This window comes from Salmo salar, chromosome 05 (genome assembly GCF_965601325.2).
Source record: "Salmo salar chromosome 05, fSalSal1, whole genome shotgun sequence".
Lineage (NCBI taxonomy): Eukaryota > Metazoa > Chordata > Actinopteri > Salmoniformes > Salmonidae > Salmo > Salmo salar.
In genome coordinates, this window is record NC_138295.1 from 69,418,573 (window position 1) to 69,551,901 (window position 133,329).

The 133,329-nt window shown below is 43.7% G+C and overlaps 2 protein-coding genes and 1 long non-coding RNA gene across 7 annotated transcripts; 1 reads left to right on the top strand and 2 right to left on the bottom strand.

Annotated features, from left to right (window-relative positions):
• Positions 1–2,717: 2,717 nt before the first annotated feature.
• Positions 2,718–21,286, bottom strand: fxyd5b (FXYD domain containing ion transport regulator 5b). The gene is given in 9 exon segments (NM_001123724.1): positions 2,718–2,859; positions 3,525–3,570; positions 3,709–3,783; positions 3,932–3,961; positions 4,414–4,479; positions 8,113–8,436; positions 8,523–8,795; positions 18,965–19,010; positions 21,212–21,286. Coding segments are annotated over 9 exon segments (897 nt in total). The 5' UTR covers positions 21,224–21,286; the 3' UTR covers positions 2,718–2,834.
• Positions 21,287–23,509: 2,223 nt separating this feature from the next.
• On the top strand, positions 23,510–36,629 carry LOC123743146 (uncharacterized). Its single transcript, XR_006769945.2, has 2 exons — positions 23,510–24,191; positions 35,624–36,629. It is a non-coding gene; the product is annotated as an uncharacterized LOC123743146 (long non-coding RNA).
• On the bottom strand, positions 32,288–94,959 carry nphs1 (NPHS1 adhesion molecule, nephrin). Of its 5 annotated transcripts, none has more exons than XM_045718653.2 (30): positions 94,789–94,959; positions 90,628–90,736; positions 88,112–88,315; positions 82,149–82,271; positions 73,850–73,972; positions 72,975–73,056; positions 71,958–72,064; positions 68,682–68,806; positions 67,886–68,057; positions 64,553–64,710; positions 59,375–59,516; positions 58,899–59,023; positions 58,599–58,767; positions 58,203–58,332; positions 56,911–57,083; positions 46,661–46,801; positions 44,272–44,412; positions 42,997–43,121; positions 42,371–42,533; positions 41,985–42,141; positions 41,459–41,610; positions 40,327–40,438; positions 39,952–40,133; positions 39,637–39,678; positions 37,035–37,160; positions 36,385–36,430; positions 35,619–35,751; positions 33,261–33,339; positions 32,983–33,155; positions 32,288–32,747 (listed from the first exon to the last, which is right to left on the bottom strand). In XM_045718653.2, the coding sequence occupies exons 2-30, from the start codon at positions 90,689–90,691 to the stop codon at positions 32,625–32,627; spliced, it is 3,792 nt and encodes a 1,263-aa protein (XP_045574609.2). In that variant the 5' UTR covers positions 90,692–90,736; positions 94,789–94,959; the 3' UTR covers positions 32,288–32,624. The 5 variants fall into 5 exon arrangements, with proteins under 5 accessions (XP_045574609.2, XP_045574612.2, XP_082831581.1 ...); XM_045718656.2 differs by having other exon boundaries at positions 36,385–36,676; XM_082975455.1 differs by having other exon boundaries at positions 33,261–33,336; positions 36,385–36,880.
• Positions 94,960–133,329: the final 38,370 nt, after the last annotated feature.

Here is a 133,329-nt window from a genome sequence, read left to right on the forward strand (position 1 = left end):
GTGTCTGCACTCTGCAGGTGTTTGCGTTTGGGGAGATTGTGTATGTGGGGTTTGATTGAAGCATCACAACTAGCCCCGTAAGCCTTTCTTAGATGTAGTCTAGCTCTGACAGCATTTCAAAAGGAGAATAATTTGCCATACATTTAAAAGAACAAAACAACTTTCACTTACCCTTTGTTTACTGACCACAGTCACATTCAAGAAAGCCTTTTTCCATACTCATAAATACCATGAGAAATACCCTTCACCTACAAAGCAGATGTGGTTACGAGTCCGCGACTAGTCTCACTATAAGATGAGGTTTGCATAGAACAGTTTTTCTTGTTCACGATACAAAGTACATCTAAAAACCGTTCAAGAAAGCATGTTGAATAAGCCATGAACCAAACAAAGTGCAAAAATCCTAAAATAATTGGTTTGACCTGTGTAATGCTCTGTACATTCAGCTACACTCGCACATCTCCATGGAATTATGCTCCTTCAAAGCCACAAAGCGTTGTTATTGTGAATGCATCAAAACTGATTGTCCTTCATTTATTTCTTCCAGGCCTTACGTTGAAAAGGGTATGAAATGTTCAAATATTGGAAAACATATTGTATTTTCAAATGAGCTCCATGGGCTTTTTCAGCTGTGCAAAAGTTTCTCTAGGCCCATTTTTCATCTAATCTTTATTTTTTTGTCAAGAGAAAGCATTACCGATTTCAGCCAATCCCTGACACCGTCAGACATGGCTCTCCAAGAGCCTTAACTTATTATACAAAAGTCCTTACACCACCCCCCCTCCAAAAAAAACGGTTGTGCATTCTGTCTTTTGATGAAAATAGGAAAATGTATCAACCAGCAGATTTTGTTTGAGGAGCTTGATGCATTTCAGGGATGATGGGTCCTCTGCACAGCAATACATTATGCAAATGTCTTCCAATTTATTTTTTTTGACAAGTAGCTTGGTGTATTATTATATTGTTATGAAATGTCCTATTGTAAACTCAATATTCAAATGATAATTTTGTCTTTTAGTTAAGCACACGTCTTCATCAGTACTCAATCAATGGTGATGAACCCTGTACATTCTGTTTGCTCAGGGTCATTAACTGTTAACGTACAGTAGCAAAGTGTTTCTACAATACTCTATATCTCATCCATTCCTATGTCTATGAATCTGAGTGTGTTTTAGAATAACGAGACCTGCACTAAAAGTGTAATCTTGCTGTTCTACTTGTCCTGTAGGTTTCCACAGCCCACACATTCTCCAATCATTCAATTTGGACTAGCATTACTCATGTTCTGTATATGGCTCTTCTATATCATGGGTTATGACTATTTTTACATTAAATGTGTTCTGCTATGCTTTGTCTCGGCGTGAATGCTTCACAATATGCCATATGGACACAGAGCTGGTACACTATGTGGCATAATCCAGAGTTTTGCTCATTTAAATTGTAAATTGTACAATGAAAAGCCACTAAGAAGCTTAAAATAACTTTCTACTAAAACATTTTGTCAGTCTGTTTTCTGAGTAAAGAACATGCTGGAACTACTAACCATCTGTTTTCTTTGTGAGTTATACAATACAGGAAAGGGAAGTGAACAGGTTTTATTTTTACATCCTGATAACTTTAGGGGTATTTTGAAGATTAACAGATAGTGGAATGTTTTTCAGGGCCATTTTATTCATGAGGTTTATTGTATGAGGCTCGGCCGTTACTGAGGTAATGATTTTAAACGTTTTCATAGAAACAGCTTGGCTAGAGTTGAGCAGGCTGTTCGAAAGAGTTGGAAACCTGATTTCAAACATGACTCATCTTGTCATTATGCAGCCAGACTCGCAATTAATTTTAATTTCAAAGTTGAATTCGGTAATGGAAGGTAATGGAAATAACATTTAACAAAGACTAACAGGATAATAATGCCCCTATTCTTCACTTGTCAGTGTGACTCATTTGTCCATGGTTTATTCTGGAGATTTTGTTTTTCTCTCCACCTTTCTGTTCTATTTTAAGGACAATCATGATGTGGCCAGTGACACTTTGCTTCTTGAAAGTCCAATATCTTGAAAACTTGACTGCTGACATGCAAAACATTTTATAACTGTATTAACAGTGCATTAATGAAAAAAAATCCCAAATATAGTTTGAGTCGAATTTCCATTTAAAGGTAGAACAGGGAGCTTCTCAGGCACCTATGTCTGTATTGTGCCTTTGGCATGTAGTATTGGCCATTCCCTACCCGGAACCAGAGGGACTGTTCGGTTAGATGAGGCTGTCAGAGGCATGATGGACCTGCATAATATCTGTGGAAATGAGACCATGAACAGGACATGTATGTGATTTATTATAGAAAATGTCATCCACGTTGGTGACAAATCTACAGATAAAATCTACATGAAAATCTGTGAAAAGCTAGGCATGAAATTGCCATCTCTGGAATATCAGAGAAAAAAGGATCAGTATCTCTTCCAGTGCTCTTGGGGGCGCCTCTGAGCTACGTAACATCTACAGTATGTATTCTGTAACATTTTGGAAGCATTTGAAAATATACATAGAAACATGAGTGCCAAAGTATAATAAAACTTGCATTCAAAACTACAGGTAAGTCTTTAGAAGAGTGAGGGAGGGGTAATTTCATAATGTTGAGTGAGTCTGTGGGAAAGGCACATGAAACACATCTCACGTTCTTATCTCTGAAATGAGAGACTCAGAGATTAGTCCAACAACGTTTTCACACACACATACACACGCACATGGTCGATAAGGTCTGTTGTATCAGTGTTGTTTCACCATGTCCCTCTGATGAACTCTTCTTGAGGCCACTCAGTAACACGTTTGTCCCCTCACTACTCTCTGGCCACTTGGTACGACCTGGGAAAAAACACACATGACGTCAATTAATGAAATGTCCGATTATCCAGGGTCAATTCATCTAAGGTCAGATAATCACATTTAAATTAATCAAACATTGATTATTCTAACATCAATTCATCAAACAATGAAAACAAATATTTACATAACTGTACATGGCTGACGAACCAATCGAATACAGCCGAACAATGCTTTATGCCATTTGTCAACAATAGGATCTAAGTCAGCAGTCCATTCAGTGATTATGACTGATGTCAAGACTGACTTTAGACACTTACTCTATACAGTGATTTATCCATGTTCACAGTACTGTATCTACATAAACTAATTTAGGCACACAGATACTCACTCATGGTATAGATAGAATACAATAGCATTCAATACCAACACAGAATTATATCCCTAACCATTGCAACCCTGCTGGTCCACTTGGCTTTTTACGTTGTCCCTTTATAGTCAGTCACTTCACTGGAACACTTCCATTACAAATACTGTTGCATGATTGGGCCTGTGTTCCATAATGAGGTCACAGCCACAAAAGCGTTGCCACAGTTGTGTCAGTTGTAGTATATGAAGCTGAAGGTGACGTGTGTGGTTGGGTGTATACTGAATGTGTGTGTGAGTGTGTGTCACATTGATATAAGTGGCTATAGAGGACTACTCACTTCCCTGTGCCCACATGACACCTAGGCATCCGGCATATTTTACCACCTGTGTGATAGAGAACGAGAAAGAGAGAGAAAGACAATAAGAGGGATAGAAAGAGCTGTTTTTATGATAACAGTACAGTACTAACAGCGTGAATACAACAAAGCAAAGAGACACGAAGGGTTAATGTTTTCTACTCACAGCTAATGACCATAATACCCAGGATGAAGAGCACTGCAGCCATAGACAGACCAACAACACGGAGGAAGTAGTAGTCTGAGCACAGACACAGTGACACATAGATGAGTCTATTACCATGCGATTGTAACCCATGTTTGGAGGCATTGTGGTATTGATAAGTGGATTTTAGCTGCTTGGTTGATCATTATATTTGTGCACTTTGGAAAAAGTCAGATCCTCTTACCATAATTGAATGCTTCATCCCACTTTGCATCTGTGATCAAAGAAAAATAAAATATCACTTAGTTGTTGAAAGACACTACTTGCATTGTGTGTTTTTAGAGCATAATAGGTGTAACCTATATTCCTGCAACAAAGAGAGAGGTGGGTCACATGGGAACAACAACACAGTGAGATGACAACAGAGCGGTCTGGTCCAATTGAAGAGTTGTTGAAGCCACATCTCAACCCTTACGTAAGCCTGCACAATGCAGAGGGACACACTCAGAGACTTCTTATCTCTTACATCAGCCACAATCAAGCATTAATCTGAGGACAAGTTAGAGACAGCGAGCTGAGGTGCTCTGTTTCACAACTCCTCCAAGGGTTTTGTTTGGGAGATGGGGAATTGTGATACTGTCAAATGTTCTGTGAGATAACAATAACAAAACTCAGAAAACCCCTCCAGATTTAAGGAAAAGTTAGGCTAGGAAAGGCCTTTGTTACCCCAGGCAACAAGAGGAGCGATGGTTCTCTTGATGGTATTTTCAGAGGTGGTTGGAGAGGGTGTCACTACGGACAGAGAGAGAGCGAGAGATTAAAAAAAATAAACATTTTCTCTGTCAGCATTTTGAGTCCTTATCTCTGTCATATGGACCTGTACATAATTACATCTCATTAAACTCCAGGTGCATTCCATTTATGTAACACTCACTTTTTTATAGAATTTCAGCATATTTCAATGGCACGACTCTCATAGGAAATTGGGTCAGTCTAATTACACTTTTTAAAGCATATCAGTGGTGTCCTTGTCAGGTGCTGTACAATCCACTGCCTGTCTATCTTAACGAGAAAGGGGAATGTAACATTTGCTAATTACAGAGCTAATTCGATTTAAAATTGCATGCACCCTTGACGTGAAAGACAGAACTGGTTATGGGAGATTCTTTATAGCAAAGCATCCATTCACTATAGCTCTGTTGCAGTGTTTTTCAGGGATTACCAATATGGGTGTTTATTTTTCAGGGAACAGGTAATTCCAATATGTCAAGGAGGGAATAAGAGGTTTGCTATTTAACTGTGTTGGTTAAGGACTTAGTCGTAGGTGTTGTTGACTTGTTTGTGTGAGCTGAGGGGAAAAGCAAAGAGGATGACATTGAGTTAGACGTGTGGCCTTGGTCTGTGGCAGAAATGTTGTAAACACACAATTTAAACTAGAAATGTAATTTTATATGAAATAATATTGTGTGACTTGCTTCAGCTCTTTAAAATGATTTGTGTGGTAGTTAAAGTTTAAAAAGTTTTAATTAAGTGAAGCAGTGAAATATAGTCAAAGTTAAATATATTAAAATATCAGGTCTGGTTACTTTGATAGACTACTATATCAACTGTATTACTGGAGTGTGTTATGTCATGTAAAAATGCCCACAGCGTGACACAGCTGACATTCAATGATTATTGTGAGCAAGTCTTATATCTGTGTTTCTTAGGTAGATAACCTCAGTGCCTGATTGAAATTGACAATAAAGTAACGACTACTTTTTAAATATATTATTGTTTGTTTTGTTCTTCTGTCTGGGCTGACTAGTTAGCTCGCGTCAGATAACTTCAGCAACTGGGTGGAATGGCGAGAGTTAGCTGTTTATGTGTTAACATAGCGAGTTCTGCATTGCCTCTTTGCTGGAGCAATTTTGATTGGTAGAAGTTCTGATTTCAGATTTATATAGCAGAGAAATTAGACTAAGATTTCATAGCCTCTAAGGTTTTGTATAAATTGTTGGGATAGTAGCTGACTTGTGTCAAAGGTACATTGTTTACAGTGAATAGAATGTTGGAAGCCATGGGAGTTTTCAACAATGGGAGCTTTAGAATGTTGAAGAAATGTCTTTAGAGTGGATGAAGTTGTTTTAGGAGGACAGAAAGTTTAATAGTTTAAAAAGTACAAATGTTATCAAAAAGTTGTATTAAAGAAACTTAATCCAGATGGAATGGCATTTATATCTTAAACGGTGTAAGAGGAGTGGTGTTCCAGATAACTATAACAAGTCAGTAATAAGTGGTACATCCTTTAAATTGTGGCATTTAAATGTTTTACTTAAGTGAATAGGTGAAATATAGTCAGAAGTACAGTCGTGGCCAAAAGTTTTGAGAATGACACAAATATTAATTTCCACAAAGTTTGCTGCTTCAGTGTCTTTAGATATTTTTATCAGATGTTACTATGGAACACTGAAGTATAATTACAAGCATTTCATAAGTGTTAAAGGCTTTTATTGACAATTACATGAAGTTGATGCAAACAGTCAATATTTGCAGTGTTGACCCTTCTTTTTCAAGACCTCTGCAATCCGCCCTGGCATGCTGTCAATTAACTTCTGGGCCACATCCTGACTGATGGCAGCCCATTCTTGCAAAATCATGCTTGGAGTTTGTCAGAATTTGTGGGTTTTTTTTTGTCCACCCGCCTCTTGAGGATTGACCACAAGTTCTCAATGTGATTAAGGTCTGGGGAGTTTCCAGGCCATGGACCCAAAAAAATATCAATATTTTGTTCCCCGAGCCACTTAGTTATCACTTTTGCCTCATGGCAAGGTGCTCCATCATGCTGGAAAAGGCATTGTTCGTCACCAAACTGTCCCTGGATGGTTGGGAGAAGTTGCCCTCGGGGGATGTGTTGGTACCATTCCTTATTCATGGCTGTGTTCTTAGGCAAAATTGTGAGTGAACCCACTCCCTTGGCTGAGAAGCAACCCCACACATGAATGGTCTCAGGATGCTTTACTGTTGGCATGACACAGGACTGATGGTAGTGCTCACCTTGTCTTCTGCGGACAAGCTTTTTTCCAGATGCCCCAAACAATCGAAAAGGGGATTCATCAGAGAAAATGACTTTACCACAGTCCTCAGCAGTCCAATCCCTGTACAATTTGCAGAATATCAGTCTGTCCCTGATGTTTTTTCCTGGAGAGAAGTGGCTTCTTTGCTTCCCTTCTTGACACCAGGCCATCCTCCAAAAGTCTTCGCCTCACTGTGAGTGCAGATGCACTCACACCTGCCTGCTGCCATTCCTGAGCAAGCTCTTTACTGGTGGTGCCCCGATCCCGCAGCTGAATCAACTTTAGGAGACGGTCCTGGTGCTTGCTGGACTTTCTTGGGCGCCCTGAAGCCTTCTTCACAACAATTGAACTGCTCTCCTTGAAGTTCTTGATGATCCGATAAATGGTTGATTTAGGTGCAATCTTACTGGCAGCAATATCCTTGCCTGTGAAGCCCTTTTTGTGCAAAGCAATGATGATGGCACGTGTTTCCTTGAAGGTAACCATGGTTGACAGATGAAGAACAATGATTCCAAGCACCAATCTCCTTTTGAAGATTCCGGTCTGTTATTCGAACTCAATCAGCATGACAGACTGATCTCCAGCCTTGTCCTCATCAACACTAACACCTGTGTTAACGAGAGAATCACTGACATGATGTCAGCTGGTCCTTTTGTGGCAGGGCTGAAATGCAGTGGAAATTATTTTTTGGGATTCAGTTAATTTGCATGGCAAAGAGGGACTTTGCAATTAATTGCAATTCATCTGATCACTCTTCATAACATTCTGGAGTATATGCAAATTGCCATCATACAAACTGAGGCAGCAGACTTTGTGAAAATTAATATTTGTGTCATTCTCAAAACTTTTGGCCACGACTGTACATATTTAATCATAAATAACTACAGTCAGACTACTTCACTTTTAGTCATAAGGAATTAGAAAAAAAATGTGGCTATTATTTTGCATCTAGTGGAAGAAGTTTAGAAGTTTGTTAGTGTTGACAAATTGAGGCTGGTATAGTAGAGGCAGTGACTGTTTTATAAATAGTTGTTAGTAGACTTTAGTGGGGGACTAGGACGTAGTAAGTAACCCAGAAGTACTAGTAGCAAAACATTGCAGTAGTAATTCAGAATGTTTTAGGTAGGTAGGCCATGGGTTAGCTATAGTAAGTGGGGTCACTATTGTAGTTTGGTTAGTGAGTGTGGGAGTTGTTATAGTGGGTTAGTTTAGTGGGTTGGGGTGAGATGCGTGTCATAATCAGTTTTATGTGCTCCCCGAGTGCTATAATCTGATTTGTAGAAGATAGTATGTGGAATGGAATAGCCCTGCAGCCCGTTAAAAAGTCCCTTTATTCCACCAACCCCCAAAAGGAAACAAAAAGACTTACAGTAAACAGTAACTTTAAGAGGTTTTGATAAGGCAGAAGGTTTTGGTTCCTCTGGTCCCAGGTCCAGCTCTGCCTCACATCTGTACTCTACTTCACCCTCATATCTTCTGTGGGTGATGGTGATAGTGGAGGACATATTCACTGATTCCTTTGTGGAGTCATTAAACCTTTGAGTCTCTATAGTTTCATTCCCTTTGTACCACCTCACAACCAGGTTCTGTAAAGGAGCGATGTTCTGGATGTCACACTGCAGCTGGTACTCCTTCCCCTCCATCATTGGACCAGAGTGGCTCAGAGGAGAGATAGACACGCTGTCTGGAGTCTCTAGAGACAAAATAGTTACACTTAGTGAAATATAATGGATTTTACTGACAAAACTCACAAATATAAGAAAAAGAAAAACAACTTACTGTAGAGAATGACAGGGAGAGTCTCAGTACACTGACTTCCATTTTGTGGATTGATGTAGCATTTAGGTTCTATTGTCCAGTCTATGAGGCTTTCCACAGTCCAGGTGACAAGGTTGACATTTTCATGCAATTCTGTACCTCCGGACGTGGCCTCCCACCCCATCCCTTCGGGGTCTGTGGATGATGTGCAGTTGACTGAGACTGAGTCTCCATACCTCACCACTACTCTGGGAGGCTTGAGCTCAACAGGACAGGAGGCATGTGTAGGCGCACCTACAGTTCAGAGCATGACAGAGACCATAATCATATCATTTACTTTCTCAAGCAGACTTAGCTTTAAACAGAAAATATATCCCAAGTATAGGCCTAGAATACAGAACAAATTAAAAATAGGCTACATTTCTAATCAGTAACGTTAAAGCAGCAAAATGCAACTTTTTGGGCAACCTGACCAAATTCACATAGATATGTGACTTATACTGTAGGTCTGTCATTCTTCATTGAAAGCAGGTCTAAGAAGTGGTAGATCAGTTCTGTGTGCGCTATTTCTATGGTTCTGGTTTTCAAGTTTAGTTTTTGCATCTTTTACTTTCAGTTTTGTACACCAGCTTCAAACAGCTGACAATACAAGATTTGTGGCTGTGGAAAATATATTTCACATCGGTTTAGATGGTAAAATGATTCTCTACAGTATACAGTGCATTCGGGACGTATTCAGACCCCTTGACTTTTTCCACATTTTGTTACGTTACAACCTTATTCTAAAATTGATTACATAGTGTTTTTCCCTCATCAATCCACACACACAATACCCCATAATAACAAAGTACAAAGAGTTTTTTAGAAATGTTTGCTAATTTATGAAAATATAAAACTGAAATATTACATTTACATAATTATTCAGACTCTTTACTCAGTACTTTGTTGAAGAATTTAGCCGCGATTACAGCATTGAGTCTTCTTGGTTATGACACTACAAGCTTGGCACACATGTATTTGGGGATTTTCTCTCATTCTTCTCTACAGATCCTCTCAAGCTCTGTCAGGCTGGATAAGGAGCATCGCTGCATAGCTATTTTCAGGTCTCTCCAGATATGTTCAAATCGGGTTCAAGACTGGGCTCTGGCTGGGCCGCTCAAAGACATTCAGAGACTTGTCCCAAAGCCACTCCTGTGTTGTCTTGGCTGTGTGATTAGGGTCGTTGTCCTGTTGGAAGGTGAACCTTCGCCACAGTCTGAGGTCCTGAGCATTCTGGAGTAGGTTTTCATGAAGGATCTCTCTGTACTTTGCTCCGTTCATCTTTGCCTCGATCCTGACTAGTCTCCCAGTCCCAGCTAATGAAAAAAATCCCCACAGCATGATGCTGCCACCACCATGCTTCACCGTAGGGATGGTGCCAGGTTTCTTTCAGACGTGATGCTTGGCATTCAGGCCAAAAAGTTCTAACATGGTTTCATCAAACCAGGAGAATCTTGTTTCTCATGGTCTGAGAGCCTTTCGGTGCCTTTTGGCAAACTCCAAGCAGGCTGTCATGTGCCTTTTACTGAGGAGTGGCTTCCGTCTTGCGACTCTACCTTAAAGGCCTGATTGGTGGAGTGCTGCAGAGATGGTTGTCCTTCTGGAAGGTTTTCCCATCTCCACAGTGGAACTCTGGAGCTCTTTCAGAGTGACCATCGGGTTCTTGGTCACCTCCCTGACCAAGGCCCTTCTCCCCCTATTGCTCAGTTTGGCCGGGTGGCCAGCTCTAGGAAGAGTCTTGGTTGTTCCAAACTTCTTCCATTAAAGAATGATAGAGGCCACTGTGTTCTTAGGGACTGCAGAAATGTTTTTGGTATACTTCCCCAGATCTGTGCCTCGACACAACCATGTGTCGGAGGTCTACGGACAATTCCTTTGACCTCATGGCTTGGTTTTTGCTCTGACATGCACTGTCAACTGTGGGAACTTATATAGACAGGTGTGTGCCTTTCCAAATCATGTCCAATCAATTGAATGTACAACACATGGACTCCAAGTTGTAGAAACATTTCAAGGATGATCAATGTAAATAGGATGCACCTGAGCTCAATTTCAAATCTCATGCAAAGTGTCTGAATACTTATGTAAATTTCCATTTTATTTTACACATTTGCAAACATTTCTGAAAACCTGTTTTTGCTTTGTCCTTATGTGGTATTGTGTGTAGATTGCTGAGAATGTTTTTTTATTTAATCAATTTTAAAGTAAGGCTGTAATGTAACAAAATGTGGAAAAAGTCAAGGTGTGTGAATACTTTCAGAAGGCACTGTAATGTTGACAATTAGAATGTAAACACATAGCCTACTCTTTTTTAATTAACTGAATTACTTGCCAGAGGAGAAGGACAGGAAACCCAAGACTCTAATATTTGTGTAAACTGTTCAGAATTGTCTTCTGTGGGTGTCACCAACTAGGCTGATACCCTATGTCATGAGTGCACAATCCCTACAGTGAGGGGGAAAAGTTTTTGATACCCTGCTGATTTTGTACGTTTGCCCACTGACAAAGAAAGGATCAGTCTATAATTTAATGGTAAGTTTATTTGAACAGTGAGAGACAGAATAACAACAACAAATCCAGAAAAACGCATGTCAAAAATGTTATAAATTGATTTGCATTTTAATGAGCGAAATAAGTATTTGACCCCCTCTCAATCAGAAAGATTTCTGGCTCCCAGGTGTCTTTTATACAGGTAACGAGCTGAGATTAGGAGCACACTCTTAAAGGGAGTGCTCCTAATCTCAGCTCGTTACCTGTATAAAAGACACCTGTCTAAAGAAGCAATCAATCAGATTCCAAACTCTCCACCATGGCCAAGAACAAAGAGCTCTCCAAGGATGCCAGGGACAAGATTGTAGACCTACACAAGGCTGGAATGGGCTACAAGACCATCACCAAGCAGCTTGGTGAGAAGGTGACCACAGTTGGTGCGATTATTCGCAAATTGAAAAAACACAGAAGAACTGTCAATCTCCCTTGGCCTGGGGCTCCATACAAGATCTCACCTCGTGGAGTTGCAATGAGCATGAGAACGGTGAGGAATCAGCCCAGAACTACACGGGAGGATCTTGTCAATGATCTCAAGGCAGCTGGGACCATAGTCACCAAGAAAACAAATGGTAACACACTATGCCGTGAAGGACTGAAATCCTGCAGCGCCCGCAAGGTCCCCCTGCTCAAGAAAGCACATATACATGCCCGTCTGAAGTTTGCCAATGAACATCTGAATGACTCAGAGGACAACTGGTGAAAGTGTTGTGGTCAGATGAGACCAAAATGGAGCTCTTTGGCATCAACTCAACTCGCCGTGTTTGGAGGAGGAGGAATGCTGCCTATGACCCCAAGAACCCCATCCCCATCGTCAAACATGGAGGTGGAAACATTATGCTTTGGCAGTGTTTTTCTGCTAAGGGGACAGGACAACTTCACCGCATCAAAGGGACGATGGACGGGGCCATGTACCGTCAAATCCTGGGTGAGAACCTCCTTCCCTCAGCCAGGGCATTGAAAATGGGTCGTGGATGTGTATTCCAGCATGACAATGACCCAAAATACACGGCCAAGGCAACAAAGGAGTGGCTCAAGAAGAAGCACATTAAGGTTCTGGAGTGGCCAAGCCAGTCTCCAGACCTTAATCCCATAGAAAATCTGTGGAGGGAGCTGAAGGTTTGAGTTGCCAAACATCAGCCTCTAAACCTTAATGACTTGGAGAAGATCTGCAAAGAGGAGTCGGACAAAATCCCTCCTGAGATACAGTGGGGAAAAAAAGTATTTAGTCAGCCACCAATTGTGCAAGTTCTTCCACTTAAAAAGATGAGAGGCCTGTAATCCAGAAAATCACATTGTAGGATTTTTTATGAATTTATTTGCAAATTATGGTGGAAAAATAAGTATTTGGTCAATAACAAAAGTTTCTCAATACTTTGTTATATACCCTTTGTTGGCAATGACACAGGTCAAATGTTTTCTGTAAGTCTTCACAAGGTTCACACACTGTTGCTGGTATTTTGGCCCATTCCGCCATGCAGATCTCCTCTAGAGCAGTGATGTTTTGGGGCTGTCGCTGGGCAACACTGACTTTCAACTCCCTCCAAAGATTTTCTATGGGGTTGAGATCTGGAGACTGGCTAGGCCACTCCAGGACCTTGAAATGCTTCTTACGAAGCCACTCCTTTGTTGCCCGGGCGGTGTGTTTGGGATCATTGTCATGCTGAAAGACCCAGCCATGTTTCATCTTCAATGCCCTTGCTGATGGAAGGAGGTTTTCACTCAAAATCTCACGATACATGGCCCCATTCATTCTTTCCTTTACACGGATCAGTCATCCTGGTCCCTTTGCAGAAAAACAGCCACAAAGCATGATGTTTCCACCCCCATGTTTCACAGTAGGTATGGTGTTCTTTGGATGCAACTCAGCATTCTTTGTCCTCCAAACACGACGAGTTGAGTTTTTACCAAAAAGTTATATTTTGGTTTCATCTGACCATATGACATTCTCCCAATCCTCTTCTGGATCATCCAAATGCTCTCTAGCAAACTTCAGACGGGCCTGGACATGTACTGGCTTAAGCAGGGGGACACGTCTGGCACTGCAGGATTTGAGTCCCTGGCGGCGTAGTGTGTTACTGATGGTAGGCTTTGTTGCTTTGGTCCCAGCTCTCTGCAGGTCATTCACTAGGTGCCCCCGTGTGGTTCTGGGATTTTTGCTCACCGTTCTTGTGATAATTTTGACCCAACGGGGTGAGATCTTGCGTGGAGCCCCAGATTGAGGGAGATTATCAGTGGTCTTGTATGTCTTCCATTTCCTAATAATTGCTCCCACAGTTGATTTCTTCAAACCAAGCTGCTTACCTATTGCAGATTCAGTCTTCCCAGCCTGGTGCAGGTCTACAATTTTGTTTCTGGTGTCCTTTGACAGCTCTTTGGTCTTGGCCATAGTGGAGTTTGGAGTGTGACTGTTTGAGGTTGTGGACAGGTGTCTTTTATACTGATAACAAGTTCAAACAGGTACCATTAATACAGGTAACGAGTGGAGGACAGAGGAGCCTCTTAAAGAAGAAGTTACAGGTCTGTGAGAGCCAGAAATCTTGCTTGTTTGTTGGTGACCAAATACTTATTTTCCACCATAATTTGCAAATAAATTCATAAAAAATCCTAAAATGTGATTTTCTGGATTTTTTTTCCTCATTTTGTCTGTCATAGCTGACGTGTACCTATGATGAAAATTACAGGCCTCTCTCATCTTTTTAAGTGGGAGAATTTGCACAATTGGTGGCTGACTAAATACTTTTTTTCCCCACTGTATGTGCAAACCTGGTGGCCAACTACAAGAAACGTCTGACCTCTGTGATTGCCAACATGGGTTTTGCCAACATGGGTTTTGCCACCAAGTACTAAGTCATGTTTTGCAGAGGGGTCAAATACTTATTTCCCTCATTAAAATGCAAATCATTTGATAACATTTTTGTTTTTCTGGATTTTTTTGTTGTTATTCTGTCTCTCACTGTTCAAATAAACCTACTATTAAAATTATAGACTGATCATTTCTTTGTCAGTGGGCAAACGTACAAAATCAGCAGGGGATCAAATACTTTTTCCCCCTCACTGTAGGTTAGACAGTACAGTGCAATATGAATGTTCAATACGCACGATAAGCTGACTGGTTAGGTGATTTGTGAAATTAACAAATTATTGTATTTTGTTAAATTTACAACAACATTCCAACCTTTTTTGCCTTATCTAGTACATATATGGCATGATTCCACTATTTGTATCTGTTTGCATCAGTTTCAATGCAGGACTTTTATTTTGAAGGCGAACTGACGATTCTACTATTGTAGCTAATTGTTATTGTGGCTTAGTTCACATAGGTGCTACAGTACGTGGGGTCACTATTGTAGTTTGGTTTGTGCCAGTGGGTTTTCTTATAATGGGTTAGTTAGTGGGTTGGGTTGAGCTGTGTGGCATAATCAGTCTTATTTGCTCCCACAGTGCTATAATTTCATTGGTAAAATATATTTATGTTCTGATTTCAGATTTGAAAAGCAGAGAACTAGAAGATTTCATATGCTCTACGTTTTTGTCCAAGTTGTTGGGAAAGTGGGCAAAAATGTAGTTCTGAAAAGTTGGGAGAAAGTTGTCAATGTTGTTACTAAAACAGCTGTATCGTTTGACTGGTATAATATATTCTATTCTATTCTGATTTCACATTTGTATAGCAGAGATGTAGACTAAGATTTCATACGCTTTACGTTCTTGTCTAACTTGGGAAAGTGGTCAAAATGGCAGTTCTTTCAAAAGGTTGAGAGGAGAAGTACTTGATGCTCTTACTAAAACAGCTTCATCGTTTGATTGGTAGAAGATATTCATGTTCTGATATCAGTTCTGATATCAGATGTTCTGGTGATGTGCAAGGAATGTTTCCAAGAAACCATTCCCTTAATGTCAAATATAACTTACCCAGAATGGGGTTACCATGTTCTCAGAAGTAAAGATATCAATGTTCTAGACATGTTTCATGGTAAGGTTGCAAGAACAGTCATGTGTCCAGTTCTGTGTTATGAGAATATCCATCAACGTTCCATCAAACATGGTTGTCATGTTCTCAGAACATAAGATATTGTTCTAGACACTTTTTATGGGAACGATGCAGGAACATTTCTGTGTATCATTTGTCAGGATATCGCCTGATGGTCCTAAATAAATGTTTCCCCCCCAAAAAAGTTGAATTACACATCACGCCTTGTTAATGTTGCAGAGCCAATCAAGGGCCTGAATGGGGAACCACTGATAGCTCTTTGCCTGTTGTGAACGTTAGGGATACTCACACACACAGTGCATTTAACATAGTGCTTTTAACTTACGCGTTTTACACACTTTAAAAATAGATGAATGTGCATATACACAATAATTATTCAACATGTCTTCACCTAGGATTTGAATTCACAACCTCTTGGTTCACGGTACGGTAATCTCAATGATTTCATTGACTTATTTCAGTATTTTAAGAGCTTTTTCTATAGTTGTCTAATGTTGGGGCATGTTAAGCTGTTTTAATGATACTCCTGAATTACTATGATCAATGATATAGTGTTTGTACTTTAACAGAGCTGAGATTTACTCCAAAGTGCACTCAACCTATTGCGTACACCTATTGAGCTGTTTCATATTCATGAGTGCCAAAGGAGGAGGGGTTAGGGTTTCTTCTGGACAGGGCCTAACTATACTGTACCCAAAGTAAATCATAGGAACTCAGTTGGGGTCTCAACTTACTATTGAGAGTTAAAAATAGTAGTATACACAAGGTGCAATTTTGGTTGTGTGTAAGCAGTTTCTCTTGTTATGTCAGTCACTGACAGTCACTAAATTATCCTATGTCAGCATATATATTTTGTTAAGTCTAGCGGCCAGCTATCTAAACTTGTAGTAATCATTGATTTTGTTAGTCGATTCTCACTCAAATACACTAGAAGACCAAAAGTCAAATATCTAATTCCAAAATCATGGGCATTAATATGGAGTTGGTTTCCCCTTTGCTGCTATAACAGCCTCCACTCTTCTGGTTGGGCATTCCACTAGATGTTAGAATATTGTTGAGGGGACTGGCTTCCATTCAGGTAGAGCATTAATGAGGTTGGGCACTGATGTTGGGTGATTAGGCCTGACTTGAGTCAACGTTCCAATTCATCCCAAAGGTGTTCGATGGGGTTGAGGTCAGGGCTCTGTGCGGGCCAGTCAAGTTCTTCCACACCGATCTCAACAAACCATTTCTGTATGGACCTCGCTTTATATATGAGGGCATTGTCATGCTTAAACAGGACAGGCCTTTCCCAAACTGTTGCCACAAAGTTGCAAGCACAGAATCATCTAGAATGTCATTGTATGCTGTAACGTTAGGATTTCCCTTCACTGGAAATAAGGGGCCTAGCCCGAACCATGAAAAACAGCCCCAGACCATTATTTCTCCTCCACCAAACTTTACAGTTGGCACTATGCATTGGGGCAGGTAGCGTTTCCTGGCATCCGCCAAACCCAGACTTGTCTGTCGGACGGTCTGATGATGAAGCGGGATTCATCACTCTAGAGAAAGTGTTTCCACTTCTCCAGATGGCGGCGAGCTTTACACCACTCCAGCCAACGCTTGGCATTGCGCATGGTGATCTTAGGCTTGTGTACGGCTGCTCTGCCATGGAAACCCATTTCATGAAGCTCCAGATTAACAGTTCTTGTGTTGACGTTGCTTCCAGAGGCAGTTTGGAACTTGGTAGTGAGTGTTGCAACAGAGGACAGGCGATTTTTACACGCTGCGTGCTTCAGCACTTGGTGGTCCCGTTCTGTGAGCTTGTGTGGCCAACCACTTCGCGACTGAGCCGTTGTTGCTCATATATGTTTCCACTTCACAATAACAGCACTTACAGTTGACTGTGGCAGTTCTAGCAGGGCAGAAATTTGACGAACTGACTTGTTGGAAAGGTGGCATCCTATGACGGTGCCACGTTGAAAGTCACTGAGCTCTTCAGTAAGGCCATTCAACTGCCAATGTTTGTCTATGGAGATTGCATGGCTGTGTGCTCGATTTTATACACTTGTCAGCAACGGGTTTGGCTGAAATAGCCGAATCCGCTAATTTGAAGGGGATCTACATACTTTTGTATATATAGTGTATGTCAAAGTGTGTCAAATATTTAAGTTTACTTTTTTTTTTTTTAAAGCACTGTGTGTGAGTATCACTTGCGAACAGACAAGGAGCTATCAGTGGTTCACCAATCAGGTCCTTGATTGGCTCGGTTACAAGGCGTGATGTGTAGTGTTCTGGGTATGTTTTGTTTGACATTAAGGGAACGTTGTCCTTACTATAACGCCAAAACATGCTGAAAAGGTTCTCAGAAGGTTTTTGCCCACAAAGATAGAATGTTACCCTAAATAACGGAAAACTGGACACTCAAACATTAAAGGAACATTAAGGGTAACATCATAAAAACATTATCTCTCCCTAGAATTGTTAGCTGGGTAGATAGAGTGGTGTGGTGTGAATGTATTCAAAGTCTGTCATAATAATTGTCTTGTGAGCGGGCAGTGCAGCGTTGTTATGAAGGGGCTGCTCTGGCCAACACAGAGGTGGATTTTCCTGGCCCTGAGAGACGGGAGAAGCAGGCCTTTGTACACACTCCACTCCCCATCAATACCTTCCAACTAACCACTCCATGATGAATCGCTACAAGCCTGCTATTGGCCCACTGGTTTCCCACAAGGAAATGTGATTAGAACTGAAATCGGTTCTGTTGCTGAATTCCTGTGAGGTCATTTGAGATATTTACAATGTGGTTCATAGGAGGAGAGATGTCACTGAAAAAACTGTGGCTCGAGACTGTTTAGACCCCTAGGAGTCCGCGGAGGTACTGCAGGTGGTCCGCAAAAATATATGGCAAAAATTTATAGATTTGTATGAATATCACTAGCAACAGACTGAACACATTTTTAAATACCTACTTTAGAAAAGAGGGGAATATCTTTTTCATTATGTCTTTATTTCTCAACTCCTAATATTGAGCAAATTAAACTCATTGGAGCGCATTACACTCACTGGAGTATGTGACATAGGCTTTGAAAAAACTCCAGAGAATACCAGTCGCGGTGAATTACGCTAGCTGCTGGCAAGCTTTCTTGACTTGGACATACATTTTTGTCAACAAATTGCTAACCTTTGTTTAACCAGCTAAACAGCTGCTACCAACATGTATGTGAAGTAGGGCTGGCACATCTGTCGTATAATAATCATCACAATTATTGTAATAGATTTATTTTAGGAGAAGGGAGAGATTGAACTTTATATTCAAGTAGATATGGCTCACCCAATAGCAGTTTTCATTTTTACATGGAGAGGGTGAAGTTAGTAATCATTTTACTAGCAGAACGGCCCAGTTGGGAGGAGAAGCTTGGTTTCCAAGAGTTCAAAACCCATTTGTTTTTGAGACAATTATGACAACTGTGGCCATTTGCATTACATTTAATTGTTACCCAAAATTCTATAATCGTTGCATCCCTAGCTTGGAGTTACCTTTCTAACTAATAGGCTATGTTAGAGTTTACACTTTTTCCAATTATAATGTGTGGAGGTCAAAATAATGAAAACCTATCTACCAAATCTACCCATTTTGAATTGTTGATTACTTGTCCTTCTCATTATCATTCACCGGATGATAGACAAAACATCTGAAGAAAAAAACCATGTTTTGATAACATATAATGGGGGTCCCTGGGCAAGGAAAGGTGAAGACCTCTGGATTAGACACATTTTAGTTTGAGATGAGAAAGGGAGAGAGTGTGTATACAGTATGTTTATATATGAGAACAGTGTGTGTGACCGTGGGTGCACGCATGTGTATGTGTGAGAGAGAAATAAATTGTTATTTTTGATGACTTACCTGGTAGTGTGAGAAACAGACATACTGCCGTCCAGCTCAGCTGAATCTGAAAGACGGAGCACGTGAAGAAGTGAGAGATAGATATGAGTGAGAGATTGATTGTGGTACAGAGTCTCAGCAGGGTCTGTAATTAATACAGCGTTAAGCTGACTACTACTTCAGCTGGAAATCTGCAAGATAAGCAAAGGCCCTTAAGCAGCAAAGGTGACACTGCAATGAATACAGATCACTTAGAGACAGCCACACAGGCACATCTGTTATACCGATAATAGATTACAACAGACACATGACAACCACACATCTATCAACCTTCATTAACATCCTGCTTGTTTGTGTGCTCCTGCTGCACGTAAACACACACTCTCTAATCTTCTCTCTGCCCATTATAGGGCTGAGTAACAGGTTTCAGAACCAGCTCCTATCTCTACAGTAGCTGTAATGGTTTTGTAATGATTCTCTAATGGTGTTCTAAAGGTACTCTACACAACGAGACAGACACTACGAGCTACTGTGTGGAACAAGGAATGCGATCATGTAGGCCCATGACTAATATCAGTATAAAGAGGAAGTAGCCATGTTACTGGTTTCATGTCAGTCACTGAGGGTACATGTGTCACACCCTGATCTGTATCACCTGTCTTGTGATTGTCTCCACCCCCTCCAGGTGTCGCTTATTATCCCTGGCGTATATATCCTTGTGTTTCCTGTCTCTCTGTGCCAGTTCGTCTTGTATGTTTTTCAAGTCAACTATCGGGTTCTCCGTACTCCTGCTTCTATTCCCTTTTGCTAGTCCTCCTGGCTTTTGACCCTTGCTTGTTTTCTGGACTCTGTACCCGCCTGGCTGACCATTCTGCCTGCCCTGACCTCGAGTCTGCCTGCCACTCTGTACCTCCTGGACTCTGAACTGGTTTTGACCTTTTGCCTGTCCACGACCATTCTCTTGCCTACCCCTTTTGGATTGTTTAATAAATATCAAGACTCAAACCATCTGCCTCCCGTGTCTGCATCTGGGTCTTGCCTTGTGCTGTTATAACATTTCTTTTGAAACACAGGAAATTGTACTCATAGCGGTTGTTTCTACCACTTCTCACCCCCACACCAAAGTGCAGTCAAGCACATTTTTCCCACAATAAAGATGGCTGACAATATCAAACGAAACGTATAATATGATATACAAACTGGATGAGTGCACTCACATTTTGTAATCCATGGAATTATACTGAAGCCCTGTTTCCATTTTTCCAACTGAAAGCCATGATCTCTGTATAGTTACACATATCATCACACAGCACACGGCCCTAATTTAGCTGAGGGGGAAGTTTGAGGTCGCTACCACCGCTCCTTCAGCCATCACACTGTAAATCCTTTCTGAACTCCTTAGTGTCGCCAACTAAATCTAGTTGCAGAATGAGGATCTGTCATAACAACAACACTTACAGCAATCAGGTGCTACTCTCAGAGCTTTCTCTGAGACACACAACTACTGTACAGGGTCATAATAGGTTTTTCTAATCACTCATCGGCACCATATGGTAATCATAGACATAAAATAACAGGCAAACAAGTAAACACATTCATTCTGAGGAGAATCGCAATCACCCTGACAACCTTTTAGTTCTGAGAAAAAGCAGTTGTGTATACAGAAAAATAACATAATCAGTAAACCAACGAGGAACCCAATGATTATTTGTTCTAGAGGGATGGAGAGCAGAGAGCAAGGTGGATGAAGGCAGGAAAGGAGGGAGGGATTGACAGCCAGAGGAGTGTTTGTGTTGTATCAGTACCTAGCTGAGATCCCCTGACCTATTCTGATGGCAGCATGTCCTCAGGGGAGGCGGTGACAGGTGAGCGTCAGTGGGCATCATGAGGCTTGACAGCTCAGATTAGCGGGTTACGCCAGTCCTAATTTCACTCTGAAGCCTCTGAAGCATATGTCAAGGCAAGGGCCTGTTCGCCTGGGGCTGTCCCAGCCTCCCTACCAGACTCTCTCTCACCCAGCCTCCCTACCAGCCTCTCTCTCACCCCTCTAACCCCCTGTCTGGCCTTCTCTATCTCTCTCACTCACTCACCCATTGTCTGTTTATCTTTCTGTGTATCTGTTTGTCCGTCCATCTCGAACATCCGCCACATGCTCTCTCTCTCTGTCTCTTACTTCACATATCTTACTCTCTCCCTTTCTCATGAGTACCAATGTCCCTCCCTTCCTCATTTCCTCTTTGAGTCCCCAAAGAAAGCCATTCAGCTCACCTTGGTGTCCATCCTGAGTTGTTGCGTAGTTCCAGAGCTTGTTCCAGAGCAGCATACACGGTCCCTTTCCTCTGTGTGTCCGTCAGGAACCATTAGTTAGTCGACCACACCCTTCTGCTCATGACTTCCTTGTTCCATCCCTGGCGCAATACACTTTTTTTTCTCTCTCTGTTTGCTGGCTCTCACACGTGGGTCACGTCACTTCCTTTTTTGTTCTGTCTTCCAGACTAGTCTCTCTCACTGTCAGTCAGTCTGCCTCAATCGTCTCTGTGTTAGTGTCTGTCTGTCTGTCTGTCTGTCTGTCTGTCTGTCTGTCTGTCTGTCTATTTCTCTCTGTTGGTGTTTGCTTGTCTTTGTCTGCTTGTCTCTCTTTTTGACAGCTTCTCTCCATGTCTGTGTGTCTGCATGTCTCTCTTTTGCATTGTACCCCGTCTCGTGCTCGCCAGTCAGTCTGTCTTTCTGTACTCCCACATTGGCCTTACAGTACTCAGAATAAAGACCAGATAGACAGACACTAAATACATCTTTAGAATTCTTCAGAAAATGTCCAAATGTGACCCTGGAGACTTTTCAATGCTGTCGCCTTTTCAATGTATTGTACACCTTTAAACGTAGGGAATGCAGCAACAACTGTACGCAAAAAGTTTAATTTTAATTCTTAATTAATTCTTAATTCTCACAGTACTCATACATTTAAGCATCATCAAAGATTAGTGGGAAGGGAACTGTCCTTCACAGATTCAATTAGCGCAGAACTTCCAGTAAGAAAGTGCATTGAAGAAGCATAGTACTGTACTGAGAAACACAATAAGGAAAATAGCCCCACTGGGCACAGATGTCAGCTCAACGTCTAGTTTTGATTTACATTTGTTTGACTTGTCAACTAACGAGTATTCAAAGTGAAATCAACAAATACAAATTACAGTGTCGTTGACTTAGGTTAAAAGTTAGTTGAAAAAAAGAATAAATACTCTTACATTTATGATAATTTTTTTCAAATGCAATTAGATTTCCATGTTGATTCAACATCACATTTATTTTTGTGGGTTGAAATTACAGCATTGATTCCATCAGTTATAGCCCAGTGGGGTGATGCTCTTGGAGAGTTGTCAGCACAGCCTCTCCAGCCACTACAATATTACACAACAGTGATTCCAGTCCAGGCCGGTCACAATGGACAATGGGGCCAAATCAGGCCCTCAAACAGAGGACACAGTCTTCGTTGCAGGAGTTGGGGTGGCTTTTGGACTGTCCCCATCCAGTCACGTTCTTTACTTCTCAACATGCTGTACATCCTCCTTCTCCTCCTCCTCACAAGACATGCCACTGGCCACACTGCACCAGACCACTAGATTTCAGCAGGTAGTCTTCAAACAGGTGAACACAATCCAAATCAAATTTGATTGGTCACACCTCTCTCTGTTAGTGATGGCTGTTTACAGTCTGATGGCCTTGAGATATAAGCTGTTTTTCAGCTTTGATGCACCTGTACCTGCCTTCGGGATGGTGCAGGGGTGAACAGGCAATGACTCAGGTGGTTGTTGTCCTTGATGATCTTTTTGGCATTCCTGTGACATCTGGTGCTGTAGGTGTCATAGACGGCAGGTATTTTGCCCCCGGTGATGCATTGTGCAGACCGCACCACCCTCTGGAGAGCCTTGCGGTTGTGGGTGGTGCAGTTGCCGTACCAGTGGTGATGCAGCCCGACAGGATGCTCTCAATTGTGCATCTGTAAAAGTTTGTGAGGGTTTAGGTGACAAGCCAAATTTCTTCAGCCTCCTGAGTTTGAAGAGGCGCTGTTGCGCCTTCTTCACCACACTGTTTGTGTGAGTGGACCTTTTCAGTTTGTCCGGGATGTGTACGCCGAGGAACTTAAAACTTTCCACCTTCTCTACTGCTGTCCCATCAATGTGGATAGGGGGGTGCTCCCTCTGCTGTTTCCTGAAGTCCACTGACCATGGCTGAGAATCACAGGCACATTCTCTACTGCAGCGGTCCCCAACCCCCGGGCCGCGGACCAGTACCAGTCTGTGGGTCATTTGGTACCGGGCTGCAGAGAAAGAATAAATAACTTACATTATTTCCGTTTTATTTACTATCTGAGTCTGAACAATGTTTTATTTAGAAAAATGAACGCGGAGCACAGACACCTTCTCTTATACACAGAAATAAGATGGTTGTCCCGAGGGAGATCGCTGGCCAGAGTGTTTGAATTACGAGAGCCGCTGCAGAGATTTCTCTCAGAAAAAAATGTCACCGCTGGCAGCACATTTCAGTGACGAGGAATGGGTCGTAAAACTCGCTTACTTGTGCGACATATTCAACCTGCTCAATGAACTCAATCGGTCACTTCTGGGGAAAATGACAACTGTCTTCAAGTTGGCAGATAAAGTAGCTGCATTTAAAGCCAAACTGGATTTGTGGGGACAGCGCGTGAACAGAGGTATATTTGACATGTTTCAAACATTCGCAGGGATTTTGGAAGAGACTGAGCCCGAGCCTTCATTGTCCCAGCTGGTGCACGTACACCTGTCTTTGCTTTTAAAAGAGTTTGAGCACTACTTCCCAACCACAAAAGACCCACAAACTGCCAAGGAATGGATCCGCGACCCATTTGTCAAAAAAACAGGTGAATCCAGCATGTCTATGCAAGAAGAAGATCAACTGCTGGAGATCGCAAATGACGGCGGCCTTAAAAGTATGTTCGAGACAACAACTCTGCCGGTGTTCTGGATTAAAGTCACGGCAGAATACCCTGAAATCGCCACAACAGCATTGAAAACCCTGTTGCCATTTCCGACATCCTATTTGTGTGAAGCGGGATTTTCTGCAGTGACAGCAACCAAAACAAAATTACGGAGTAGACCGGACATAAGACATAAGCAACACACTTCGGGTGTCATTGTCTCCCATTACCCCTAGATGGGACCGTCTCGTTGCAGAGAAACAAGCTCAGGGCTCCCACTGATTTAGCGTTATGGTGAGTTGTATTTTTCATGCACTTTAAATTTGTTTTTGTGTTGTATCTTATTTTTAAGGCATGTTTAAACGTTACCATAGCGACCAGAGAGTGTTAGGGGGCAGAGAGGATGTTACTCATGTTATGTTGTTGGTGCGATGTTACGAGGACGCTGCTAATAAAGTTGCATACGAGTACACAGTGGATTCACGTTTATTATTATATTTTAAGAATACCACCGTTTTTATGCCGGTCGTATCATTTTATTTTGTGTATTTATCCGCAACACCTTAAAGGCCGGTCCGTGAAAATATTGTCTGACATTAAACCGGTCCGTGGCCCAAAAAAGGTTGGGGACCGCTGCTCTACTGTATTCTACAGATGTCTTCAGCAAGCTTACAGTAATGCAATGCTGTCAACATATTGTACAATGGTGAACATTGGACACTAAAATAATACTTTCTGTCTGTTAAACATTGTTTTTCTATTACCTCTATGGCTATTAAATGGCAATAGACATACCTCAATGCGTGTTACACAGCTTTAAAAGCGCTGTGCTGTTATAGCCTACCCAACATGCAAATGTAACTGGTTTTATTGTATTCTGGTGTTCTTTATTAACCACGTGGTCCAGACAGGGAGGAACGTGTATGCCATGCCATCAAAGCCATTAGCTAACATCAATAGTTAAAGAGGTTCACCATACTCTTTTAGTTTTAGCATGTATTCAAATCAGCCTTCATCAAATATTAACCATTAATTCTGTTTTTATTTCAAAGCTGCCTTTCATAAGACAACTCTTCTTTTTTTTTTGAGTTACATCCAAATCTAAAACTCACTTTACATTCTCTTTGCTCACATAACCCGCTCCAGGAAACTGCGCTAAAGATGTCTGTATGTGTCACGGGTGTAGTAGGGATTGGACCAAAACGCAGTGGGAACGTGTAAACTCATCTTCTTATTTTATTAAAGAAGGAAAACAAAAAGAAACACGTATACAAAAACAACAAACGACCCTAAACAGTCCCATCAGGTGCACGAACACAAAACAGGAAACAACTACCCACAAATCCCATAGAAAAAACACCCCTCTTAAATAGGACCTTCAATTAGAAGCAACGAGGAGCAGCTGCTTCCAATTGAAGGTCAACCCAATAAACACCACATAGAAATAGACATACTAGAACTAACATTGAAATAGACTAACAAGACCCCGAAACACTCCAAACAAACACCCCCTGCCACGCCCTGACCAAACTACAATAACAAACAACCTCTTTTACTGGTCAGGACGTGACAGTATGTACTCTCAGGTTTCTGTAGAGCAGGACTAGGGTAATTTCAATTTTATCTCTACTGTACTTAGTTCAGGAAGTGAAAATGTGATGCAGCATATAGGGTAAGGTTTTACTGATTGTATGGTTTGTGCTACGGCATTGGTTCAGCAACCTTATTAGCCACCTGGGATTGACAAAGGTCTATTCACTTTTATTGCAGTGTATTTTGTTCTATTGTGTAGAAAAAGGGTATAGAAAAGAGGTGTATAAAGAGGAAAAAACATATTGTACTTTTAAGCTAATTCATTTCTCCATTTGTTTCCTGTTCCTACTCGTACCGTTGGGACCTTCTTCTGCACATAATACATCAAACTACCCATGACATGAGAGAAGAGAAATGGACGTTGACGTACCTGTATTAGGCTGTCAAACCTTCAATTTAGCAGATTATAGTTCCTCTCCACTCCTCCATGATGCATCGGCAGCAGGAGAGAATAGACTTTCATTTGAATACCTGCTTGTCACTTTGACTGGAACTTAAACAATTGTTCAGTAATGAGACAAATGTGTCTTGACAGTCCATGATGGAAAATAACACACCTTTTATTTAAACTAGGCAAGTCAGTCAAGAACAAATTATTATTTACAATGACAGCCTAGGAACAGTGGGTTATCTGCTTGTACAGAGGTAGAACAACAGATTTTTACTTTGTCAGCTCGGGGATTCAATCCAGCAACCTTCTGGTTACTGGCCCCACGCTCTAACCACTAGGCTATCTGTCACCCCTAATTGAGAGACAGCACCAGCAGTCTGGTGAATCATTGGGATTCATCTCTTTCATATCTGGGTAGCTGGGTAGAGACAACCGCAGATTCCTGGCAATGTGGGGGAAACGCATATAGAATAGACAATAGAAGAACACAGACTTCATCATTATCAGTCAAGTGCTTGATCTCAAATAGACCCTAACTGTAAATATTTCCACAACTGTGTTCACAACAGTTACGTTTTCAGGCCAATTTGGTGAGAATTTTCCCAATACAGAGTAGTAATAATAAATAATATCTGGGATCTCCTGGGAGACCTCCTCCAGAAATAGAATAGGTCTTAAAGCAGGCGGAATGATCCTCATTAAAATAGAACCAGTGGCTTATTCTATTTTTCCCCTTGGAATGAGTAAATCAAGATGATGTTTTCGACTCTGTCTGTGTGTATTTGTCTGTGTGTGCACTCGTGACTGATATGAAAAATCAAGCTTAAGGGAGAATGAGGAAGTAGGGTGTTGGTTGGTTGTGTCTGTGTGTATAATATTGTATGTGTTTGGGTGTGTAAGTGTGTGAGTGTGTGTTCAATGTGAGTTTTATGCAGAGGGCTATGAGGAAGTAGTGTTGTTCTTTGTCCTCCTGGGACACGCCACACACACACACACACACACACACACACACACACACACACACACACACACACACACACACACACACACACACACACACACACACACACACACACACACCAGATATTATGGGAAGTGGGAGGAGGAACATCTCTGTGTGTGTTTGTGTAGATGCTATGCTCTCAGGACAATGTTTGTAGGACAATTCCTAATCTGAACCCTCACCTGAATAACACCACCAAGTCAGGTACATTTATAACCAGGTACATTGTCAAAATGTTCATATCAGTTCAATCTGTACAGACCAGGGAGAAATATCCTGCAATGAACTTAAACTACCTTGAACTAACTACCCAGCTGCACAATAAAACCAAGTTAGAGGGCTATCTGAGGGTAGACTTTCTACCTAGATCTTAAATTACATCTATCTGTCATACTCTCTCTCTCCACTCGCTTACCCTCTCTCTCAGCCTCCCTTCCTCTTTCTCTCGTCGCAGAGTAGGACTAATGGCCTGCATGGTCTCTGTCTAGAATGATGAGTTGAAACTGAAATGTGAAAGACAACAGGATTAGCGGGAGGGAGGCAGACTGTTGATACAGTGTGGTGGTTTTACCTTTACAACACATTACCATGCTCAATTACTGCCTTCATCCCCGACCTTCAGAGGCTCACCCCAGGGCTGGAGGGGCGAACCGGGAGTGCTCAGGGTCTCTTTCTTTCAGAGGAGGGGGGAGGAGGTTGGAGTGAGAGGGTGGGAATGGGGGAGGTTGAGGGGGAGGTAGGTGGAGGAGGTTTGGGCAGTGACCATGTGTTGTAATAGTCCCAGGCTTCGTCTGCCGCTGTGAGGGACGTGTGTCACAGACAGGCAGATTGTTCAAAAGGACAAGGTGCCCGCGGCAAGCAGGCGCATGGAAGATGGTTTCAGTTTGGGCGACGCTGCGAGTCCTGCTTCACATATGGCCCAAAAGTGCCAGCGGATGTCTGACTGTCTCCCTTGACTGTCTGTGTCCCTGTCTACCTGTCTGTCTTTCTGCCTTTCTGAGTGCAGGGTCTGTAGGATGTAGTACTGACTGGGCTAAAGGGAAGTGGAATGGAGGAGGGTGGGAAGGAAGAGTAGAGTGGAGTGGGATGGAGGAGGGTGGGAGAGAGAAGAGCGGAGTGGGAGGGAGGAGGGTGGGAGAGAGGAGGAGAGGGATGTAGGGCATTGGGGTAGGAAGCTGGTCTGGGGAGGATGGAGGGAAACCTGTGGCCCCACATGATTGAGAACTTGATTGAAGTTTACGGTCATCTCTGTCCACGCACTTCGAGGCTGCGTTAAAACAATGACTGCTAAATGATCCAAGACCAGCTCAGTTAATCCCTACCATTGTTACAATGAGTCATCATAATGCTGCATCAAATATACATGATCTTAGGGGCATTGGCAAACATGATGTAAATAATTGAATTTATGTACCCCTAATTGCACCGAATACATCTGTTTATCCTACAGCTATTGTAAGCAGTAATCATGAGGCTATAAACCAGTTACACTGTTAGCACTGAGGCGGTGTGCAATTGTAGGAAGACCACTTTATGTAAATAACATGAGTAAGTCTACCTCTGATAAGCTTCCCAGTAAAGCATTAAAAAACAATCAAGCAACCCAGAAAAGTGCTAAAAATAGCCCATATTAACATATGTAGCCTAAGAAACAAGGTCCATGAAGTCAATAACTTGCTTGTAACAGATGACATTCATATTCTGACTATCTCTGAAACTCACTTAGATAATACCTTTGATGATACAGTGGTAGCAGTACATGGTTATAACATCTACCGAAAAGACAAATGCCAACGGAGGCGGTGTTGCAGTTTATATTCAGAACCACATTCCTGTAAAGCTTAGAGGCGATCTAATGTTAAATTCTGTTGAAGTAATATGGCTACAGGTTCATCTGCCTCACCTAAAGCCCATTCTTGTGGGAAGCTGCTATAGACCACCAAGTGCTAAAAGTCAGTATCTGGATAATATGTGTGAAATGCTTGATAATGTATGTGATATCAACGGAGAAGTATATTTTCTGGGTGATTTGAGGGATCGGCGTCCCGTCAACGGGACAGTTGTAAATCATGCAGCGCCTTTTGTCACCATCGCAGATTTTAGAGAAACAACAAATGTCGGTACATTTAACACTATCAATAAGGCAGGTCCTACAGGCCCTAGTTTTGTCGCACCTTGACTATTGTTCAGTCGTGTGGTCAGGTGGCACAAAAAAAGGACTTAGGAAAATTGCAATTGGCTCAGAACAGGGCAGCACGGCAGGCCCTTGGATGTACACAGAGAGCTAATATTAATATGCATGTCAATCTCCCCTGGCTGAAAGTGGAGGAGAGATTGACTTCGTCATTACTTTTATTTATGAGAGGTATTGACAAGTTGAATGCACCGAGCTGTCTGTCTAAACTACTGGCACACAGCTTGGACACCCATGAGCTCAGAGGTCACTTCACAGTCCCCAAGTCCAGAAAAGACTATGGGAGGCACATAGTACTGCATAGAGCCATGACTACATGGAACTCTATTCCACATCAAGTAACTGACGCAGGCAGTAAAATTAGATAATAAAAAAACACCTTATGGAACAGCGGAGACTGTGAAGCAACACAAACATCGGCACAGACACATGCACACACACACTATACATACACATGGATTTAGTACTGTAGATATGCGGTATTGGTGGCGTTGGGGCCTGAGGGCACACTGTGTTGTGAAATCTGTGAATGTATTGTACATTTTTTAAATTGTATAAACTGCCTTAATTTTGCTGGACCCCTTTACAGTTTTTTTCAATTGTTTAAGCACAATTTTGAAAACAGGGCCCGGTTTGTCAAAACACTACACACAATTAGCACAACCCTACGCCAAAGTAGCACAACACTTCAGATCATTTGCAAAATGGAACACTTTTGTCAAAACTATACACGACTTCATAAAAACAATATTTTGTTACCATACGAAACACACACATTTCATATGACTTCAATCTTTTTGAACCAGTTACACTGCTGTTGCTAACCTAAAACACTTTTAGCAAGTCTAATTGTCAGTGATTAGAGTACTGTAAATGAAGTACAGAGAAAGTGCAACTATACAAACACTACACAAGACCAATGCTGCAGACTGAGGAAAATATCATTTATTTCTCTCCATATACCCAAATCAGTCAACATGGAGAATCACAACAAAACATGTCCCAGTTTTCATGCTACTACAGTAGTGTGCATAACACTGTTAGCTCAGCAAACAGACAAACGTAAAATACTGTATCCAGTACAGGTTACAATTACAGTAAATAACAACAAACAAAAAATAATCTGAAAAAAACGGACAATATTGTACAGAAAATACTACAGTAAACATACTATACATTATCTCTTCGCCTAGCTGGATCTGGCCAGAGAATTTCATCAACATCACAAGCAATATCCTCATTAGCAAGACAACGCGGGAAGAACCGTCTTGAATGTCGAATCCATCCTTGCACAGCTGCGGCGTCGACTTGGTCACAGGCGTCCTCCATGGCCTGAATGAGGGGTACCTGGGGCTGGAGATCGTAAACCTTCCACCGCCATGCAGAGAAAAACTCTTCAATAGGGTTTAGAAACGGAGAGTATGGTGGAAGGTATAGTACTGTCAACTGTGGATGGTGTTGAAACCAGTTCTGGACCAAAGCAGAGCGGTGGAATGTCACATTGTCCCAGATGACAGTATTGCATCTGGTGCATTTCATTACCTGCTGTGACGATGTGGTGCAATCGGTCCAAAAATGCGAGAATGTGAGGTGTGTTGTAAGGGCCCATTTTGGCATGACGGAGGGGAACCCCATGCTGTGAAATGGCAGCGCAAAGGGTGTTGTTACCCCCACGTTGCCCTGGGATATTGATTATAGCCCTGTGGCCAATGATATTTCTGCCTCTCCTTCTTGCTTTTGTGAAGTTGAACCCTGCCTCATCAATATATATGAATTCATGCAGGATTTCCTCTGCATCCATCTGCAAACCTCCCTGAAATACAGTGAAAGACAAGATTGTGTAGTTCAGGATAGGTCTAGTATACAGTCAATGTAAAAAAGTAATGTGTGCAGTATGTAACATCACAGTGCTAAAGTGAACAATACAAACCTCCACATACTCATGCCGCAGCCGTTTGACCCTCTGAATTCCGCTCAAAAGGCACTCGATAAAGTTGTTTCATTTGAACTTGATGTCTTTTCAGGATGCGTGCCAGTGTTGACTGAGAGACCTGATGGACATTATTGAAAATGGCATGGTCACCGATAATGTTGGCTTGTAGTTCTCTGAGCCTGATAGCATTATTTGCCAAAACCATGTTTATTATCTCTCTCTCTCTTGTTCTTGCATGAATATGGGCCCCCTTCCTCCTTGTCGTTCCCGACCCTCAATCCTATGTAGAGAATAATACATGTAACTTACTGTACAATGTCACAGGAAGGGGTATCACAAGTGCTGATATGGTGCATACAATAAGCGGCTGATTACTGTAACTGTAGACAGATCTTCTTTTACCTGTTTTCCTGTCAATGTCCTTATGACAGATGCCACTGTATATCTGCTAAGATTTGGCTGAACTCTCAGTCCAGCCTCCCTCAGCGTCAATCCGTGGTTCACAACATGGTCCACTAGTGTTGCACGAATGTCATTTGATAAGTTCGGTCCTCTTCTTCTTTGTGCACGTTCTCCTCCTGCTTCAGGTCTTCCTCGACCTCTGGCTCGGGCCCGGCCTCTGCCTCTTACTCTAACTCCTTCTCCTCCTCTGTGTACTCCTCCTCTCATCCTCACTCTTCTTCTGACTCCTTCCATTTTGGTTGAAGGCAGGTGAACCTACCTGCTGCATTTTTATAGTGCTTAAACCTGATTGGTGTGTCTACAATTTAGCAATCATGTGTTTGTGCACTTGAAGGCTGTGTTTAACAGATTGGCTCATAGGTGTGGTAATTTGACAGTCAGTGCTTTGGAATTGCAAGGAAGTGACATCATGATATACTTCTGTGTCTGACGTATACAAGTGTTTAGTGTTTTGCAAATCACTGTGTGTAATGTTTTGCAAATAGTGTGAAGCTGACAATGTGCTTACAGTTGTGAAAATCTAGCCTTGTGTTTTGCTCCTTGAGTGTAAGGTTTAGCTAATTGTGGGAAAAGTTTAATTTTAGTGTGTAAGCAATCGTAAAAAACTGTAAGAGTAGCTGCTGCTTTGGCAGCAGCTAATGGGGATCCATAATAAATACAAATGCAAATACAAATACAAAATACAAAAATCTTCTCTGACTTTCTAACTTCCTTTTCATCTCTCATCTTGCTGGAGTGACATTTCCAGTAAAGGCTCTGGTTGGAGAAAGATTTTGGATATGACATGTATCTGTATAAAAACACTGGAGGCATGTTGGAATTGTGTATCAGTTAGGCTTAGGCCTAGATTATCCTTGCCATTTTATTTGTACAGTAGAGTATAGTCAATTGTTACTAAAAGATCTGTAAGAAAAACATGTTTTGTTGCTTAATCTTTTACATTTTACGTCTTTGGATCGACAGTAGGCCTAATTTGTATTGATTGACTGTCCCAAAACATCACCTACTGTAAATACTGTACCTGTTGGTAGTAACATTTTGATCAGTTGAAAGGCTTCCTATTCATATCGTACTCAATACCAGCACAGCATTAAGAGTTTGTATTTGAGTCTGAGGTATTTCCCACATTCTGGAATCAAGGCCTAAGCTTACTAAACTAACTGTCCTCTGAGCTCAAAAGGTAAATCATAGTTGTTTCTCTCTGGGCGTCGCTCAACCACCGGATCCTTTCTTCTGATTGGCTGCTGCGGGGCAGTCATGTCCCTCCCACTTCCCTGTTGGAGAAGAAAGCTGTGTCAAGAAGGTGAGAGACATGACGATACTATATAGCACTGTAAGCCAAATCCTAACTTGAAATGATTTTGACACGATACTTCCCATCCAATCTCTATGTTATTTGGAAAAAACTCAAGGTGATAAAATACATCTAGTCCAATATGTGAAACTATAAGGGTCATCACCCCTCAGGGATCAATAACTAGTACTTTATCCCAGTGGGGTTGTGCTGACCTGAGGGTAACTGGGTGGTGGTGGTCTCCACTCTCGCCTCTGCTCTGGTAACCTGGGGTCAAACTGGGAAGGAGGCAGTGGGAGAGACAACCCCAGCACGTCCTGATACATGCCCCAGTCTCTCACCTCCTCATACTCATGGCCTATGGGTTCTAGTGGGTAGCAGCGGCCATCTTGAAAAAGAGAGCCAAAGAGGTAATTTGAAGTTAAACAGAGAAATGTCTCTGTCTTTTCTCTTGTGATGTATTATTCATAGTTAGTATTTTGGTGTCTCTCACCTTGCCCTTGTGCTCCCTCGGGGTGGGGGTAGAGAGACGGGCGGTAGTCACTGGTGGGGTAGTAGTAGTGGGAGCTCTCCTCGGAGGACAAAGACCATAGGTGAAAAACCTAGACAGATGCTGTACTGTACAGTCGCGGCCAAAAGTATTGAGAATGACACAAATATTAATTTCCAAAGTTTGCTGCTTCAGTGTCTTTAGATATTTTTGTCAGATGTTACTATGGAATACTGAAGTATAATTACAAGCATTTCTTAAGTGTCATAGGCTTTTATCGACAATTACATGAAGTTGATGCAGAGTCAATATTTGCAGTGTTGACCCTTCTTTTTCAAGACCTCTGCAATCTGCCCTGGCATGCTGTCAATTAACTTCTGGGCCACATCCTGACTGATGGCAGCCCATTCTTGCATAATCAATGCTTGGAGTTTGTCAGAATTTGTGGGATTTTGTTTGTCCACCCGCCTCTTGAGGATTGACCACAAGTTCTCAATGGGATTAAGGTCTGGGGAGTTTCCAGGCCATGGACCCAAAATATCGATGTTTTGTTCCCCGAGGCACTTAGTTATCACTTTTGCCTTATGGCAAGGTGCTCCATCATGCTGGAAAAGGCATTGTTCATCACCAAACTGTTCCTGGATGGTTGGGAGAAGTTGCTCTCGGGGGGATGTGTTGGTACCATTCTTTATTCATGGCTGTGTTCTTAGGCAAAATTGTGAGTGAGCCCACTCCCTTGGCTGAGAAGCAACCCCACACATGAATGGTCTCAGGATGCTTTACTGTTGGCATGACACAGGACTGATGGTAGCGCTCACCTTGTCTTCTCCGGACAAGCTTTTTTCCAGATGCCCCAAACAATCGGAAAGGGGATTCATCAGAGAAAATGACTTTACCCCAGTCCTCAGCAGTCCAATCCCTGTACCATTTGCAGAATATCAGTCTGTCCCTGATGTTTTTCCTGGAGAGAAGTGGCTTCTTTGCTTCCCTTCTTGACACCAGGCCATCCTCCAAAAGTCTTCACCTCACTGTGCGTGCAGATGCACTCATACCTGCCTGCTCCCATTCCTGAGCAAGCTCTTTACTGTTGGTACCCCGATCCCGCAGCTGAATCAACTTTTGAACCGCTCTCCTTGAAGTTCGAGATCATCCGATAAATGGTTGATTTGGGTGCAATCTTACTGGCAGCAATATCCTTGCCTGTGAAGCCCTTTTTTTGTGCAAAGCAATGATGACGGCCCGTGTTTCCTTGCAGCTAACCATGGATGACAGAGGAAGAACAATGATTCCAAGCACCACCCTCCTTTTGAAGCTTCGAGTCTGTTATTCGAACTCAATCAGCATGTCCTCGTCATCACTCACACCTGTGTTAACGAGAGAATCACTGACATGATGTCAGCTGGTCCTTTTGTGGCAGGCCTGAAATGCAGTGGAAATGTTTTTGGGGATTCAGTTCATTTGCATGGCAAAGAGTGACTCTGCAATTAATTGCAATTCATCTGATCACTCTTCATAACATTCTGGAGTATACACAAATTGCCATCATACAAACTGAGGCAGCAGACTTTGTGAAAATTAATATTTGAGTCATTCTCAAAACTTTTGGCCACGACTGTACATGGTGACTCTGTACAGAGACACCTGACAAACAGTATATTTTGTTGCCTAGACTAGATGTATTGTATTATAACTGAAGGTTAGCTAACATCTCTGAGGAGAATTTGCTTGCATTAGAGCCTATTCTAACCATAGTCTCTTTCTGACGGTGTTGTTATATTCTACTTAACATTTTTCTGCAGGGTTCACAGCCTTGTTGGCCTTTTACAATGTGCAATTTCACCAGGATCGAAGTGTATTTTGAATGCTAATTGTGGGCTATCGATCTCCCTTTCCTACTCTGAGAACAGCCAAAGGTGTTTATTAGTTTATCTCTCCTCTGTTTCCCTCGTTATGCCTGACTCCTCCACTTCCTCTCTTCTGACCGATCTCCCCCTTCCTTAATCCTTCCTTTTCTGCTCACCTCTCCACCTCTGTGTGCTAGCATCCTCCTACCTCTCATCCCTCCTGTTTTCTCACTTTATTCTTCTCCTATTCCTCTCTAAGCCCCTCCCGCTCTCTTTATTTTGTCAACTTCCTCTTCTATCCCCTTCATCCACCACTCTACCTTACTGTGTTTTTCACTCTCTCTATTATCTCCCTCTCTGTCATCCCCCTTTCTCCCTCTTTCCTCTCCTTACTCCCTCTTTCCTCTCCTTACTCCCTCTCCTCAGTTGTGCAACTTACTAAGTATCCCCCTTTTCCCCCTCTCTTTCCTCCACCCCGCCTCTCCCCACCTCCTCCTCCCCCTCTCTCTCCTCTTACCCCAGCGTAGCTCTCGTAGACGCTGCTGTCTGGTTCTGATCCGCTGTCGATGAGGAGGGTGCACTGGGCCGCAGGATTCACCAGCTCTCTGACCTCGTACCTGGTGGAGCTGCTGGCAGTGGACACAGTGGACCTGGATATGACAGACAGAACAAAGCGTCTAACCTCCTCCATTCTTTTTACATCTTTTTTTAATTAGAAAACACAGCATCACATCCCGACTCCCCAACCACCCACCGACATCCTCCCATCTCACTCTTTTATTTTGTTTCCTTCCCATTTTTAAATTAAGACATATCAACATCATCCAATCAACACCCTCCATCCCATCACCCACCCACTCATCGTATGTCACTCTTTCTTAATCCTCAGGGAGAAAATAGCTACATACAAAGACGTACACAACAGTACAGTGCACAAGAGCATAGCACTGTCAATGCCATATGGCGTATTGCATTTTGAGTATATTTGGATGTGACACCTGTACTTGCGCTGTTGCTTTGCCCCCTAATTGCAAATTTAGACTGACAGGAGCGTCTGCTTTACTCTTCTGTTGCTACATTACATCATACGTCACAGGGTCCTGTAGTTTTGCTGTTGTGGGTGCTGGGTGTGGTCTGTCAGTAGGGCAGGGTTTAGGCCTCTGAGGGGATTGGACGTATAGTCATTTGTCTGTAACCACTGGACTGGATTGGGTGCTGACTAGCCTGGACACACAGAGCCTGGACACGCTGACTAGCCTGGACACACTAAGATGATGACTCACCCATCTCCTTTACTCTTCTTCCCATCTGAAACACTGCTTTTACTCTCTGGAGAAGAGAGGGAGGGAGAGTGAGAGAGAGGGAGAGAAAGTGAGGGCGAGAGAGAGAGAGAGAGAGAGAGAGAGGGTGGGGGATGAATAAGTGGGATAGGGGCACTATTGAAGAAGTAAAAGAGATCTGACAGAGAAGGATGGATGAAGAAATAGAGAAGTGTGTGAGGACGAAGGGTGGAGAGGAGAGAGTGAGATGAGAGGTATGTGAGATAGGCGACCTGACAGTTGCAGGGAACGGAAACTGAGGGAGACAGATATAGAGATAAAGGAAGTAAGGGATGGAGGGAGAGAGAGAGGGAGGGGGAGAGAGACAAAATATAAAATAAATTAGATGAAGGGAAAGATAGAGGGAAGAAGTGACAGTCTTGGAGGATGGTTGCAGAGGGAGGGAGGAACAGATGGGTGTGTTTGGAGGGAAAGGAGGAAGAGAAGAGATAAGAGGACACTGAGAGAAATGGCGGGAGAGAGAAAAAAAGAAAGAAATGAGAGATTCATTAAGATTCAGGCTCAACTCTTTGGTGACTTGGGCAGAGGTTTCTGAGACTGAGATGCAGAAGAAAACAGTCACACAACCTTGACCATGGTATTGCCATGGTTACCTGTCTGGCCCCGCCTCTTCTTCCACCTCAGACACAGGAAGCAGCCCAGCCAGTTGAGAGCCAGCAGCGGAGCCCCACCAACCACCGCCATGATCACAGTCTGATACAGCGACAACCCTCTCGTCTCTGGTTTACAAGAGAACCAAGAACAGGAATGAGTTGATCCACCATGGTGACATCATAGGAAGCAAGATCCAGGAACAGGGTGTTCGGTTGTAAATAATTGTGGTTTGTATGATTAATAGCTTTTGTGTGATTAAAGGGGAAGTAGAATGAGGCCTTAAGTCTTTGGGGGTGTTTTTGTATTGTAAGGTGATAGTAAAAGTAGAGAAAAAGGGTTAGTTGATATTAGTGAGTATGTAGTTTTAGATAACTGTCTGTTAGGGTTCCGGTGACTGGAAACCACAGATATTTTCAATGGCCTAAACAGCAACAAGATAAGAGGAAGTGGTGCCAACATTGGTTGGGATGACTGAAACTCCTGGGTCATGGTTAGCAGCAGACCATGTCCGTAAGCTCAGTGGAAAGTGCTGTGTGATGTGAGTGGAAAACTACTGATATATAATTGTATGGGTGGGGAGCTTTGCTTGGATATAAGAGTGCTGCGCCACTCGAAAGGCACGTACAGTGGGGGAAAAAAGTATTTGATCCCCTGCTAATTTTGAACGTTTGCCCACTTACAAAGAAATGATCAGTCTATAATTTTAATGGTAGGTTTATTTGAACAGTGAGAGACAGAATAACAACAAAAAAATCCAGAAAAACGCATGTCAAAAATGTTATAAAATGATTTGTATTTTAATGAGGGAAATAAGTATTTGACCCCTCTGCAAAACATGACTTAGTACTTGGTGGCAAAACCCTTGTTGGCAATCACAGAGGTCAGACGTTTCTTGTAGTTGGCCACCAGGTTTGCACACATCTCGGGAGGGATTTTGTCCCACTCCTCTTTGCAGATCTTCTCCAAGTCATTAAGGTTTCGAGGCTGACGTTTGGCAACTTGAACCTTCAGCTCCCTCCACAGATTTTCTATGGGATTGAGGTCTGGAGACTGGCTAGGCCACTCCAGGACCTTAAAGCTCTTCTTCTTGAGCCACTCTTTTGTTGCCTTGGCCGTGTCTTTTGGGTCATTGTCATGCTGGAATACCCATCCACAACCCATTTTCAATGCCCTGGCTGAGGGAAGGATGTTCTCACCCAAGATTTGACGGTACATGGCCCCGTCCATCGTCCCTTTGATGCAGTGAAGTTGTCCTGTCCCCTTAGCAGAAAAACACCCCCAAAGCATAATGTTTCCACCTCCATGTTTGACGGTGGAGATGGTGTTCTTGGGTTCATAGGCAGCATTCCTCCTCCTCCAAACACGGCGAGTTGAGTTGATGCCAAAGAGCTCCATTTTGGTCTCATCTGACCACAACACTTTCACCAGTTGTCCTCTGAATCATTCAGATGTTCATTGGCAAACTTCAGACGGGCATGTATATGTATTCTTGAGCAGGGGGACCTTGCGGGTGCTGCAGGATTTCAGTCCTTCACGGCGTAGTGTGTTACCAATTGTTTTCTTGGTGACTATGGTCCCAGCTGCCTTGAGATCATTGACAAGATCCTCCCGTGTAGTTCTGGGCTGATTCCTCACCGTTCTCATGATCATTGCAACCCCACGAGGGGAGATCTTGCATGGAGCCTCAGGCCGAGGGATATTGACAGTTCTTTTGTGTTTCTTCCATTTGCGAATAATCACACCAACTGTTGTCACCTTCTCACCAAGCTGCTTGGCGATGGTGTTGTAGCCCATTCCAGCCTTGTGTAGGTCTACAATCTTGTCCCTGACGTCCTTGGAGAGCTCTTTGGTCTTGGCCATGGTGGAGAGTTTGGAATCTGATTGATTGATTGCTTCTGTAGACAGGTGTCTTTTTTACAGGTAACAAGCTGCGGTTAGGAGCACTCCCTTTAAGAGTGTGCTCCTAATCTCAGCTCGTTACCTGTATAAAAGACACCTGGGAGCCAGAAATCTTTTTGATTGAGAGGGGGTCAAATACTTATTTCCCTCATTAAAATGCAAATCAATTTATAACATTTTTTAAATGCATTTTTCTGGATATTTTTGTTGTTATTCTGTCTCTCACTGTTCAAATAAACCTACCATTAAAATTATAGGTTGATCCTTTCTTTATCAGTGGGCAAACGTACAAAATCAGCAGGGGATCAAATACTTTTTTCCCCCACTGTATATGGCTGCACCATTCGACAGGCACCCATTACAGCTGTTGCTCTTTGGGATTAAACAACTGAACTTCACTCTGAGTTTTGACTCTTTTGTGGTAGATACGTTTATTGCATATTGAGTCAAACTTATTAAGGGATAATAATAATCAGAATGTAAGGCGGTCTCTCACTTCCTTTATTGATAGAAGACTAACACAAGGAAAGAAGGTAGCATTTATGACCACGGCTGCCATTACTACAGTACCATTACTCAAAGAGCACACATTTAAGGGCCTTGGAGGTGCATACTGTACATTAACATGATTTAGCCAAATGAAGATAGCTGCTTAGAAAATAGCCATTTTCCACAGTCCCAAAAAATATGAAATAAACTTACCCTCCCCTAAGGGATCCTCTTCCTGGACTGCTCCTTCCCACTCTGGTTAGAAGAACCATGGAAGACAGGGGGAAAAAAACATCAATGCTGTTCTTACGCTGCAAAATAAACCTGGGTCAAATGTCAAATGACATCCTATTCCCAATATAGTGCCAAGATTATTAATGTTCTACAAAATGGGGCATAGGATGTCATTAGAGACATAACCTGATCTCAATACCAGCTGGGCAGGTGTCCAAACCATCTAATGTCCGACCATTGTGCCTCTCCTAGCAAGGACCCAGAAGTCATGTTGTGAACTTGCTCTAGACTGACCCTTGGTGGTGATGGTGAGTACTGAGTTGTTGTCGGCGTAGCCGCTCTCTCCCATGGAGTTGAGTGCGTTGACAGAAAAGTTGTATGTAGTGGCGGGGGACAGGCCTGTCACAATGAAGATGTTTGCTCTTGGAGGGAACACATCCACGTAGAGGAAACTCACAGAGTCAGCCCAACGGTATCTGTTAATTAACAGTATCTTAGTCAGTACATGGATGGGCTCTAACCTGAAAGGAGTGAAATGGAATTGACCCTTGATCCAGACCTGTTCCTAATATCCCTATCAAGGATGTGTTGGTTGCTTATGAATGCAAAGAAGAGATCACAATATTTGACACATCATGTCCGGCCAAACTGTAGTCAATGCTCTCTCACCTGACACGGAATCTCTGCTCCAAGCCCCCATCGAAGCCTGGGATCCATTCTAGAGTTGCAGAGGTATGTGTGAAGCTGACCAGGCGGAACTCTGAGGGAGGATCTGGTTGATCTGTGTGTTAGAGAGAGATGGAAGGTAAGAGAAAGAGATGGGGGGGGGGGGGGTGAAGAGAAAAGGAGAGAGATTTGGGGAAAAAACAGGGTGGGAAAAATGTAGAGAGAGGGAAAGAGAGAGAGAAAGAAGGGGGGGGTAGAATGAAGGGTAGGTGAAATAGGAGAATAGAAAGGATAAACAAGAGAGAATGACAGAGGAAGAGAGCAGAAGAGAATGAGAGAGTTCAGCACTAGAATGAGAGAGAAAAGCTGTGCTTGCAGGCATGCTGTTTGCAGAGTAAATCATGTCCATTATCAGTTCCGCTCATAAGATACGAGGTTAGAGGGGTCAGTCTTATTTGGATCTGTCTTTTTTTAATCCAAACTGCGGCAGCGAGGCGGGCATGGATAGAGAGAATACAGCCTTCTTTCCTTTCCCGGCCTTCTGATGATAAGAAGCATATAACATTTATATCGCTGCGTCAGATTATGAATATTCAAGGCAGTAAAAAAAACAGAGGGAGAGAAAAAAACAGCAGTGAATATTGGATTGTATTTCACGCTTTTAAACATTAAATGTGTCCAATGGAGGCTGGGGGGCTTGCTGGGAGCAGGGGCCGTGTTGACATCGCCGGGGTAGGAATACACTTGCTAGTGAGCCAGAGGGCGACTCAGCCTATCTGACAGAGAGGGGAATTAGAGCTATAGGGAGGGGATAAAGGAGAGATACTCCATAGAAATGACATAGCTAAAGGGTGTCTGACACTGAGGACTTGCTCTTCCTACCGTCGAGAGAGACTGAACATTTTCTCTATAAGCTGGAGGGTCCTCCCACACTAATAAAATCGTGGACAAGGCAGCACATACACAAATGCCCAAACACTACTTTATGAGAGGACGTAGTTAAATTAGGACCAATGGGACTCTAGCAGTTGGCTGTAAAGTACGTGTTTTACATCATAGCAACATCCCTGGGCCCTGATGTCTGACCTAAACTCTGACCTTTTACCCATTCACACACACACACACACACACATACTGGTGCTGAGCAGTTGGATGTTGAGTGTGTCTTCTCCCAGAGTGTTGCGAGCGGTGCAGGTGAATACTGCGTAGTCCAGCGCTGCACTCACATTCACCACGGTAACCGTGCTGGTGTGTAATGAGCCCTCCCTAACTGTCTTCTCCTGGTACCTGCAGTACACGCACGCGCACACACACACACACACACACACACACACACACACACACACACACACACACACACACACACACACAATATGGCTATAGGGCAGACAGCAGGCACTGTGACAGGTATTTGCATAGGGAGAGGCAAAGTCCCAAATTAAGATTTAATGGTGAGATACTGAATGAATGTATAAACTATGGAAACGAATCTAGTTATCCACCATCATGAATATTTTGCCACATTCTCATGACACAGTAGTTTAAAGTTTTTACATTGTTAGGGATGTGTGTGGCTATGTTTGATTATGTGTGTGTGTGTGGAACGGGGAGAAGGTGAGAACCAGATGGAGAGTGAGGGGTGGGATGTGATGTGCTCTCACCTAGGGTGTATGAAGTCTATGGGCAAGCCGTTTTTAGCCCAGGAGAAGTGGAGCCGCGGGATGCCCTCTCCCTGGCACACCACCTCAGCTGTTCTGGTGCCATCCCCTCTGCTCGCCACCTTATTCCACTGAGGCCCCTTCTGGAGCTCTGGCTTAACTACACAGGAAAGGACAAACATACAGCCAGAGATGTTCACATTGTACATGTACAAACAGAAATGGATAGACAGAAACATGGAATACATGCAAATGAATACAGATATGCATAGACATAATGAATGGTGTCACGCAAACAAAGACACCCACAACCCTTTTCCACTCCATTGCACCCATGATGTATTCACACTACATGATTGATAGATCTTGGTAGAGTTCGTTAGACCCACAGCGCACCACCAGCTGGACTGCCACGCTGGCAGGGGGCGCTATATTGTTGTCGGCAGTGCACTGGTAGCGTCCGGCGTGGGCCCGAGTCGCCCCTTGGATGGTCAGCTGCCCAGTGGCCTCATCCTGGCTCTGCTCCCCCATCTCTTCCATCTCCCCCTCGCCCTGAGGAAGACAGAGAGAGGGGTAAACGAGAGGAAGGCAAGAGGATAGGAAGACAGGAGGACAGCATGCACATCTTCGTACACCCCACCCTCTCCTGTGCAAGATCAGTGCAGGTACTCCAAGGGGAGCGGAGAAAGAGAAAGAGAGAGCGAAAAAGAGTAAAAGAGAGAAAAAAGAGAGCAGTAGATACAGGGAAGAGAGCATACGTTGATGAATGTGCCCTTTAGTCGCCGTGCCGTAATGAAAGCAATTTTTCTGGATTTGGGCCAAGTGTGGAGCCGGGAGCCAGGAGAGGTGGGGCGGAAGGATAGTTAGAGCCGCTGAAATATGGCACGTCTCTGCATTTAAGAGGGGAGTGATAAACGGTAAGAAATGGTCAAATAAAAGAAAGGAGGCCAGATAAAGGGAAATGAAATGAGAAGAAAGGAGAGGTGAGATGAGATGGGGATATGGGGATTCTCACCAGCCATTTCCAGGAGAACATGTCAGTGTTGATGATGGGGTTGGCATCTGCTACACAAAACAGGTCTGCTGTCTCCCCCACGTCCACGTACACTGGGTCCTTCTCCATCTTCACACTAGGGGCATCTGGGGAGTAGGCAATAAGAAAGTAGGACGAGAGAAACAGTAGGAAAGTACATTTCTACTTTAGAACTTAAGGAACAATCAGTCACTCACCACCCACTGTCTTCCAGCTCTCTCTGTAATTCTATTCATTCCATTGTATTATATTCCATTCTATTCTATTCCATTCTATTCTATTCTATGCATCACTGATCCTACAGACACCCTCTACATACTGTAACTAATGACCTTTCTCTAAGTGACCACTTTACATTAAATATTTGCCAATCAATTTAACCCCAGTTTATTTTAGAACTGTCCCAACCCCCTACTGTCAGACACCCCTTCCCAATTCAATGTCCCTAAATTGGGCCATATCACCCTGGAGGTTCCCCATTGCATGCCGCCTGTCCTCCACTTTAACTTTGAGCGACACAGAGGCAGGCAGGGTGCAGTCATCATGGCCCACTTTCCCTCCTTCCATCCCTCCTTCAGTCAGTCACTATGTCCTGGATACGGCAGCACTATAACTCCACCAACATACTGCAGTGTAATCCCTTTCCACCTGGCTGTGTGCTCTTCTCTTCCTGTGGGTACCATCTAGTTATAACAGTAGTGGCATTAGTGCCCCAATGCCCCTGTCTGTGTTGATACACACAGCACACTGATGGAATCACCAGAGACACTTACGGCCTTCTCACATACCACATTCATTTTAACCAGGAACAACATTGTTAAGTGGGCTACATCGCCACGCATAAAAGCTATTACAATCCTCTATACATTATGGATACCTCCAACTGTCAGGTTCCATCGGATCAGGACAGCGCTGTGCTGTCTGTCCATTAGGCTTGTTCTGCACTGTAGGTTTTACTGGAACATTCAGACCTACATTCAGAACAGTGCTATTGTTACGTCATTAAGAGTGCAGTGGGACGGGGATGTGTTGGTCTGTTGGTTCAAGGTTGTGACAGAATTGGTGTTTTTGGGTATACAACACTAGCATGTAATGTAGGTGGCTTGATGAACCACACTCGTATGAGGACTGAGAAACTTTGCCTGAGTCCTGAAGACTTGTGTTCAATCCCTGAGCTAATGCCTCGACTTGAGTTCAGTGTTCTAACACGGTGTTGAGGTGAGTAGACAGACCAGATTCAACGCCAGTGAGACTTACACTGTACGTCCAGAGTGATGGTGGTATTGTCAGACCCCACCTCGTTGGTACAGTTCACAGTGTAGACCCCGGTGTCTCTCCTTGTCACATTCCAGATCTCAAACACTGTGCTCTCAGTAAAGTGGTACCGAGGATCCATTTCTGTTCATAAACACACACACACACACATACACACACACACACACACACACAACCACACATGCACGGACACACACACACACAACCACACACGCACGGACACACACACACACACCACACACACACACACACACACACACACACACACACACACACAACCACACACACGCACGGACACACACACAGCACACACACACACACACACACACACACACACACACACACACACACACACACACACACACACACACACACACACATCCACAGCCACACAAAAATATTCATTATAAATGCATAAACCACATGTCCCTAAGCCACTCAAGGCTTATAAGTGACATCTAATGCTATATTATTGATTGGCCTGGAAAAATTCCCACAGAAACAACAGCCCATGTGTCAGACCACCACTGTACCACAGCACCCCTCCTTTAATGGCTGGGTAACCCCTCAGGGAGGTGGGTGCGGTGGTGGAGGTTGAGGTGGGAGGTTAGGGATAGGAGTGTGGTGGCTGTGGCCCGATGACAGGGAATTACAGACTACAAAGGGAAGCACAGCCGAGAGCTGCCCAGTGACACGAGCCTACCAGACGAGCTAAACTTCTTCTATGCTCGCTTCGGGGGAAATAACACTGAAACATGCATGAGAGCACCAGCTGTTCCGGAAGACTATGTGATCACGCTCTCTGTAGCCGATGTGTGTAAGACTTTTAAACAGGTCAACATTCACAAGACCGCAGGGCCAGACGGATTACCAGGACGTGTACTGCGAGGATGCACTGACCAACTGGCAAGTGTCTTCACTGACATTTTCAACCTCTCCATGTCCAAGTCTGTAACATCAACATGTTTTAAGCAGACCACCATAGTGCCTGTGCCCAAGAACACTAAGGTAACCTGCCTAAATGACTACCGACCCATAGCACTCACGTCTGTAGCCATGTAGTGCTTTGAAAGGCTGGTCATGGCTCACATTTATACCATTATCCCAGAAATACTAGACCCACTCCAGACGTCTCCATCTGCAACTGGATCCTGGACTTCTTGACAGGCCGCCCATAGGTCAGGAAGGTAGGCAATAACACATCTGCCATGCTGACCCTCAACATGGGGCCCCTCAGGGGTGCATGCTTAGACCCCTCCTGTACTCCCAGTTCACCGACGACTACGTGACCACGCATGACTCCAACACCATAATTATGTTTGCTGATGACCGACAACGACAACTTATAGGGGAGGAAGTCAGAGATTGCAAGGACAACAACCTCTCCCTTAACGTCAACAAGACAAAGGAGCTGATCGTGGACTACCAAAAACGGAGGCCGAGCACGCCCCCATTCACATTGACGGGGTTGTAGTGGGGCTGTAGCGGGTCGAGAGCTTGAAGTTTGTTGGTGTACACGTCACTAAGGATCTATCATGGTCCACACACACCAACACAGTCGTGAAGAGGGCACGACAACATCTCTTCCCCCTCAGGAGGCTGAAAAGATTTGACATGGGCACTGGCTGCATCACCGCTTGGTATGGCAACTGCTTGGCATCCGACCGCAAGGCACTATAGAGGATAATGCGTATGGCCTAATGCTCCCTGCCATCTAGGACCTCTATACTAGGCGGTGTCAGAGGAAGGCCCACCCTAGTCATAGACTGTTCTCTCTGCTACCGTATGGCAAGTGGTACTGATGCACCAAGTTTTGAACCAATAGGACCCTGAACAAGCCATAAGACTGCTAAATAATTAGTTAAATAGTTAACCAAATAGCTACCCGGACTATCTGCGTTGACCCTTTTGGCACTAACTTGAAATATGCTACTGCTACTGTTTATTATCTGTCACTTTATTCCTAGTTCTATGTACATATCTACCCCTGCACATTAACTCGGTATTGGTACCATGTGTACAGTGTATAGACAAGTTAGCATTACTCATTGTGTATTTATTATTACTTTTATTATTGTGTTTTACTTTTCTATTATTTATCTATCTTTTTTCTCTCTGCATTGTTGAGAAGGGCCGTAAGGAAGTAAGCATTTCACTGTTTACAAAGCATGTGACAAATAAAATACAATTTGATTTGATTTGAACGAGAATCACATCAGGCAGGTTCACATTGCTGCCCGACCTGCCATGTTTTATTTAGAGCCTGAATGGCGGCTGATACGAACACAGTTGCTGGCTCAGCTGTAGAGAGTTAGTTGGCTGGCTATATAGAGATACCACAGGGAGAAAGGACGAGAGCAGGGTGGATCACCTTTGTGCAGCTCCTCCTTGCGGTAGAGCCAACTGCAGGAGACGACATCTGGATTAGCCGAGACCAGCAAGGGAAGGATGGCTGTCTCATCCTCCACTACCTGTATCTTCTGGGGATGGTCAGGGCTGAACTCTGGGGGATCTGACACACACACACACACACACACACACACTGTCATGACGTTGGCCTCTTTTGGTACAATATTGTGATACTCAGAAGAGACAATATAGCCATATTACCATAAAACTGTTTATATAATAGACTCAGTTTAAGACTTGCCTCATATGGGTGTATGGAATGTATTAATAAGGATAAAGCTTTTGTAAGACATTGAGATGCTATGTACTGATGTAATGTGATAGAATTGTATTTCTGTAACCAAATCTAACTCAGTCATAGGCACGCCCCAGGGACATATACAGGACCAGGCGTCATTTGACCAGCCTGTTCGATGGGCACTATAAAACACTCCCTGATTTACATTTCTCCAGACCAGGCCTACACTCTAGGGCCAGAGGTTTGACCATCCAAGTCCTCTACTGAAAGTGAACCATACCACGTGGTTAACTTTTAGACTATTGATACCGACAGAATAAGAACAAGTCTTTGATATTAATTATTAGTCTGCAGCTAAGTAAATTATATCATCGAACACGAAGACCAACGAAACCACCATTCTATGACGACATTAATGAATGTCGCTCTGAAAGATCCATTCTAACCGAGAGAGAGAGAGAGAACGCGGACAAAACTCCCCAACAGAACTACTCTCCAACAAGAATCAGAACGACACACTGAGCGTAAATATATATATTGATTGCAATTGTTCCCGAATGAGTGAGCCTTCAATTATCAATTGTTAATGAACTCTGTGTAAACTTCTCAGCTGACCATTTATGACCCATTGTTCAACAGGCCGACCAGCCTGTTTAGCCCACAAGGGCACATTCCGATACCAATCCTTTGTTGACGATAATTACTGTTTGTATGTTTTTCTGTTAATTACTTAGTGTAGTAAATAAATGATTTTAAGACAATTGATGTATGGATGATTTTAGTAAAGACTGGGTTCGTGCAGATACAACAATTTACGACGTTTTGGAATGAGACTGGACTAGAGGTAAATACCCCATTTAAACTTAGAAGATAATCGACCTATACTATAATAGAATATAATATTATAGTACAGGAAAGTTATATTAGGAAAATTATAGCTTTGTAATCTGAATATTCTCCTTGGTGCCCCGACCTCCTAGTTAATTACAAGTAAACGATTAATCAGTTTAATCGCGTGATAATAATTACAGGGAGCTAATTGATAAACATATCTTCCGTTTAATGGTACCCCCAAAGACACGACATATTGGTGCCCCCGTATGAGGACTCAAACTAAAACGCACGTTGGTTCAATTTGATAATACATTTGGAGCCCCCGTGCGAGGAATCTAAGATAGAATTGGACTTTGCTGTGAAATTCTATATATCAATTGTGCAAACAGAATTGTACAAACAGCCTGCTATGTAAACAAAGTGATTGTGCATTTTCCATTGAGAGAAGCTATTTAGAATAGCTCCGGTCTTATGTCGATAGCAGTGAGGATTAAATTCCAGATTTAGTCCGTTAGGCCAAACGGTACTATTTCTGTCGGTAAATATTAACTTCTAGAGTAAGGTTAGAAATTAGAGGTTAGCTGTCCGGGAACCGAGCCGAGTGGTTTGCCTACCGTACTAGGACTGTGGGCAGACCGTATACGTATTTTTAGTTAGGTACCGTGTCGCTCCGGTCAACATAAACCCTAGCAGAGTATGCTGAATGGGGTTAAGGTGAGACGTCACTAGAAAACCCACCCTTTCCATAAGGGAAAGGATCCTATTTTGGTGCTTGGAAGGATACTCCTGAACCAAGTAGCAATAGCTTAGCATTACGGGTAAGCTAACAGAGAGGGAACATTTTACCCCCACCGTAACACGTTTAAAATTTCTCCGCTAGCGCGACGGAAGTCCGACCTTTGTACTTCCGTTTAAATTTCAGCATTCTGCACCCTGGTGGTGAAGAATTGCCAGTACATCTCTAGGGGAAATTCAAACGGGGAGCACGTCTCGTTCAATTTAACTAACAAGTGAAATTGCCAGATTTACCTTTTCAAGTGGATCTTTCAAATAATATCCAAAATTGATTGGGCGTCTACAATGAGACATGATTAACTTTTTCCAAACTTAACTTAGATGAAGCAATGCTCTCAGGTTAATTGAAAGTTAATTCCCAGATAGCCTATACAGGTTTGATATATCATAAATAGATTAATTAGTCAAATCTGCTTTAGCAAGGCACAGTCAGTAAAACCCCTTTACGGACGTTCAGCCCCAGGGAGGTGCGTACCCTAGTGGTGAAGGGTCCCAACATTTGAACTACGGTTTACACTTATGATATCCAATCAATGGAGATTGTATGGATTATCGTCTCATTCAATTTATTTAGTTAAATTGTCGAACATACCTTTCTAGGTTCTTCCAATTAAATGAGACAACTTAAACTTTGCATATTAACCTGGATGAAGCAACCTCTCAGGTAATTCAAGTTTAATACCCAGATAGCCTACCCAGGTAGGACTAATCATTGGCATTGATTAATTCAATTTGCTTTTGCAAATTCATTCACGTCCAACTTCCACAGTACTGTACAGTACTGATGGTTCATTAACGTCTATAAATAGATTAAAATCGTCTTTGCAGTTTTCCACATTCCAAAACCAAATTTTGAAAAATTAGGAAAAACAATTTTTTCCTTTCAAATGTTCTAATAATGTGCAAGCTATCAGAGGGGGTGGTTCCCACTCGCCCGCTAATTAGTGAACCTCCACCCGTAAATGGATTGATCTCTGACCTCAGCAGCGATAACAACCCTAATTATGCCATTAGTGGAAAAACAGACAACAATGTTTACGAGGCGCAGGCCTCGTAAAGGTTCTCTCCAGTCTAGCTCTGATGTCTTGCCATCCGAGATTGCCATCTGTCCAATACCGCAGTGCACAGCTGAAGCACGAGCAGGTAACGGTAGACATAAAGGGACAGGTGGAGAGAACCGGGAAACCAATGACAAATGCAGAAAAAGGAAAAATTCTGCTAGCTATGGAACTGCGTTCGAAAACTGAACAATTAAATGTAATTGCAAAAACGTATGACGATGAACAAGCACAAGCTCTTCAACAAAATCGTTTTCTACAGGAACAACTCGATTTAGCCAAAACTAAATACGATGATGTCCATGCCAAACTAGATAAATCTGAAGAGTTATCTACAAACAGGAGCGCTCAACTTGACAACATGCATGCTGTTTTGTTGAATGTTACTCAAAATAACACGGTGCTCCTCAAAGCGCTGCAGACAAAAGACGATCAGTTAATGAACACAATGACAAAGTTGGATGATAAATCAGCAGAACTTATTGAAGTCGCTGACCAAATGAATGATGAGAGAACTCAGGTGATGAGGTTGGAAATATTGATTTCTAAGCAAGCAGAGGAAATCTCATCACTGAATCTCTCGCTCCGTACCTCTATCTGCAAACCATGACAGATAAGTTTGAGACCGAAAGGAGCAGGTGTGACACTCACGTGTCCAAAATCAGTACTCCAAGCGCTCAAGTGAACTCTGCAATGCAGCAGAATTCCACCCTTAGGTACCATCTGGAGGAAATCCAGAATGGTCACGCTCTACAGCGCGACTTCCCATCCAAGCAACCGGAGCACTGTACTCACAGGAGTGAAGACAATAGGTTTCAGACCTTGCCTCCCTCATGTGTCCCTCAGTCTTCTCCTCTTGGCCCTTCGGCACTGAGTAATATGGCGCCTCTTGGCCAACAACAACAAGGCTTGGCTTCTTCTCTTGGCCTTTCAGCCCCAATTTCTCCACAGGATGAAGCCAACACTCTCCGCCCGCTTGGCGCAGAATACCTTGACAAACTCGTCAAGAATTTCCCCACCTTTGACCCCGTTCCAGGTCAGCCAAACGACACTGAGACGTTCCTAGCTGACATAGAGGACGCGTTGGGTGGCTACCCGAACGCTACGGGTTCTGACAGGGTTTACCTGTTGAAGCGAACGTCGAATAGACACGTGACGAGGTTCATTCGTCTACAACAGCAACACGTGCTAAATGACTATGCTAAACTTGCCACAGCTTTGAAATTAGAATTCAGTGGTTCTGCGACTCGCAAACACGATAGCTCACTGGCTAACACCGTCAAACAAGCTCGGAACGAACACCCACAAGCTTTCTATCATAGGCTTCGTTCAGCTTACTTTGGCCTACTCACAGAAACAGGAATGGAAGAGCTGTTACCATTCAAACAAATGTTTCTGTCGAACATGTATCCCACCTTCATTACCTACTTGGGCCCTGCAGCCCACGTTGGCTTGCCTATCTTACAACTCAGAGAGCTTGCAAGCACAGCTTTTGAGGCATCAAAAGTTCACAACGCTAAGAGCCCTGACCACTCAGTTTTGAAGTTTAACCAGGAGCACTCACTCCAGTTAGAGGGTGCATTATCAGGTATTGGAGCGTCTAGAGATGACGCACAACAACAGTTTCTACCACGAAACCATGATTCCAATAACCTCCGCGGTCGAAATAACTGTAAAGTACGTAGCCATCAACATGACTACCGCTACAATCGACCCGTTCGCTACGTTCCTGCACCCAACCCACAAAAAGTGTCAGAGCACAAGGGTAACAAAGGGTTGAAGGACGACCAAAACGTAGACCAATGTTCTCCAGAAGTCCCACTACGGGAAGAACTTAAGCGAGAACAATTTGAGAAAAGGGTAAAAGACAAGTCACAAGGACTAGACAGGGAATTACCGGACACCAGGTCCGCAGGAATTAACACCCATAGCATGGACGTTAAAGTTCAAATTTCTCCCGCTCTCATTCAAGACCCTATCCAGGGCCCGCTTGATCAAGAAACAAGCCCCCGGGCTCTGTCTATAGACTCTGATACAAAAGTTGCGAAGAAAAAGGTCAAACGCTTCGTTAAAGCCAAGCCCACTCAAAATCAGAAAAGTAAATCTGCTTCCATCTTGAACAGACATGGCACATCACGTCGTTGCGAACGACCACTCCACTTTGTGGGGAATATGTCCACTAACCACGAATCTAAACGGCCATACCTGGAAACAGTCCTGGAGGACTGCTTAGCTTGTCATGCGCTACTTGATTCGGGTGCGACAATATCACTCATCTCTCAAACATTGTTTGATGATCTCAAAAGGGCTTTGAAGCCAACTAAACGTTGGTTAAAAGTGGAACGATGCGACACTAAACTTCGAGGGGTCACTCAGACTACCTCGCCTCTCACATTGAGAGTCATGCTGAAACTACACTTCCAGGACGTATCGCTCGTTCACCCTGTGTATGTTACCAGCCTCGAAACTGTAACCCTGCAACATGGAGCAGACTTGATGGATCGGTTACTCCCATTGATGGATTGGAAAACCAACCAGGTATGGTCACAGGCCACAGTGCCTTCTCCACTGACCACACCGTCTCCCCTTAACGCTAGCTGCAATGCAGTCCTTCACGAGGGGTATCTGTCGAAAGCACCCCTTGAGAAAAAGACGTTTAGAAACCTCTTGGTACAAAATCCGATCCATGGAGATAGTACGATATCTCGACACATTCCATCAGCCAACCTGATTGACCATTCTTTTCATGATTTCGAGCCAGCTGTCTCTGTGAATAAGCAACTTCCCTCCTCCTTGCAGTCATGTAATACGGTAGTTGAGATGAACTTTTCTTTCCCTTTGGACACTTCCGCAAGCACTGCGGCCGTCCCAGCAAGAAAAACATTGATGCGCAGAGTATACTCTGCTTCCGATGATACACCTTCCGCTTTGTTGGGGACTGTCGGCCCTGACAATGACACTAATGGCGTCAGTCCAGCAACTGACCCGATGACTCCCACTTGTGAAGCACTTTGCGATATCACAGACCGATATCCTCGTCTCAGTTCACAGGTAATGAAGAGGTTGCCACACGCGGACGCGGTGGTGACTGACATGCCTCGACAGCGACTGAGCGTTTTGAAGCACAAACACCAGGAGATTTGGTTGAAAGGTTACAGCCACTCTCATAAAAACGCGGCCGCTGACAACTCGTACATAGGGTCCGACCTTTTCATTTGCGCATCGGACACCAACACCACCCGCTGGTGGGGGGGTCCCGAGGCACAAAGGGGGGGAATAGTAGCCCAGACCCATGATGAGCCTCATCGAGGCCTGTGGGGGGGTCGAGACTACGGAAAACACCGTACGAGGCCGCCAGAGAATAAATCAAATCTAGTTGTAAACTCTCCTATGAGAACAGTGAGGAGCAGACAGGCCCCTAGACGGGGATTATCTTAGAAGACATCTAAGATAGTACTGAGGTGTACCACACTGGTCGTAAAGGAAGTCCAGTGGACTTGTCTACCTCCAAAACTAATGGCATCAATAATCATTCTTTGCCATGCGTAGGTTCAACTACAATACAACTAATAAAATACTCCAATCATGTGTTCCGGTAGATAATATTTCAGAATAAATCGGTAGGATAACTGGTCCCCTTGAGTACCAGTACCAATACCAGCTACAATCAGTAAGAAGGTTAGAGACTTAACAAATCAAATTACCATTGACAACAGCGACATAGGAGTCACTCAGAGTGCAACACGTGGAGGGGAATCTCCAGTGCACTCTTCCAATGGTTAACACACATGTCACTAATAAATAGGACCCTCCATTCAGGAATAAAATTATTAGAAGTCATGAACCATGATCACACCACCTATGACTGGTCCAATACTTAAAGAGTACTTCCGTCGTGAGGTTAGCTCCTCCGTGGATAACATAGCTATGAAATAGACTTCATACCTATCGCCACTACAATAGTGGAAGACAGTGACTTGTAGAAAACTACTACAGACTCCCTTGACACCAATTCTGACTGACCTCCAGGCATTGACCTGAAAATTACCTGATTACGTCAGACTCATTCTGAACAAGTTGTAATCTGCCCGGATACTTGGTTTTCTTCCCTTGACATGCGCGCTTGTGTAAGCATAAACGCACATGCACAACGGAACATCCAATTAGGATTTATGCTAGGACCACTTAAGGGCCCAAGCAATATACCAGCCTTAGTAAAGTTGAACATTTACTTCTAGGCCTTTGACACTACAGCACTCACCAGTTTTCTTCCCAGAAGTCCGTAGGTCATACCTGTAGACTGCCCAAAACTAGTGCATTACAGCTGTAGACTTATCATATAGTTATCAACTTAGGATAGCGCCTAAGCAACACACCAAGTAGGAAAACCCTAGATATGGCATTAGAGACAATGCCATGATAATCATTTTGCCAGAACATTGGACGTATATAGAATACAGTCCAATTAGATGATATTTTTTGTGTGAACTATATTTTGTATATTTTTGTTTTGTTTATGCTTTCATTCCTTTTCGGTTCAGTTCCTTTGACACTTAGGAAGTGATAGAGCCATAAACAAAGTCCCCATACAACCATCACTTAGTGCCACAACGCCGCTCATTGGGGAATGAATGTAATTATATATATTTCATGAGTGTGTGTGCGTTGTTAACATCTGCCTAAGTTACTGCCCAGATCTTCCAGTCTGGACGACAGGTCCGGAACGGCGACCCCAAATCCGGACACTCACAGCCTATCCTTGTGGCGGCATGCCCGCTGTCAGAGAGACTACCAAGGTAAACCACCAGAGGGGGGGACCGCAACGGCGATCACCAACCAGGACATCCCCTGGCCCTTCCTGGGGTACTTTACAGCTTCCAGGGAACCTACCAAGGTACACCAATTGAGGAGACCGCAACGGCGATCACCAACCGGACATCAACTGCCCATCCTTGTGGTGGACGGCTCCGCTTTCAGAGAGCCTACCAAGTTCAACCACCAGAGAGGACTGCAACGATGATCTACCAATGGGACATCACGTGGTCATGATTTTATGTTGATTTGTAACTTGCAGGATAAACAAGATCCAAACCACCAGGGGGGGTATGTCATGACGTTGGCCTCTTTTGGTACAATTTTGTGATACTCAGAAGAGACAATATAGCCATATTACCATAAAACTGTTTATATAATAGACTCAGTTTAAGACTTGCCTCATATGGGTGTATGGAATGTATTAATAAGGATAAAGCTTTTGTAAGACATTGAGATGCTATGTACTGATGTAATGTGATAGAATTGTATTTCTGTAACCAAATCTAACTCAGTCATAGGCACGCCCCAGGGACATATACAGGACCAGGCGTCATTTGACCAGCCTGTTCGATGGGCACTATAAAACACTCCCTGATTTACATTTCTCCAGACCAGGCCTACACTCTAGGGCCAGAGGTTTGACCATCCAAGTCCTCTACTGAAAGTGAACCATACCACGTGGTTAACTTTTAGACTATTGATACCGACAGAATAAGAACAAGTCTTTGATATTAATTATTAGTCTGCAGCTAAGTAAATTATATCATCGAACACGAAGACCAACGAAACCACCATTCTATGACGACATTAATGAATGTCGCTCTGAAAGATCCATTCTAACCGAGAGAGAGAGAGAGAGAGAGAACGCGGACAAAACTCCCCAACAGAACTACTCTCCAACAAGAATCAGAACGACACACTGAGCGTAAATATATATATTGATTGCAATTGTTCCCGAATGAGTGAGCCTTCAATTGTCAATTGTTAATGAACTCTGTGTAAACTTCTCAGCTGACCATTTATGACCCATTGTTCAACAGGACGACCAGCCTGTTTAGCCCACAAGGGCACATTCCGATACCAATCCTTTGTTGACGATAATTACTGTTTGTATGTTTTTCTGTTAATTACTTAGTGTAGTAAATAAATGATTTTAAGACAATTGATGTATGGATGATTTTAGTAAAGACTGGGTTCGTGCAGATACAACAATTTACGACGTTTTGGAATGAGACTGGACTAGAGGTAAATACCCCATTTAAACTTACAAGATAATCGACCTATACTATAATAGAATAGAATATTATAGTACAGGAAAGTTATATTAGGAAAATTATAGCTTTGTAATCTGAATATTCTCCGTGGTGCCCCGACCTCCTAGTTAATTACAAGTAAACGATTAATCAGTTTAATCGCGTGATAATAATTACAGGGAGCTAATTGATAAACATATCTTCCGTTTAATGGTACCCCCAAAGACACGACAACACACACACACACACACACACCACACACACACACACACACACACACACACACACACACACACAAAGGGAGAAAAACGGACACAAAGAAACCATATCAGCCATGAAAGGCGACAGCAGTGCAAATGAAAGAATAACCTGTAGAGAAGCGGTGTACACCAATATCACAAAAATACTGAATTCACACAGGAGGCCGGGGTGAGAGGGAGGGAGAGAGAGAGGTAGGGAGAGAACGAGGGTGGGAGGGAGGTTCGGGAGGTTCGGGAGAGAGGCAAGGAGAGGGACAGGCATTAAAACAGCGAGTGACAGTAGTGTTGTCCAACAGCAGCTGCACACAAACACACAGTGACATTCCTTCATGCTCGCACGGAGCAGCAGGCTTTGAAGAGCTGGCTGCTTACAGCCTGCGAAACAGCATCAAAGAATAACATGGCTGTGCTGCAAAGCACACACACAATTAGAAGAACACTGCCGTAGAGCCTGACTAAACCACAGTCACAACAAAGGAATACAGTAACACTCACTCATACACGCAGACACACACACATATATACACACACACACACACACACACACACCACACACACACACACACACACACACACACACACACACACACACACACACACACACACACACACACACTCACACGCACAAACACAGAGAACATCACAAACACACACAAACAAAACTGCCTTCCATGCACACTATCGTGTCACATTACCATCATGCTTCAAGCCTCACACACAGCAGCACAGACTTTCTTTTTCTCCTACTCATAACTGTGCACACATTTTCAATACTTTATTTGGATCCCCAGTGAAACAAATGAAGTATTCACAGTGAAAAAAAATTCATATTCACAGTGAAACAACTAAAGTATTCAAAAGCTCTGTATAACACACAGAGAGAAATAGACACATGTATACAACCCACCCACTCACTCACCCACCCACCCACCCACCCACCCACACTCTTCACCACTCACAGAGGACGTTGAGCTTGTAGAAGGTGTTGACTCCCTCAGACAGCAGAGAGCTGTAGGCCTGACAGGTGATCCTCTGGCCATGGTGCTGGGAGGACAGGGGGAGGGACAGGGTACTGCGTACTGATACGCCCCCAAACGTTGTGTTCTTAGGAGGCAGATCCACCCCTTTCAGCCTGGGAGAGGGAGAGATGAGAGGAGAACATTTGGCGGGTTTATTTTGAACATTCGATAAATCCGTGGCCGGGTTGCAGTTTTAATTAATAAAATAACAACTTCACAATTTTTTCTGTGCTTTGACAGTTGATTCATTTATTCTGTAGTGTGTGTGTGCCATCAGAGCGGAACTGAGACAGGCTGCTTGCACAGAATGCTCACAGTGGTGCTGAGGAAAACGTCAGAGAATGATAGAGGCCTCTAGTGGCCAAATGGCCATTTTATCATGGGCAGCGTCAGTGAGGGCTTCCACCATGCTTCCTTCATTTTAAAGTAGTCAAAGTATTCAACTGGGTGGGGATTTCCTATGGGTTGTAGCCTCGGTGGCGGTGCCCATGCTGTCACAGATGTTATAATGGCACAGATATAAAGATTAGCCCTCTATTTATTTACTATCTTGTAAAACGCATTATCCTCTCCTGCTTTCCCACTTCTTGCTCTTCCCCTCATGTGACTTTCACTCAGTACTCACCGATCTTACCTGGGCTAGCTAGCTAGCTAACTAACTTGTACACGTAATGGCAGCGTTTGATAACGCAAGTGTAAAGCCAACTCATGGAAAACAGTTCACAAGTTACAATTATGTTAACAGGATATTGTTGCCTAATTGTTGAAGTTAGCCCATGGATGGATTTTGACTCAGCGTACAAGTTTGTGTTGATGAGGGCAGTCCAAAACAGGCCCCTCATCCAGCAGGTAGAACAAGGCTTTTCAAAACTCAGTGAGGCCTATTGCTTGCTTTTGTCTTTTCAAATGGCTGCACGCAATCACATAATTCTTTCAATAAGCTATGGCATTGGGATAGGCTACTACTGTCTATAGGCCTATATGCCCTAGGCCTACTACTAGTCATAACAATTAAATCAATTGATATGATCTGGCGGTTTGCGGGCGGGTTTGGGTACAAATTACAGGCCGGGTTGCGACAGCTTTCTGTCATGATTGGCGGGTTACGGTGCTGCCGCGGTATTGTGGCAGGTGCGGTTTGCAAAAAATGGACCTGCACAAGACTGTAGTCTAGGGTCTCCATTGACTCCACGGCCCACAGACCGGCTCTGCTTAACCTGCCCTCCCCTCACCTGGTTGGGCCCAGGCTCCAGGAAATGTTGGCCTGGGGGTTGCTGCTCCCAGACAGACAGTCCAGACTGAGGTTTTGGCCCCGACGCAGCTCCTTCTGCTTGGCTATGATTGTCACACTCACTGCAGGGACTGGGGAGGGGTGGAGGGTAGAGGAGAGGGGACAAGACACCACTGTCAACATACTGAGGCTGCTGATTCCGTGTCTTTGTAGCTATATCTAGAATCTACCTATCATCTTGAATTAATTACCTATCATCTTGAATCCACCTATAGTCTTGAATTTACCTATCCTCTTGAATATAGCTAATGCTTTCCTCGTCTATTAGTCAGGTCCATAAAGGCTAGTATTAATCCACTCATGCCCAGAGCCCGGTCTGTCGGTCTTTAAGACTCACACTGGACCATGAGTTTGACGGAAGTGTTGAGGACCATCTTGGCCTTATTGGTGGCATTACAGCGGTAGGTTGCCATGTTGTCACTGGGCTGGAGGCGCACGACCAGTTCTTTGGAGACGCCTTTATCAGAGGGCACCTGTTTGGGGTAGTCTGATAACGCCTTACCATCCTGCGGTGTGGAGAGGAGAGTAGAGAATGGACGACATGGTACTGTACAGACAGAGAGTCTAAGCTGTTACAACTTTTAACAACTTAACCAATCGAAATGTATGTTGTCATACAATACACACATGTACACACCTTGTACCAGTTGAGGGTTCCTTTGGGGCTTCCCCCACTAGAGAAGCAGATGAGGCGTATGATGGTTCCTGATCTCAGAGGAAGCCCTGGGGGAGGGGCTTCTATCCACACTTTCTGAGGAGGGTCTGAGAGGGGAAGGTGGAGGAGGAGAGAGAGATAGGGGTGAAGGGGAGGGAGTACAGAGAGGAAGGGGGGAGAGAGAGAGTGGAGGGGGAGGGAGAGAGAGAGAGAGAGAGAGAGAGAGAGAGAGAGAGGAGGGGGAGGGCGGGAAAGAGAGAGGGGGTTGTGTCTGTATTGTTATAGTTACAGAAAGCACAGATTGAGATTGTTGCAATTGTTACTGTACAATGCATAGTTATGTTCTGGTTATGCAAGGTTCTTTCATGGTTGTACTTGTCATAGTCATTCAATAGAGATTCCCTACAACCATTAGGCTTGTAGGGTTGTTGTTGTCATAGTTCTATCCAGAGACTCACAGAAAACAATGAGGTTGTTGGACTGGCTCTTGGAGAAGCGTGTGCCCTTGTTGAACGTCTCACAGGTGAGGGGCAGCCCATTCTCCTCCCGAGAGACAATATGGGTCAGGTTAGACATGGTTGTCTTCCCCCCGTGTTCTCCCTGGAGACAGGAAAGGACACATGACAACGTCAGGAAGAGACGGGAAGTTCTAGTGTCCCTGAACATTTTCCTTGGAGATACATACACAGTAAGCTGCTCACAGGAAATACAATAATAATACTGTTTTGATGATGGAAATTAGCTTTGTGGCTCTCTAACTCTTGTGCTCTACTTATATTGTGCCTGGTCCCTGATAATAAACAAACAAATAAATCACTTTCATATTCTTCTTCCTGCTCGCAAAACCCGTAATAAATGTAATCAAACCCCCATTTGCTCCTGCATGATGCTAGTGATGTCTGCTTGGCACCCCGGGTTTATCAAGGCTTTTATTGAGATGATTAGTGCAAAAGCCTTTTTCAGAGAGAAACAGACACAAGAAGGAACGCGTTCACAAAGAACCACCACTGATGTGTCAGTCTTTATTAACACTCAGATGTATTCAGGCACATTAAAGCTGGATAGAATGCAGCTGTAAATGCTAGATCAAATGAAAATTATTTCTCCAAATGAACAAAGAGCCGAAATAATGGTTCTCTCAACTCCCGTGTCAGCTTTTATTCACTTTTATCTCATTAACATACTAAAAAGCTGAGAGAAGAATACTGGAACACTTTTTGAGGCTTCACTCAGTGGCAAAGCCTTGTGTAGTATAGACTGAACAGTAGTTCTTTGTTCAGAGCGGAGAGAGAATGAAGAACAGATTTAACGTGGTTAAGGTGGAAACTCTACACGGGGTAGAATAATATGAGTTCTTTCAGAATCAAAGGCGTCTCTCACAGATGCTTGTCATTGGGGGCTCGAGATGTGCAAATCAGACTGCCTGAAGTCTGAATTAAGTATTTTAAGTGTGTATTGACTTCCGAGGTGTAGTTTGAAAGGTAATTTTCAATTCAATTTACAATACGTAAAGAAGCCACAGCAGGCAACCTAAACATGTACCGAAATTACAGAGGGTTATATACACAAAAAGTCAAAGACTTGTTTCCGTTGTGGTCCTCTATTGGTAGGCAAAGGGACTACAAAGGAAATCCCAGCCGCGAGCTGCCCAGGGACGCGAGCCTGCCAGACGAGGTAAATGCCTTTTATGCTCGCTTCGAGGCAAGCAACACTGAAGCATGCATGAGAGCACCAGCTGTTCCGGACAACTGTGTGATCATGCTCTCTGTAGCCGATGTGAGCAAACCTTTAAACAGGTCAACATTCACAAAGCCACTGGGCTAGACGGATTACCAGGACGTGTACTCAAAGCACGCGCAGACAAACTGGCAAGTGTCTTCACTGACATTTTCAACATCTCCCTAACCGAGTATGTAATACCTATATGTTTCAAAGATGCCACCATAGTCCCTGTGCCCAAGACTGGCAGAAACAGTTTTTATCTCAGCCTGGAGTTTGTTCCACTCTAGTGCTCTTGAATCGACATGGCACAAAATCTGTGGCACTGCCTTTCATGGTGTAGGAATGAGAGTCCCTAACAGTAGTAAGAGAGTTCTTTAGACACTGGGGGACTGTACATACACAGTTTCATGGGCCAATCTCAGCTTCAACTGATAGCCACTGTAGTTCACTGAGCTGAGAAGGGCCAACATGGGCCTGAGGGCTAAGATTCAGAATGACCCTTGACATTCTATTCTGAGCTGTCTGTAGCTTGTTCTTGAAGAACATAGGGTAGCTGCTGTACAATGTATTACACACCAAAGTGAGGCTGCACTAATGCTGCTGGAAGTGTTTTCTGGAAGCTTCCTTTATCTAGAAATGTGGATTTTCTGTTGGAAAATTACTTAATTACTTTCTGCCCCATGTGCTCCCCTGTCAGGAACCTGTCTGGTTTAGCTCACTCAAATATTTCCTGAGCTATTTCATGGAAGTAGGTTTATAGTGTATGATGCAGCAGTGGTGGAGTTAGGTATGGGCGACATGGGCAGCCGCCCAGGGCGGCATCTTGCCGGGGGCGGCACAGGGCACCCGCACAAAAAAATTAGGAATGGTGACATTTGCGCGATCAGTTTTCTATTGCTCATTTGCACGTCAAGTCAATGATATCATGTCACCGTGTGGGACTGTGGGTCAATTGACCTTGTCGGAGTCTGTGACCTTATTCTAGCTTGTGAGCTAGGCAGGCTACTGCCTGGGAAGGTCTCCCACTCAGAAGTATGAGATGGGGAGGGGGGCGGGTATAGGTTGACCTCAAGTCTCCCCACTGGAAGCCCGAGGTAGGGGGAGCAGTGGAATCTATCAAATAGTGCACCTCTAACTTTGTACAGTACTAATGCAATTAGTAAAATCAGTTACACTACGAAATGCTACCAAATAAACCACAATTCATTCATAATACTGTGAATATATAGTTTCACAGACATATTGTTGCTTTTTTGGGGGGGTTGTGCGAAATTGTTAAGAATAATATAAAACCAGTCTGCACACCACCAAGGTGAATTGGTTTAGTCTTGACTCTTGGTTGACAGTGTTGGGGGATGGGTAATGTATTGATGCTCGAGTGCCAAATCAACACAAATGGATAAGAAAAGGTCTAAGAGATCAGGTGCCCAGTTTAGGAAAAAGAGGAAAGAAGAAGAGGAGAAACGCGCAAAAGATAAAGGTATGCAGCTATGTCATCTCTTTATGAGTATAATATTATGCATGTAATGAAATAGGCTAGTGTTATGTTTGTTAGCATACTGTATGTTGCTATGTTACTTGCTATGCTATTACACATAGGGCGACAATATTCAGTTTTCTGTCCAACTAACTTACATAACGTTGGATATAAGTTCACACAGTTTCATCATGATAATGTGTGTAGCCTGCAGCAAAACGATTACAACCTAACTAGCCCATAATTGATTTGGTTAACTTTCATTGAGGTGACATCATAAAGGTTTTCTGTGATTGTACTTACTAGGTCCTGAGCTCAGTAGGGGGAATGTCCAATGCTGTAGGCTAACTTAAAATACGTCTATATTATGCTGATATTTTGGACTGCTGACTTCACACGACAGTAGTCCAGAACACCAAAACTGCATATTGAGTCTTTTGGGGTGTCTTATGCCTAGAATTAGCCAAGGAGGTTGTATGGTTCAATTGGTTCCTATTCTGAAAATTAATGACATAATGACATGTATATTTAATTGTGCAACAAATGTATTTAGGGTGTCAGACTCATACTGTATTTCAATGCAAATTCAGGGGCCAGCACCCTCTGGCACAGGCCAGGATGAGGAGCTATCCACCTCCTCAGCCACACAGGCCTCTTCAGAAATGATCTCAGAGCCATCCACCTCCTCACCCACACAGGTGTCTTCACAAACGTTGTCTGAGCCTGAGGATGAGGATGAAGACCCATTTGCTTCCACTTCTCCCCACCAGGATTCTTTGGGTGTGTTTGTTTTTTCCTTTTGCAAAGTTTTAAGTTTCCACATTGTAGGTAACAGTGATTATTTTATTATTACTGGATATGTATGTGGGATGTTCCACCACTATAAAAGCTGTGAATCACATCTGTAAACTAATGCCCATGTGCTCTCCATTAGAAATGCCTTTAGCAGCATCCCCACCACATCCTGCTGCTGAGGATGAACCCCTCTCTACAGACCCTGCTGACTGGCCGTCAGTTCTGACTGACAGAATTTGGACACAACTCGTTTGCAGAGGACCAAGTTAGGTACCATCTAATTTTGTTTTCCCAAGGAATGAGTGTGATGAAAGAAGTTGCCACCACCAGTATTTCAGGGAGACCTTGGTGAGTGGTGAAAAAATCCCTAGAAGTTGGTTGGTGTATTCTGAAAGAAACAACAGCCTCTTCTGCTTCTGCTGCAAACTTATTTCTAAGAAGAAAATTAATTTAGCAGGACTGACAGACTGGAAACATATAAGTTATTTTCTGACTTCACACGACACCAGTCCAAAACACCAAAACACCAAAACTGCATGAAAACATGGAAAGAACTGGCAATGAGGATCAAAAAAGGGGAAACAATTGATAAGCATGATGGCACTTATGGAGCCTGAGAGGATAAGTTGGAGAGGGGTTGACACGTCTGACTGCTATTGTGCAGTCTCTGGCAATTAGAAATCTGGCACTAAGGGGAAACACAGAAACACTGTACTCTCCATCAAATGGAAATTTCCTCAAAGAGGTTGAACTGATGGCACAATTTGATCCAGTCATGAAAGAGCACCTTAACTGTGTCCAAAAAAGGACCTCGAGTCACACCACCAGCTACCTTGGCCACCAAATACAGAATGAACTCATTGATTTGTTGAGCAGCAAGGACGTTACAGTAATGGTGAGTGACATCAAGCTGGCAAAATTCTTCTCTATCATTCTAGATTGCACCTCAGATGTCAGCCATACTGAACAGTTGTCTGATGTGATTAGAATTGTGTCACTGAAGGAGGAGCCCCACATAAAGGAACATTTTATGGGGGTTTTGGAGGCAGAGGAGTCCACGGGCCAACATTTGGCATCCCTGATTCTCAAAAGATTAGAGGAGCTAAAAATTCCTTTTGAGGACTGCAGATGAAAGTCTTATGATAATGGGGCCAACAAGAGAGGCGAAAATGAAGGTGTCCAAGCCAGACTCCTGGAAATTAATCCAAGAGCTCTATTGTGCCATGTGGGGTTCACACATTGAACCTGGTTGTGGCTGATGCTGCTTAAAGTTCTGTTGATGCCATGGGTTACTTTGGCATCTTACACAAACTGTACACCTTAATCTCAGCCTCCACACAGCAATGGGCCATCCTGAAAAAACATGTGGACATCACTTTGAAGATGTGGACTGAGACAAGGTGGGAGTAAAGTTAAGCATGTCGAGCCACTGAGGTATCAGGCAGCAGCAGTGAGAGAGGCGCTGATTGAGGTGAGGGATCAAACCAAAGACCCTGTGATGAAGATTGAGGCCCAGGACTTGTCAGAGGAGGTGGGATCATACCGCTTCAGCGCCTTGAGCCAGGGAGCCATACAAGCTTGAACTGCAACTGTGATTCAGTGTGAGAAGAAGTGTGTGTCGAAGTAAATGCAGGTCCTCTACCTCTTCCACATTGACCACGGTGGTGTTGAGTTCCCTGAAGCCCAGCCACCAGCGGATGTGTACAGGCGGGTTACTGGAGGAGGTGTAACAGCACAGGGTCACCTCCTCTCCCTCTCTCGCCTCGAACAACCCCAGCACCATCACCTTCTCTGGCTCAACTGGCACACACACACACACACACACACACACACACACACACACACCACACACACACACACACACACACACACACACACACACACACACACACACACACACACACAGTAAATTCAGTCAATAAAGTGCTCTGTGTCAGGATCAATATTTTATAGAAAGGATGGAAAGACTGGATTTGAAAGTAAAGGAAGAAGTAAAGAAACCATTTCTAATCTATCAACATCACTTTATGAAGTCTTGTCCTCTCCTGAGGACATTACATTACCAAACAAACTCTTTAATCCCCCAACCCTCAGCCACTTTCAGCCCATCCCACCTATCACCATAGACCGCCATCGTTTGGTTTCCATGTGCCATATATTTTTCAATTGTGCTGTGATGTTATACAACATTTTTTTATTTTTCTAATCGTATATTATCCACAGATTGTGAGCTAAAGATGAAAACCTTTCCAACGAGTATTATTATAGTGTTTATTGACTGGCTATGGCTTTCCAGTTTGCCCAACACTGCTATTTGGAAGGTTAATTTTAAGTGCATGTTGTGATTTTTTAACCATTCCTGAACCTGTGACCAGAAACAAGTTACATAGGGGCAATACCAGAATAAATTATCTATTGATTCTGTCTCTTCACAAAAAAATCTACAGAGCTGAGACTGTTCTGTGGCCCATATATATAGCATTCTGTTGGTGGCAAGAATTTTACATAATCATTTAAATTGAAAAACTCTAAGGGTTGAGTTAAGTATAGTTTTTCGTACCAGTTCATTAACCATGTGCCATGGAATCGGTACATCGAAAATCTCCTCCCATTTATTTTGCAACCTATATGGTGCAGCTGTCAACATTTTTGTCCTCAGATGAAACTGGTATATTTTTCTATTTATGCCAGTTCCTTTCAGCCAATTTGTATCTTTAATATATGGCAGGCAAACAAGTTCCCTACCTTCTCCCTTTTCCACTTGCCTCCTCCATTTTTTTGTGGTAGTGCTGCAATCAGTTGGTTGTAAGTTTGGATTGAGCAGATATTCCCATATATTTTTGATAACTGCATATGTGACATAACTCCTCCATTTGTATTCATAATATCATTAATAAATATAACACAATTCTAAATAATTTTTTCGATAAAGAATCGTTTTTTTACTAATTAATATATTTGAGCTTAACCATAACATTTGTTGTAATCTTTTCTGGAGTATAAAACTGAAATTGTAACCAGCTTTGTATGGCTTGTTTAAGAAAGGGAGATACTTTAAACAAAATTTCATTTTCAATTAGTCGGAAATGAGAAGTTGTAATCTGTATGAAGGCAAAAAAAAGCAATTTTGGAGCAAAGTATGAGCTTTTCTTAATAATCTACTGGAGAACCATTTTGGGTATAAGTATAACTTATATATGAGTGAAGCTTTTAGTGAGGTTTAAAGCTTTAATATTTAATAATTTTAACCCCCCAAACTCATATTCATTATATAAATAGGCACGTTTAATTTTGTCTGGCTTAGCATTCCATGTAAAATGAAATATATAAAAAAAAATGAATCATTTGGAGTAGGCAACGCCATTAGTAAGTAAACTGTGATAGGACCAAAGAGTTAATCAATGTAATTTTCCATAAATAGACAACTATTTACCTCTCCATGGTTGCAAAATCTTATCTATTTTTGCTAACTTTCTATTGAAATTAATTGTGGTAAGTTCATTTATATTTTTTGAGATGTGAATACCAAGTATGTCTACTTCACCATCCGCCAATTTTATTGGTAAACTACAAGGTAGTGTAAACACTGTATTTTTTGACGATCCAATACGTAATATGATACACCTGTAATAATTAGGTTTTAATTCAGAGAGGTAGAAAAGTGATCAAGATCTTCAATGAGACTGTGCAGAGATCCAGATTGCGGACTTAAGAAAAAACTAGAGTCATCAGCATACATTGACACTTGTGTTTTTATCCCCTGGATTTCTAACCCCATGATGTTCTTGTTGGATCTAATTTTAATAGCTAGCATTTCAATGACCATAATAAATAGATATGGAGATAACGGACAGCCTTGTTTTACTCCTCTTAAAAGCTCAATACTTTCTGAGAAGTAACCATTGTTTACTATTTTACATCTGGCGTTGCTGTACATCACTTTAACCCATTGTATAAGAGATTCACCAAAATTAAAGTATTTCAGGCATTTATATATAAATTCTAATCATACTTTATCAAACGCCTTTTCAAAGGAGGGATCTTAACTGGCACAAAGGAAGTGCAGCTGAGCAGTTAGCCCTGAGGGGCTGCAGTAAGACAGGCTAATGACTGAGCAGGCAGACATGAATGCATCATGTCATGTATGATTGTACATTATACACGGGACACAGGCAGACATGAGGGCTACACTCATAGACAGACAGTGTGTTAGGCTACACACATGCCTTAGGGCGACGCAGGCATATCCATAACACACCAGTTCGTCTCTCTGCCCTCCAGCTCAAGACTAAACTAAAAGGAGAGAGAGAGCAATAGAAAAAGAGATACATTGATAAAGGGTCTGCAACTCATTTTTGACGTGTATGAGGCGTGAATAGGAATAGCTAGGAGGTAACATGGCTTTTACGTGGGATTGGAGAGGAAGAAGAGAGCGGTTTATCCCGTTAACTGACGCAGCAAGATAACGAGTGATGGCGTGAAGGAAGAGTCGGTGTGATGCGAAGGAACCTTCATTCTCTGTTTGTTTTCCAGTCATGGTAGTAGAGAAATCTCCTATGCAGTGAAGTGAAAATGTATCATTTATTACCTGGCATTATTATCGCCACAGAAAGTGCCGGTTTTATTGCCTTTGGATTGTGCAATGAAGCGATTCAGTTAAATTAGCTCACTGTAAAAGACCAAGCTGGGATTCAAATTAGTTTCTGTGTGAAATATGGGCCCGGGTCATAATTGCCATTAGTTTCATTAATGATATCGATATTAGAATTTGTGTTAATGCAGAATTTGTTTCAGTATTGGAGCTAGGACTAATGTTAATGTAATTGTGATTGGGATGAATGCTATTGAAAATAACTTCAATGATTGGGTTAACAACCATTTGAATAAACACAAACATTCCATTGATTTTGTGTGTCTGTGTGTGTGTGTGTTGTAGCATTCAAGTGCATGTATCTCTTAGCAGTCGGGGACTCACAGAGGACAGTGATCTTGCGGCTGCTGGACAGAGGCACAGGGGTCACCTGGTTGACGCTCTCACAGCGCAGCTCGGCTTGGTTGTCCTGTGGTTTAACCTGCAGGGTCAGGTGGCTGATGGCCCGTCGCGACTCTGTGTCCACCTCCCAGCTGGTGGAAATCACCTCCCCATTCTGATCCACAGGACAGAACTATGAGTTAGTAAGAAGCAGAGGACAGGACGGGGCTAGGAGTTAGTAACAAGCAGAGGGCAGGACAGGGCTAGGAGTTAGTAACAAGCAGAGGACAGGACAGGGCTAGGAGTTAGTAACAAGCAGAGGACAGGACAGGGCTAGGAGTTAGTAACAAGCAGAGGACAGGACAGGGCTAGGAGTTAGTAACAAGAAGAGGACAGGACAGGACAGGGCCAGGAGTTAGTAACAAGCAGAGGACAGGACGGGGCTAGGAGTTATTAACAAGCAGAGGACATGACAGGGCTAGGAGTTAGTAACAAGCAGAGGACAGGACAGGGCTAGGAGTTAGTAACAAGCAAAGGACAGGACAGGGCTAGGAGTTAGTAACAAGCAGAGGACAGGACGGGGCTAGGAGTTAGTAACAAGCAGAGGACAGGATGGGGCTAGGAGTTAGTAACAAGCAGAGGACAGGACGGGGCTATGGGTTATTCACTAACATAATAGGTGACTGACTGGCTGCAGCAGGAAGGGAGTGAGTTCTGAAAGAAAGAGTACAGAAGTAGAAGATGGAGAATACACCAAAAACTACTGATTATAAGCTTTAGCCGAGTGTAGTCTCTGTACCTTGGTCCAGTGTAGGGTGGCCAATGGGTTCCCTCCCTGGGACACACAAACCAGCTTCAACATGGTCCCCCTCTTCACCAGGCCTTCTCTGTCCAGGCCCTGGATTACTGGATGCTGGGGTGGGACTGATGTTGAGAGGGAAAGAGAGAGATGAAACAACATCTTGGGAAAGAACGACAGAAAGTGAATAGAGAGGAAGAGAGGGAGCAATAGAAAGAAAGAGGGAGAGAGAGGGGGAGAGATGAATCATCAGAAACAGAGAAGATGACAGAAAGAGAGGATAGAGAGGGTGAGAAATATGCACTGGGATGAGTGGACACTTGGCTTTATGAGCAAGGGAGCATCCTCTCTATTTGTTGAGACAGGGCCAATAAATCGGCAACATTTATCCTGACTGCAGAGTAAGGGCTCTAGCTCTGATGAAAGCATTAAGTATTAAGGGAGCAGCCGGCTAGATCGACTCCATAAAGCAACATAACAGATGTTTAAACAGTAATAAAGCAACGTTTGGAAATATGAATAAATTACAGCCTTCCTGAATAAAATATACAGCGTAAAATAAATTAAGGGAGGGCCAGCCTTTGTTATTGCTGCAATGAGTTTGGGAGCGCAGGCAGCTGTATGTGGACCCTGGGCCGGCATGACAAATTGCTACCTCACTAACAATCTGGCTGGCTGAAAATGGACACGGTGCTCCAGGCTTTGATGGGCTGGCTTGCTGAGTAAGGACTACTGTTGCGGTGGTCGACGGGTTCTGCTACATTAGCACTTACTGTGGAGGGATGTTGTTTAATACAGAGAGTAGAGAGAGTAAGAGAAAGAGAGAGAGAAAGAGAGAGAGAAAGAGAGAGTGAAAGAGAGAGAGAAAGAGAGAGTGAAAGAGAGAGAGAGTGAAAGAGAGAGAGTGAAAGAGAGAGAGAGTGAAAGAGAGAGAGAGTGAAAGAGAGAGAGAGTGAAAGACAGACAGACAGACAGACAGAAAGAAAGAAAGAAAGAAAGAAAGAAAGAAAGAAAGAAAGAAAGAAAGAAAGAAAGAAAGAAAGAAAGAAAGAAAGAAAGAAAGAAAGAAAGAAAGAAAGAAAAATAAAAAAATAAAAAAGAGGGAGTGAGAGAGAGGAGGTGTAGAAGCATTTCCATTTCTGGGCGGTGGTTAAAGTGTAGGAGATAGAATAGGACAGCGTCTAATGCAGAGGGAGATAGATAGAGACAGTATTTCATATGGATGGCTGTGGATAATATGGCGGGGGTGGAAGGAAAGGAAGTAGAATGGGAATGTTCACCATTGAGTGTCTTCAGTAACAGTAGCATTTAATCAGCAGCTGATTTAGACCTGGGACAGAACCAGGTGGGTGGACTCTAGAACAATCAATTACTGAAATTGTTCTACAAAATGTTGAGGAACAACTAAAACAATAGGCTGGGTTGCCATATTGTTTCAAAGATATACTGTTTGTCCAAACAAGACAAAGGTTAACAAGGAAATGATCCTTTGAGATGTAAAATCACCCACCCCTATTACGTTGTGTACTGTATGTCCTACACTGTAGGAGATGTTATGGTCTCACAGTCCTGACAATTATATTTAGCATCAGTAGAGTTTAGAATTCGGGCTTGAGTTTCATTCCCAGGCTCCTCTGATCAGTATTATCATAGTGTTTCAGTTGGGCTTGAGTTGGAGTTTGGATTGCACTGATGCCAGAGGAATTGACAGAGTTGAGTGGGCTGAATGTGACAGCAGTAGAGACGTTGATGCTTTCATGTCGACCTCTAACACTCTTAGAGCCGACTCTTTTCTCTGTATACATCAATGATGTCGCTCTTACTGCTGGTGATTCTCTGAACCACCTCTACGCAGACGACACCATTCTGTATACTTCTGGCCCTTCTTTGGACACTGTGTTAACTAACCTCCAGATGAGCTTCAATGCCATACAACTCTCCTTCCGTGGCCTCCAACTGCTCTTAAACACAATTAAAACTAAATGCATGCTCTTCAACCGATCGCTGCCTCACCTGCCCAGCATCACTACTCTGGACGGTTCTGACTTAGAATATGTGGACAATTACAAATACCTAGGTGTCTGGTTAGACTGTAAACACTCCTTCCAGACTCACATTAAGCATCTCCAATCCAAAATTAAATCTAGAATTGGCTTCCTATTTCGCAACAAAGCATCCTTCACTCATGCTGCCAAACATACCCTCGTAAAACTGACTATCTTACCGATCCTTGACTTCAGCGATGTCATTTATAAAATAGCCTCCAATGCTCTACTTAGCAAATTGGATGCAGTCTACCACAGTGCCCTCCGTTTCGTCACCAAAGCCCCATATAATACCCACCACTGCGACCTGTATGCTCTTGTTGGCTGGCCCTCGCTTCATATTCGTCGACAAACCCACTGGCTCCAGATCATCTATAAGTCTTTGATAGGTAAAGCCCCGCCTTATCTCAGCTCACTGGTCACCATAGCAGCACCCACCCATAACACGCTGTCTAGCAGGTATATTTCACTGGTCACCCCCAAAGCCTATTCCTCCTTTGGCCGCCTTCCAGTTCTCTGCTGCAAGTGACTGGAACGAATTGAAAAAATCACTGAACCTGGAGACTCATCTCCCTCACTAACTTTAAGCATCAGCTGTCAGAGCAGCTCACAGATCACTGCACCTGTGCATACAGTAGCCCATCTGTAAATAGCCCATCCAACTCCCTCATCCCCATGTTGTTATTTATTTATTTTTGCTCCTTTGCAACCCAGTATCTCTACTTGCACATTTATCCTCTGCACATCTATCACTCCAGTGTTTAATTGCTGAATTGTAATTACTTCGCCACTACGGCCAATTTATTGCCTTACCTCCCTAATCTTACCTCATTTGCACACACTGTATATAGATTGTTTTCTATTGTGTTATTGACTGTACGTTTGTTTATCCCATGTGTAACTCTGTGTTGTTGTTTGTGTCGGACTGCTTTGCTTTATCTCGGCCAGGTCGTAGTTGTAAATGAGAACTTGTTCTCAACTGGCCTACCTGGTTAAATAAAGGTGAAAAAATAAATAAAAATTAAACACTCCAGGCTGAGCATTGGGATTGAGTCCCCAGTAGGTGTGAGTTCGCCCGTGGTTGAAAGTCTCCCCTCGGAGTGGTTGCTCAGTGTGAGGATGTTTGCCCCAATGCCAGCCCGGGGTCGGGGTCCACACGTGGCTGGAGAAGGGAATAAGGAAAGGTAAAGGTGTCTGTGAGTCCATGAGGTAAGGAACAACACACACTCACAGTATACATTCATCACCAGGCTGGTCTCCAGAGCCCTAGGGAGAGCCGGGTTCTTCGCACGACACACCAGCTCCCTCCCATTGTCCGAACTGCTTAAGAACATGAACCTGCAGAGGGGTGTGTGTGTGTGTGTGTGTGTGTGTGTGTGTGTGTGTGTGTGTGTGTGTGTGTGTGTGTGTGTGTGTGTGTGTGTGTGTGTGTGTGTGTGTGTGTGTGTGTGTGTGTGTGTGTGTGTGTGTGTGTGTGTGTGTGATATGGATGGGTGGGTGAGGAGCGTGGGGGAAAAGGGGTCATGGGGAAGGATTGGATGGAAGAGAAGAATAGATGATGGATAACATTAAAGATCATGGCTTAACATAGGACACATCACCCCTTAACACTCTAATTGAGCCCTTGAGACCCCATAAGAACAGACAGATTCATACAATCTCTGGGGTCTGGATATCAAGAGCATTATAACCCCGCTAATCATCATAACAATGTGCGCATTATACCCATGACAAACCCAAAGTCCACGATGTTATCTAGATTCATCTCCAGATTTAAAAGCTCCTATACAAAATATGATTTCTACTTATAACCACCATCTACACATAAAGGATTTAGTTGGAGACCAGGCTATTCTGCGTTGGAACTGAACTATGTCCTTAATACCTTCTACAGCGTGTTTTTGCAGATGACAAGGGGTTATTATCTTTAGAGCTGGATTAGACTGATCTGCAGCATTGGTGAATGTATGTATGTACCACCAGGTGAATCAGATAGGATTGGATCTGTCTAGCAACTGAAATGTAATTCTGTGTCTATGACAAAAGCTAATTTGATTTGACACAAGGCACCGAGTGACAGTTCACCGTCGGCACCAATTCATTACACTGTACTGTAGTTCTGTGAGAATGCAGAAGTGCTTCAATTAGGGATAACACACACACACCACACACACACACACACACACACACACACACACACACACACACACACACACACACACACACACGACAGAACAGGAACACATACTCTTTTGTAGCGTGTGTGTTCTGGAGTTTGTCCTCAGAGCCAGGCATAGGGAAAGACTCTACACCTGTCAGCTCAACTCCGTCTGAGAGAGAAAGAGAGGGGGAGGGGGAGGAGGAAAGAGAGTGTGAGTGTTAGAGCAAACAAGGCAAGGGTGTTCGTTTTGTCCCCACCATTTTTCCAAAGATACTTTGTGAAGAGTTGGGGGTTTCAGACGTTTTGGAAGATGGGCAGGGACTTATCTGTCCTGACGTTAGGGGGAAGCTTGTTCCACCATTTGGGTGCCAGGACAGAGAAAAGCTTTGCCTGGGATGAGTAGAAGCAGGCACCTCGTAGGGGTGGGAGGAACAAAAGACCAGAGGTGGCAGAGTGCTCGGGTTGGGGTGTAGGGTGTTTGACGACAGCTGATAATCAGAATAGGGGACGTGCTCTACAAAAATGGCAGGGAACAAGCACGATTGCGCATTAGATTGCCTAGTTAAATAAAGGTAAAACATTTATTTAAAAAAGATGACGCCTTCTCAGTATGGATGATAATTATTACAATATTTGTTGCTTACTGCATATGGTTTACTAACCAGTAAATTCTAAATAGTATGTAGTACTACTAGTACACAGTATGTCGTTTTAGTAAGTAGTAGGCAAGACAGATTTCAGACACGGCCATAGTTTTAAAATGTCATTGTAAAAACAGGGCATTGAGTTGTAGTGTACTACAATTATAGTGTAGGTTGAAACAGGTCTTTGCAAACATGTTTTTCCCTCAACTCAGTACTGATTCACATTTAACGTCTCTGCTATTCCTAATGGAAAAACCTGTATGTACTAGCATTATTTAGTTGGTGTGCAGTGGGTTGATACCGTACTTGGTGACCTACCTTTAAACAGAGTGATCACTGCCTCTGGTTTGGCGTCTGGAGCGATGCATGTGACAGTGTAGCTTTTCCCTGCTACCCACGGCTCTGTGGTCTCCAGCTCAAAGTAAGGTTTAGAGGGAGGAACTGAAGGGAGAACAGAGGACTGGTGTCTATAACAGTGGTTCTGGGTCGTCTTAAGAGATATACAGTACAGACTAGGCCTTGACCAGAATTGGTGATTCTGTTTACAGATCACAGAAAAATTTGATTTTGGTCATTAATGCATTAAAAACATTTGAGACCCTTAGATGTTGAAGAAAGACATTTGTACCAAGCTAATAAGGCAGGTTCTGTTATATTCCTGGAGAATCAGTGGGTCCATATCATTAGTGTGGTGTACAGTAGATAAAACTGTGGTGTGCATACAGAGATGGGTTGGTGATGAAACAAGACAGATGATAATCTGTGTTAGCGCCAAACAGTTCTTCTCTCAGATCACCCCCCAGCTGAATACGTGCTTACACAGCAGATCAAAGCACTTCCCACTCCTAGTTTTCTCTTCCCCACTCTCTTTAATTTCTTTCGGACCATGCAGGAATTCAGAGAAAGAAAACTTTGTTGAAGAGAGTTGAAGTTATTTGGAAGGGAATTCAGAGAGAAAATGTCACCAGATGTGCTAATCAACAAACAGGCTTCAGCACAACTGTCATTTACCCTGGACACATGATCATCTACTCCACAACAACCTGTCACAGAATAGGGTAAAGGAGTAGGGACATGGAAAGAGGAGAGGAAAGAGATCTTTTAACATATATTTTACCAAGCAAATGGAAGCTTTCTGTGAGTGGGTGAGAGCCAGCATAGCACACAAGAAACAAAGGTCATTGCTACTTTTCAACAGATATCAACTGACAGCATGGTTTAGTGAGAGGAATATAGAGAAGAAGAGAGAGGATGACGAGAGAGAGAGAGGAGATAAAGAAAGAAAGAAAGAAAGAGAAAATTGAACAGTAGAGGAAGAAAGAGAGACAAACAAGCAGCTATTGTTTGTTCGTCATGCGAGTCATCCAGGGGAAGAGCTATATGTTTCATCAAGGGGTAATTCCATCATCCACTGCTGAATGCTGACATAAATCCAATGGTTATGGCTGGATAAACAGTTTCTCTCCTCTCCTCCAAATCTGGGTAATTCACCTAGCGCCACTGGGAGGAGCTGTTGCTGTGTGCAGTAGAGTAGTCCTATTGGCTCCAGCCCCGCTATTGAGACAGATGAGATCTAGCTGCAGCTTCAAACGGATTTAATGGAAGCAATTGGATCTGTGTGGACTGTGATGGGTTACCTGGAGCACTGCAGAGGTGAGCACTGAAATAATGAGATGCATTTGTTTGTGTGTTTTTTCCCCCTCCCACACCAGTCTCCACTCCCCGGGATGATGGGCCGATGACTGGGCCATGTGTCTATTGACAGGCCCCTGCACGCTCAATCTACTGAAGCCCACATGATTCACACGGCTGCATCACTTGTTGTGCTCCAGGAGAGTCTCGCCACCTAACAAATCTCCTAAAATAAGAATAATGATGTTCGCAAACGAGCTGGGCAGGTATGTCATTTCTTCTCTCTTGCTCCCGCTCTCTCTCACTCTCATGCTCGCCTCCTCTTCCTATCTCACACTTACTCCATCATCCCCTATCCCCCTTCCCCAGCCCTAGCCAACCCTCTTCCTCCCTCTCTCTCTCTTTCTCTATCACTGCTGTTAAATCTGCAGAGGGAGGTGCAGTATGGTGGAGGGTGTGCTGTAGCTTGTGTTGGGAATGAGAGCCCCGTATCACCACAGCCACTCAGGTGGACCATGTGACCCCAATGAGCCCCACCTGAGTTCCCCCCACTACCTCCCAAACCCCCCCCCCCCCCCCCCCCAGAGAGTCTGTCGTTTACATCACTGTCATTGTTAACAGTCACACACACACACACACACACACACACACACACACACACACACACACACACACACACACACACACACACACACACACACACACACACACACACACACACACACACACACACACACACTCCTGTGAGATGTCGTGGACAAATCAGAATTAGTTGGGTAACATAGATAATTAAGATGTTTTATTAGTATAATATGCTTATTTGAGGTACTTGTCATTAGAAAGTGTCCATTGGACTCTGGTGTCTTTTCAGTTGCACGTCTACCTTAGCTGGCGCTCAGACACTTGGGGCACAGAGAGGGGAGAGGTCAGATTTGTCTTCATATGTGAATGTCTCTTTACCAATTCTTAAACCATGTGAAGGGATAGCGTGATTAATGGGGAACCAATGACTTGTCTCCACAATGTCTGTGAGCAAGTCACTCCCTCCTTTTCTTTATTGTGGGGAGGATTATGGCAGTGTCTGGACCCTTGTATGTCCTCTCTTAGATCTCACACTTATCCTGTGATAATATATGGCCTAGAGGCTCATTCCCCCCAGTGAGCCTGTCCAGGAGTGGGGTCAAGAGGGGGTTTGCTTGAGATGGGAGTATCTAGAGTTGACAATTGATATATGCCATTGGATGAAATAGTTCTGTTCAATACCGTACCAGGGAGGGACGGTTCTAAGGAGACCAGATACTGGGCTATACCATTAATCCTGTTGACATAGCAGTTACTGTCTGATGTGTTTTATTGATATCTGTCATACAAAACTTAACCTTTGTGAACTGTTACTAAGTATCTGTGGTTTGTCAATGTACTTTGAAGGGGGTGTATCGTTGCTATAAAAGATCCCTGTAGCCATTCTGTAATCACTTTCCTGGTTCATTCGAGAGAGTGCATTATTGAAGGTCAAGAACTTTTGCAAAAGTATCTTAAGTATTAAAGATGTAGTTTAACTCGGACTGGTGTGTTTGTAACTCCTCATTTGGTAATGCGGAAATTAGCCACCACAGAGAACACATGCATGTGAAGAGTTCATTTCCAAAACGCTATATTATCCACACATCTTTCATATTTGTGTTTTTTGCTCCGAAATTATTGACATTTGAATTACAATTGTTTTTTTGCAAAACTCTATATAGCCATTGTTTAGCTGGAACGGAATGTTTGTAACCTGTATATTTGACTGTGATATGTGGTTGTCTCACCTAGCTATCTTAAGATAGATGCACTTACTGTAAGTCGCTCTGGATAAGAGTATCTGCTAAATGAGAAAAATGGCAAATTGTATTGTTTTACATACAGTATATTTAAATCTACTTATTTGTTACATTTGGCTGTGTAAAACCAAGCAGTACTACTTATTTCTATGAGAGTGAGGCAGATATATAGCATTTTGCCTCCAAAAACATGATTGTTTGTCTCTCTGAAATGAAACCATCAAATTATATTTGAAACAAATACATGTCTGTCATTGAACAACCCCATGCCATGATTAGATAAACACACCAATCTATTTCCTAATTTCTTTAAACATTAAAAGCTCATTTAGCAACATTTTTGAAAATGGATATATAGCGTTTTGGAATGAAACTCTTCATGTGCCTGACTCACTAGATCAAACCAGACATGCATGCATTCATGCACGCCGCACAGACACACGCACACACTAAGGACTCAGGTGTGTGAGATTTGAGGCTGAAAGCCATTGAAGCGGTCCTCCCCCTTCATCCTCCTCCCTCGTTCCTCATCCCTCTCCTCCTCTCTTCCGTTCTCCCCAGTGCTGAACAGGAAGCGAAGCAGGTGTCCAAGACAGAAATAGGCCCCAGTCAGTCCTTCTCCCCCTCATCTTTCACATTACATAAGAAACAACATCTTATTCAACAACCCCCACCTCCATCCCCTGTCACAAAGACACAGCATCTTCCCTGTGAGTGAGAACTGGATACTAGAGACAGACAAAACAACAACAGAACACTCACTAGCTTTTTGACCTGGCCACATATTTGAGATTATTGAGCAATAACTCGTAAAATCCTTCTCATATCCGCAGCACACCACATACCTAGCTAAGGCTCATTTTTTGGTCCGCAGCCTTGGGCAGCTAGTACCTGATTGCTCACTGTGCTGAAAAAGAGGGCCTATTTCACAGGCAAATAGAACAAAGGTATACCCATTGAACAAAATCACCCTGCCTTCCATTCTGCTTGTGTAAATGCCCCCGTTTATGAGTTGCTACATTATTCATAAAGTAGTGCCATAACATGAAGGCTCATTGTGCAGTATACTCTTCGTGCGCTAAACTCGTTAGCCAACCGTCGTACCTTTAACTGTTGTCTCTAACCCCCAACCAACACTGATAACAAGCTTAAACACCCCCCTTTCCCCCAATCCCCGTCTACTCCCACAGAAATACCTAACTGCAGCTTAACTGCATGAGTAACGTATTCTTAAAAACGGGGACACATCAAACAAAAACATTTAGAATATTATTTGCAGGATCCGGATATACAGGCAGGCCTGTGCTTAGAGAGAGAGAGAGCGAGAGCGAGATAAAGGGAGACAGAGAAAAAGCGAGAGAGAGAGAGAGAGAGAGGAGAAATGGAAAGAGGGACTTAATTAATAGGATTATATGGAAACGCTAATGGTTTCAAACAAAGGACAGTGGATGTGTCAGGTGTTCTGGTATTCTGACGGGCGGAGGCCGGGAGTATAAGTTTCGGCGGGAGGACGCGGGGGTGGTGGAGAGGTTGTTTTTGTCATGGATTACTTGCTGCCGCTTGATCTGCCTATTGCCGTAATCCCCTATCTGAACTCGGCAGGATGGGAAAAACACACAGGAATTATGTCGCCCCTGATAGAAATGTCTCGAAAATGACTCTTTGTTGGCCCGCTGAGAGGACTTATTGACGTTTGTGTGCCTCCCTCTCGACTGTTCGATGCGTGTGGTGATCCGTCTCGAATTAGCTGGTGATGATACCCACAATCCACCACTCCGACCTGGGGGAATCCAACTAGAGAGCAAGGCTCGCTTTTCTTTTGGTTTTACATGATCTTTCTATGCTTTCTCACTCTCTTTGCGTCTCTACCTCTATCAGGATAAGGTAAGACCCAGATGCAAACCTTGACGAAGTAACAGTGTTTATTACAGCAACAGAGGCAAAGGTACAGGATGGCAGGCAGGCTCAGGTTCAGGTCAGGCAGAGGTTGGAAATCCAGAAAGGGGCAAAGGTACAGGACAGCAGGCAGGCTCAGGGGCAGGCAGATGGTCAGGCGGGCAGGTTCAGGGTCAGGACAGGCAAGGCAAGGGTCAAAAACCAGGAGGGCGAGAAAAAGAGAGGCTGGGAAAAGACAAGCGCTGACAGGACACACTCTGGTAAGCTTGACAAACAAGACGAACTGGCAACAGACAAACAGAGAACACAGGTATAAATACACAGAGGATAATGGGGAAGATGGGCGACGCCTGGAGGGGGGTGGAGACAATCACAAAGACAGGTGAAGCAGATCAGGGTGTGACAACCTCTATCTCTCTTTTCTTAAAGGAGATAGTGCGATAGTGTTTTGGTTGGCTGACTGGTAAAGGCTGTCTGTGTTATCATGGCAGCTGTGGTAGTCTGGAGGAACTCTTAACTCATTGGAAAGCTGTCAAGCTGTGTTACTCATTTCACTCATAGGTTGTACAGTACTGGCTTTGGTTCTAACCCAGTATTACAATAATAACACATCTGACTCAACTCATCAACTAATATTAAAGCCTGTGATTAGTTGAAGCAAGTGTTTTAGTGTTGTTCTGGAACAAACGTCTGCACACCTCTGGGTCCCCAGGACTGACGACCACTGCTGTTGCAGGATTTAGATTAGTCTGTGGCCTCAGGCTGGTCTGTCTGTCTGTCTGATTGTATCAATACATCCATCTGTCATGGAATCAGTTGGAAAACATTCAGGGAAAATATTCAGGGATAGCAGCTGGGAAGTGTGGGAGCATTAGGATCTACGCATGTTGGACAGACAGGAGAGTTGAAGGTTTCCTCCAGACAAACTACTACACTACAGTCTCCTGACACCCTGATCTCTCTGATCTGGGCCTGGACCTCTCTGATCTGGGCCTGGACCTCTCTGATCTGGGCCTGGACCTCTCTGATCTGGGCCCGGTGCCTCATAGGCACCTGGGTGGATAGCCTTTACGTATTGTGAGTGACTGTGTACACACCCACCCAACAACACACTTCAAGTCACAGCAGTGATAAATGTGGGACTGAGTCCTGCTGTAGCTGCAGGTGTATAAAGACGGAGCTGGCTGGAACAGGGGGGAGTGTAGAGAGAGCTGGGGTTCACTCCCCCTCCTTCCTTTCTCTCTCAGTCTCTCCCATTGATGTCAGAAAAATCTGCTCCCTTCCCAGGAGAGCGAGAGAGGCAGCGAGAGTCACCAAGGCAACGCCCCCCCATCCCCAGCACCCCAGTATACACACTCCATGGCCCCCAAAAAGAAAGAGTGAAAGAGCGAGAGATGAATGGAGAAGGGGGAAATGAATACACCGTAGCAGGAGAAGAAAAGCTCTTTCAGAGTCACCGTGCTCTCCACATATGGCATAGCTCCCAAAAGCAAGGAGACAGAGAAAGCCAGCTCCGAGAAAGAGGGTGAGAGAGAGAGAGGAGAGAGAGAAATGAGAGAGAGGAGAGAGAAAGAGGTGAAAGAGAGGAGAGAGAGAGGAGAAAGGGAATGAGAGAGTATGCTGTTCATCATAAAGTGACAACAGGCGGCCTGGTGTACTCACACAATTACATCCATTCCTTCCCACGTCTGTGTGGAAACTTTTCATTCACTCCCATTCTATTATGATTTACTTCTCCAGGAGCTACTGACACGGAGCACCATGAGTGGATGTTACGGACGGAGGCTCACACACTGCTTGTGTGTGGTCCATTGAATCTAGAACATATCTCAATTGTCATATTTCTCTATTGTGTGCGATAAAGGAATAATCTTAGATATGTCCTGCAGTTCATGGTCATGGGATTAGCGGATGGACTGTGCAACTGTTGGGTTTGGGTTACTGTATTCACCTTGCTGTCTGCCTCTCTGCAATTCTGCAAACATTTTGCAAATTACAAATGAGATCGTCCTCTGTCATAGAGAGTGAACGGTGTCCTGATGAGACAGCAACTTTTCTGACTGAGCCAGGCAAAATCACAATCATTATTATGGATATATCCAAAGAATTTTCAATAGAAAAAACTCAAACAAAAGGAAATACAGCTAGTTTGCTATCATTTCAACTGCAGAGATTGACGTGATTTTGTTTTCGGTCGATGGCGAGCTAACAAAAGACAAGAATGTTAGCCAGGCTGAATGGAAAGCATTCTTTGATTGCATAGCAATGATGGGAAAAGATTTCCTTTGGTGGAAGGATGAAATAGTATGAATTGACTTATGAAAATAATGTTTTTGTCAGTAACTGCTAGGAGTGGTGGTAGGAGTCAGGCGCAGAGAGCAGAGGTAAGGAAATTTGTGTTTATTCCATAAAACACAAAACGGTCGACGCCAACACAACCGGCGTGAAAAATGCAAAGTGCCCAGAACAACAGGTACACAGCATGCATATAAAATAACACTTGTCGATCGCCAGCACATCCAATAACAAAAACACACTCTGACGCAAAATAATCCCGCACAAACCTGGGCGGGCTAAACAGGCTTAAATAACCATAAATCAAGAGAACCAAATGAGGAACAGGTGCAAACAATAAGACATACCAAACGAAAAGGAAAAAGGGATCAGCGGCGGCTAGTAGGCCGGTGACGACGACCGCCGAGCGCCGCCCGAGCAGGCAGGGGAGCCACCTTCGGTGGGATTCGTGACAGTTTTTAATGAAAATATGTCATTCATTATTTTAATATGTTGGTAAGCAGTTTATTAAAGCAATAAGGACCCTTCCGAGGTTTGTGGTATATGGCAAATATACCACAGCTAAGGGGTGTATCCACTCCGCTTTCGTAGGGCCTAAGAACAGCCCTTATCAGTGGTATACTGGCCATATACAGTAACACACCACTTCAGACCTTATTGCTTAAATATCCAAGAAGTAACAAAAATGGCCACTTTATGTTATTGTACTCTGTTTATGTACAAATAAAAGTAAGAAACGGGTTTAATCACTATAATTTTGAGCCCAAAATAAGCCTAAACAGCAGACTCAAGTTGCATAGCAACAAATAACACATTGTGTCAAGGACAAGGACCTGTAGATTACAGGTCAAGAGGTCCAGTGTGTGGCTGAGCTCCTGAAGATTTTCATACATTAATGTCATGCTTTCTCTTGAATAAGATGACCCACCACCCTCTGTGCCCCCCTGTGGAGTAACAGTGGTTTTGCTCACTCTGCACATTGATCCACGCTGTATGGGAGATGATTGCCCGGCTGCTCTCGGATTGGCCCACTTGGCATTCGTAGGGGGCGTCGTCCTCCAATTCGGTTTTCTCGATTTGGAGATAGTACTGTCCTGGAGTAGAGAGAGACACAAAGACAGTAATTCATGTTGTAATGACGCATTATCTTGTAATTGCGAAGCTTCACACAATGAACTGTAATTACAATGAGAGGTGGTCCATTTAGTCTCTACCATTCACTCTTCATCTGAAATAGCTCTCTTTATACACACCCAATGTACATCTATGAACATTCACTACCAAGCCCCTGTGTCTCTATGGGGCACTGGTTCCAAAAAGCACTGAGCTTTGAATTAGAGAGAGTGGTATTGACTACCGAACACAGTGAGAGAGCTTGGTTTCCACACATACAGTACTGAGGAGGATCTTAGCACCAGATACACACTGGAATTCCATCTGTTTATAACACAAGAGGCTTTAGTCCAATTCAGTAAATATTTTCTCTAGCATTGTGTACCTGAATTCGGGGACATTTTGCTTGCAACTTGGTCTCACACTCTGTTGATTTACCATTAGGCTACGTAGGTTTGGAAAATAGCAGACACACACTAACCAACGAAGAGGGATAGCTGTGTGGTGTATGAAGTCTGACTCCAGATCTGTCATTTTGTTTTATATTGGTGGGAATATGGTATGTATCGATTGAGGAGGACAGACAAAGTACCTCTCCATCTTTATTTCTCTCCTGATAGTGTTTCACCATCCACGGGTTAATATGTTGACTGATGCCATAAAACGTGTCTATTATAGGATGTTTGGGGTCTGGGAGGCTTTTTCCTGCTTTGTGTCGCTCTCTGACTCACAGCGTACTAACATGTATAAAATAGCATCTTGGTGTGACAACCTCCCAGTCCTAAAAAAGGACTCATCAACAAAGCTGGCAAGATAATTAATACCAACCAGCAGCAATTTTCACATCTATGCTATCATACAGCGGGAAGACTTCGAATTATTAATAATTTTCCTCTTTCCTGAAATTACTCACCACAAATGCTGCAATCAACTTGCCAAGTGTGTGTGTGTGAGAGCGTATGTGAGAGTGTGAGAGCTCTTTCAGCGCCAACAGACATCACTGATGGTGACAATCAGTGACAAGTTTCATCGAGTGGCGTCAAGTGATAACGCTTGTGTTTTTGCTTCAATAGATTTAAGAATGTGTATGCCACAAGCATATATAAGTGTCTCATTCTGCCTATCAGTGTCTGTGAATATGTGTGCAATTTCTAGAGTTTAGTGTGTACCTGAATGTCTGTCAACTCCCGTGTGCCAGTCTGCTAGTGTTGTGTGTCTCACAACAGCCATGGCACCATGGAATAGCACCCTGTGGCTCTGTGCTGGTTGAGCATGAGCAAATGCTATGCTCTTATTTAGGATTGCCTTCTAATTGACGATTGCCTTTTAAACACGCCGTGTGCATATCCTGCTACATAATTTTATTCTCATCTCTCTCTCTCAATTCCATTTCAATTTAAGGGGGTTTGGACACACCTACTCATTCAAGGGTTTTTCTTTATTTTTGATTTTGTAGAATCATTTCTACATTTTATGTGGTGAAGACATCAAAACTTTGAAATAACACGTGGAATCATGTAGTAACAAAAAAAGTGTTCAACAAAATCAAAATATATTTTATATTTGAGATTCTTCAAAGTAGCCACCCTTTGCCTTGATGGCAGCTTTGCACACTCTTGGCATTCTCTCAACCAGCTTCATGAGGTAGTCACCTGGAATGCATTTCAATTAACAGGTGTGCCTTGCTAAAAGTTAATTTGTGGAATTTATTTCCTTCTTAATGCGTTTGAGCGAATCAGTTGTGTTGTGACAAGGTAGGGTGGTATACAGAAGATAGCCCTATCTGGTAAAAGACCAAGTCCATATTATGGCAAGAACAGCTCAAATAAGCAAAGAGAATTAACAGTCATTAATTACTTGAAGACATGAAGGTCAGTCAATCTGGAAAATGCCAAGAACTTTGAAAGTTTCTTCAAGTGCAGTGTCAAAAACCATGATGAAACTAGCTCTTATGAGGCACGCCACAGGAAAGGAAGATCCAGAGTAACCTCTGCTGCAGACAATAAGTTCATTAGAGTTTCCAGCCTCAAAAATTGCTGCCCAAATAAATGATTCACAGAGTTCAAGTAACAGACACATCTCAACATCAACTGTTCAGAGGAGACTGCGCAAATCAAGCCTTCAAAGTCGAATAGCTGCAAAGAAACCACTACTAAAGGACACCAATAAGAAGAAGAGACTTGCTTGGGCCAAGAAACAAGAGCAATGGACATTAGTCGTTCTGCCCCTGTACAAGGCAGTTAACCAACCCCCTGTTCCTAGGCCATCATTCAAAATAATAATTTGTTCTTAACTGACTTGCCTAGTTAAATAAAGGTAAAATAAAAAATAAAAAAGACCTGTGGAAATCTGTTGTTTTCTCTGATGAGTCCAAATGTGAGATTTCTGGTTCCAACCGCCGTGTCTTTGTGAAATGCAGAGTAGGTGAACAGATGATCTCCGCATGTGTAGTTCCCACCGTGAAGAATGGAAGAGGAGGTGTGATGATGTGGGGTGCTTTACTGGTGACACTGTCAGTAATTTTTTTTAAATTCAAGGCAAACTTAACCTGTATGGGCTAGGGGGCAGTATTTTCACGGCCGGATAAAAAACGTACCCGATTTAAACTGGTTACTACTCTTTCCCAGAAACGAGAATATGCATATTATTAGTAGATTTGGATAGAAACCACTCTGAAGTTTCTAAAACTGTTTGAATGGTGTCTGTGAGTATAACAGAACTCATATGGCAGGCAAAAACCTGAGAAGATTCCAAGCAGGAAGTGGCCTGTCTGCAAATTTGTAGTTCTTCTTTCTAGTCCCTTTCGAACCTACAGTATCCCTGGGGTTACGTTGCACTTTCTCAGGCTTCCATTGGCTCTCTAAAGCCTTCAGAAAGCGGATTGAGGCCTCTCCTGTCTCTGGGCAGAGTATGGTAGCTCAGTTTGTCAGTGGTCTGCCTGGTGACTAAGAGACTGGATATGCGCGGTCCCGCGACCATGCTGTGTTTTCTTTTCCTTTTTGAATGAATACACTATTGTCCGGTTGGAATATTATCGCTATTTTACGAGAAAAATACCATAAAATTTGATTTTAAATAGCATTTGACATGCTTCTAAGTACGGTAAAGGAACATAAAGAATTTTTTGTCTCGAAATGCGCTCGTGCATTACCCTTCGGATAGTGACCTGAACGCACGAACAAAACGGAGGTATTTGGACATAACTATGGATTATTTGGAAGAAAAACAACATTTATTGTGGAAGTAGCAGTCCTGGGAGTGCATTCTGACGAAGATCAGCAAAGGTGCCTCGAAGTTGGTGGGTGTCAACATAGCTAGCCGTGATGGCTGAGCTATGTACTCAGAATATTGCAAAATGTGCTTTCGCCGAAAAGCTATTTTAAAATATGACATAGCGATTGCATAAAGGAGTTCTGTATCTATAATTCTTAAAATAATTGTTATGTATTTTGTCAACGTTTATGATGAGTAATTTAGTAAATTCACCAGAAGTTTTGGGTGGGAATGCTAGTTCTGAACATCACATGCCAATGTAAAAAGCTGTTTTTGGATATAAATATGAACTTGATTGAACAAAACATGCATGTATTGTATAACATAATGTCCTAGGAGTGTCATCTGATGAAGATCATCAATGGTTAGTGCTTCATTTAGCTGTGTTTTGGGTTTATGTGACATATTTGCTTGCTTGGAAAATGGCTGTGTGATTATTTGTGGCTATGTACTCTCCTAACATAATGTAATGTTTTGCTTTCACTGTAAAGCCTTTTTGAAATTGGACAATGTGGTAAGATTAACGAGAGTCTTGTCTTTAAAATGGTGTAAAATAGTCGTATGTTTGAAAAATCTAAATTATTGCTGTGTAAGGGCTATTTGACCAAGAAAGAGAGTGATGGAATGCTGCATCAGATGACCTGGCCTCCACAATCACCCGACCTCAAACCAATTGAGATGGTTTGGGTTGAGTTGGACCACAGAGTGAAGGAAAAGCAGCCATCAATTGCTGAGCATATGTGGGAACTCCTTCAAGACTGTTGGAAAAGCATTCCAGGTGAAGCTGGTTGAGAGAATGTCAAGATTGTGCAAAGCTGTCATCAAGGCAAAGGGTGCCTTGCCGGGGTTTTGGGGTTTTGTTCTATGTTTTGTATTTCTATGGTTTTTCTATGTTGTATATTTATTTGTGTTGGCCTGGTATGGCTCTCAATCAGGAACAGCTGTACATCGTTGTTGCTGATTGGGAGTCATACTTAGGTAGCCCTTTTTCACCTGTCGTTTGTGGGAAGTTGTTTTTGCACTGCTGATTTTGCATTGCAAGACTGTTCGTTTGTTCGTTTTCTTGTTTTGTTACGTATCTCAAATAAAAGTTAAATATGAGCACTCAACCCGCTGTGCCTTGGTCTACTCCATACGGCGGACGTTACAGGTGTTTGTTCTTCACTGGTTGCACTTTTCTTGGGGCAAAGGGTAACAAATATTGCTGCTGTGATGACACACTGTGGTATTTCACCCAATAGATATGGGAGTTTATCAAAATTGGATTTGTTTTCGATTTCTTTGTGGGTCTGTGTAATCTGAGGGAAATATGTGTCTCTTATATGTTCATACATTTGGCAGGAGGTTAGGAAGTGCAGCTCAGCTTTCACCCAATTTTGTGGCAGGTGTGCACATAGCCTGTCTTCTCTTGAGAGCCAGGTCTGCCTTCAGCGGCCTTTCTCAATAGCAAACCTATGCTCACTGAGTCTGCACATAGTCAAAGATTTCCTTTATTTTGGGTCAGGCACAGTGGTCAGGGCCAAATAGCATTTTAGTTTGCTCTGTTTTTTTGTACATTTTTTCCAATGTGTCAAGTAATTATCTTTTTGTTTTTTCATGATTTGGTTGGGTCTAATTGTATTGCTGTCATCTCTCTCTATATCTCTCACTCTCTCTTGCCACTTTCATTTTCCATTTATTCACTTCTGAGGGGGGCAATGGTGGTACACGCGAGGCTATTTCACATTCACATAGTCTCTGTAGTCACAGATGGCCTCTGTTTAGACGTCCTCTGTTAAGCCACTACCATCAGGTCCCCGTGGTAACTTCATTTAGGCCTATCACTGTGTCCTCTATGCATATCAAGGCTATACAGTGTAGGCTTACTGCTACTATGTCTGTCTTACAGCCAATGCAATTAAAGCTGACAGATGCACCGTTCACCCTCACAGCGAACAACCTGTCATTTGAAATATGTCACAATAAAGAAAACCATCAAATTCACACACTTCTTAGAGCAACAACACAATGCTTGAACTCTTGGCCCTTTTGACCTGTTTGCGTGGCTTGTGTAGGCCTTCATTCTGCGACTGCATCTCTGTGCTCATAATGCAGACATATTCCTCATGTTCATCTTGTCCTATGGGTTGTCTACCACTCAATGTTTTAATTTGGTGGCTTGTGTTCTGCATATGCTCAAGCTGTAAAAACACATTTGTGTTGGGCTACTACCCATGTGTGTTATCATTTTATGCTTCCCTGTCATTATTTCTTACCCAATTTTGATATATTGCTTTTCCCACCCATTTCTCCCTACTATTAACATTTCCCTACTTTGTATTCAACCATAACGCAAACGCCAACCCTACACCTAGCTATATGTCTGCATCCTGGTTCAACCCTAGCCCTAGCCTCAAACGCAACCCTAAATCTAACCCTAGCTTCATGTCCACAGCCCGGCTCAACCCTGGCCATAACCCTAACCCTAGCTTCAAGTCCACATCCTGGTTTAGCCCTAACCATCAACCACAACCCAAACTCTAACCCTAACCCTTCCCCGGGCTCTCACCTCTCTTAGGGTCCCCCAACAGGCTGTAGCGAGGGAACCCCGGCAGGCTCTGTTGTGGACCCAGAAGCAGGCCATCCTTCACCCACTGGACAACCCCTGAGGGCCTCAGCACCTCACACCTCAGCATCACCGTAGTCCCCGCACGCACCGTCATGTTCTTGGGCTGGGTCCTGAACGCCTGCTGGGCCCCCACCTCCACCACACCTGAAGAAGAGAGGGAGGGAAAGGAGGGAAGATGGTGAGAGGAAAGAGGGAACAGAGGGAGGGATGGGTTAGGGGGATTGTAAAATGGATGGAGGGAGAGGAGGAGGGTGAGAAGATGGAGGGGAAGAAGGGAAAGCTAGGGAGGCAGGGGATGAGGGCTCAAATAAACACAGTAGAGTCGGGCCACATTATTCATCACATCGTATGTTTTATTGATGGGAAATTGGAGCAATTCGGCCCTGAAAATGAGTCAATAATGTAATTACTGCGAATTAAACCCCTCCTCGGTCCAGGAGATAAGGAATGGAAAAGAAGAGAGGGCGGGGGGGAATCCCACCAAGCCCTTGTTCACCCATTGCTTTTTCTTCACTGGCGATGTCCCTTCGGCTAATTTCTACAGATGAGAGTAATGATATTTGGTTTAATGCCCTCGTTTGTCATAGGTGGTGTGGGGGTGTCAGGAGGTGGGGGTGGGCAATCCCTCACTCCCCGTATGAAGTGAAACGCTCCGGTACACTGCACTGGTGGCTGGAAGGTAACCTTACCGCCACTCAGCCAGCCTGGGAGTGAGTGAGTGAGGTGGAGGCTAGAACAATGAGACCAGGATCACAAGGTAATGCGAGTGTAGCTCTGCATGCAAAGTCCTATGCTAATTATGGGCCCTAATATATAAGCATGCATCTTATTTTTAAACTATGCAGTGGAGAGGAGAGCAGCTATTTACACCGCCTAATTCTGGAAGGTTGTTTGAATCTTGACCCTCTTTGAGCCAATCACAAAGTTGTTTGCGAACTGCATGCTCGGCTGCGCCTCGGCAATGTGAGTGAGAGGGAGAACTCTCAGATCAAGGGGACATCAGTCACCTCACGTCAAACGTGAAGGGCAAGATTGGCCATTATAGACGACGCATGCAAACAACCAGCCACAAAATTTCATTTGCATATCAGTTTACATAAATGAATACACAACAATTCCGTGTACAAATGAGCAGCAAAAGGAAGTTGAAAAACAAACAGGAACAAAATGGATTCTTCTCTTCTTCTACTGCCACTACCTAGAGAGGTGCATGGGGGATGGAAGTGGTAAGACAGGCAAACACCGTAGGCCATTCATTTCCTTTCCCCATCCAAGGATTTGCCGTCTATTTGAACGAGATAATGGCTTGGAATTATGCTATGGAGCTGATGCTGCCCACAAAACTCCATGGCCTTCGCTGTCACAACGAGATGGAAGCAGAAGCTAGCCATATTCTGGAGTATAAGCTGAACCGCTATGAAAAGCATCTGTAATAATTGCAGATGAAGTTATTAGTATCAAAACATTGGACAGGGTCGACAGAAAGCAGGTAGAAGTTAAGAGAAGATGATACCTGTCACTTGTTAACTTACTGAACAATGTCTCTCTGTTTCTCTCTGTGATGTTTGCAAAGGCAGGAGAGAGAGAATTTAAATGTAAAGGCATGCTATCAGACCTCATCAACTTGAAATAATTATGTCAGCAGTACAGTGGGATCTGTTCCATTAACAGATTAGTGTGGATGATAAATATTCGTTGTGATTGTTAGATTTATTTTGGAGCTGATTTACTGTATGTGTCAGTAAATGTGCTGTAACTGCATAATGATGCTATGAACACTGGAACTAGATTTGTTTCACAGAGCAAAGGCTTACAAGTACTGTGGGATTTCATGTTGATTGACAGCCACCATTTTTTTATGTGATTTACAAAATAATCTGAACAGATTGTCATTGTCTGAGGAGTTCCAGCAGCAGTAAACAGACGATCACAGATTGGAAAAACAACAACTTTGACAGCTTGGTGATTCGACAGCGTATTTTGAGAAAACGATTAGCCACTCGTCACAGGATCCTTCTCTTCTGACAATGTGTTGTCGTTAAGCTGTCCTATTTCTGCTCCCATTCAGTTGGTTTTGCTCTTCTGAGAACCAGCTGGTACATTGGCAAGGAAGCGTAATGTTGAGGCCTTAGCACAATATCTAATTGTATCAATGTGATTGTCGATGAATAACAATCCAATGGCAGAAGTGTGCAATTCAAGGTAAGTGAAATGCAAAGGGTCTTATTCAAGGAATAATTCCTGATGTGCTGCATACAATTATCAACAACACTACAACAGGCTACAGAAACCTTGATGCAAACTCATCCATTGAGTTGAACAGAACTCTAGATTATGCCTCTCATAAAGTCCAGGAGAGCACAGTGCTATAGAGTAATATAATGGTGTGTAATTTAACAGAAGGCCTTGCTGAGTTCGAAAGGTGACAATAGGTACATTGTGGCTGTTTTTCTTACCCCATTGCAGAGTGAGGAGAAGAAGAAGTGGACTAGAGAAGCACGTTGTTGATGACAAACCCATCTCAAACCTCAGGCTCCAATCGTTTAATCCAGGCCCTGCGGAATCCTGAAACGACCAATCACAGAGATGACAGACAGTGAACTGTTTGTCAATTTTTTTATTTTTTATTTAACCTTTATTTAACTAGGCACCTTTATTTAACTCAGTTAAGAACAAATTCTAATTCACAATGACGGACTACCATCATGTTGGTGAAAGTTGAGTTAGTCAAGGCTTAGTTGACTCAATGTCAAGTTTTGAGTTACTGAGCACACACAAAGTATTCTCAAAGCCATAGCCATAGCCAGTAGCTAGCCATATTGTGCTAGCTACTGTAGCTAGCTATGTTGGTGAAGACAGACTAACCTGGTTACTGATCATTGGATGACTCTTGCATGCACTAGTGAATTAACCCATCAACAGTTTTGAGTTAAATCCATGAGTAACACTATGTCTACGTCCATTACATTCTGTTCTAATCTAACAGTCCCCCTCTGCCTGTTTCTTTTGGAAAGGGACCCGATGTGCATTTTAAGTTAGTTTGCAATCAATCAATTTATCTGTCGCGGTGGAACAAATAATAGTGATTTACTTGATTGAAAACTAAACATTTTCTCATCTGAATAAACAAAATGAATTAAAAGCAACGGTTCTTTGAGGCATCTCCCCTCAGTCGATTAGTTGCACTCCAACAGGCTTTGATAAGAATTAGCTCACACTCAATTATTCCTGGCTCTCAGAAACATCAGTGCATTTCAGAGCCCCCCAACATACACTTTGAACACACAAGGGCAATTTGATCCCCCTTCACCACATTAGATGTCTGTTCTGAGCTCTCAAAAACAAATCTGCCTTCTCTCCCCCCTCTCTCTCTCTTTCTCCCTCACACACTATCACCCTCTTTGTTTCACTCACTCACTCTCCCTCTTTGTTTCTCTCACTCACTCTCCCTCTTTGTTTCTCTCACTCACTCTCCCTCTTTGTTTCTCTCACTCACTCTCCCTCTTTGTTTCACTCACTCACTCTCCCTCTTTGTTTCTCTCACTCACTCTCCCTCTTTGTTTCTCTCACACACTCACCCTCTTTGTTTCTCTCACTCACTCACCCTCTTTGTTTCTCTCACTCACTCTCCCTCTTTGTTTCTCTCACTCACTCTCCCTCTTTGTTTCTCTCACTCACTCTCCCTCTTTGTTTCTCTCACTCACTCTCCCTCTTTGTTTCTCTCACTCACTCTCCCTCTTTGTTTCTCTCACTCACTCTCCCTCTTTGTTTCTCTCACTCACTCTCCCTCTTTGTTTCACTCACACACTCACCCTCTTTGTTTCTCTCACTCACTCTCCCTCTTTGTTTCTCTCACTCACTCTCCCTCTCTGTTTCTCTCACACACTCTCCCTCTTTTTCTCTCTCTCCCTGTTTCTCTCTCTCTGCCTCCCTTTCCCTCTTTCTAATACTCCCTTTATTAAAGGGTCAATCTGCAGTTGCTACATGTATATACATTTTTGGACTCACTGTATATAGGATATGTACCCATTGATTCTTGAAGAATATAACTTCAATATAGCTTAACCTCGTGAGCTTGGTTCAATTGTCGTATCCCCTCAGAACCCAAAACAAAAGCTCCAATGTTTGTAAACAACGTAAATGTAAACTAACACTGTAGAGCCTCAAAACATGGTTAAAATTATACTTTTGATATCATGGATTGTCAGTCCTTGCTCTGTTTATGAATTTGAGAGTGGTTACATTTCTCCTGCCCAATCCCTTATCAAAACATGGGCAGAGAGACACTTTGTTTTAACCTGACCTGCTGATTGCCCCTTTAAAACACCATAAGCATTTCAGCCCCGACTGATGTTCATTAATTGATTTTCCTCATACTTATTTTCCATCCCAGTCTGCCCTTTTCCTCACATCTGAGATCTAAATACCAGAGAAAGTAAAGTGCTGGCTGGTTGGTTTCTATATGTGTAATGAAAGTTCCCCATGCCTTCCCTCCTCCGTGGGAGTGATGCTGTTACTGCAGAACTGCAGAACTGCAGGGGCCCAACTTGGCTGAGAGGGAGAGAGGTAGAACTGGTCTGGAGAGGAAGGCTACATGACTCAACACGTTTCTACCGAACATCTTAATGAAAAGAGCCGCAGCCTACGAACTCTGACCTTCTGTCCCCTCCCTGCACTACCGCCACCACTGCTAACCCAAACACAGGGCTTAATTACTGGGAAAATAGGTCCGTGCACAAAATGGAGGATTGGTTCATTCTCTAGTGTTTGTTTTTGTTTCGCTTCATTGTCCTAGACAATGTTTATTTTAGGGTTGGGTCTGGGCTGTGTCTGTTGGATGGACTCTGATGAAGTCATGTTAAAATTAAAATGAATGGAGAAAACAATTGCAGAAAACAATCATCCAAAAAATAAATAATGAATGTTTTATTGTCACAAACACCAGATAGGTGCAGTGAAATGTGTTGATTTCCAGGGTCAGCTATGGTAGGTTAAGTGCCTTGCTCAAGGGCACATCAGCAGATATTTTACCTTGTCGGCTCAGGTATTCAAACCAGCGACATTCTAAACACTAGGCTACCTGAGAAAACCATACACACGAGTATGCATGCATGAACACATGCATGCAAGCACACACACAAACACATATTCAAAATTCACAACATGAGACACAAACAGCTAAAAAGCAGACCTTCAGCCCTGGCAGCTAATCGAGTTCTTGTCCTTGCACAAATCTCTGTCATTATCCAGAACTAGCTCAACAAGCTTCATAACACGCACACATGCACACAGTATAATGGAATACATGAACAATTACATTCATTCAGTATCTACAGTGCCTTCAGAAAGTACTCACACTCCTTGAATTTTTCCACATTTACTCAAGTGCTATCAAGCTAAATAATGTATTTGTCTAGGAAAACCTTGTACTGTGTAATATAATCTGAATTTCACTGACAACAATAGAGTAGTATGAGTCAGGATGAGATTGAAAACTGGTGCTCACCACCCAGGATAAGCATTGTTGTAACTTGCCTGTATAAGTCAGTAGATATTCTACCTTCACTGCTACTACAGTTTCTGACCTTGTCCCTCACTAGCTTTCCACAGATGCTAATGAGAAAGTTTGATTTGAAATTTGATTTGCTCTTGGAGACAAGTCAGCCGTTCTCCCCTCCAGGGTATTGGAGAGAGCAGAGGCATCAGGCGTGACCCCGACAGGTAGAATTTTAATGGCTTCTTTCATAACACCATCAAACGACTCAATACACTCAATCCTGGACCAATTTGATGCAAAACCCCATGAAATCACTCAATGTACAGAAAATGAAGCCTCAACCTCATGCAACCATGCAATTCAGATATGGTCCTACATCTTAATATCAGGCTCACCCACACACCACCAATCTCACCATTAGCCTGTGGGCCCAATTACAGGGCCTCATAGGGGAGGTCTGTTGTGACACCATTACCCCACTGACACTCACCAGCAGAATCAGTTATAGGCCAAAGATGCAGATTAGGTTATCCATATGGCTTAATCGAACTAAAATCATTAATTGTGCATGAAAACATGGTGGTCCTCTGACAGTCTGATTAGCGTTGCCTGGGTGAGCCTGCCTGCTTCTCCAGACGCAAATAGACAGAGCAAACTTCAAGCCAAGTCAAGGACGGGCAGGTGGACGAGCCAGATTGCATCAGCCTCGTCCAGCAATTTACAGTGGCAGCTGGACAGCATGTCTCCGAGAAGCTCTTCTCACCAACCTGAGCAGAGTGTCTGTCTGCTTGGCTTGGTTTTTGTTTCTGCTCTGTAGAGTCGTCAACTTCGACTCAATGTGTCTCTCTCTCTCTGACTCCCTAACATGTCACTTGCCTCGAGAGAAAGTTGGAAGAGAGAAAAAAAGAGAGACAGAAGGAGAGAAGACGTCCTTTCAAACCTCCACTGACTCATCCTTATCTGTCTCCTGAGAGCTCACAGAGAGACCGTGGTAGAGAGAGAAAAAGGGAGCGATAGTGAGAGAGAGAAAGAGTAAGAGAGACAGTGCATCTCTCATAAAGAAGCCACTAGTCTTTGAATATACGTAAGGATTTGCATGAGAGAGAAGAGCTGTGCTTACCTGTTGAGCAACGTCGAGGCCCCGGAGCCGCTCTCTATGTCTCGCCTGATCTCACGATGTCGCTTGGAACAAAAGTGTGCAGCGTGGATGAGAAAGAATGCCAATAGGACTCTCCCACTCTCTGACTCCAAATGTACTGTATCCTCCTCTTCTTAGACAGAGAAAGACACAGGAGGAAGAGAGAGAGGAGTGTGTATGAGGGTTAGGGGGGTCATCTTAAGGAAAAATAGATGCAAAAAAACAGCTGACAACAAAAAAGTGATGCCACTCATTTAGATGTTTTACATTGGCTATGGATAGGGAGTATATTGGCTAGGGATAGTAAGAATATAGGCTAGGGATAGGGATTATATAGGCTAGGGATAGGGTGTATATTGGCTAGGGATAGTAAGAATATAGTCTAGGGATAGGGATTATATAAACTAGGGATAGGGATTATATAAACTAGAGATAGGGATTATATAGGTTAGGGATAGTGAGTATATAGGCCAGGGATAGGGAGTATATTAGCTAGGGCTAGGGATTATATAGGCTAGGAACATGGAGTATATTGGCTAGGAATAGGGATTATATAGGCTAGGTATAGTGAGTTCATAGGCTAGAGACAGGGAGTATATAGGCTAGGGATAGTACAAATATAGGCTAGGGATAGTGAGTATATTGGCTAGGGATAGGGATTATATAGGCTAGGGACAGGGAGTATATTGGCTAGGGATAGGGATTATATAGGCTAGGGATAGTGATTATATAGGCTAGGGATAGGGAGTATATAGGCTAGGGATATGGATTATATAGGCTAGGGACAGGGAGTATATTGGCTAGGGATAGTGAGAATATTGGCTAGGGATAGTGAGTATATTGGCTAGGGACAGGGTTATATAGGCTAGGGACAGGGAGTATATTGGCTAGGGATAGTAAGTATATAGGCTAGGGATAGGGATTATATAGGCTAGGGATAGGATTAGAAAGGCTATTGATAGAGAGTATATTGGCTAGGGATATGGATTATATTGGCTAGGGATAGGGATTATATAGGCTAGGGACAGGGAGTATATTGGCTAGGGATAGGGATTATATAGGCAAAAAATAGTGAGTATATAGGCTAGGGATATGATTAGATTGGCTAGGAATAGTGAGTATATTGGCTAGGGATGGGAATTATTTAGGCTAGGGAGAGTGAGTATATAGGCTAGGGATATGATTAGATTGGCTAGGAATAGTGAGTATATTGGCTAGGGATAGGAATTATTTAGGCTAGGGAGAGTGAGTATATAGGCTAGGGATATGATTAGATAGGCTAGGAATAGGGAGTATATTGGCTAGGGATAGGAATTATTTAGGCTAGGGACAGGGAGTATATTGGCTAGGGATATGATTAGATAGGCTAGGAATAGGGAGTATATTGGGCTAGGGATATGGAACATATTGGCTAGGGATAGGGAGTATATTGGCTAGGGATAAGAATTATATAGGCTAGGGATATGGATTATATAGGCTAGGGAGAGTGAGTATATAGGCTAAGGATTGGATTAGATAGGCTAGGGATAGGGAGTATATTGGCTAGGGATAGGGAGTATATTGGCTAGAGATAGGGAGTATATTGGCTAGGGATAGGAATTATTTAGGCTAGGACAGGGAGTATATTGGCTAGGGATATGATTAGATAGGCTAGGGATGTGGATAATATAGGCTTGGGATAGTGAGTATATAGGCTAGGGATAGGGAGTATATTGGCTAGGGATAGGGAGTATATTGGCTAGGGATAGGGATTATATAGGCTAGGGACAGGGATTATTTAGGCTAGGGATAGTGAGTATATAGGCTAGGGACAGGGATTATATAGGCTAGGGATAAGGAGTATATTGGCTAGGGATAGTGAGTATATAGGCTAGGGACAGGGATTATATAGGCTAGGGATAGTGAGTATATAGGCTAGGCATAGGGAGTAGAGAAACAATATCATTTCAAGTCTACTAGAATATTCTACATTTCTAATAAAAAGCTTCAATATGCTGTACAGTGTAGCTGTAATAAACAGAGAATATGATTCCTCTGCTCATCCTTTCCGAGGGAGACTACAGAACTCATAGTGTCTGGGGTTTGAGGGAGCAAGGGAACCTTCAAAGATACAAAGGCAACATGGATGTCTCCACTGCCGCCCGTTTTGTAACATTTATGCTCATACATAATGCATGGGACAGCGAGTATCCACTTTACTTTATTTTATATACTGAATACTCCTGGGGGGATTCAGCTGCGCTGCTGTAGAGTTGGAGACTACGCTGAATTCATTTTCCACTTCAGAATACTTGATTTCGTGCTGAAAGGTTCCAATATGCCTCCCAGTCTCCTAGCCATTCACTTTCAGGTGTTTACTTTAATATATACATACAGTATATATATATATATATAAAATAATTTTCAAATACATATTAACGTGCACACCTGAAAGTGAATGGTGACTGGAGACTGGGAGGCATATTGGAACATTTCTACAGTGACTAACACAAAGGTCACATTCTTTTCTACCAATACGTATTTTTTATTTGACCCCACTTAGTGCTTTTTATGTACAATCTGCAGTATTCAGTCCATATTCAACCATATACAGTACACACAGCATACATTATACAGTACTCACCTACGGCCGTTGTACAGTACATTCATTGTGTGCTCAGCCATGAATTAGGCATAGACCCTCTGCAGCAGGTATTGTCTGTGGTGTTAATAAGCTTTCCACAGCTTCTGCAGGTAATAAAGAGAGGGCAGCAGCATGGAGCCCCTGTAGCGTGTGTGTACTGTGCTGTGTGTGTGTGGGGGGGGGGGGTTGTGCTGTGGGAACAGATGCTAACAGCTGGGCCATGTAGTTGGAGGTGGCCCCTCAGACAGTCATTAAATACAGAAGCCCAGGGCTGAAAGGTTAATTCCCCTGCATGGAGGGGGTAGATAGGGGAGGAGGAGGCAGAGAGGCGAGGGAGGCCATGGAGGAGCTCACTGCTCACACAAACAGCACTGTCAGCAACACGGCTAATGCAGGAGCCTCTGCGGCTAGACAGGGGGAGAGGAGAGAGACTGGACCTGACAGAGAGATGGAGAGAGAAAAGAGTGATGCAGAGGGGAGGGACAGAGGGAAAATAGTGAGAGGAAGGCAGACAAGAACGAGGGAAAGAGGTAATGGAAAGAGGGAAATGAGGGATGGATGGATGGAAAGAAACAGAGAAACAAGCAGGAAAATTTAAGATAGAAGAGAGGTGTAGAAGGAATGAAAGTAATGAGAGAGAAACTGAAAGGAGTTTCTATAAGAGAGATGATTGACATGAACAAGTTGTTTAGAAAAAAAGATGGAAGGGAACAGGAAGTCTTTGGATGCAAAGCAGGGCAGGCATTCACTTAGGGCCCCCGGCCGCTAGGGGGACCCCAACCAAAAAAAAAAAAAAATATATATATATATATATATATATATATATATATATATATATATATATACTGCTCAAAAAAATAAAGGGAACACTAAAATAACATCCTAGATCTGAATGAATGAAATAATCTTATTAAATACTTTTTTCTTTACATAGTTGAATGTGCTGACAACAAAATCACACAAAAATAATCAATGGAAATCCAATTTATCAACCCATGGAGGTCTGGATTTGGAGTCACACTCAAAATTAAAGTGGAAAACTACACTACAGGCTGATCCAACTTTGATGTAATGTCCTTAAAACAAGTCAAAATGAGGCTCAGTAGTGTGTGTGGCCTCCACGTGCCTGTATGACCTCCCTACAACGCCTGGGCATGCTCCTGATGAGGTGGCGGATGGTCTCCTGAGGGATCTCCTCCCAGACCTGGACTAAAGCATCCGCCAACTCCTGGACAGTCTGTGATGCAACGTGGCGTTGGTGGATGGAGCGAGACATGATGTCCCAGATGTGCTCAATTGGATTCAGGTCTGGGAAACGGATGGGCCAGTCCATAGCATCAATGCCTTCCTCTTGCAGGAACTGCTGACACACTCCAGCCACATGAGGTCTAGCATTGTCTTGCATTAGGAGGAACCCAGGGCCAACCGCACCAGCATATGGTCTCACAAGGGGTCTGAGGATCTCATCTCGTACCTAATGGCAGTCAGGCTACCTCTGGTGAGCACATGGAGGGCTGTGGGGCCCCCCAAAGAAATGCCACCTCACACCATGACTGACCCACCGCCAAACCGGTTATGCTGGAGGATGTTGCAGGCAGCAGAACGTTCTCCACGGCGTCTCCAGACTCTGTCACGTCTGTCACGTGCTCAGTGTGAACCTGCTTTCATCTGTGAAGAGCACAGGGCGCCAGTGGCGAATTTGCCAATCTTGGTGTTCTCTGGCAAATGCCAAACGTCCTGCACGGTGTTGGGCTGTAAGCACAACCCCCACCTGTGGACGTCGGGCCCTCATACCACCCTCATGGAGTCTGTTTCTGACCGTTTGAGCAGACACATACACATTTGTGGCCTGCTGGAGGTCATTTTGTAGGGCTCTGGCAGTGCTTCTCCTGCTCCTCCTTGCACAAAGGCGGAGGTAGCGGTCCTGCTGCTGGGTTGTTGCCCTCCTACGGCCTCCTCCACGTCTCCTGATGTACTGGCCTGTCTCCTGGTAGCGCCTCCATGCTCTGGACACTACGCTGACAGACACAGGAAACCTTCTTGCCACAGCTCGCATTGATGTGCCATCCTGGATGAGCTGCACTACCTGAGCCACTTGTGTGGGTTGTAGATTCCGTCTCATGCTACCACTAGAGTGAAAGCACCGCCAGCATTCAAAAGTGACCAAAACATAAGCCAGGAAGCATAGGAACTGAGAAGTGGTCTGTGGTCACCACCTGCAGAACCACTCCTTTATTGGGGGTGTCTTGCTAATTGCCTATAATTTCCACCTGTTGTCTATTCCATTTGCACAACAGCATGTGAAATGTATTGTCAATCAGTGTTGCTTCCTAAGTGGACAGTTTGATTTCACAGAAGTGTGATTGACTTGGAGTTACATTGTGTTGTTTAAGTGTTCCCTTTATTTTTTTGAGCAGTGTATATATATATATATATATATATATATATAATAATTGCAATAAGCAAGTTTTTTTCTTGTAATGTCACTCACCGACATTCAGTCAATTTGCTCATGTCAGCAAAAAAATGTTTCATTGGTAAATTAATCTAGCCAGCTATCTACACCTTGTAGCAATCATGTCCAAATGACTGACCAGGCATGCAGGGCATGTGCCCAGTGGGCCAGACCTTAAAACTGCAACATTTTCTGTCCGCTCCATGGCAAAATCTGTTGAATTCCATGAAATTAGTTTTAAAAATGCAACATTTTCTCTCCACCCCATGGCAAAATGTGTAGAATTGCAGGAAATTAACTTTAAAACTTAAATTGCTTCTCTCTGCCATCCAGAAGGGCCCCACTCAAATAGTTTACCTGTGAAGTGGGGTGCCCTCAAACCAAATCTCGCTTAGGGCCTCCAAAAAGCTAGAGGTCAGAAGCAGAGATAGGGTAAAGCAATAAGCACTGCAATGAAAAAAGAGGGCAATAAGAGAGAAAGAGAAAGTTGTGTGTGTGTGTGTGAGTGCACTCATGTGTGTTTGCCTGTGTGTGATGTGTGTGTAACAGGGGTGTTAAGGGTGACAGTTGGATCAGTAACTGTAACGTAACAACAGATCAGAGCGTGCCACTTGTCAACCCCCAAAAAAAGTTTCTTTATGAAATGAACACGGCGGCAGCTTGGGCCGATCGGCTTAGAGCAGAGAGACAGACCGAGACAGAGACAGACAGTACAGACAGTATGTTCAACATCCAATATGTGATCTCCACCAATAGCAGGGTTTAACGCTTTCAGCCCTCTAGGTCTTAGGGCTGCCTGTTTAATGAAAGAAGACCCCGGGTGACCCTACAGGGTCTCCTATGGCCCTGCACAGGGGCCTCTGGGTCTCTCCATTCCCTGAGCTAAAGAATTACATCCCAACCCTTTTGGCCTACCACTAATTACAACAGGCTAACCTGCTTCTACTATTTGTTGTGCTGTTGTTGCCCTGCTAAAGCTGCTGTAACTGGCGTATCTGTGTGGGGCTACGCTCCGTGTCAGACGGCAAGGTCACAATGCTTTTCTCTGGTCAATCTGGCTACCAAGCAGCCACAGGAGATGGAGCTAAAGGTCTTGAGGTCTTCAGCCTCAATAACCCAAAGAGGAAAGAGGAAGGCAGTGTGATTACATGCCAGCCATCGCTACAACGCCAGAGTAGGGGAGAGTGGAGACATTTTTTACATTCAGCACTTCTCCCTCAAGGGAAATATAGTATTCTTTCTCACAAAGATATTTACAAATATTTCAGGATGTTGTGTATCTCTGGAAATAATGAAAATTAATGTAAACATTACACTTTGGAAAACATAGCTTGTCTAAAAAACGTGCTCTCTTGGCACAATATAGCCCGGTTATGTGGTAAGTTGAGCCAGCGAAAATTCCTTGCGTTACACTTCAATTTTATCAACTTGCCATTGGCTCAACCATTGGCTGAATTTACCCCATGGCCATTGGCTCAGCTTACCCCAAGGTAAACATTTTGACTATATTTGTCACAAGGTGGGTATAGCTGGTGCATGAAGTCAGGCGCAGGAGAGCAGAATGAGTGAGCAACATACTTTACTCAAAATAAAGGCACAAGGTAACAATACACTTGACCAACAATAAACGGTAATCAATTACGCACGGGTGAAAACAGCACCCGTCGAAAACCAGCCATAACGTACCAAATGAACATAGAAACAATCACACACAAAAACATGGGGGAAACAGAGGGTTAAATACATGAACATGTAATTGAATGAAACCAGGTGTGTAGAAAACAAAGACAAAACAAATGGAAAATGAAAGGTGGATCGGCGATGGCTAGAAGACCGGTGACGTCGACCGCCGAACGCCGCCCGAACAAGGAGAGGGACTGACTTCAGCGGAAGTCGTGACAATATTAGCCCACACATGTACAAGGATGCACTTTCATGCTAGGTTTAGGACCTTATATTGAATCTTATAGAGACCCCAAGTGATGTATAGAACTAACTTAAAATTATCTGCTTTGGTTTAGATACAAGCATCATGAAACCTCTAACACAATAAATACATTTGACTTGGTGAAAATCTGTTTTTTGGACCTAACTTGCTTAACACTTTTCCAATGTGAGTTCTTCCTTCACAGACTCCAATTTTGTGTATGGCTACCCAGAAACAAAGGTGGCTCAACTTACCCCACTCTCCCCTACCACATGGATCAGATCGTAGGCAATCTGGCATAGGTAGTCTGCAGTAGTAAGGCTTGTTGGATTCTCTTGTTGGATTTGGAGGACATTGAGTTTGGAATGACGTGCCGGGATCAGGGACTTGAAGCTGTTTTATCTTTCCAAGAGGGTCTGTGTGTGTGTGTGTGTGTTTGTGTGTGTGTGTGCGTGCGTGCGAGCGTGCGTGCGTGCGTGTGTGAGAGCCTGAGTGTGTGTGTGTGAGTCTGAGTGTGTGTGTGTGTGTGAGTCTGAGTGTGTGTATGTTTGTGTGTGTCTAGGGTTTCCATCCTAATTCCCTTTTGTGACCCAGCCATGTTTGAGTAGGTGGAGGGACCATGGGTATCTGGGTTAAGAGGGATTTGGAAGAGGGAGAACCCAATCAGACATCCACTGCCTCAATCTGCATATCTCTCCCTGACCTCTCTTCCTATCTCTATCCCTATATCTCTCCTTACTTTTCTATGGTATCTTAGTCACTCAATAATGTTTACAAATCTTGCATTACTCATTACACATCTCATATGTATATACTGTATTCAATACTATTCTACTGTATTTTAGTCACTTAATGTTAACATATCTGGCATTACTCATCTCATATGTATATACTGTTTTCTGTACTATTCTATGGCATCTCATTCACTTAATAATGTTTACGTATCTTGCATTACTCATCTCATGTGTATATACTGTGTTCTATACTATTCTACTGTATCTTAGTCCGTTCCGCTCTGACATCGCACGTCCATATGTATATAGTGTTAATTCATTCCTACTTTGATTTGTGTGTATGGGGTATATGTTGTGTAATTTGTTAGTTACTACTTGTTAGATATTACCGCACTGTCAGAGCTAGAAGCACAAGCATTTTGCTGCACCCACAATAACATCTGCTAATTACGTGTATGTGACCAATACAATTTGATTTGATTCCTCTTCCTATCTCTAGCTTTCTATTACTATATCTCTCACTGACTCCTCTTCCTTTCTCTGTCTCTTTATCCCTATAACTCTCCCTGACCCCACTTCCTTACCCTTACCCCCATCTCTGTCTCTCTATCCCTGTCTTTCCCTGACCCCTCTTCCTCTCTCCCTGACACTCTTCCTCTCCCTTACCCTATATCCCTACATCTCTCCCTAACCCCTCTTCCTATCTCTGTCTCTCTATCCATATATCTCTCCCTGACCCCTCTTCCTATCTCTGTCTCTCTATCCATATTTCTCTCACTGACTCCTCTTCCTATCAAATCAAATCAAATGTATTTATATAGCCCTTCTTACATCAGCTGATATCACAAAGTGCTGTACAGAAACCCAGCCTAAAACCCCATACAGCAAGCAATGCAGGTGTAGAAGCACGGTGGCTAGGAAAAACTCCATAGAAAGGCCAGAACCTAGGAAGAAACCTAGAGAGGAACCAGGCTATGAGGGGTGGCCAGTCCTCTTCTGGCTGTGCCGGGTGGAGATTATAACAGCACATGGCCTAGATGTTCAAATGTTCATAAATGACCAGCATTGACAAATAATAATAATCATAGTAGTTGTTGAGGGTGCAACAAGTCAGTAACACAAGTGTCAGTTGGCTTTTTCATAGCCGATCTTTGAGAGTATCTCTACCGCTCCTGCTGTCTCTAGAGAGTTGAAAACAGCAGGTCTGGGACAGGTAGCACGTCCGGTGAATAGGTCAGGGTTCCAGCAGGTCTGGGACAACAGGTCTGGGACAGGTAGCACGTCCGGTGAATAGGTCAGGGTTCCAGCAGGTCTGGGACAACAGGTCTGGGACAGGTAGCACGTCAGGTGAACAGGTCAGGGTTCCATAGCTGCAGGCAGAACAGTTGGAACTGGAGCAGCAGCACGGCCAGGTGAACTATCTCTGTCTCTTTATCCCTATAACTCTCCCTGACCCCACTTCCTCACCCTTACCCCCATCTCTGTCTCTCTATCCCTATGTCTTTCCCTGACCCCTCTTCCTCTCTCCCTGACACTCTTCCTCTCCTTTACCCTATATCCCTACATCTCTCCCTGACCCCTCTTCCTATCTCTGTCTCTCTATCCATATATCTCTCCCTGACCCCTCTTCCTATCTCTGTCTCTCTATCCCTATATCTATCCCTGACTGCTCTTCCTCTCCCTTACCCTCTATCTCTGTCTCTCTATCCCTCTATCTCTCTTTCTGTTCCTGTCCTGTGTTGGTCAGAGTCAGGGGGTTGAAGAGGAGGATGTGTGTGTGTGTGTGTGTATGTGTGTGTGTGTGTGTGTGTGTGTGTGTGTGTGTGTGTGTGTGTGTGTGTGTGTGTGTGTGTGTGTGTGTGTGTGTGTGTGTGTGTGTGTGTGTGTGTGTGTGTGTGAGTGCGTGTGTGCATGCATGACTGAGTGGCGGTGTTGGGTGGGTGGGTGGGTGGGTTGGTAAGGCGGTGTTGGCTGGGTCGAGGTTGAGACATCCAGCTGTGGTGGCCAGATTGGGAAAGGATTATTCCCCAAATCGGTTCCATTTATCCCAAACCCCCTAACAAGCGTGTGCATAACAGCTATTTAATAAATAGATATTGTGAGTCAGATGCTCGACATCAGCACGTTAAATAACACACCACCTTCCGCTGGGTGGACCAATCAAAGGGAAGGTCAAGTGTTTGTGCTTTGACCCTGTTATGACACCCTGTGTGAAGCAAGGCTGCACACGTTTGAATGAACACACCACAGAACATTACAATGGCAACATTGGTGAAGGGAGCATGATGCAAAAGTGTGTGGAAAAGTGAGTGAGACTTCATCAAATAACTTGACTGGAGTTATTTTTATGAAACTCAAGTATCAAATAAATCGAATCACTAACATACTAAACAAACAGAATAACTTTAAAATTAGTAGAATAGGATAATGAAAATTCTACTAATATGATACAGATACTAATACTTTGATATTTGACATTTCTTTGATTATGAAAGATCTGGCATTTGGCCCTCTTCTGAGATGTTATGTAGGAGGTAAGGCCAAGATGCAGGACTAAACGTTAAAGACTTCTATAATGTGCTAGCTCTGGGTCTGGGCTGAGGAGTGCATGACTGTGATTGTGACATATGACTTGTTATGTGGCAACAGCAGCACTTGATTTCCCAAGACAAATATCCCTTTGGGGACAATACAGTATGTCTTATCTTATGAATAAACAAAGAACATTAATAGTATAACGCTAATTCAATTCAAGTGATATGGATAACGCCAATTCAATTCAAGTGATATGGATAACGCTAATTCAATTCAAGTGATATGGATACTGGTGGTGCATATGATCAGGCCAGAGTCTCAGAACAAGCTAGCTAAGCTACGCTGCAGAGCTTCTTAGAGGAAGTATGGTAGTAGATTCCTGTGTGATGTGATGAGGTTAGAGGCTGGCTGGGGATCACCACCACAATATTATTAGGTCACTCAGGGAACGGGAGCCGGGTCAGATAATAAGACTCTCTTCAGCTGAGTGAAATGTATGGGAAGAAAAGTGCTGACACCTCCCTCCCTCCCTCACTCTCATTCTCATCCAATTCCGAGTGCTTACTCTACGCCGGTGATTTTCATGCGGCGCCGTCGGTCCACGGCCCACAAACTTTAACGCTCGCTGTCTCTGCCGCACCATCTATCACCGCGCAGGGGTTTGATGGAGGGATGGAGGGAAGATTGGAGGGAGGGAGGGAGGGAGGGAGGGAGGGAGGGAGGGAGGGAGGGAGGGAGGGAGGGAGAGAAGGGGGATCATATTGAAATTTGAGGTCAGAGAAGACGATGTGTTTTGCCCAGCCTTGTGTATCCCATTCTTTTATTTAGCGTCCCGTCAGCTGCGGCCTGTCTCAGACACTTGAATATCTACATCTTCACAGGCCAGGCAATAACCCACCCAGATAGAGAGAGACAGACACGATCCAGGGTCTGACAGGCCAGGCAATAACCCACCCAGATAGAGAGAGACAGACACGATCCAGGGTCTGACAAGCATGGAACTTGACATGGCCACACAATCTGGGTTGCTCCCCGAGTGTCACTGATAAAACAGAGGGATTAGGAAACGGATGGATGCAACTGAGTTAAATCCAGGAAAGCTAAAAATGGGGAGAATAACAAAGCAGGGGCAGAAACGTTGTCGAACAGATCCAAAAAAGAAGCCTTTCACAAAGCGATTAAGCGGTAAAATGGCGCTTTAATAACATAAGCTGTATGGCCTATTATCTCTGTTCCGCTGGCCACACACGCACACACACACTCACGCGTGCGCACCCACACCTACCTCAGCCAACAGATGGAGTTTTGGGTCGGCTGAGGTGGAGCTTGCCATCCTCCCCATCCCTCCATCCCTTTTTCACAAATCCATTTTAATTAACATATCAGAGATCCAAACGAGGTTAAACCCTTCTCCTGCTCTCTCTAATCTCCTCCAGTTAAAACTGACCAGGCATGGAGCCCACATAATCAGCCCGGCCGATGGCACCACAGGGACTCATGCATCTATACCTGTCCTACTGCACACTACCAACTTTATACCCTGGACTTTACATTGCCTTACATCTCTACTATAGCTGGTATATCGGTGCATATATAGCGGACATATCCTATTATAAAAACAAGCCACGTCAAGTGAATATCAAGTCCCTTGACACTGGTATTGAGAACAGTACTGTGGTTTATTTTTAATAATCTGTCCAGTATGTTTTGAGTACAGCTGAACGTATAGACTAGTAAACCCCCGTTCTTGGTGATTATAGTGCCAAAAGCCAGTGTTGGTCCCAGTCACAGCTGCATGACTTATATTCTCCTCAGCAGCAGCTGTCGGCTATTGGATCTATGATGGGACCCTGGTGGTTCACCTCACCCCGAACCCAGAGACCCACTCCCTCTTTCCCCCTCTCCTTTCATCCCTCTCTCCCTGTATCAATTCTCTCCACCCCTAAAGCTCACTCCCTCCTTTCCTCTCTCACTCATTCCCTCTCTAACTCCATCACCCCCGCCCCGTCAAAAATACAATTCTCTTTCCCTCATGGCCTCACTGAACCGTTAGAACATACTCCCTCCCTCCATCCCTCCTTCTCTCCGTCATCAGTGGAGGTGTCTGAGAGGTGACTGTCACCCCTCCGCCTGCCGTACTGGGCTCAGCTCTCAGCCTCACGGCCCCCCAGAGTCCTGCCAGGGAAAGTTGAGCTGCCTAACAGATGGAGCCTATTGTCTGGGGAGGAGAGTAAGACAGGGTGCAGTGCTGTGGTGGCGCATAGAATAGAGGGTCTGGCTGGAGTAGAGGAGGAGAGGGTGGGTGGGGGGGGGGGGGGGTTAACACATGATGGTTCAAATCTGTTGGTCCTGACAGCATTTCAGGAGGAGTGCTTGGTTAATAGTATCCTGGAATGTTCCTCTCCTGGAGTTTTAATGAACCCTGAGCCAAAAGGCCTAATGAAGCGTGCTCCTTTTGCCAAAACACGTCCCTCAACCTGACCCCCCTGACCCCCCATCCCTCCCACGCCTCTGGTGGGGGCGTCTCCAAGTCCCTGCCGAGAAAGTTGTCAGAGGGACAGAGTGAGTTATAGAGAGAGGGCCAGCAGTTGAGACAATAGAATGCCGGAGCATGTGCCTGCATATGCTTTCAAGATGGGGGTGGCTTCTGTCTGCCTTTTGTTTTCTATTTTTGTTTTGAATTGCATATTTCTTTGCTTCTTTGTGGTCCCTGACAGAAAGGGGCGGTTGGCAAACGCTGGTGTTCTTCAGCCTTTTTAACCAATTACTGCAACTTCCAGGACACACACACAGAGACCCTCCTTAGTTGGTCCTTAGTACGGTTTAAGTGTCCTTTGTACAACCGAGGACCTCATTATTTGTTAACTTAAGCCTTAACCAGACAAAGAGACAGGAGTGAGTGTGCGTGTGTGTGTGTCTGTGTGTGTGTGTGTGTGTGTGTGTGTGTGTGTGTGTGTGTGTGTGTGTGTGAGTGGGTGGGTGGGTGGGTGGGTGTGCGTGCTTGCATGTGTGTATGTGTATGGGTGTGCGTGTGTGTATGGGTGTGCGTGTGTGTGTGTGTGTGTATGGGTGTGCGTGCGTATGCGTGTGTGTATGGGTGTGCGTGTGTGTGTGTGTGTGTGTGTGTGTGTGTGTGTGTGTGTGTGTGTGTGTGTGTGTGTGTATGGGTGTGCGTGCGTATGGGTGTGCGTGTGTGTGTTAAGGATTAATAAAGTGCCAGGCTACTAATGAAGCATCCTTTGTTTACGTTCTACAGCAGTGTTATAAACTCAGTGGGCTCAATACGGTGTGGTATGCCAGGTCGCTATGCTCTCATTTAAATAAGAAGAAACAAAGCCAGGAAGAGAGAGGGGGGCCATTCACTTCAAAAGAGATTCTTGCTTAATTGCAAAACTGTGAGAAAACAAACTCCCTCGGAAGAGAGAAAAACCATGGATTAAAGTTGCATCATCGAGTACAGACAGTCTATAGAATGATGCAGTTGCTTTGATCCTTGCGGAGGTAACGGACATATTTTACACTGGACAGATGCTGGTGATGCTGTGGCATTTCACTGACCTCACCTTCTGAACATTCCTACCTACTCATTTTACCTCTCGTTCTTCCATCATTATTTGACTGTGTTGGTATTCATCTGACTGTGTTGGTATTCATCTGACTGTGTTGGTATTCATCTGACTGTGTTGGTATTCATCTGACTGTGTTGGTATTCATCTGACTATTAGCATGGTACTTATTTCTTCACAGAAGGTTCATTTGAAGTACAACTGTACCAATTAATGTTGTCCTGTTGTAACTTATACCAGTCGCTAATAAAATAGAAGAAGTGAATAACTGTGTTTGATTTGGAGACAGAGTGGACATCCTAAAACATATCCTGACATCTTAACCATTCCTCCTAATCATCTGCATTTTACACAATTCTAAAATGCAGCTTTGATGCAAAAGTGACCAGTACGTAAACAAAAGTTCAAAAGTTTGGGATCACTTAGAAATGTACTTGTTTTTGTAGCTCAGTTGGTAGAGCATGGTGTTTGCAACGCCAGGGTTGTGGGTTTGATTCCCACGGGGGGCCAGCACAGAAAAAAAATGTATGAAATGTATGCTTTCACTACTGTAAGTCGCTCTGGATAAGAGCGTCTGCTAAATGACTAAAATGTAAATGAAAGAAAAGCACATTTTTTGTCCATTAAAATAACATCAAATTGATCAGAAATATAGTGTAGACATTGTTAATGTTTTCAGTGACTACTGTAGCTGGAAACAGCTGATTTTAAATGCAATATCTACATAGGCGTACAGAGGCCCATTATCAGCAACCATCACTCCTGTGTTCCAATGGCATGTTGTGTTAGCTAATCCAAGTTTATAATTTTAAAAGGCTAATTGATCATTAGAAAACCCTTTTGCAATTATGTTAGCGCAGCTGAAAACTGTTGTTCTGATTAAAGAAGCAATAAAACTGGCCTTCTTTAGACTAGTTGAGTATCTGGAGCATCAGCATTTGTGGGTTCGATTACAGGCTCAAAATGGCCAGTAACAAAGAACTTTCTTCTCCAACTCGTCAGTCTATTCTTGTTCTGAGAAATGAAGGCTATTCCATGCGAGAAATTGCCAAGAAACTGAAGATCTCGTTCAACGCTGTTTACTACTCCCTTCACAGAACAGCGCAAACTGGCTCTAACCAGAATAGAAAGAAGAGTGGGAGGCCCTAGAGCACAACTGAGCAAGAGGACAAGTACATTAGAGTGCCTAGTTTGAGAAACATACGCCTCACAAGTCCTCAACTGGCAGCTTCATTAAATAGTACCCGCAAAACACCAGTCTCAATGTCAACAGTGAAGAGGCAATGGGCCTCTGTACGCCTATGTAGATATTCCATAAAAAATCTGCCATTTCCAGCTACAATAGTCATTTACAACATTAACAATGTCTACACTGTATTTCTGATCAATTTGATGTTATTATAATGGACAAAAATGTGCTTTTCTTTCAAAAACAAGGACATTTCTAAGTGACCCCAAACTTCTGAACGGTAGTGAAGGAGGTTAATCTGTAAAACTGGAGCACCACACCCAGCCAGCCAGCCAGGCGACTTTTTCTATTTGCCTTCCTGAAGTGCAGTTCCAACAACAGGCAGAGAGCAATGTCTTTACACCAAAGAGAATAACGGCACTGGGCTGGATAGGTTCACTCCTGAAGCAAAACATATAGAGAAACAAACTGAGCATGGATGATCGGCCTTTTTTAATTAAATGGGAAGTTACTGAAAAAAATGATAATCAGACTCTTTTAAGAAACAGGGTGAACAACCTGAATGGGCAATCACTGTGGTTCCGGCGGTGAGCGTTCCTGAACCCAGCGGTCTAATGGTGCAATTCATTACTGGACTTATTAGAATAAACGCAGACTTTATGATATGATATAATAATAAACAGACAGCTAGGGCGTGACACACAAATGCACACACATGTATCACTAGCCACTTTAAACAATGCCGCTTTATATGTTTCATACCCTACATTACTCATCTCATATGTATATACTGTACTCTTACCATCTACTGCATCTTGCCAATGCCGTTCGGCCATCACTCATTTATATATTTATATGTACATATTCGTATTCATTCCTTTACACTTGTGTGTATAAGGTAGTTGTTGTGGAATTGTTAGGTTATATTACTTGTTAGATATTACTGCATGGTCGGAACTAGAAGCACAAGCATTTCAATACACTTGCATTAACATCTGCTAACCATGTGTATGTGACAAATAAATTTGATTTGACACACTGTTGGCAGAGAAATACACACACACACACGTAGAAATAAAGCAATCAAGTTTCTTTAAATGAGTGCGTGGGCTGCATAAACAGTGCAAACGGGGCAAACATTAAGGGCTGAACGTGCCTGTGCATTCCTGATCTGACAGAGGTGGGAGGGGGGGTGCAAGTGGGTTGCGAGGGAGAGGTGTCTGTGTGTGTGTTGAGGCAGCTGTGACCATTAGTGCTGGAGGATGCATACTCACACACTCACACACCCACACGCCTAGACGTACAGTACCAGTCAAAAGTTTGGACACACCTACACATTCAAGGGTTTTTCTTTATTTCTACTATTTTCAACATTGAAGAATAATAGTGAAGACATCAAAAGTATGAAATAACACATATGGAATCATGTAGTAACCAAAAAAGTGTTAAACATATCAAAATATATTTTATAATTGAGATTCTTCAAAGTAGCCACTCATTGCCTTGATGACAGCTTTGCACACTCTTGGCATTCTCTCAACCAGCTTCATAAGGTAGTCACCTGGAATGCATTTCAATTAACAGGTGTGCCTTGTTAAAAGTTAATTTGTGGAATTTCTTTCCTTATTAATATGTTTGAGCCAATCAGTTGTGTTGTGACAAGGTAGGGGAAAAAATACAAAAGATAGCAATATTTAGAAATGTAATAAAAAAATGTATGCACTCTACTGTAAGTCGCTCTGGATAAGAGCGTCTGCTAAATGACTAAAATGTAAATGTAAAAAAATTAAAATTAATAGATATTAAATAATTATGAATCTCTTAAATAATTATGAATAGATCCACCATTGAGCACAAAAACAACACTTGTTACAGAACAATTTACATAGAAATAACATCTGTCAGACAAACCAACCATGTGGTCCCGTGTGGCTCAGTTGGTAGAGCTTGGTGTTTGCAACGCCAGGGTTGTGGGTTTGATTCCCACGGGGGACCAGTACAGGGAAAAGAAATGTATGAAATCTATGCATTCACTACTGTAAGTCGCTCTGGATAAGAGTGTCTGCTAAATGACAATTCTTTAAAAAAAATAGCCCTATTTGGTAAAAGACCAAGTCCATATTATGGCAGGAACAGCTCTAATAAGCAAAGAGAAATGACAGAACATCATTACTTTAAGATAAGAAGGTCAGTCAATCTGTTTCTTCAAGTGCAGTGTCAAAAACCCTCATGCGCTAATATGAAACTTGCTCTCATGAGGACCGCCACAGGAAGGAAGACCCAGAGTTACCTCTGCTGCAAATGATAAGTTCATAAGAATTAACTACACCTCAGATTGCAGCCCAAATAAATGATTCACAGAGTTCAAGTAACAGACACATCTCAACATCAACTGTTCAGAGGAGAGTACGTGAATCAGGCCTTCATGGTCGAATTGCTGCAAAGAAACCACTACTAATAAGTAGAATAGACTTGCTTGGGTCAAGAAACACGAGCAATGGACATTAGACCAGTGGAAATCTGTTGTTTGGTCTGATGAGTTAAAATTAGATTTTTGGTTCCAACCGCCGTTTCTTTGTGAGACGCAGAGCAGGTGAAAGGAGGATCTCCACATGTGTGGTTCCCACCGTGAAGCATGTAGGAGGAAGTGTGATGTGTGTGGGTGCTTTGCTGGTGACACTGCCTGTGATTTATTTAGAATTCAAGGCACACTTAACCAGCATGGCTACTACAGCATTCTGCAGTGATACGCCATCCCATCTGGTTTGGGCTTAATGAGACTATCGTTTGTTTTTCAACAGGACAATGACCCAAAAACACCTCCAGGCTGTGTAAGGGCTATTTGACCAAAAAGGAGAGTGATGGAGTGCTGCTTCAGATGACCTGGCCTCCACAATCACCCGACCTCAACCCAATTGAGATGATTTGGGATGAGTTGGACCGCAGAGTGAAGGAAAAGCAGCCAACAAGTGCTCAGCATATGTGAGAACTCCTTCAAGACTGTTGGAAAAGCATTCCTCCTGAATCTGTTTGAGCGAATGCCAAGAGTACAAAGCTGTCATCAAGGCAAAGGGTGGCTACTTTGAAGAATCTAAAATAGAAAATATATTTTGATTTGTTTAACACATTTTTGTGTTAAACATGATTCCATATGTGATTCCATATGTGTTATTTCATAGTTTTGATGTCTTCACTATTATTCTACAATGTAGAAAATAGTACAAATGAAGAAAAATCCTTGAATGAGTAGGTGTATAAACTTTTGACTGGTAGTGTACACTCGCAGGCAAACACACACACACACACACACACACACACACACACACACACACACACACACACACACACACACACACACACACACACACACACACACACACACACACACACACACACACACACACACACACACACACACACACACACACACACACACAGGCGTTCCCTGTTTTTCCTAGGCCTAGACCTACATCCTCCAACACACGTAGCTAAATTTCAGATACAGTCTACTCTCTCACAAACAGACAGGCAGTCAGAGAGCGAGACAGCAAGAGAGAGAGAGAGGAGGGGGGCAGAGGTGGGGGTAAAGTAAGTAGGTGCTGTTTGATTTGTGTCAGCATGTGAGGAAATGAGGGTGAAGGGTGGCCTGAACGCTACCAGCCGACATTCCTCTGCAATCCAGAAACTAATTGATTATGGGACCCAGAGTGTCAGTGTGTGTGTGTGCGTGTGTGTGTGTGCGTGTGTATTTGTGTGCATGAATATGTGCCAGATGGTTGAGGGATTGCACTTTGATTAGTGTGAATGGGATAGCTGTGCTGTGCATCTCCTTTGGTGTGTGTCTGTTAGAGTGTGTGTGAAAGAGAGATAAAGAGAGAGAGAGAGAGAGAGAGTGTGTGTGTGTGTGTGTGTGTGTGTGTGTGTGTGTGTGTGTGGTGCAGGGTCAGGGTGGGGGAGTCAGATGCTTCCATGGCACATTCCATGGCACATCCCCCTCCATACACACACCTCACGCCCACACACACACACACACACACACACACAATTAATATCTGAGCTGTGGCGCTGTAGCAGATATCAGTAGGGTTCTCTCTCTTCAGCTCTAGCACACAGTGTTTCTCCACCTTCAGCAGCACACAGCAGTCCAGAGCTCCTCCTTTACCATGGACCTCCTGGGTAATAATTATTTCCCCAAAAACCCTTAATACCTTGATACACTCTTAGAAAAAAGGGTTCCAAATGGGTTATTTGGCTGTCCCCATAGGATAACCTTTTTTTGGTTCGAGGTCAAACCCTTTCGGCTTCCATGTAGAACCTGTGTGGCTCAGTTGGTAGAGCATGGTGTTTGCAACGTCAGGGTTGTTGGTTCGATTCCCACGGGGGACCAGTATGGAAAAAAATGTATGAAATGTATGCATTCACTACTGTAAGTCGCTCTGGATAAGAGCGTCTGCTAAATGACTAAAATGTAAATGTAGAACCCTATGTGGAAAAAAGGTTCTACCTGGAACCAAAAAGGTTTTAGATAGCACCTTTTTTCTAAGAGTGTAGAGAATCAGAAGGGAGGACTGCTGAATCATTTTCCTTAGCTATTATCCATTTCTGTCACAGATAGCACTAATATTGTATAGAGTAGAGGACACAGCTATTATCAATAAACTAGTCTAGAACGGATTAGGCTACTGCTAATGATAACATGTTATGTAGGACTGGGAATTGCCAGGGACCTCACGATAGGATATAATCATGATACTTACAGTAGGTTGTTACACTCGTCGTAATGATCGGACCAAGGCGCAGCGTGGTAGGCGAACATTTTACTTTTATTAAAATGAACACAGACAAAACAACAAAATACAAAAACGAACGTAAAGTTCTGCAGGCTATACAGCAGCTATACAAAATCAAGATCCCACAAACTAAGGTGGGGAAAAGGCTGCCTAAGTATGATCCCCAATCAGAGACAACGATAGACAGCTGCCTCTGATTGGGAACCATACCGGAAAACAAAGAAATAGAAAAACTAGAATGCCCACCCAAATCACACCCTGACCTAACCAAATAGAGAAATAAAAAGGCTCTCTAAGATCAGGGCGTGACATAGGTGCCGAACGATATGTATTGCGATTCTCACGATTCTATGTGTATTGCAATTCGATAACGCAATTTTATTGCGATTTGATGTTCCAAACATATTACTCACCATATGTCTGTTGCAGAGGGACAAGAGAGAGAATAAAAAAACAAGTTTTGATCAGTCAGAGAAATAAAAGTGCTGAAAACATGTTGGTTTACAGATGAGAACAAGCAATAGGATGAAAAATACCAGAGTTTTGGCGCAGGTACAGCCGACTAGCACTAGCTAATGCTACCTACAGTAGCAACATTATAATAATAAAAAAATGCAAATCGATACATGGAGTCAAATATCGCAAAAAATTATATCATGGTATGTAACTACATTTTCACTCTTCAATAATGTTATGTATCAAACAACCTCATGGTAAAACTTTACTTCACAGAGCTGTTTTAGTCAGTATTTACCTGGTAGGTTCTTATGTTATATAAATGTGTGGTCTATCTTCTGTTTACTTATGAGAAATGCTACTTTGCAGTGCTTGGTTACAGATAATATCACACATTACATGCCAATATATAACACATATTACATTTTCTCACAGCATCTGAGTTGCACAGACTACCTCATATATCACTCCTTATCCTAAATTGAATCCCAAATGTCAAAACACATGTTCACAAGACAGATACCGTGCAGCGCATTATGTGTGTAACCGTAGCACAGCTTTTGACTGTGTAGATGAGGAGTTGGCACCAAAACACTGTCTCTTTGTGTTCCGCCAGGTATCTACTGAAACAGTACCTTCTGTCTGTTTCAGTGTAGAGCTGGAGTGTTCTGTGGCCCCTCTGCTGGGGTTGGTCACATATGCAGGTGTCATTAGGTATTATTAAGGGACAGCCATCTGTGACGGGCTATTGGGGGCACTATGGGGGTTTGTGTATGAGGGGGGGGGGGGGGGGGGGGGTTGTGTATGTCTTTGTCTTTGTGTCTGTGTCTGTGTCTTTGTGTCTGTGTCTTTGTCTTTGTGTCTGTGTCTTTGTGTCTGTGTCTGTCTTTGTGTCTCTGTGTGTGTTTAAATGTGTTTATAGCCTGCTTCTGTGTGTGTTTCACTGTGTGCGTGCCATAGAGCTCGCCCTCCAACCCTCTCCACATGCCCAATTGTTTCTCAATACCATGACCGCCTCACTAACCCTCCCTTCACTGTTGAGGGATTATAACACAGGCTGGCTAATATTTAACTAATGACTGTTCCTTGCAGCCTCCCTCTACTGCCTCCCTCCCTCTCACCAACTGCCAGGGCCAGAGACATCCTCCTCAGCCAACGCCACTGAAGTGTGGCTGTGTGAAATAGAACAGGGAGGGAAGGGGCTGTGTACGGTGACAGGGGAGATGGGGAAGAGAGAAAATAACCAAGGAGAGAGAGAGAGAGAGAGAGAGAGAGAGAGAGAGAGAGAGAGAGAGAGAGAGAGAGAGAGAGAGAGAGAGACACAGACAGACAGACAGACAGACAGACAGACAGACAGACAGACAGACAGACAGACAGACAGACAGACAGACAGACAGACAGACAGACAGACAGACAGACAGACAGACAGACAGACAGACAGACAGACAGACAGACAGACAGACAGACAGACAGACAGACAGACAGACAGAGATGGAGACAGGACGTTGTGTGGGAGGGCAATGAGCACAACAGTCTTGGAGAATGCCATATGCTACCTTTAGGCAAGCATAGTCTTGCGACAGCCAGGCAGTGCCTGGAAATATCAGAACTGCAACTGTGTCGTCTGGCTATCTTCCATCGGCGCTGCTATCATATGTTTCTGGTTTGTATGTTTCTCTTTTCCTGCATCCCAGCACTCCTTACAGATACAGGACTGACGGACAGAAAACAGACAGAAATAGAGAGGGAGATAGAGAGATGGAAAGAGAGGGAGGGTGACAATGAATGACTTAGGCAGAGAGATTGACAGAACAAGAGACGAAATGGAGGTAGATAATGAGGACCGAGGAGCTAGAGTGAATGAAGGAAAGATAAAGAAAACAAGTTAGGGAAGAATAGAGGTAGAGTAGAGAGCAGAACACGAGGTAAGTGAGAGTGAGAAAGAGGTAGAGAGGGATAGGAGAGGGGAGAGAGGATAGGGAAAGAAAAGAGAGAGAGATGGCAATAGCGTGGGAATGGAAAGATAGAGAGGTTGAGGAATATACAGAGGAGGGATAGGGAGAAGTGGATATGGAGATTAAGAGATAGAGAGGGAGGGAGAAGGGGAGAGAGAGAGGAGAGTGGCAGATTGTTGTTGTGTGACCACCACAGTGGATGAGAGTGAGAGAGCCAGTGGTGCTGCCAGGCAAATTAAGTATTAGTCACTTCAATAATGAATCACCCTGCAAGCATGTTTTAGGAGCTACACTACACACTGACCCATTTCTCCAAGACCACTCACTATACTACATACAACACACTCAACTACCACTTCCTCTCCTCCCTATCTTTATTTAGTGAAGTGAGGGAGTATGGCCCAAGTCCTCTGGGTCAAACAGACAATTGTACTACCCACATTCCCAGGATTAATCATGGGAGTCTGTCTGCTCTCTTCTCTCTTCCTTCCAGTCAACTCAAAGCTCTATAGAAGCCATGCAGAGAGAAACAGAGAGAGAGAATAGTGGGGGTAGACTGTGTCCAAAAGGCCTGCTTGCCTGTCTGTGTACTGGCTGGTGAAATATGAAGCCCATATGTGGGGTTTCCCCTCTAAACGGAGGGTCCCAATTGGGCTCCTTCAGGGCTTTGATGCTCACCACCACAAAAGCAGATGGTTACGTCCCGGTCCTAAACCCCTCTCCCTTTATCCAGCCCTATCCGGGCCTATTAGCCCCCTGCCTGTGCACTGCCAAGCAACCTCTGCCTAGGTCCCAGGTGGGTGGGGAACCCAGTGGAACCTAGTCAAGCATCCATCATTCAAGGAGGGTCACACTGGCTTGGCTCGAATAGAGGTCAACTGGGTGAAAAGACACGTTGTAGAGGACAGAATAACATAAAGGTAGGGGTTGGATCAATACTGCACTTTTATGCCCCCTCCCTTCAATACTTTTCTTTCCACTTGCAGGTACAAAGCAACAGTGGACAGCAGGCAGTCAGGAATTTTTCCAGACACTACTTGTATAGAAAACCTACAAAAGGAGTGTTGAATGGATAGAGAACTTGCATGTGTGTCTGAAAGAATATGATCAAAGCAGAGAGAGACTCCCGCTGTGTGTTTTGTGTCCGTCAATGCTTCTGTGTCTGCCCCAGTCAGTCCCTGAATCAAGTTGGAGGACAGTCACTAAGGTCCAATCCTAGTCAACCTGGGTTGCACCCAGGCAACTTCTTGGAAGCAGGAAGATAATCAGTGATTTAAAGGCAGAAACAATGCAAATTGTTCTGAAAACCCATCTGTGGTTCTATAGGCAGTCGGTCTCTCCCTGCTCTGCACTGTCTCTCCTGCACTCTCTCCTGCTCTCTCTGGCACAAGCCAATTAACTGCCTGGAGTCAGAGTCAGGGAGGAACCCTCTAATTGATTACATGGTGATAGTCAATTCAATTATCAATTAAAGCACAAAAAAATGTGAGGAGCGGTGAGGCACTGGGAAGTTTGCTAAATGAGTTCCGCTGCAGCTTGGCAGCACAATTACTGCCATACAAATGTAGGATCCTAATTTGATCAAGCTGTTGCAGGAGAACTTTCGCGCAAAGCAGGAAATGTAAATCTTCTAGTGTATTTGAGGTTTTAAAAGGCTTCTGAAGTTTGTAATTTTCACTTTAAAACTTCATACTTGATTTTCGGGTTACGGAAAAGTTATCAACCCCTACAAAAATTATAATCCACACTATAATTCCCATTTCCCTGTTGCTGAAGGATTATTTTCCTGCTGTAGCAAACTGGCTCAAATTAGTTTAAGTGGAGGAATAAAGAATTCGGGGAAATAAGAAAGGAAAGAGAGGGAAGAGAGGGAAGAGAGAGAGGAGAGGGAGGAGAGGGAGGAGAGGGAAGAGAGGGAAGAAAGGGAGGAGAGGGAAAAAAGAGAGGGAGGAGAGGGAAGAGAGGGAGGAGAGGGATGAGAGGGGGAGATAGAAGAGAGGGAGGAGAGGGAGGAGAGGGAGGAGAGGGGGAGAGAGGGAGGACATTTAGTGCTGCTTGTTTACTATACTGTCTGACTAACTCAGCCTGCCTTCCTTCCTTCCCCTCCATAAGCACCTTCGTAAAGCACCGACAGCCTCTGCACAGTGCAAAAAGGTTTGTTTACTTGGCCATGGTAGAGAGTTGCCCCGTTTGATCAGGCCGGAGAGGCAGTGAGTTGTGCTGTGCTCTTGGCTAACGAAGCCTCAGCGTGCCGTCTGTCGGACGGTAATTTCCCTGGGCAGCCTCAAGGCTCACACCAGTCCTCCGCCTTGTAAAGACAGGTGATGATCAAAACCTGAACCTGTGAAACAGAGAATAACACATGGTCGGTAGGATAGCAGCAACCCAACCTCAGGAAAGGAACAGTATTCCTCCCCAACCCCAACCCCCACCAAGCACTCTCTGCTGTAGCAGTGTCTTTTTATGTCAGTCTATCTGTAAAGAGGCCCTGGCTATCTGTCCTTATGGCTCCTCACTCACACTGACGACCACCAAAGTGTGCCATAGGGAGGCATCTCCATCACCGTGACAGAGGCCTCCTTGGCCCAGCATGGTCCAGGGTGGGTGGGGGAGTGGGGTGTATGGGGCTCAGAGAGAGGTTCCAGATGGTAGCATCCTAGTAATGGTGGAGGGCCTGGAGTCTTTATCTATGTCAGACAGTGTGCTACTGACTGCATCCCTCCCTAGCCTGTTCTCGCCTGCACAGAGCAGCCTTCAGCCCCGAGTCACACAGACCAGCCTCCAGCCCAGAGCCTCACAGACTAGCCTCCAGCCCAGAGCCTCAAAGACTACACTCCAGCCCAGAGCCTCATAGACCTGCCTCCAGCCCAGAGCCTCACAGACCTGTCTCCAGCCCAGAGCCTCACAAACCAGCCTCCAGCCCAGAGCCTGACAGACTAGTCTCTAGCCCAGAGCCTCACAGACCAGCCTCCAGCCCAGAGCCTGACAGACTAGTCTCCAGCCCAGAGCCTCACAGACCAGTCTCCAGCCCAGAGCCTCACAAACCAGCCTCCAGCCCAGAGCCTGACAGACTAGTCTCCAGCCCAGCCTCACAGCCCAGCCTCCAGCCCAGAGCCTCACACCCACAAGGTTAAAGTCTTGAGAGTAAAGGACAGTTGTCCTCTCTCTCTTACACACACAGACTTCCATGTGCACATACAGTGCCTTCGGAAAGTATTCAGACCCTTTGACTTTTTCCACTTTTTGCTAGGTTACAGCCTTATTCTAAAATTGATTAAATAGTTTTTTTCCCCTCATCAATTTACACACAATACCCCATAATGACAAAGCAAAAACAGATTTGTATAAATGTTAGCTAATTTATACATTTTTTAAAACTGAAATATTGCATTTACATAAGTATTCAGACCCTTTACTCAGTACTTTGTTGAAGCACCTTTGGCAGCGATTACAGCCTCGAGTTTCTCCCATTCTTCTCTGCAGATCCTCGCAAGCTCTGTCAGATTAGATGGGGAGCCTTGCTGCACAGCTATTTTCAGGTCTCTCCAGAGATGTTCGATTTGGTTCAAGTCCGGGCTCTGGCTGGGCCTCTCAAGGACACACAGTCTTGTCCCGAAGTCACTCCTGCGTTGTCTTGGCTGTGTGCATAGGGTTGTTGTCCTGTTGGAAGGTGAATCTTTGCCCCAGTCTAAGGTCCTGAGCACTCTGGAGCAGGTTTTCATCAAGGATCTCTCTGTACTTTGCTCCGTTCATCTTTGCCTCGATCCTGACTAGTCTCCCAGTCCCTGCCGCTGAAAAACATCCCCACAGAAGGATGCTGCTACCACCATGCTCACCGTAGGGATGGGCCAAAGAGTTCAATCTTGGTTTCATCAGACCATAGAATCTTGTTTCTCGTCGGAGAGTCTTAAGGTGCTTTTTGGCAAACTCCAATCGGGCTGTCATGTGGCTTTTACAGAGGAGTGGATTCCGTCTGGCCACTTTACCATAAAGGCCTAATTGGTGGAGTGCTGCAGAGATGGTTGTCCTTCTGGAAGGTTCTCCCATCTCCACAGAGGAACTCTGGAGCTCTGTCAGAGCGGGTTCTTGGTCACCTCCCTGACCAAGGTCCTTCTCCCCCGATTGCTCAGTTTGGCCGGGCGGCCAGCTCTAGGAAGAGTCTTGATGGTTCCAAACTTCCATTTAAGAATGATGGAGACCACTGTGTTCTTGGTGACCTTCAATGCTGCAGAAATGTTTTGGTACACTTCACCAGATCTGTGCCACAACACAATCCTGTCTCTGAGCTCAACGGACAATTCCTTTGACCTCATGGCTTGGTTTTTGCTCTGACATGCACTGTCAACTGTAGAGGCATATATAGACAGGTGTGTACCTTTCCAAATCATGTCCAATCAACTGAATTTACCACAGGTGGACTCCAATCAAGTTGTAGAAACATCTCAAGGACGATCAATGGAAACAGGATGCACCTGAGCTCAATTTCGAATCTCATAGCAAAGGGTCTGAATACTCATGTAAATAAGGTATTTCTGTTTTTTGGTTTTAATACATTTGCTGAAATTTAAAAAAAACTGTTTTCATTATGGGGTATTGTGTGTAGATTGCTGAGGAAATAGTTGTATTTAATCCATTATAGAATAAGGCTGTAATGTAACAAAATGTGGAAAAAGTCAAGGGGTCTGAATACTTTCCGAAGGCACCGTACACACGATCATGCACGCACGCCCACAAAAGTGCATTACACACGTACACTCACACCCTCCTTTCCCTCCTTTTCTCTTCCAGCATGAAAAGCCAGAGGGACCGACAGACAGCATGTGCCCAGGAACTCAAGGGACTGAGAAAGCTCAGCAGAACTATTTTTATTTTATTTTATTTTATTTTATTTAACCAGGCAAGTCAGTTAAGAACAAATTCTTATTTATAATGACGGCCTCCATAAAGCAAAAGGCCTCCTGCATGGACAAGGGCTGGGATTAAAAATAAAAATGAATCATCTTGCTACTCTGCCCGGGATTCCCCACTCTACTGCTCCCTTGCATTCCCCTATAAAAATATAGCACAAAACACACATCACGACAAGAGAGACAACACAACACTACATAAAGAGAGACCTAAGACAACAACATAGCATGGCAGCAACACATGACAACACAGCATGGTAGCAACACAACATGACAACAACATGGTAGCAACACACCAGGCAGCAGCGCAACATTGTAGCAGCACAAAACATGGAACAAACATTATTGGGCACAGACAACAGCACAATGGGCAAGAAGGTAGAGACAACAGTACATCATGCAAAGCAGCCACAACTGTCAGTAAGAGTATCCATGATTGAGTCTTTGAATGAAGAGATTGAGATAAAACTGTCCAGTTTGAGTGTTTGTTGCAGCTCGTTCCAGTCGCTAGCTGCAGCGAACTGAAAAGAGGAACGACCCAGGGATGTGTGTGCTTTGGGGACCTTTAACAGACTGTGACTGGCAGAACAGGTGTTGTATGAGGAAGATGAGGGCTGCAGTAGATATCTCAGATAGGGGGGAGTGAGGCCTAAGAGGATTTTATAAATAAGCATCAACCAGTGGGGCTTGCGACGGGTATACTGTTACATCTGCTCCTGCCACGCCCTCTACTGCTCATTCTGTGTCTCCTTGACCTGCCGCCACTCTCCCAGTGCCCTCTCCCTCTCCCTCTCCCTCTCCCTCTCCCTCTCCCTCTCCTCTCCCTCTCTGTGTGTGATTGTGTGGGCAGAGACAGGTGTGCTAGAGTCAGAGCAGATCCCCACCAGCTGCAACCTGTTCCATAATCAAGACCTCTACAAATACTCAGCCCTGCCCACACTGCCAGATCGTAATCTTTGCTCAATCTGCCCGCTCTGACTCCGGTCCCTGTCTCCATTCCCACGTCTCCTCATCCTGCTACTCTGCCCTGGATTCCCCACTCTACTGCTCCCTTGGATTCCACTGCTTACCCTGTCCCAACCCCTCTCGCTCCAGCCTCAGCCTCCGCACCTGGTTCCTGAAACCCACCTGAGCTTCCCCTGGCCTGCACTCCATCTTCCCCATGTTTCAATAAATACCTTGGTTACTTCATCCCAGTCTCCTCGTCTGAGTCTGCTCTTGGGTTTCCCTGTTCCACTCCGCATAACATATACAGAGATGACCAGTTTACAGAAGAGTATAGAGTGCAGTGATGTGTCCTATAAGGAGCATTGGTGGCAAATCTGATGGCTGAATGGTAAAGAACATCTAACCGCTCAAGAGCTCGAGAGACTACCAGTGTAGGGGAAGCTACTCTGAACAGACAGTTTACCAAGCTACCAATTACTTCACACTGAAATAAGTTAAGCTACTCTAAAGCTACCTTAAGAAAAATCTAGCTTACTTAACTAAACTACTTTTTTTTTAATTATCATATGTAAATCTGAAATGTCATACAGTACAAATTGCAAGAACAGATCACTTTGGTGCCATTTGTTAACAGAATGTGTAATTTAACCTATTAAACACAAAAACGGTGTTTCAAGTGAATAAAATAAATCTTGCCTCCCATATTAATTTTATGTTTGCCAAAAATGTAGTCTGTAGTTCCAGTAGTTAGCTACACCGCTACATGGTAAAAAAATGTATTAACTACTGAAGACACTACCAAGATTTGATTTGAATTTACCACCAAGCTACCACCAAGCTATTGCAAAATGTAGTTAAATTACTGGTTGAAATACATGTAGTTCACTACTCCCCAACACTGAGGACTACAGTACCCCCATACCTTCACCACCCCTGACCCGAACACTGAGGACTACAGTACCCCCCATACCTTCACCACCCCTGACCCCAACACTGAGGACTACAGTACCCCCCATACCTTCACCACCCCTGACCCCAACACTGAGGACTACAGTACCCCCCATACCTTCACCACCCCTGACCCCAACACCACCCTTCATATTTGGCGATTGCCTCCATAAGCTCCCAAAAGCCCAGTGTGGCTCCCTCTATACCCCTTTGAGGCACAAAGCTCAGTCCAGAAACGCAGCCTACTTGGAGGGGCCTTGGAGACAGAGATATGCCAGAAAGACGCTGAGCATTCATAACGCTCATTCATAATGGAATTGCTGCCGAGTCGCAAATCCACAACACTCAGCCAGGCTATGTCAATGGTGTGAGGACAAACTATATTCTGAGACAGATAGCGAGAAAGAGTGTAAGAAGTGCTGAGAATAGCCATTGTCTGAAGGAGAAGAGAGAGAAAGAGAGAGAGGGAGAGAGAGAGAGAGAGAGAGAGAGAGAGACAGCATTCCTTTTTAGGACAATGAGCGGCAGCTGAAAAGCATGCTGGTACGGTGTTGGGCTGGGAATTGACAGGGACCTCACGATAGGCTATTATCATGATACTTACAGTGAGGGGAAAAAGTATTTGATCCCCTGCTGACTTTGTATGTTTGCCCACTTACAAAGAAATGATCAGTCTATAATTTTAATGGTAGGTTTATTTGAACATTGAGAGACAGAATAACAACAAAAAAATCCAGAAAAACGCATGTCAAAAATGTTATAAAATGATTTGCATTTTAATGAGGGAAATAAGTATTTGACCCCTCTGCAAAACATGATTTAGTACTTGGTGGCAAAACCCTTGTTGGCAATCACAGAGGTCAGACGTTTCTTGTAGTTGGCCACCAGGTTTGTACACATCTCAGGAGGGATTTTGTCCCACTCCTCTTTGCAGATCTTCTCCAAGTCATTAAGGTTTCGAGGCTGACGTTTGGCAACTCGAACCTTCAGCTCCCTCCACAGATTTTCTATGGGATTAAGGTCTGGAGACTGGCTAGGCTACTCCAGGACCTTAATGTAATTCTTCTTGAGCCACTCCTTTGTTGCCTTGGCCGTGTGTTTTGGGTCATTGTCATGCTGGAATACCCATCCACGACCCATTTTCAATGCCCTGGCTGAGGGAAGGAGGTTCTCACCCAAGATTTGACGGTACATGGCCCCGTCCATCATCCCTTTGATGTGGTGAAGTTGTCCTGTCCCCTTAGCAGAAAAACACCCCCAAAGCATAATGTTTCCACCTCCATGTTTGACGGTGGAGATGGTGTTCTTGGGGTCATAGGCAGCATTCCTCCTCCTCCAAACACGGCGAGTTGAGTTGATGCCAAAGAGCTCCATTTTGGTCTCATCTGACCACAACACTTTCACCAGTTGTCCTCTGAGTCATTCAGATGTTCATTGGCAAAATTCAGACGGTATGTATATGTATTCTTGAGCAAGGGGACCTTGTGGGCGCTGCAGGATTTCAGTCCTTCACGGCGTAGTGTGTTACCAATTGTTTTCTTGGTGACTATGGTCCCAGCTGCCTTGAGATCATTGACAAGATCCTCCTGTGTAGTTCTGGGCTGGTTCCTCACCGTTCTCATGATCATTGCAACTCCACGAGGTGAGATCTTGCATGGAGCCCCAGGCCGAGGGATATTGACAATTCTTTTGTGTTTCTTCCATTTGCGAATAATCGCACCAAATGTTGTCACCTTCTCACCAAGCTGCTTGGCATTTACATTTACATTTAAGTCATTTAGCAGACGCTCTTATCCAGAGCGACTTACAAATTGGTCTTGTAGCCCATTCCAGCCTTGTGTAGGTCTACAATCTTGTCCCTGACATCCTTGGAGAGCTCTTTGGTCTTGGCCATGGTGGAGAGTTTGGAATCTGATTGATTGATTGCTTCTGTGGACAGGTGTCTTTTTTACAGGTAACAAGCTGCGGTTAGGAGCACTCCCTTTAAGAGTGTGCTCCTAATCTCAGCTCGTTACCTGTATAAAAGACACCTGGGAGCCAGAAATCTTTTTGATTGAGAGGGGGTCAAATACTTATTTCCCTCATTAAAATGCAAATCAATTTATAACATTTTTGACATGCGTTTTTATGGATATTTTTCTTGTTATTCTGTCTCTCACTGTTCAAATAAACCTACCATTAAAATTATAGACTGATCCTTTCTTTATCAGTGGGCAAACGTACAAAATCAGCAGGGGATCAAATACGTTTTTCCCCCACTGTAGGTGATGATACGATATGTATTGCGATTCTCCCGATTCTATATGCATTGCGATCCGATTCTGTGATTTAATTCCAATTTGATGTTCCAAACATATTGCTCACCGTATGTTTGCTGCAGAGGGACAAGAGAGAGCCATGATCAGTCATTGAAATAAAAGTGCTGAAAACAAATTGCCTCCCTATTTAAAAAGAAGATGGAGAACAAGCTGTGAAGGAACAATTCTGGAGTTGTGGTGCAGGTACAGCCAATTAGCGCAAAAATAATATTGTGGTATTGTCAAAACAATACGATACGATATATCGTTTAAAAGAATATCCCGATTAGTAATTGTAGGGATTTTTTTCCCACCATCACTAGTATAGTCCTGTCCATATCAGGTGGTATTATAGAGCTATTGCCTTCAGTGTCCTCCACATTTCTCACCTATTCACCAGTAAGTATTTTTTTTCTCAATGTGGTTGGTAAGTGTCTGAATATGCCTGTGTCTGTGTTGATGTGTCTATGTGTTGATGTGTGCATGCACAAGTGTGTCTGTGTATGTGTGTGTGTGTCTTTGTCTGTGTGTCCGTGCATGTGCTTGTGCACGATTAGGTGTCTGTGCATCCATGCGTGTGTGTGTGTGTGTGTGTGTGTGTGTGTGTGTGTGTGTGTGTGTGTGTGTGTGTGTGTGTGTGTGTGTTTGCTAATGTAGGTGTCTGTGTGTTCATCAGTGTGTGTGTGGTTGTTGTTCTTTTATCCTTTGACCCAGTTTCAGTGGAGAGCAGAGCAGGGGACATGAAAGAAGGACCTCCCAGAGGAGTAGGGGTCATGTGCAACCTGAACACTGGCACACACTGGCACACACCGACCGGCACAGCCACGCACGCACACACAGACACACACACACACACACACACATATATGAACACACATGCATGCACACACAAACAGAGACACTTATACCCACACACAAGCATGCACATGCATGCACACACTAGATACACACATACACACACACACGACAAAAAAACATCACACACCAGCAGAGACTCCCACACACAGGCCTGCACTTCAGCTTTCATTCATGCAAATGCACACAACATAGTACGGTCTCATGAAAGAGCACACAGACACGTGCACACTCAAGTCCAGAACACATTTATACCACTATACAAAATGATCATGTCACACATGTAAGCCTTCATTCCTGATTTCCACCAATTCCATAATACCTTGCAAACAGCAAGATTCTGCTAGCATGTCCACTAAAAACGACATGGTATGTAACTGTTATTATAAGGTTTAAAGGGGTTGAATACCTCCTATAGAAACACATCTCAAGTGCATAACAATACAAGACATTTCCAAGAAGCCCACAGGCCTGACAAAGGTACAGGAGCAAGGTCACCATCCTCAGAGAGCAGTCACATGTCCTCAGCTAACTGTCACAATAGAGAAGTAAAGTCAAGTGAAAGAAAGTTTGAAAGAGAGAAGTACGGAAGTGGATATCAGGAGGGAGGGAGGGAGGGAGGGAGGGAGGGAGGGAGGGAGGGAGGGAGGGAGGGAGGGAAGGTGGGGTGAATAAGACAAACATTAAGGTGTGTGTGTGTGTGTGTGTGTGTGTGTGTGTGTCTGTGTGTGTGTGTGTGTGTGTGTGTGGGTGTGTGTGTGTGTGTGTGTGTCTCATCAGGGCTGAAAAAACAGGAGCAGATAAGGAAGGAAGGAGAGGCGGAGAGGGAGAGGTAAAGAACATGAGGCGGCAGTGTGTTTTTGTGTGCATGAAAAGACCTGATCTGATATGCTTCCATCCCTCCGTCCATCCCTCCATCTCTCTCTCATCAACAGTCTGCTACATCTCCCAGAGGGAGGTTGACGTTAAATGCTGTCGCCACAGCAACCTGATGGAGTGCCTCTATTTATGTTCCCGAAACCATGAGCAGGGTTATATAGTGGCTTGTAGGGCACTGAGAGAAAAACATAGCTTCCCTTTACATGTGGAGGAGGAAGAAAGCTCCCGTACAGCCATTACAGGAGAGCAGAGCCACCCGCAGGCACAAAGTGCCACTGAACAAAGTGGACCAGCAGGTATTCTGGGAAATCTCCCTGTTGCCATTTATTAGCTTTGTCTGGGTATCATGCTGCCAATATCGAGGATTTATTTCTTACTTCAAAAAAGTATCTTGAATTTAAAGTTCTCAGTGTGGAAGATGGAAGAATAAAATGTTGTAAAATATGTGTGGACGTTTATCTTTAAGTTCAACATTTACTGGGGTGGGGGGGTCCTAAACAGGAGAGGGTTTTCTAACAAAATGTTTTGCTTTGTGTTTTTTTTGGGGGGGGGAACAGGTGTGGGTAGTGCATTTTTTTCTTGTTTATATTCGCCTTTTTGCAGGTTTTGATCTTTTATCCAATTCTGCAGTAGGCTAACTAGCAATCCTACCATACATAAAATAATTCAAGCAGCACCAATTTTCAATATAAATCCACAAGAACATAGAGAAATAGCTAATAGGCAGTGGAGATGCAATTTCACATAAAATAACAGTTTAGGGACAATCACATTATCCTACCTAGACTAACCTACAAATTATCCTACCTAGACTAACCTACAAATTATCCTACCTAGACCTTCAAGTGAGTACAACATTCTACTTTAGGCTGTAAACTGCAGTGAAAATGTAATTAATTCCATTCCTTCCATTTGGATCAGTTGTGGATTTACCCTCGACAGTTTGTGCCTCTAGAAAGGCACAGTAGCAGGCCAGTCTGGCTGTATTTTTACTTCTGATGCTGAGATGTGCTGTCTGTTGCGGATCATCATTCTCCCAAGTTGTCCTAAAATAGTCTGGCCACATAGGCCTACAGGATGCTCCTAGCAGGCCCAGTTATTCAGGAAGTCTGAACCCCTGTTCTGTCCCCTCTCCAATCCAAGTGGCTATTCCTCACGCACCTAGAACCATAACGCTGTAATGTAGCCCAAATATTTGTAATTTAACTTTAAACATGTATTACCTTTTATGTGTTGCAGTCACAATGTTTTAATCTGATTATGCTACTTCAGAAGTCTCCTGCAGGCTACCTGCACACGTTCGTCCACTCCACTCTAATATAATCTCCTGCAGGCTACCTGCACACCTTCGTCCACTCCACTCTAATATAATCTCCTGCAGGCTACCTGCACACCTTCGTCCACTCCACTCTAATATAATCTCTTGCAGGCTATCTGCACACCTTTGTCCACTCCACTCTAATATAATCTCCTGCAGGCTACCTGCACACCTTTGTCCACTCCACTCTAATATAATCTCCTGCAGGCTACCTGCACACGTTCGTTCACTCCACTCTAATATAATCTCCTGCAGGCTACCTGCACACCTTCGTCCACTCCACTCTAATATAATCTCCTGCAGGCTACCTGCACACGTTCGTCCACTCTAATATAATCTCCTGCAGGCTACCTGCACACCTTCATCCACTCCACTCTAATATAATCTCCTGCAGGCTACCTGCACACGTTCGTCCACTCCACTCTAATATAATCTCCTGCAGGCTACCTGCACACGTTCGTCCACTCCACTCTAATATAATCCCAGCATCCAAACTGGGCACCGGCCATTTGAGGAATGGAAAAAGACATCTGTTACAAAACACCAAAAAGTTTAATGACATTCGGAGATTGTCAAGCCAAGCCTTCGATACTGCATACAAGGTGGGGAGGGATTGTTTTTTGTTTGTCGAGAAGATTGACATACTCTATTTGATTGTGGTGTTGAAAATACAAACCATGATGTTGAAGCGGTAATCGGTATGCAGTTATGCTTTGGTACTGGTTGTGTGGTGCACTGGCACAGAAACCTGTTATTGGAGAATTTGTTGCATATATTTTACATAATTATAAATATAGCATTACATGTTGAAAATCTGATTCCCCCCTAGCTGATCATTGTTTGCAGCCGGCTCTGACCATAGTGTAATGAAACATCGACTGTCCCTTAGTATCAGTAAATAATACAATATCTAATATATGGGCTATTAACAATATTCTGATTCATAATATCAAAAAAGTTTGGATTTCATTTGAAGAATTACAGTATCTCCTCTACTTCATAGGGAGTATTTAGGAAAGTGAAACATCAAATGTATCACAGAGGTATAAAGCATCATCCCCACAAAGGCAAAGAGAACCACCTCCCTTGAAACCCTATGACAGTCTCTCTCCTACCTCTCACCCCTTTCTCCCACTCCCTCTCTCTATCCTGTCATGTCATTGGTGTAAGTGAGAATGTATTCTCAGTCAACTCACCTGGTAAGATAAGGAATTTTTAAAAAAAAGTAAGTTGAGGCCTGGGAGCCCATCCACATGTGCCAGAGCCTGGGCTAACAGTGCAGCATGGTGGGAGGGGGGCTGGAGGAGGGGGGTGCAGGGAGGTCAGGAGCATAAAAGCGCCTTTCTTCTTCTCCCTTGACTCGTCCTTTGAAGAGTGAACAGAGGGGTTGCCAAGGCGATGAGGTTGGTCTGTCTCCCACTGCGTGGTCCGGGAAGAGCTGCAGCTTGTTCTGACATTTACCCAGCCTGGGTGAGGGAGGGAGGGAGGGAAATGGAGGACAGAGAGAAGAGGGGGGAAGAGAGAGAGGGGGAGGTATAAAGAGAGATGAAAAGAGTGGGAGAGGGAGGAGGCGGTAGCACCTGTAACATCAGTGGGGGTTGACTCTCGTTCTCTTGGGAAATTAGCTGTCTCTCCATTTATCTGTGCTTTTTATCTTCACTTTTCTCCATTCAGACTCTATTTCTGGCCAACTCTTTTATGTGGTCTTTCATTGAGACATAGCAGAGAGACAATTAGACAAAAAAAACGACCTGGAACACACATGGACCCAAGCCCTGAGACTGAGAACAGCATGCTAAAACTGAAACACACCACGGTGATGGGCAAAGTTTACTACACAAAGTGCTACGATGCTCAACGGCTTTCGTTTTCCAACACAGGAAAAGTTCTAGCTGAGTAAAAGAACTCACAAGTAGATGCCAGAATGTTTCTTTTTAGTTTGCAGCCTATTATTGTGGGTTTTGCAGATGCGAGGATAGTGGTTATCCCACGCACCAGGTATCCAGCCATGCTGTCAGCCCAGCCGGCAGGCCTCCTAAGCCCCTCAAAGTGACGTCAAAGGCCCCTGGCATCTCAAACGGCCCCTCTTTCATATCAAGGTGCATTCAAAAGCAATCTGTGTTACCGCTTAAGAGGCAAATGGTGCCTTCAGACGACCCATATCTCGCAAATGCAAGCTGAGCAACAGAGGCAGAGGGGGAAATGTGTGGCATGGTGTGGGCAGAATACACAAGCTACCAGTACGCTCTATTCTACAGTACACACACATGTATATGCACGGTACCCTTCTAATGAAATGGTAGCATGTGACAACACACAAAGAGAAGGACAATAGGAGGAGGGAATTCAATATAATGTGTCACAGCGGCACCAGTCTGGTTGATATCAAAGATGCGACACATTGTTCATTAAAGTGACGGTAGTTAGTGTGCGGCAGGTCCATATGCGGTGCTTTATGAACTTGAGAAAGACTATGCTAATGTAGAGTGTTTATGGAGAGACAGTGGAAGTACACAAGGCCCTCTGTCAGTTGCAAATGAGCTGTGTATTTCCTTGGCAGTAGAGAGATACTCTCTCTCTCTCTTTAAGCCTCCCTCTGATTTTCGGGAAATCTTAATGAAGATGAGGGGTTCTATAGGAATGCAAATGCTCAAGGCTACAGTAACCCCCCTCTCTCTTCTTGAAAGTGAGTGAACGCACACGCATGCATGAGCATGAACACATGAGACGCGCACAACCACACACGCACACACACACAGACACGCGCAGTCACACAAACACACCATCCCCCCTCCTTTCTCCCCTCTTCATCTCTCGGCATCATAAACATACTGGAGCTGTAGAGCTTCATCTCTGGGCTTGAGAGAGACAGAGATCGTGACATTCCTACATCTGACAAGAAATAGCAACATTCCCGACAGTGATAATAATTTATCTTAAAGTGAGAAGGAGTAGCTGTTGTTGTGGAAATGTTAGCTGTACTGGTACTCACAGGTGGTGGTAGTATAGCTACAAGCGGTAGTGTTAATGTTGTAGTCATAGTGATAATGGCAATGGCAATGTAGTTCATTGTAAGATAATGGCCAGTCAACGTAAGATCACATGATAATGGTCATTTCAGTCCATGTAAGATCACATGATAATGGTAATGTCAGTCATTGTAAGATCACATGATAATGGTCATTTCAGTCAATGTAAGATCACATGATAATGGTAATGTCAGTCATTGTAAGTTCACATGATAATGGTAATTTCAGTGATTGTAAGATAATAGTCGTGTCAGTCATTGTAAGACAATTGTAACGTTAGTCATTGTAAAATAGTGTCAGTCATTGTAAGATCACAGCCATACTTGGGGGACAAATTATCTCCTTCTACAACTAGCTAGGTATTTACTTATCCAGTTCAGGTTCCCACGGGCTACTTCCCAGCCATCCCTCTCTCCTCAGTCCTCAGTGACTGTGGCCATCTCTGCAGTGCCTGGAAAGAAAGAAAGGAAAAGGAATGACTGGTTTCCAGCGACCCCCCCGACATGTTCCCCCATCATCTTATCAGCAGCCCGAGGCACTTTTCCACAGACCAATGGGGGTCTCAAACTTGTTCCTCTCAGAAGCACGTCCCACCTGGCCCTGTGGTCCCGGGGGGTCAGTATGTGTGGAGCGGGGCAGAAGGTGGGGATTTGAAGTGGAGGATACAGAGATGAACCCAGAGGGGCCCTCACCACCCTGAGACTAGTGATTGCATTGCCACCACTAATATATGCTAATGCATTCATCTCCAAAAGCGCCCATGATTATTTAGAGTTCCTCAGCAACTGTTTTAGATTTCGCTCGCTTGCCTTTTTATGCAGAGACCCTTTTTTTCTCTTTTCTCCATCGGCAGAGTGGACTTGCAGAGTTGCGGGAGATAAGGGGGAGAGAGTAGAAATTCAGAAGATCATTGAATACTTTGCCCTCTATGTTAATGTGCCCTTGATGTGAGAGTGAATGCAAATCAAAACATGTCTACTTTTTGAGTTGGAAAATAGGAAAAAGAGAGATTTTATTCACTTACATGTTGCAATTTTACAAAATTCTGATGGGAAGTATATACAGTAATACATTAAAATACAATTTCCATCTTCCTCTTAGCCTTTTAAATT

What these genes read in the sequence shown, in the direction of transcription:
- nphs1 (XM_045718655.2), bottom strand. Translation starts at nt 90,691, where the DNA reads ATGGGTTTGTCATCAACAACGTGCTTCTCTAGTCCACTTCTTCTTCTC. An exon ending in CGTCAAACTCATGGTCCAGT is followed by an intron (nt 58,333 to 58,598) that starts GTGAGTCTTAAA and finishes ACCCCTCCCCAG; the next exon opens with TCCCTGCAGTGAGTGTGACA. An exon ending in CAAGGAGGAGCTGCACAAAG is followed by an intron (nt 44,413 to 46,660) that starts GTGATCCACCCT and finishes GTTTATGAACAG; the next exon opens with AAATGGATCCTCGGTACCAC.